Source organism: Podarcis raffonei, chromosome 7 (assembly GCF_027172205.1).
Source record: "Podarcis raffonei isolate rPodRaf1 chromosome 7, rPodRaf1.pri, whole genome shotgun sequence".
In the NCBI taxonomy this organism is placed as follows: domain Eukaryota; kingdom Metazoa; phylum Chordata; class Lepidosauria; order Squamata; family Lacertidae; genus Podarcis; species Podarcis raffonei.
Window position 1 is genome coordinate 17,072,206 of NC_070608.1, and position 144,179 is coordinate 17,216,384.

Genomic DNA, 144,179 nt, shown 5'->3' on the forward strand with positions numbered 1-144,179 from the left:
GCACGGACAGGAGTTAACATGTGAGCCAGTTGCTTTTTGTAGGGCAGCAGAAAGACAAGCAAATGAGGCAGCCTACTGGAGAACGCAGGAACTGGCGGCTCAGCTTGGAAAGTGAATGTTGGTCACCAGGACGAAAGGCAGACTAAAGAGAAAGCAGAATTATGACCTGCTGCTGTTCAGGCCCTGGAAGGCTGCATATGCCTGTCACACAAAAGGTAGAATTCCCCTAGGTATCGCTGCAGCACTGTAGCTGGAAAAGGCTTTGCATTTTCATTTGCAACTTTTACACCCGAAGTCAACAGTGTGATGCAGCAGCAGCAGGGGAAAAAAAAGCTAATGCTATTTTAATAAGAGCTGTTAAGACAGTGGAATGGTCTCCCTTCAAGAGGTTGTGGACTCTCCTTCCTTGGAGGTTTTTAGGCAGAGATTGGATGGCCACCTGTCATGGATGCTCATCTGAGTTTCCTGCATTGCAGAGGGTTGGACTAGATGACCCTTGGGCTCCCTTCCAACTCTAGGCAAAGGTAAAGGGACCCCTGACCATTAGGTCCAGTCGTGGCCGACTCGGGGGTTGAGGCACTCATCTTGCTTTATTGGCCAAGGGAGCCGGTGTTTGTCCACAGACAGCTTCCGGGTCATGTGGCCAGCATGACCAAGCTGCTTCTGGCGAACCAGAGCAGCGCACGGAAACGTCGTTTACCTTCCCGCCGGAGCGGTACCTGTTTATCTACTTGCACTTTGATGTGCTTTCGAACTGCTAGGTTGTCAGGAGCAGGGACCAAGCAACGGGAGCTCACCCAGTCATGGGGATTCGAACCGCCGACCTTCTGATCAGCAAGTCCTAGGCTCTGTGGTTTAACCCACAGCGCCACTCTACAATTCCCTAATTCCTGTCATTTCTTAATAAAGATGTGCTTGGAGTCTTTCTGAGTAAAATAACAAACAGGACTCCTGTGCATCTCAAAAAAAAAACTTGCACATGCTCAACACGCACACATCAAATCCTCCAATATGCAATAATGTTTTGCAAAATGCATTTCTTTTTCTTTCTTCTTTTTCGGAGAACAGTAACCAAACCAAGAAATACCATATACTGTACTAGAAACACACACAAACTAGAGCTCCTCCTCCCAGGTCAATATGTGCGCATGCGCCACACTCAAGCCGCTCGCCTTCCCCACTTCCCTCACACGCTGGCCTCTACGACGGCCCCGCCCCACTATCGGTCTCTCCTACAAGCTTCCGCACCTCATTGGCCAACGTCAACCCTGCGACTGGCGCCTGCGCAAGCCTCGGCCTGTTAGCGCCGCGAGGCTCGTGCGCGCAGGCGCTCTGGGGCCCGCTCTCACTCCCCCCCCCGCCCTTCAATCTCTCTCTCTCTGTGTCTCTCCCCCCTCCCTCCATTTTTTTTAACGGTAAACATCCTGCCGATTTTTAAACGCCTGGTTTGGGCGGCAGGAAGGGGAGCGGCCGCCATCTTGTTTGTTTGAGTGTCTCGCGGAAGGGGGGGGTGAGGGGGAGACGCGAGGAAAGGGGCAGCGGCGGCGGGTGGCCACCCTCACCCCAGCGCTCATCCGTGGGGCCCGCTGCCCTCGGCGGCCGCGCAGGAATCGAGGTAAGGGGCCGGAGGCGGGCGGGGAGGGCCGTCAACCCCGCTGGGAACGGGCAAGAGGCCTAGGCTCGGGCCCAGGTAGGTGCCCGTGTGAGGAGAAACCGCTGCCGCTGAGGGAACCGCCTGGCTTAGCCGGGAAAGAGCCGCTGAGGGCCGAGAGGAGGGAGGCGGCCTTGGCTGCCTTTCGGCCTCGGCCTGACGGGGGAACAAGCCCGCCTTCGCCTCCGACGTCGCCGCAGCGTGTTCGGAGAGGCTCGGCAGGGAAGGAGGAAGCTTTTCCCCGTCTCTGCCCCTCGAGTCTTTCTCGCCCCGGGCTCGGCGCGCGCCTCGTTTGCCCCGTTTCCTCGAAGGCGGCGGGCGCCGTTGTTTCGAAGAAGAAGCCCCTTGCGCGGCGCAAACGGTTGCAAAAGGAGGTCTCGAGCCGCAGAAAATTGGGTTGTGTGTTTTGGGGTTTTTTTGTCTTCCCTATGGTCTACTTAAAAGAAAAAGGAAAAAATTACTACGATCCAGTCGCCCCGCCCCATTGAAGATAGGACAAGGCTCGCAACATACGGACGGATTGCTTGCAGATTTTGCCTGGACAAGTGTAAAGATATTTTGAAAGCGTTTATTAAATATATATATCTGTATAACTTCCTGTAGCTATCTATCCATCTCAGCTTATAAAAAAACATATATGTATTTGGGTAATAACTAAGTAACACTTAGTTACTTAGACTAAGTAACAGTTACTTAGACTGGCATATATGCAATTGTTGTTTGCACGTAGTGATATAATATATCCCCCCCCTTTCCTCTTCATGTGCTTTTTTTTAAAAAAATGTTCATTTAAGTGAAAAATCGAAAGGCTGCAATCCAGTCAACTCCGTTGATCATGTCTGAGTAAATAGGTATAGGGCTGTGCTGGAAACTTTTTGTCCATAGTGGCGTTAACTGGTGTATGTTTTTGATTCTCCTGTGTTTTCTCCAGCATTGTAATATTATGATTCCTTTCATTGTAAAAAAAAAAGGGGGGGGGGGAGATGGCCTCACGTAGTACAGGTCCACAGGTTGAATTTACTGTTGGCGCTTAAGAGGGTGAGATATTAATTGATGCCTAGGAAAAGAAGGACCGTGACAGCTGGAGGGTCTGCTATCAGGCGGCTCAGCTTCCTAAAATGTTTGGATTGTGTGGGAGCGATTGGGAGACAGACCAAGGCCATGGGAATCTCATGCGTGTTTCCAGGGTTGAGTGATTTCCTCAGCTGGTATTTCATGGCAAGGCACAGTCATCTGTTAAACTTGTAATTTCAGGATGAGGAGGATTCTTGCATATATGAATTTACAGAAGAGTTAGAATGTCCAGGCAGTGTGGTGTATTGGCGAGTGTGTTAGATTGTGACCTGAGAGACCAGGGTTCAGATCCCCACTCAGCTATGAAGCTTGCTGGGTGATCTTGGGCCAGTCACCATCTCTTAGCCTAACCTACCTCCCAGGGTTGCTGTGAGAATGAAGTGGGGAGAACCAATAGTGTAAGAAACTGAGATATGAAAGCTAGGAGCAAAATGGCACCTTAAGCCTAGGTTATGGGCGCAACAACAGAATGTCTAGGTACGCTTTTTTTCTAACAAGAATACAAAGCTGAAAATGAATGAACTGCAGCTAAAATATTCTGTTCATTTTTCACATGGTCTAGTCCTTCCTTTGGCCACCTGCTAATATTCTTAAGAAGGTCTCTTTTCCAATCTTCAGAGAATAGCTGGAAGTGGGGAGGCAGAAAAACTTCCTCCTTTCCTTCCACTCTGCAGTTTTAATCTGAAATCTTAGTGCCCTCAGAGCTCAGAAACTGCTCACACTAATGAAATTTGCTTTTTGCAAAATACGCCTAAAACAGTGGGAGTTTCGAACACTGAGAACCATGTACACCACCTTCAGCTTCTTGGAAGATTAAGGTGGTATATAAATTAAACAAACTAACACACAAACATTTCCTAATAAAGGAGAAGTGCTGACAAACATTCTGGGTCACTGGCAGTGGAGAGAACTTGCATCTGGAAGGACAAGTAATGTCAAAGGTCATTTAAGTCAAATTCCTGTGGTGCCAGAATTTCAGGCTAGTTGGATGCTTTATTATTAGGATTACAGCAGGCTTCATAGTTTTCATCCCACTATTGCAGTGCCAGAGATCCTCTTCCCATCTTGAAGACATGAAAGTAGGAGTTTATGGATAGCATTTACTGAAGCAGCAAAGCATGCCCAGCTGTGGATTTAGTAATCTTTTTCTGAAAAGTACCTAACATTATAGTAATTCTTATTGGGTCACAGAGGTGGAATAACTGTAAATCAGTGGCTGGCAACTATTATTTGAATGGAGTTCTTAATTGCATGAGGTTTTTCCTAAGGGGAACACCTGATTTTTCTCAGCCAGAGGATATGTAGTAGGGAGAAGATTGTGGTTGCTTTACTCCTAGTTGTTTTATTGCTGTCCTGCACAATGCTGGCTTATCTCATTTGAACCCAAACTTTTGTTTTAGCTTTCTAGTCAAACACAAGTTATAATAAAGTTTGTCTGAGAGTTCACAGGATGTGGTTGGTTTCAGATAGCTAAACCATGAGCCTAGATTGAAATGACATACTAAACCAAACTATGGCTTCGCTCAGTGTAGTAGCAAAATGATAAGGAAAAGCAAAATGGCTTCAATCTCTCTTGGAGTTTGTTTGTTTATGCTAATAATTTCAGTATTCCTAAAGAGTAGTGTTTGTGTGTAGTTCATATAAACATATTATTGTTTTCTGGGTATAAAGCCTCTTGTGTTCCATTCACACTTCAATCAGTGTGTGGAGGGAGACAGAATCACACCCACCGATTTCCATCTGTGTATGTTTAGTAGATTAGGATGGGCTTCATATATAGGCACAGCTGTACATGCAGTTGGAAACTACTAGTTTTCCTGATCCCAAGTACAAACCATACATAAAACATGTTTTCACCATGTGCTCACTATAGCAAGTGGAGAGCAGTCAGCCGATGAAGTGAGGGAGGATCAGTGGCTAAAATCTCACTCCCACACTTTGGTAGAATGTGTACAGAATATGAGAAAAGGGCTACAGTTATTGAGGGGCAAGTTTATACTTGGTTGTTGTTGAAAATTCTCTCTGCTGCTCCCAGTTGCTGGAAGGGAACAAGTCCTGGTGTTGATAGTGTTGCTATTGCTTTCACGGTAATGGGACTTTGTCTATAATATGCAGTTAAGAGAAGTGGAGCAAGCAAGTGAAATCATAGCAATATTGGTATTTTGGGGGCTAGCAGATGCAGTTGCAGACTAGTTGCTGTAAATTGTTTGACTTCATGAAATGTGCATTGTATTTCAAGGCTTGCAGTTAAGTACATAGTTTGCAAAAGGGAGAATAATATGGACTCATACTGAAGCTTGCAAATGTATTTCTTCATACTGGGTTAGGGAAACAGTTCTGGGGGTTTAAACTAATTAAGATTCTTGCTGTACTTGTTACCTGATTGTTGTTGTGCTACTGGAATGAAAGTAATATAATAACTGAAGCAGAAAAATCTCAATTCTGCTTTTTGTCTCTACAACTGAGAGATTCCACACATCTGGTATTTTAGCATAGTGCCTTGAAGTTTGTTTGTGGGGCATCACATGGCTTGTTTCATGAGGAAACAAGCTTAAGGAACTACTTGATGCGATGCAACTTGCTACCAGACAATCCTGTGCACAGTAGTGATCCAAACTCATGGTTGGTATATGGCAGTGTTGGCCAAACTTGGGTCTCCAGCTGTTTTGGGACTATAATTCCCATCATCCCTAACCATTGGTCCTGTTAGCTAGAGATGATGGGAGTTGTAGTCCAAAAACAGCTGGAGACCAAATTTTGGCCTGGTGTGTGGTATTTCTAGAGAGCATGTTCCCAGGTGTCATGTCTGATAACCCTACTGTACAAAGTGGCCCTTATATAGGTAAATCCATGGCAGCTTTTGCTGCTAAACAGAAAACATCTATACCTCTACAAAATAACTTGCAAGAATTAATCTGTTTCCTTTTGGTTGCATAATATTTATTTACTTGTATTTCTTTACAGGTTGTGGCATAGACAGTTGGCACAATGTTCTACGCTCACTTTGTTCTGAGCAAGCGAGGGCCGCTAGCCAAAATCTGGCTGGCGGCCCATTGGGATAAGAAGCTAACCAAAGCCCATGTGTTTGAATGCAATTTGGAGAGCAGTGTGGAAAGCATCATCTCGCCTAAGGTATTACAAAAGTAATAGCATTTTGTTTAGAGATAATAGGATTCTGTGTTTTTCATGTGCTATCAGAAGTGTTATAAAAATGTGCATTCATTCAGTTGCTGCTTCATTGAACTTGGCATTAACTGCTTTGCTATAGCAGACCAACATACACTTAGTTCAGTGTCTTGTTTCCAGTTGTAACCAGGCAGGTGCTTCTGGGCACTCAGTTTAGGGCATGAATGACATGTGTCATTCTCTTTTCATTTGCCCACAGCACCTGGCATTCAGAGGTATATTTGCTTCAACAAAGAGATATCATTTATCTATCATGACTAGGAATTGTTGTAGACCTCCTATATGCAAAATGAGAAACTGATCCTACATGCAGGATGAAGTTTAGTTCATACTTGCTTTGAATCTCATCTATGCTTGTGTTGCTTACTTTACTGTTGATGTTCTGTGTTCACAACCTACATTGCTTTAATTAACTGCCTATTGTCTTTAATAAAATATACCAGGTACTATATTATCCAGGCAAGATGGCATCATGTAAACTGGCTATTTTAGCTAATTATTCTCGTAATTCATTGTTCAGGTACTGATCCTCTTCTGGATGCTTCTGCAGCAAGTTTTTTTGTCAGTCTTTCTGAAATACATATTGCTAAAAATAGTAATAGAACTTCTTTGATATTAAAGCCACATAAATTTACAAGCCCAAATTTGTGGATACCAGTTTAAGTAATTTGTGGTACATCAATAGTTGAATTGGTGAATGGGTAGAATTCATGCTCAGCCAGGTTACAGAAAGTAATCCCTACCTGCATGCTGGAAAATGATCATTAGTCATCATTGACACTGTGTGTGACTATTTGCATGTACAAACAAACAAAAATATTGGTGAAGTTTGTACTGAATTTCTAAGAGAAACATCATAACATGGTTTTGGAGATCCAGGAAGGATAGTCTTGCAAAGTACTTCTCGAAGTTATCAATATTTTTGACAGCAAAAAGAAGTTCCAACTTGTGTGCTTTAGGAGTTATCTTTCTCCAAAAAAAATTGTTTCTCCATCAGATATGATTGACTGCTGCATACTAACTATAAGTAAATTTTCAGGTGAAGATGGCTCTTCGGACTTCAGGACATCTTTTACTGGGAGTCGTTAGAATTTATCACAGGAAAGCTAAATATCTCCTTGCAGATTGTAATGAAGCATTCATTAAGATCAAGATGGCTTTCCGTCCAGGTATTTGCTGCATAATTGCTATTCACAAAGTTACTGCTCTTACATAAAGAGCAAATTGCTCTGTAATTTAGTACAGGCAATGACCGATTTTATGTGTGCTTCATATGGGCACGACTGCGCATTGTGGCGACCTTGAAGTGGCCAAAAGGGATGGGTCGGGCTTATGTGTGGTCTGCTGTCGTGCATGATGACCTGGAGTGAAGACCCCAAGCAAATTGGGGGTTGCTTGTATTACAGCAGCATTTACTTGTTTTACACATTTTTCACTTTTCATAGCCTGTTTAAATTTGCCTTCCTTTCCATGCTTAAGTAGGAGTAAGGCCTATTGCATATTGGAATATTTTATAAGTAGGATTGTTTCCTAAATTATTACCCAGTGAAATTCTCCAGAGGCATATTTATTTAGGTGCTCGTCTTGTTGCTACAAATACGTTGCCACACAAATAACTCAGTGGGCTCGTAGAGTTACAGGAGGTTTCATGTGGAACCTTTAAAGACCCAATAGTGTGTGAGCACATGATGCGTCACCATAACAGAAAATACTACTTAAAGAGCAGGTTTTATTTCATTTGATGGAATAGTTCATTGGCTAAAAAGACTCCTGCCACAATAAATTCCATGTGCCAAGATGGTTGTTTCTTGTTTAAAAGTATCACCTTACGAATTTTATAACACTTCTTTTTCAGGTGTGGTTGATTTGCCGGAGGAAAATAGAGAAGCTGCATACAATGCTATCACCTTACCTGAAGAATTCCATGATTTTGACCAACCCTTGCCAGATTTAGAGTAAGCTGCTTTGTCTTCTGCTGGTTGCTAGAACTGTTATCCATGAGAATGTATGGTTGTTGATATTTTCTCATATTCCTCTAATTGTGTTATGTGTAAGCACTTGAACCCTGTAAGACACACAGATGCCTCAGCTAAGACTGCTTTGTGGGAGGCTGACCACATGCCAAATTCTGAATGTACTACAGTGCATGTGGTTCATTTGTCTTTTAAATTGTATAGTTGGATAGTTACCACGTTTCTAAACCTGCTGTAATGATGCAAACTGTTGAATGCATAGTGCTTTTTGTACCCAGGCTACTTTCAGAATGTATCCTTGTAGCATTCTTGTATATTCCTTATTTTATGGTACCAATATTTTAACTAAAATCTTTCAAACATTTAAATAATTGTGTCTGAAGACACTTGTAACTACTTTTAAAAACATAAGTTGATCAGAAAAGTAAGTCTCTTTGTAGTACTAATTTGGTAAACCTGATCTGTAATTAAGCTTTACTACTTATTATTTGTGTTTTGAGATGGTTTCAAACTGAAGATCTTTCTCTCTTTTTTTGTTCTTTCAAAGTGATATTGATGTGGCTCAGCAATTCAGTTTAAATCAAAGCAGAGTGGAAGAAATTACAATGAGAGAAGAAGTGGGAAACATCAGTATCCTTCAGGATAACGACTTTGGTAAAGTATAACTTTTGTTCTTAAATGTATATGTGGCAATTGTACTACAGTTTTACATAAAGTTACAACAGAAGCAGTTAGTATAGTATTGTGGTAGTTTGCTCGGCTCTGTCTTCCCTTAGCTGGAAAAAAGAAAGAAAACTTATTGACTATTTTAGACCAGTAGAGAAAGCTGACCAGGTTTAGGCCTCATTGGAGTAAGTAGACGAAAGTCACCTAGAACAAAATGGACCCAAGAACGCAATGATCTGTCCAACAACCTTAAACACAAATCCAGACTGATTGTGATCAAGGTAACTTAAGAAAGGCTTTTTCAAGCACATTTTGCAATGGCTTTAGCAACAAGCTGGAATATGATAATTAAGCCTCTGGAAACAAAAATGATTCAGTTTGGAATACACCTTGATGACATGGCTACCTGTGCCTCAGAGGTGCTTGACATTGGCTTGCAAAAAAATGAACTAGTGTTTCTCAGAAAAGAGAACAAGATTATAAAAGAAAAGCTTGAAGAAATGGAAAACAGAAGTAAGCTGGAAATACCCGCTTTTGCTTGATTCTGGAGTGAGCAGAGGGTCATTTCCCTTCCATGGCTACTTTTATTGCTGTTTGGTTGATTTCCATCATTTCTGATTTTGAAAGCTTGGTCATGAACGTTGAGTCTCTCGGAGCACTTACTGCCAAACTGAAAGGTGCTGCTCCTTCCAGGGACATTCTTGAGATTTAGCAAAATGTAAAAACCTGACAGATGACCATTCAATCTCTGCTTAAAAACCTCCAAGGAAGGAGAGTCCACTACCTCCTGAAGAGGGAGTCCACTGCACTGTCAAGCGACTCTTACTTTCAGAAAGTTCTTCTTGATGTTTAGTCAGTCATTAGGAGTGTCAGCGCGATGTGCCTGCATTATGCTGATGATACTCGGCTTTGTTTCTCCATAACATCTGAATCAGGAAAGGCCCTGCAGTCCCTCAGCCATTGCCTGGACACAGTGGTGCAATGGATGAGGAAAAACAAGCTAAGCTTGGATCCTGGTGAGATGGAGGCACTGAACCTCCAGTGACAGCTGGTTCCAGGAGCACCCCCAAATTGCTAACCTCTTCAGTGGCTAGAAGTGCCTTTTACCAGCTGCAACTGGTTTGACATTGCTGGACCACGAAAACCTTGCCACAGTAGTTCATGTCTTCTTGTGTTGGTTAGTTCAAGACTGGATTATCCCACTTGATCCAGAAGCTGCAGTTGGTGCAGAATACTGCAGCACAATTGTTGACAGGAATGAGGCCTTGCCAGCATATAACACCTGTGCTGAAGGAACTGCACTGCTGGGTCCAGTTTATGAGATTGCCTTACGCCACATGTGCCACTTGTTTGCTTCGATCGGTGGAATCGTCACTACTAAAAGTGCCACATAATACCCATTCCACATTTGTAAGAATGCTACCATTTACTGTGTCAGCAGCTATACTTTGAAACTCCCTGCCTGTTGAGATCAAGCAGGACGTCTGCTAAAAGCATCATTGATTAGACAAGTTCACCTAGATGTTTAGAAAGTTGAGGTGGTTTTATATCAGTTTTAGTATTTTAACTTTTGTGTATATATATATATAGGTATGGCGGTAAACAAACTTCTTTGAGGGTTTTTTCTACAATCAAGTGGTATATATATTTAATGAAATAAATAAATAAAATAAAACCACTAGCTTAAAAATAGTATCCTTAAATGCAAAAGCCATGGGAGGCATTATTAAACCTAAAAGAATTACCGTCTATGTTAAGGACATTAGCCCGCAAACTGTAATGTTGCAAAAAATACATAAATATTAAAAGCTCATTTCTGTTGCCATAAAGAATCCACTGACCAATTTCAACACCGTATTAAGAGTATTTATGCCATTCAGTAGCAGTAGGGTTAAAATTAGAAGTAGAGGATTTTATAAATTGTAGCATAATAATATTGTATTAGCAGTTGAGGGTCTTTTTCAATGTCACTTGCATTTATGATGACTGCTTTTATAACAGGTGATTTTGGAATGGATGATCGTGAAATGATGAGAGAAGATAGTGCATTTGCGGATGACATGTTGGATAGTACTAGTGCTTCCAACCTTCTGCTGGAACCTGAGCAGAGCACCAGTCACCTTAATGAGAAATCTAATCACTTGGAGTATGAAGATCAGTACAAAGATGACAATTTTGGAGAGGGAAATGATGGTGGCATCCTGGGTATGTTGGTAATTCATATGTCACCCTACATAATTTAAGGGGTCCAACCTTGTGTGAATTTTGTTTTAAAGAGAATATAGTATATAAATCTTAAAGCTTGTTTGAACGTCTTGGCAGCATCACTTACTTATCCATATTGCCTTTTGTATTTCTGATATATATTTTATGATCTGTGATATTGTGTGTGTTGACGCTGGTCTGTGACCGTATTAATAAATTCATTCATTCATTCACTTACTTATCCAATCCCTGAGGTTCAGATTCACTGTTTTCAAAACATAGAACTCGTGTTTATGAGACCCTACTCCTAGTTGAGGAAATACTACTGTAGAAAACAGGCTAGCTACTGAGTGGGGTTATTGGACAGTGGCACCAGTAACTAATAGGAACATGTTTTCTGGGTTGTATGGGGATCAACTGTCCTGATGTATCCTTCTATGTATTCTTTCTGTCTTAAAGTTCAGGGACATTCTCCCCCTTGCATACATGCCATTCTTTCCTAGGCAATATTAAAAATGGATGGCTGTGGTGAATAGGGAATTTGGTTTAAAATACTGAAGATAAAGGATTCAGGTTATGTATGTCATCTTGGAATGGAATTCCACAGGTGGATTCTTCAGTCCTTGCAAGCTGCTCTTGTATCATAGGCTAGCTCATGATATTGCTGCCTTTAAAAGTGTCTTTGCCACTCCCACCCCCCTTATTATGATTTTTATAAAAGTTTTTCATAATACAGTTAGATATAGAAAACTACTGTAAATTTCAAAAGACAAACAGCTGCAAAAGGAAAAGAAAGAAAGAAAGAAAGAAAGAAAGAAAGAAAGAAAGAAAGAGAAAAACAAGAACGTCTGATTTTTCCTTCTGCCAGTTACATTAAAAAAAATTATTTAAGTCCAAATGTCATTCATTTCCTTTTTCAACGAAAAGCCCAAATTATTTTTATTACTAATATCAGCTGTGTTTTTTCTTTAATGTCAACTTTACCTGTAGTAATTCCCACCACTATGCCACATTTTGGTACATGGCATGCGCCTTCAATCTTAACTCTTTGAGTTGCCCTTTCAGATGACAAACTTCTCAGCAACAATGAAGGAGGCATATTTGATGACCCACCTGCTCTTTCAGAAAGTGGAGTAATGATGCCTGAGCAACCTCCGCATGATGATATTGATGATGACGATAATGTCTCAAGTGAGTGTTTAAATTAGTGTTTTAAACCGAAAAAAATGGGCAGCACTTCATAGACTTTCTGTTGAACTCATCTAGTCTGTACATCTTGTATGTTAATAAGCATCTTGACAGTAACTGAGAAAGCACTTCTTGCTAATGAGGCTGGAAACTAAAAGGAAGCCATATTTTAAGGGAAGGAATAATCTCCTCCACATGCAGCTGCTGGGTGACCTTGGGCTAGTCAAACTTCTTTGAAGTCTCTCAGCCCCACTCACTTCACAGAGTGTTTGTTGTGGGGGAGGAAGGGAAAGAAGAATGTTAGCTGGCTTGAGACTCCTTAGGGTAGTGATAAAGCGGGATATCAAATCCAAACTCCTCCTCCTCCTTTTCTTCTTTTCTCTCCTCTCTCCCCTCACCCCCAGCAAACTGTGTCTGGTATTTCAAACCACTTGCTGAGGAACAATAATGCCAGAGGTCTATGGTCTATTGCCTTGTGTTCTGCTTATAGGCTTCCCAGCCTTTGGCCTGATCCAGCATGCCTTATATTTCTTCTTTTTTAGTATTACACTAATGGAATAAAGGGCAAGGGTGACGGTTTGAGTTCAAAAAAGCTGCAAGTCAGGTCCATTGCTTGGCTTACTTGCCTTTTCCTTAATTTTAGGCCTCCTACACACACACACACACACACACACCAGTTATCCTATTCTAAGCACACTGCCTGAGTGTGTGGGAATGTGTTGAATGGTGTGTAATTATAAATGGATGGGCAGTGTGTGAAAATTGGAAATGGGTTGAATTGTGTGAACTTCTATGCTTTTAACCATTTATTAGGAAACTCAGTTTATCTCTTTGATTCGCAGTGGGTGGACCTGATAGTCCAGACTCAGTTGATCCGGTTGAACCATTGCCAACTATGACTGATCAGACAACACTGGTTCCAAATGAAGAAGAAGCTTTTGCTTTAGAGCCAATTGATATAACTGGTAAATGCTGGATTCTATTTTCACTTCTGTACTAGAATAATCTTGACTGAAGAATTTCCATGTTGGCCTTTTGTGTCAAAAACAGGAGCCTTGTGGCATATTAAAAACTAATTTATTTTGATATAAACATGGTGGATGCCTGGTTGACTTTACTGAGAGTGAAAAAAGCTGTTTTTATTTATTATTTTTAATTTCAAGTAACAAAACATACCATACCATCCTTTAATTAAACTTACTGCATACCCTGTGTATGCACATACATACAATTCACACAGGCAAACAAACAATACCAGCAGCTTGTGCTTGTTGACCTTGATAAAATACATCCTTTTTAGTCAGTCAGGATTATGCTGATACTCAGTCCCTGGTGTATATGGTATTAACTGTGAGTGATACCTTAATACTATTTAGCGCTGACAAGTCTTAAGAGAAATCTTCTTTTTTTAAAAAAAGGTTTTATACTGTCCTACATCTGGGGAGGAGCTTCTAACGGAAGCTGCAGTTTCTTTGTGTGAATTTAGTTTCACTTTTCAGCGAGAGCGAGATGTGTCCACGTTCGGGAACTCCTGAGCAGCACAGTACTTGTAAAGAATCCTAAAGTTGTTAATGGTGTGACCTGATTCTAAGTATGACTATTTTTGCCGATTGAGTGGTGTTAACACATTACTTTTTTCTTGACCAGTTAAAGAAACAAAGGCAAAAAGGAAGAGAAAGCTGATTGTGGACAGCGTAAAAGAACTGGACAGCAAAACTATAAGAGCCCAACTCAGTGACTACTCTGATATTGTCACTACACTGGATTTAGCACCTCCTACTAAGAAGTTAATGATGTGGAAAGAGACTGGGGGTGTTGAAAAACTTTTCTCTCTTCCTGCTCAGCCTCTGTGGAATAACAGACTGTTGAAGGTAAACCAAACTTAGGGAAATATATTTTAAAATAACATGTAAAGGTAAAGGGATTCCTGACATTTAAGTTCAGTCACGAACGACTCTGGGGTTGCGGCGCTCATCTCGCTTTACAGGCGTTGTCCGCTTCTGCAGACAGTTATTCCGGGTCATGTGGCCAGCATGACTAAGCCGCTGCTGGCAAAGCCAGAGCAGCGCACGGAAATACCGTTTACCTTCCTGCCAGAGCGGTACCTATTGTATCTATTTGCACTGGTGTGCTTTCGAACTGGTAGGTTGGCAGGAGCTGGGACTGAACAACAGGAACTCACCCTGTTGCGGGGCCTCGAACTGCCGACCTTCCAATCGGCAAGCCCAAATAGTACAGTGGTTTAAACCACAGCACCACCCGCGTCCCTAAAAATAACAGTTATCCTAGGCTAAATACACCATAGCATATCATACATTGCAAATGGCAAGTTCATAAGAATTGTTTTTGTATTTAACTTTATATGTGCGTGCTTGCCATTTTGCTTAAAATCATTTTCATAAAATTTTGTATCTCTGGTCTTAATACTAAATCACCTGAAGTGGCTTGGCCGCAAAGGCTATTCAGAGTGCTGCTGTTCCACATGTAAGACTTAACCTTTGTTTGTTTTGCTTGTAGCTTTTCACTCGCTGTCTTACACCTCTTGTACCAGAAGATCTTAGAAAGAGGAGGAAAGGTGGGGAAGCTGATAACTTGGATGAGTTCCTGAAAGACTTTGAGAATCCAGAAGTGCCCCGAGAGGAACCGCAGCGCAGTGTTATTGGTTTGTTCTTCTTTAATGGCATCCTTCCTGACCTGTAGAGGCTTATTTAACTACGTCTAAAAACTTAATAATCTTAATGCTCAATGCTTGTAGCTGCTTTAGTGTATTGGGATCATCTAAGTTTAGAGCAAATCTAGTCATAAACAGGAAAATGTTGAGTATTAGTATTCTCCCCGCCCCCCCATAGAGTACATTAATCTGCAACACTCATGCTTAAAAAGTAAAATAAAAATAGAAAGGGCTACAAACTCCTAAATAACTTTTGAGTAAGGTAGTCATTTATCATTACTTCTATGCAATAGATGAACCCATCTTGGAAGAGCCAAGTCGTCTTCAGGAGTCCATCGTGGAAGGCAGCAGGACCAACTTGGATGAATCAGTCATGCCACCACCCCCACCTCAGACAGGTGTAAAGCGAAAGGTTGCACAAGTGGAACCAGAGCCTGTGCTACCCGTGAGTAACAATGTCCTTTTCTGCTTGCTGTTGACTCCCCAATGTTGTGCATAATTATATTGTGAGGCGAGTCTCTCTGTTCACTTTTAGGTTTTACTAGAACATAGGGAAGAAAATGACCTGTAAACTGTGCAAGGCTCGATGTGTTGAGGGCATTCAGAAGTAGAACTATGACTCTCATGTGGAATGTTATAGGAAATAAGTGTAAATTCAAAGTCTATGCTATGCTTGGCAGTATTTCAAACAATCTTCTTTGAATACTGCAGCAACCTGGGAGTAGCACTATCCTAATGCCCTCTGGAGGAGTTTTTGAAGATGAGCCATAGGGAGGGCTACAGGAGAGAAGAGAGGAGGAAGGAAGTTGTGTTGTAGAAGCAGAAGTCTGCTGCATCAGTGGAACAATAGTGTTGGATACTCCTCTTTTATAACTTGTTCTGCATTTGTAAGAACATTTATTGTGGCAGCATCTACACTTTGGAACGTGCTCCCTATTTAGATCAAGCAGGTGCCTTTACTGTACTCTTTTAGGCACTTGCTGAAAACATTTATGTTCCAGATGCGTAGTAAGTTGATTGTATCCTTAGTATTTTAACTTGTGTATGTTTTAAAATACAGTTGTAAATTTGTCTTGGTTTTCTTGTTTTACAGTCTTGTAAACTGCTTTGAGGTGTTTTTTTAAAAAAACAACAAACCCACAATCCAGTGATGTATACATTTTATGAAATAATAAATAAAATGGCTAGCTTAAAAGTAGTAACCTTAAATGTAAAAGGCATGGGAGCATTATTAAACTTAAAAAATTACCACCTATGAGTCCACAAGCTGTAATGTTGCAAGAAATACATAAATATTAAAAGTTTACTCCTTTCGCTGTAAAGAAGGAAGCTTTCTCCACCAACTGATTTCAATACCATATTAAGAGTATGTCATTCAGTAGCAGTATGACTACCATTGGAAGTGGAGTATTTCATATGAAATAAGTAAATAAATGACAACAACTTTGGCCATTGAGGAAAGATGTGAGCGAGAGTCATTGAAGAGATTTTAACAGAATGTGGATGCATTTATGCTTACTGCAATATGATTATACAAAGCATTTGAAAGTTTTTCATTATGATATTATGTACTCAATAGTTATACAGTCACCTAGTTTCAGTTGTTATAACTTGAATGCTTCTCTCCTTAGTCTCAACCATTGCAACCGATAGAAATGCCCCCAGTGGAACTGCCTCCAGAAGAGACTCAGAACATCTGCCAGCTAATTCCAGAGCTAGAGCTCTTGCCTGAAAAGGAAAAAGAAAAGGAAAAGGAAAAGGAGGAAGAGGAGGAGGAAGAGGTAGGTACTGAGTTGTTATAACAGGGGTGCAACACTGGAGTTTCTATTGGCCGAGTTAATTCAATGGCCTTTAGAATTTTAATACATTTGTATGCTTGGATTTTTCCTACTTTGCCCCTGAAAAGGATTACATTTACTACTTTGTATATCTTCATTGCAGGGACGCGGGTGGCTCTGTGGTCTAAACCACAGAGCCTAGGGCTTGCCGATCAGAAGGTCGGCAGTTCGAATCCCCGCGATGGGGTGAGCTCCCATTGCTCGGTCCCTGCTCCTGACCAACTAGCAGTTAAAAAGCACGTCAAAGTGCAAGTAGATAAATAGGTACCACTCTGGCGGGAAGGTAATCGGCGTTTCCGTGTGCTGCTCTGGTTCGCCAGAAGCAGCTTAGTCATGTTGGCCACATGACCCGGAAGCTGTACGCCGGCTCCCTCGGCCAATAAAGCGAGAGGAACACCGCAACCCTAGAGTCGGCCATGACTGGACCTAATGGTCAGGGGTCCCTTTACTATAGCTTCATTGCAGAATTAAGCAGGCAGAAACAAGATTTTGCATATTTCTTTACCTGGATCTCTTATTACTTGTTGCTTCTACAGATACAGAAAAATGCTGAAGCTTTACAATCATGTGTTTGGCTGCATTTGTATGCATGAGCTGATGATCTCTCAGCTGGGTTTGAGTAACTGTTGTTTCTCGTTCTAAATGGTATATTTGAACCCATTTAAGTCCCTTGTCAACCACTAATTTTGCTGGAAGGCCAGGATCTTCCTTGTGTCTCTTCTACCTCTCCCCCTCATGTAAATTTGCATCTAGTGATATGTTTGAGGAACATGAAACAGGAAGAGGTATAGAATCATAGAACTGTACTTGGAAGGGACCCTGAGAGTCATCTAGTCCAACCTCCTGCAATGTTTCTCATACCTCTGGGCTTTCAGCTGCCAGGCCAGTTAGTAAGTTAAAATGTGGGCAGACATTTAAACAATTTGTTCTATAGAAAGCTTGTGATGATGATGATAATAGTAGTAGTAGTAGTAGTAGTAGTAATAATAATAATAATAATAATAATAATAATAATAATTTATTTATACCCCACCCATCTGGCTGGGTTTCCCCAGCCACTCTGGGCAGCTTCCAACAAAAGATTAAAAATACATTAAAACATCAGTCATTAAAAACTTCTGTAAACAGGGCTAAACAGTAGTATTCTGCAGTCCCATGATCAGTGAGAGTAAGTTCTATTGAGCTCAGTGGATTTACTTCTCAGTAGAGTAGATTGTGCTGCTAATAGGACACTTGAAAAACTCATCAGGTAGACACACCAATTTCTTGTTGTTTAAAAATAATAGACAAGTAGAAATTAGAAACTATGTAAATAGTTTTACATAGAAAAGTTGAAAGAGTAGGCATGACCACTATTCAGAAACATCACAAACCCTATCACTTTTTTCTGTAAAAGTTACATTTGTTCCTTTGAGCAGTTCTTTATTTAATTTTAGCAGTGGTACAAATTATTAATAAACCATTCTGATACAGAAGGTACAAAAAATCTGGTATATGAACATTTTGCAGTTATTGACTGAATTCAAATAAGTCTCTTAATCATTTTCTTTAACAATATTTATATGATAGCATGGTAAAAATACTTTAAGATCTTAGGATTTATAGTTGTGTGTACTTCAACATTGCCTAAAATAAAAAGAAACATGAAGTTCTTGTAATGATTTTCAGAGAGATTTTCAAATGTACTTCAATCAAACTAGTTGTGGAGACAGATCTTTTGTACATGGTCTTAGCATGATATTCCTGTAAAGATGAACTAGATATCAGAATTGCTTTTAGCATATGTATTGCATAGAACTAGGTATATCCCAATTACATCTTACAAAAGTGTTGGCACAGATTGAATGAACTAAAATATAGAGATAATTCCATGGTGCTTCGATAACTGATGAGTAAAGACTGCTCAGGATTAGGAATGTTGTCCTTAGCTTTTAAAGGGAGGAAGGCACTTGTATGCAATGCAATTCATTTGTAGATGGGTGCAGCATCATATCATAAGTTGCTCATTGTACTCTTGTTTATCCTAAATCTACAGGCAGTGAATTTTATTCTGCTGTTGTACGGTTCATGCATGTAGCCATAATCCATTATGGTTTCTTCATGTGCCTTTTCTTTTGTGCCCTGAGCTTTAAAGTCAAGTCAATCTGGCCTTTTAGAATAGCAGAAAAGCATCATTTTAATGGACTATCTAGCCCTATCTAAAATGTGATTGGTTGCAGGAGGAAGATGGTACAGGTGGTGACCAGGATCAAGAGGAAAGACGGTGGAACAAAAGAACTCAACAAATGCTTCATGGTCTTCAGGTATGAAATGGTTTCAGTAGTAAATGAAGAGTTCTTCTGAGCGTGGCTTTTTTAACAGAGAGTACATACCTGAGCCTCCCCACACAGTCAAGCCAGGAAGCTGACGTGTAGGACACAAATGCAACAAGCTCTTCCCATAATTGCTGTCTAATAGCTGGTGTTGTAGGAAACTTAGTATGCAGTGGGGATCCCGTGACTTACAGATTTTAGGATCTAGCAATTCAAACTCTCTGTGCTCTTTTCTAAAACCCAAAGATTCCCTAATAAGCAGGGGATTGTTCCACTCCACATATAGTAAAGCCTCTACATAATTTGAAGCTCATGCTAATTATGCTAACATAACTGTGTTAGTATGCACTCATGTACAGGGTGGAAGTAGCACTTTCACATTCAGATACCTTTTCTGTTTTACTATTAAATATTTTATAATCTCGCCCTTGGCTGCTTGGGTTTTTGCTTGATCAGGTTTTGGTTCTGTACTTATTGGGTGGGGTCCACACATCTTGACTGGCTATGATAGCTGGAGATTGCATCTCTGCATCAGTCTTCATCTGAGGTAGAGGGGCGGGGTCTTGGCTGTTACATGTGCCCAGTTTTGACTGCTGTGGCATGTCTTCGCCCTCATCCCTTCCTTCAAGCTGGAGGTGTTGGTGGTATTGCATTTGCTAAATTGGGAGAGGCTCAGAAAGCAGCAAAATTTCTACTTTTGCTTTCTAAGATTAAATACATGGTTAGGAAGAGTCTCTAGCATTTTCAGGCTTCAGAGAATGACACATGGTCTTAGAGGAATAAGATATGTGCTTGCCAGTGATGTTCTAGTAGGTTCAATTGTGGTCCAGTAGTAAATGTTTAGATTAAGCTCAGAAGTAATTATAACGCTGTTTTCTGTTTTCAGAGAGCTCTTGCCAAGACTGGAGCAGAATCCATCAGTTTGCTTGAGCTGTGTAGGAATACAAACCGCAAACAAGCAGCAGCAAAATTCTACAGTTTCTTGGTACTAAAAAAGCAGCAAGCTATTGAGCTGACACAGGAAGAACCGTATAGTGACATCATTGCTACTCCTGGTCCCAGATTCCATATTATTTGAATGTTTTATTTGGCTTGCTGTATAGTTAGCATCATTAGTACTTACACATTGCCCAATGTGTAGGGCCTACAAAAGAAGAAAACTAGAGTCCATTGTCCTGTACAGTCATTTACTTTTGTGTTTTGTGTTTTTTTTCTATTACATTTTACCACTTTTGCATTTCTAGTAACTTCTGCACTGGGTGACTTGAGTTCCAGTTGCAGAGATGAGAGAAAGTGACTCAAGGACCTAATAAAGAGTGTTTCTAAAACAAATCAAAACAGATGTGTGCAATATTGGTGCATGTAACTATGACTAATACATTGTTTTACAATTATCTGCTTAGTAAGCTAGAATGCTACTCCAGAAGACCCAAAATGGCCAACCCTATTGTCTCATTACAGGTTTTTGCCAAACATGCTTAAAATGTGGTCTCTTTTCCTCATGGTAGTGAATTCTTCCTGCCCCACATTTCTTTCAGTGTTTTATTATCATCTTCCTACTTCTGATGGTGTTCTTGGAGCTGCCAATATGAATATTAGTGCCTGGCAGGAGTATTTGCTGTGCCATGGTATCTTTAGAATAGAGTTTAAGCAGCTCCGGGGCTAAATGTAAATGGGTGTCCTTGAAAAATATTATTTAAGTGCAAGAGACAATACATTTCTGGCATTGGATTTTACATTCCATCTCAGTGTGGTCCATTTCTGATAGCTAGCTGCAAGGATGGGGTAGTTCTGCTGTAAAGCACCAACTGCAATAAAGGGTTTTGTTTTTTTACTTGTTGATTTGAAAATTATTGAGAATTTTAAAGGCTTTTGAGAAATGCCATAATTCTGAATTACAGGCAATTTAATTTAGGTATGCTGGTAGCTAGAAGGGTCTCAGTTTGAGCATGCTACTTTTATTTTTCCTTTTCCTTTTTTGTTTTCTTTTTACAAATGTGGCACACCACTGACCCTGAAACGACAGCAAGCTACATATGTATATTTTAGAGGCAGGAGAAACTTGCATTTATTGAACATAATCTTGTTGTGTAATAAGTATTAATAGATCTCCAGTGACCTTTACAGTTTTTGTAACAGTGTATTTCACAATAATGCACACTCCTGGAATACTGAGCGGATTTACAAATAAACTCTCATTTGATTTTACTACTTATTATCAGGAGCAGGCCATACCAGAAATCATGTGACTATGTTGATGGAGACATCAACATTTTTTTTAAGGTGGGGCAAAATTACTAAAGTTTCTGACTTTAAATGTTGGCACTTTTGTGAAATGATTCTCTTCTGGAACTAAGATTTCAGTGTATACCCAAGTGTAAAATTATGTGAATGTTTAAAAATTTGCAACATGTTTTCATAATCCTTGAGAAAGTTAACTATATAAAATAGTTACTGCAGCTTTATTTTTGACATGATGTGCCTGTACAACCATGGTTTCCCCCCTTTGTACAAAGAGACATTGTAGATAACTTGAATGTTTAATTATAGAGGTCATTAGTTTCTTGTTAAACTTTGTTAGTCTGTTTTTGTTGCTTTTCAAGGTTAATATTCTTGAAAATAGTTGCTGTTATGTATAACTTTTCTAATAAAAGTTGTGTTATAAGCTATTGCATACTGATGCCCTTTCTCTGTGTGGATTGTATTTCTGGCTTCAGCGATGTCTTCCGATCTGCATGACAAAGCAGCCCTCCAGATCCCTGATTCCCCATCCTGTTGCAGCCTTCTGTGAGCTATTCCACACTGCTGAAGGTTGAATGGACCATAAGGGTCAGCTTTTTGGGGGTGTTAGAGTTTGAAGCTAGGGTGGTCCCAACCCAATGTGTCTATTGTGTGCTGTGCCCCTATTCTGGGTTCCAGCCAGCCATGCTCTTTTCCAATATACTCTGTTCCCCTAGTTTTCTGTTTGTCTCCCCACCCCAAAATCAGTCAGCAATCTGAGTCGAAACAAAATAAAAAAATTCTTTCCAGTACCTTAGAGACCAACTAAACTTGTTATTGGTATGAGCTTTTGTGTGCATTCACACAAAATACCAATAACAAACTTAGTTGGTCTCTAAGGTGCTACTGGAAGGGTTTTTTTTATTTTGTTTCGACTACGACAGACCAATACAGCCACCTACCTGAATCTGAGTTGAGCGAGTCATCCTAAATAAGTTTTATTTCTTTATTGCGCTCATCTCCCCCCTTCGCTAGTTTATTTGTACCTTTGCAACCTGTTGTGTGTGATGTTGTGATGACATTTTGGCTGCATAAGATCAGAGCTCTGCTGCATCGGACTAACACACTCCCCCATGACCAACCAGGTGTCTCTGTGAAGCCCGCAGACAGTGAATGAATGTAAGAGCCTTTGGGTGTGGTACCCAGCCTGCACCAGCAGGGTTTCACTGGCTCAGTGGGTCCTCTCCATGTGCACACACCTCCCAAATCTGCTTTGGAGGGTCCCCCCAAACCTCTGGAGCTGATTTCGAGGGCACACGAAGGCCCTGAGGACAGGAGAGGAAGAGGAGGTTCTGCATGCACAAAAAGTCATCAGAGTTGCCCCATTGCATCTGAACCAATGTGCTGCCAACTGCCAATTGCAAGGGGAGTATCGCCAGGAAGGGGGCCATAGCCAAACAGCAAAGAAGAAATGCATCCAAACCCAACAAACAAATTGGGATGTGAGTGTTATAAGCAAAAAAACTCATTTTCCCTTATGGGGTACCCAAGAGCCCATATAGAGTCCTTTTGTAGGTTCTCTATCAGTAGGAGAAAATAACACAAATCAACCAGAGAATATTGAGAAGCAAAGCAGCTAGTCTGATCTTTATTGACTGTTACAACAGGGTGCTCCCCCACCCTCAGGGGAGAGGAGGACCCAGAACAAGGTATGCCCGCCGTTAAATAGACATTTTAAATTGCCCACCCTGGAGTCCAAGACCACCGCCAGAAGCATCATACATGCATCACAGGAAGAAAAAATTACCCACTTTCCTCATGCCGTGGATAATTTTACAAACCTCAATTATATACGTACTGCCACTCCTCTTAACTGCAGGTTTTTCTAAACTAAAATGCTCAAATGATACAAATTTTAATCATCATTATCTTTCCTTACAGGGGAAAATGCTGCAGCCTGATCATTTTTGCATCCCCACCTTTTGTACCTTTTCTGGATGTTAAGAGATATATTTATGAGCCTTAAAAATATGCATCCTGGGCTCCTTATGAGCAAAACATCTTGAATATCAAACTATTTCCGATGTTCATGCTCTGATGCTTATGTCACTGTCCCCACATGAGAGGGGCAGTTTTCAGAAAAGAGCCTTGGGAGTGAGGGGCAACCCCCAGGAAAATGACCATAAAATGCCGATTGCTCATTATTTGAACTATTCTGTACCACCACCACCCCAATCTGGATCAGAGAGCACTCCTTACTGCGGCATTTTGCTACAGATCCCACTCAGCCTTGCTGCTGAGATTCCAAAAGTTGAAGCAACTGTTTGCACAAGTCTGTTTCTAGGCTGCTGTATCTCGTTTTTCTAAATGTCAACCTAACGGCAGAAGGGATTTTGTTAAGAAGTAAGTGCTCTGCATCCTCTGTAGAACCTGCCCCCCCTTTTAAAAACAGAAAACAAACCTTAGATGCTTCTCTAAAAGCTATTTAAGAAGGCAGATTATGTTGTCTTGATGACTTACGGAGCTTAAAACGAGTTGAGGAAACCTTGGGACCTGTGAGCGCTAAATTACAGCATCTGTCAGGAGCAATCGTCTGCTTGCAGAGGCAGCTTGCTCTTTCTGAGCCAAGCTGCAGTGTGATGGTTTAGGGATGCTACTGTCAGCTGTGGCCACTGTTATATGCAACTACATAGAGCGTCTGGGTAGCCTTGCAGAAGTACTGGAAACGACAAAAAAAAATTGGAAACGTGCAGCATTTGGAATCAAGACCTGCTGAAGCTTAAAGCTGCCTTATTTCACTTTGAATAAATACCTGACGCAAAGGAGAAAATGGTGCCTCATCGGGGCAGGTTGTGGCAATTCTATCCGGGTTTTGTCCATTTGCTGTTTAGGGAACTGTCAGCAAACATTTGTACTCTGTGTGAAGATATGTGCATCCACTGTGTGTAGCTTTCCCTTTGCCAAAAGCTTTCCATGTTGGGAGCATTGTGTGTTGTGATCCGTCTGTCTCAAGAGACAATGAAGTGTGCCTCTGGGGCTGAAGATAAACGGCTGTGTTAGCCAGCATCAAAGTGGATTCCATACTGGATTCCACACTGCTCTAGTGGGCCTCCCCAGCCCTCATCGAAGATTTTCAGAGGGCAAAAGGACTATAGTGGATGGGTAGGGGGAATAAGGGACGCGGATGGTGCTGTGGGTTAAACCACAGAGCCTAGGACTTGCCGATCAGAAGGTCGGCGGTTCGAATCCCTGCAACGGGGTGAGCTCCCGTTGCTGAGTCCCAGCTCCTGCCAACCTAGCAGTTCGAAAGCACGTCAAAGTGCAAGTAGATAAATAGGTACCGCTCCGGTGGGAAGGGAAACGGCATTTCCTTTCGCTGCTCTGGTTCTCCAGAAGTGGCTTAGTCATGCTGGCCACATGACCCAGAAGCTGTACGCCGGCTCCCTCGGCCAATAAAGCGAGATGAGCGCCACAACCCCAGAGTCAGTCATGACTGGACCTAATGGTCAGGGGTCCCTTTACCTTTAGGGGGAATAAACAAGAATCAGGTTTCCATCTTGTGTGAGCAGAGGTGCTGTCCATAGTAGTCAACTCCTAGGGTTTGTGGCGTCTTCGAGCCCCCCACCCCGGCCATTGATGGCCATTGTCATTCAAATGGTGTGAGTGCAACGTGTCATGTGATCAGTTATTCAGGGCGGTGCTTACCTAGGCCCCCCAATATTTTATTCAAGTTGGCACCCCTGTCAGTAGCTACATACAAGGAAAATCCAAATAAATTCGTCTGCTCCCAAGTCTAACTGCATTCAAAGGGGATTACTCCTAGGGCTTGCCGATCAGAAGGTCAGCGGTTCGAATCCCCACAACAGGGTGAGCTCCCGTTGCTTGGTCCCTGCTCCTGCCCACCTAGCAGTTCGAAAGCATGTCAAGTGCAAGTAAATAAATAGGTATCACTCCGGCGGGAAGGTAAACGGAGTTTCCATGCACTGCTCTGGTTTGCCAGAAGTGGCTTAGTAATGCTAGCCACATGACCTGGAAGCTGTCTGCGGACAAATGCCGGCACCCTCAGACTATAGAGCGAGATGAGCACGCAACCCCAGAGTCGTCCGCGACTGGGCCTAATGATCAGGGATACCTTTACCTTTACCTAGGTATAGGATTGCAGCCTTAGAATTAAATGAATCCTAATCAGTTTTCCAAAGAGCTCGCTCTTGGCCCAGGTTGCTTAGCGCTTGTTAAGATGCAGAAAAAGAAACTAGAGAAGAACATCTTTCCAAGCTGTTATTTTGGTCCAAAGGAATGGAATATTGATCTGACCACTTGATTTAAGAATATACGAGCCGACTGCAGCTACAACTGCCAAGAGCTTGCGGTTGAAACAATGGGAAACATTGATGTTTCTACACAGTGTAAGAAACTGAAGGCATCAACTTTAGTCCTTTGTATTGTGTGGCTGTTCAAAAAGCAGAACTCCTTTACATTAAGCCTTGTGACAATGGCTTCTCCAAGATCACAGCTGGCTTCTGTGACCTAACTGTGCAAAAGCAGGATGTGGATAAAGAACAGGTGCAAGGGCACAGTGTGGCAAATAATGGATGTGGCGTTTCACCTCGCCGGCGCTGCGCAGGTGCAGCAACTTGGACTCATACAGTTGCTCTGGGCAGTGTTTTCCAAAGTTAAGGTGCAGGTGGCGATGAGGGCTTGCCTCAAACCATAGTGCGATTACAAGGTGCTCACAGCCACAGAACTCTAAACTATCCCACAGGCTCTTTTGAACCACAGTAAGATGATCCATTTCACAAAGGGGTGATTCTATGCGGCGAGCATGGCGCTACCTCGGTTTTTGCATCTAGTTCATTTTGTGTCACATCGCCTTAAGGCAGAATTCTTTACAGCAGAGCCCATTTACATAGCCAGCTGCCAGGCATCAATCACACAGCTACAAAGATTAGAGAAATAAGTGGCGTATTATCATTATTTATTAAATGTGTATACTGCCCTTCATCCAAAGGTCCCAGGAAGGTTCACAACAGAACTAATTTCAAGTGTGAACTTATATCAGCAGGGCCAAGAATGTTTTCTCCCTCCCACAGCTGTAATGTTACAAGCAAGGATTGCTTCCACCCATACCAACTGGGGCAAGTATTGCGATCCATTTTGGAGACTGCTTGGGCTACACTTGCCAACAGAAGTATGGAAGGTGGTTATGGAAGATAGGACCCTTTGTGCTTAAAAATTGGAAGCGCCTTCCTCCTGGATAGATCTACCAAGTCTCATCACTTAACTACAGGCAGCATAGGCAGTTTTTAAGCAGCTAAAACTGCAATTCTACAATCTATTTACCAGGGCACAAACCCATTTTAACTCAATGGGGCTTTCTTTTAAATATGTATAATATATAATAATTTATTATTTATACCCCGCCCACCTGGCAAAGAGTTTCCTCAGCCACTCTGGGCGGCTCACAATCGAGTGTTAAAAACAATACAGCATTAAATATTAAAAACTTCCCTAAACAGGGCTGCCTTCAGATGTCTTTTAGAGAGAAGATAGCTGCTTATTTCCTTCACGTCTGAAGGGAGGGCATTCCACAGGGTGGGCGCCACTACCAAAGAAGGCCCTCTGTCTTGTTCCCTGTAACCTCATTTCTCGCAATGAGGGAACTGCTAGAAGGTCCTTGGCGTTGGATCTCAGTGTCCGGACTGAACGATGGGGGTGGAGACGCTCCTTCAGGTATATAGGACCGAGGCCATTTAGGGCTTTAAAGGTCAGCACCAACACTTTAAATTATGCTTGGAAACGTACTGGGAGCCAATGCAGATCTCTCAGGACCAGTGTTATGTGGTCCCGGCGGCCACTCCCAGTCACCAGTCTAACTGCCGCATTCTGGATTAATTGCAGTTTCCAAGTCACCTTCCAAGGTAGCCCCAAGCAGAGCACATTGCAGTAGTCCAAGCAGGAGATAACTAGAGCATGCACCACTCTGGCGAGACAGTCTGTGGGCAGGTAGGGTCTCAGCCTGCGTACCAGATGGAGCTGGTAGACAGCCGCCCTGGACACAGAATTGACCTGAACCTCCATGGACAGCTATGAGTCCAAAATGACTCCCAGGCTGAGCACCTGGTCCTTCAGGGGTAGTTACCCCATTCAGGACCAGGGAGTCCCCCACACCCGCCCCCTGTCCCCCCAAAACAGTACTTCTGGCTTGTCAGAATTCAACCTTAGCTCTAGTTGCTGACCATGATTTAGGATGGCTACAACTTTTAACTGAAGCGGTCCTGATCCATAAACAACTCCCCACTCCAACCCAAAATCTACCTGCTCCAAACTTCTCATTCTCTCAGCATTTACTGTACCCTTGTAATCATTTCAGTATTTGCCTTTTTCAACCTTCTGAAGTAATTAATACCATGGATCATGTCCAGACCATGGACAGCCCATTAATCACACACCCCTCCTTTTCTTTTTTGGCTGAGAGTCCAAGTGATATGTATAGAATTTTCCAAAGATTATCATATGGCTCCAGGATTTGTCATTCCGCACTACAAATAGGTCTTTCGGGGAAATTGCTCAGTCCCCAGTGGGCAGGAACCTGACTGAATTGGAGCCAGCTAATAGGGTAAGATAAAGGATTTCCAGCGAAAGGTTTTATCCATTTCAGATCTTGCAATTAAACAAACTGGATATGGAATGGGATTACGTTTTAACTCCTTGGGGTTACATTTGATAATGCACTGAAAATTAATCTTCAGTGGCAGAAATAAATTGAATGCTTCAAAGGGCTTCTACTTTAAACGAAGACATTACAGAAGTAGCTATTACTCAATATAATGAAAATATAAAAAGAGTTAAATGTGGGTTTTACTCTCCTAACCACTTTTGAAAACACACTCTTGAATCTGGTTTTGTACTAGAACATTTTTGAATTCACCAGCAACTAACTGCAGTTAGCTTCCATGTATCTGGGATAGTGTGAGCAAGACTTCAGGAAAGAAAGCCTGGTTGGAAGGCAGGATTGATTTGTGAAACGCTTCCTTTCAAAGCAGGTGATGAGTTTTGCCCCTTTGATTGCTCTACCAAGAGGTAACTGGTATCTTTCATGTGCTCCACTGCATGACACAAACAGGTCGTGCTTTGGGCATGATTATCAGTTTGCCATCCTCCCCAGTTAAGGATATCAATAACCAGATAAGCTAGCTGTACGGGCTGTTCTTGTGCAGTTTTAAGACCCGATTTAACAATTTAAAATGCTATCAAAAGTGTGTGTGTGTTTTTCACTTTGACCTAGCACCCAAATACTCCAAGACCTTTAAAACAAGACCTTTAATAAAATAATGATTAAATGCAAGGATTATCACACTGCTTTAGTCATAGACCTGGGCTTTACCCAAAGTTCATGGAACAGACAGGCCCACCCGTTTTCTGGGATGATTTCACGCTTCCACATTCTGTGACCCTGACGGCACAGTCTCTCCTCCTGCTTCCAGTTTCCTTTTCTTGCGTTTCCTATTTCCCTTTTTCTTAGCTGCTGGAGGCTGCAAGGTCTCTTGTGCCTTTTTCTTCTTCTTCAGGCAGCTGAGAGGATTAGGGCCACTGGCCCTTTTTCGTTTCCTTTTTCTCGGCTCTGAGGTCTTTGCCAGACCCTGCTCCTCTTTGAGAAGTTCAATCCTTAGTTTCTGGTGCTCCGGAATAAGCCGGTTAGTCTGTGCTGCTTGTGCCGAAGCCAAAGATTTCATGGAAGGTTTGTCAAGAACCATTGTGTTCTGAATTATGAAGAGCAGGGGAACTCCAGCCTTTTTCTTTACTTTCGTTGCCAGATCCTGGTCCTATCGAATGGGGGTGGAGGACACAAACAGTAAGTCTATATGCACTCTTTATAAACGAAAGCTCAAGGCAGTGAAAATCAAGCAGATTGCTCACCCTGGAAAAGAACACTGTCAAAGTGGCAGGAAACACCCAATTTTCTTGTCCCTCTTGCTTGCTTTACCAACTTTTGCTCAAGCTGCTTAAGGCTATAATGGTAAACTAGTATAATAGTCTATAAAAATGCAAAATCTGCAATGTGGTCAATTACTATATGGAAAAGTTATTGAAGGCTAAAGGCATAAATGCCAAGTATTCTTAAGGATTCTTTAATGTATTTTAAAATAAAATAAAATAGTCAAGTGGTATATAAATTTGTATACATAATAACGATGCAAATCCCTATTTTCTTCATTTCATCCAGCAAACAGACTATAATTTCTTGAGCAAGATTATATCCCTTTTGTGTTGTGGACCACAGGAGAGGCTTTCTGTACCAAACAGCTGGTTGAGGCAAAAAGTTATTTCCTATGAAGTCAATTGGTAAGTTGTTTGAATACAAACCACCTGCAAATGGAGTTCAAACTGCTAGGCTTCCTGTCATTACTGATCAGCTGATTGGCTCTTAGAGCAAGCTCTCTTTGCCAAGGAATTATCAAGAGCACATGCTCCCAGTTGTTCCTCTGTACGCATGGCTTTAACTGTCCCACATCTAATGGTTTGGGGGAAATGACCTTGTGTGGTAAATTGGGTTCCATACCATGGGATGAAGTAAGTGCTTTCTGAGATAACGTAGGCAAAGAGCTTTCCATGCGACTTTTATTCTGAAGTACTATGAAAGCTTTTTGGAGCTATAAAATAGAACCCAAACATCATAAATAAACGCTACTAAAGAACACTCAAGCGTTTTTGCAGTTCACTTTTCTGAGCAACCTTCTGGGGCAAGACAGAAGAGGCAAGACATATTGTGAGACAGTCACTTATTCTGTGAAAGGTAAAGGACCCCTGGACGGTTAAGTCCAGTCAAATGCGACTATGCGATGGTGGTGCTCATCTCACTTTCAGGTCAAGGAAGCAGGCATTTGTCCACAGACAGCTTTCTGGGTCATGAGGCCAGCATGACTAAACCACTTCTGGCACAATGGAACACTGTGCTGGAAACCAGAGCGCATGGAAACGCTGTTTACCTTCTCGCTGCAGAGGTACCTATTTATCTACTTGCACTGGTGTGCTTTCAAACTGCTTGGTTGGCAGGAGCTGGGACAGAGCAACGGGAGCTCACTCCGTCGTGGGGATTCAAACTGCTGACCTGATCAGCAAGCCCAAGAGGCTCAGTGGTTTAGACCACAGCACCACCCGCATCCCTGCTACTTATTCTGTAAACAGAGCTGGGCATGGATACTTCTTCGTTCCGGTTCTATGCAGACTTGCCTTTCTCAGATGCACTCGAAGCTTAGAACTTTAGCTGATGTTTAGACGTGCCTTGCCTCCTGATCTAGCAACTAAGACATTAATTACAGTGTGCAAACAAGCTGCCAAGTATCTTCATTCCTTTCTTTGTGAAATAAAACTGTTATCTACAAATGCCCTCCCTCTGCAACTCTAATCCTATGCTGCAGGAGAGCTTGCCACCCAAGGCATATGCAAGCCCTCTCAAGTGCAACAAGGCTCATTTCCAAGTAAACTTGTTTTAAAACAAGGCTGTAGGCAGTGTTTTGAACACTCTCTTGTACTGCTGGAAACGTGTAGCTGCCGTTCAAATCTGCATAAGCCGAAGTTTTCCCACCGCAGCGCCAAAGGAGAAAGCATGAATGTAATTCTCAAAACTCATTAACAACTGGCCAGATTCCAAAATATGAAGGAAATGAGGCATTTTGTTCGCATGAGCTTAAGTGAAAGAACATTACCTGCGTAGCAATGAAGTAATGGTGTGGATTCCCATCCTCAATCATGGACAAGAGGCAGGCTGAGCCGCTCACTGGATTTTTGAAGTGAGAACAATTGCGAACTTGAAATCTCTGTGCAATTAGTTTTGCCCCATATAGCTCCTTCCCTAAGGATTCCAACTCTTTCAGGACACATCTAGAAGAAGAAAAGATAACAGCAGAGATTCTTGTTCAACAAAGACATTTCAAACACTGAACAAAAGTCCCCATTATGTCTTGTATCCAAGTCTACCCCATGCGCAAAGATTGGGGGAACCCCAGAACAGACTTGATGGCATGTGGGAGGGAGCAGGGGGCAATTGCCACTGCCAAGCAGAAATTTTCATGCTGGCAGGATGCTTGCTAAGCGCTTCCTTAGAGACAAGCATGAATATGGAGTTTGCAAAGCCAGGAACTGCAGGCCTTTATCAAAGGAGCCAAATATATTAATATACATGGTCTACTATGGGCCCCATTTTACCCTCACACCATCCTGTGAGGTCAAGTAAGCTGAAGGAATGAGAGGGATTTGAAGTCAACCAAGGTTTGCAGCTCAGTTGGCGATTTAAACAGCTCTTAATGCGGCGACTCTGCCTGCTGGCTGCCTGGCCTCACCAACTGAGCACAAAGGATATACATAGGGTCTCTCTATAGGGTGACCTGGCTTTACAGAGGACAGTCCTCTAGCTGAAGGGGCTTTCAGGCACAAGTGTGGTTTAAAACTAATGAACAATGAGGAGAAGGAGGAGCCCTGAGGTTTTCTATCGGCCTGTAGCAACACCTGTACAGCAGACTTGGCAGCCACAGACCACCTCGTCATAGTCTTCCCCCCTTTAGTGATATTTACTGTATTTTCTATTTAAAAGATACAAACTGCTTATGAATTTTGTGTCTACCTACAAAGTCACCTAGTCTAGTTTTCTATGGCATGATGCATTTGAATTCAAATTACTTCTACATTTGCACCTATGCATATGAGTTTGCATCTCCAAATGGCAGTCCTTTCACACTAAATGCCCTAAATGCCTCTTTGACCCATCTTGCTCATACTGGTAGGTCCTCCACCTTTATGAGGACCAAGCAGCCAACTGTCTCCCACCGCACTGCCCACTGAATAACTGACAGCCACCCAAAGCAGGATACATGGGAAGCTGCTTTGTACACAGCCCATCTGGCTCACCACTGCTACACCTGCCTTTCTTAAGCTTGGGACCCCAGGTATGGGTGGTCTTTATTTATTTGGGGCATTTTAAGGTCATGCACCCTGCACATTCGTTTATGCACTTGGCTGGCAGCCACCCTCTGATTCTCTTCCCCACCTGATTCACAATGGGAGTCTTGCTTTATGGCAGGCATGTCCAACTCCCAAGAGACTGATCTACTCCCACTATATAAAAAAACTGGAAGTGATCTACCCTTTGGATTGACCAAAGTTGTGAGCTTTTTGGGGGGAGCCTTCTTCAAAGTTGCTGTTCTAAAGCTTTCCTGGCAGATGTACACTCCAGAGAGCAGTGGCCATGGTTCAGCCCCATCCCTGAACAGGCAACCGAAATGTGCAGCCACAGGTTTTCCTGGATATCCTGCACTGCAGGGGGTTGGTCTGGATTAGTGGTTCCCAACCTTGATTTTGGCCATGCCCCACCTAAGCATCTCTAAAGTCCTGATGCCCTCCCCACCCCACCCGTGACATATAATTTGTATTATTCAAAAAGTGAACTCCTATTCACGTGGAGGAAGCCTAGAAGATCATTAACTTGGTCTAACACATTCTCGAATTGCCCCCCCCCATCAAATTTAAAAGACTCTTGAGAATCCCATGGACTGCAAGAAGATCAAACCTATCCATTCTGAAGGAAATCAGCCCTGAGTGCTCACTGGAAGGACAGATCCTGAAGCTGAGGCTCCAATACTTTGGCCACCTCATGAGAAGAGAAGACTCCCTGGAAAAGACCCTGATGTTGGGAAAGATGGAGGGCACAAGGAGAAGGGGACGACAGAGGATGAGATGGTTCGACACTGTTCTCGAAGCTACCAACATGAGTTTGACCAAACTGCGGGAGGCAGTGGAAGACAGGAGTGCCTGGCGTGCTCTGGTCCATGGGGTCACAAAGAGTCGGACACGACTAAACAACAACAAAATCAAATTGCCCCACGTTGGGGAACCACGGGTATGGATGAGACGTGGGTACCCAACTCCATGATTCTATGACTACAACTCCCACCATCCCTACACCTGGCAGGGCCAGTGGGAGTTGTGGTCCAGGAGGAATCCCGGCTGGTCTAACACAGTAGCTCTCCGGGATTTCGGGCTGGGGGGGAATGCCTCCCCTGGGGCTCGAACCCGGGACCCCCTTCTGCTTGCGACGTCACGCGCCTCCCCGTCCCATCCGACCCGCGCTCACCGCGTGGTGCAGAGCTGCGTGGCCCCGGCCAGGTAGCCCGGCAGCTGCTCTCGGATCTGGATCTTGTTGCGCAGCGCGGCCTGGCAGAAAGTGCCGTCCAGGAGCACCTGGAAGGGCTCGCGGAAGCCGAAGTTGTGCTTGTAGAAGCCCACGTTCTTCTTGGCGTGCTTCTGCCGCTTGATCTTCATAGCGGCGGCTGGAGAAGGACCATAGAGATGGAAAGGCGGGCGCAATACTAGGCGGGCCCCACTAGTACTTCCGCCGGAAGTCCACGCCGGATTATTATTATTATTTTTTTAAAGCATCAACCGTAACGAAAGTTGACGCACGCGCAGTGGAGCAGCCGTCGGGGAAAACACGTGTTTAGGGATGTGTAACGCGTCCAGGAGCGATCACGCTCTGACTCTTCGCCCCAGATGCTTTCTTTTTGTTGAGTTACTGGCGTTATTGCTGTGAGCGAGAACGCAGGATGAGAAAATGCGGTTATAATAGAACCCACAAGGGACCCCTGAGGGTCATCTAGTCCAACCCCCTGCCGTGCAGTAATACTACACGGATAAAAAAGATCAGGGCTAGATGTAGTGGTTGAGAGGATCGGGCTGTGGCTCTTGGGGAGGCCGCTCGGCCATGAAGCTCTCGCTTGGGCGCTGGACGATAATAATAATAATAATTTCAATAATTTATTATTTATACCCCGCCCACCTGGCTGAGTTTCCCCAGCCACTCTGGGCGGCTCCCAATCGAGTGTTAAAAACAATACAGCATTAAATCTTAAAAACTTCCCTAATCAGGGCTGCCTTCAGATGACTTTTAAAAATAAGATAGCTGCTTATTGCCTTATTTCTCTCAGCTTAGCTTACCCCACAGGGTTGTTGTAAGGGGGGGGGGTTTAAATGAGATGGGGGGGAGAACCACGTGCGGCACCTCGAGCTCATCGGAGGAAGAAAGGGAATAAAAGCAGCCCATAAACTATTACACCCACCACTCCATAGATTTACTAGGCGGGTTATATTTCCTGGTGGGTTAATGGCAGCTATCCAGGATCGAGCTCTCGTCGGGCAAAACTGCATCGGCGCAGAGGAGAAGCAAAACGGAAACATAAAAGAGTCTTATAGGAACTATATGAAAGCGGAACCATATTTCGGACGTGCTCCGGTTTCTGCCCGGAAGGTGTTCTGAGAGGGATCCGTTTCCGGTTCTGCTCGCTCTCTTCCTCTTCCGGTCGGTGTGCGTTCTCCCTCTCTCGTTTTCCTCTTCCAGAGATGGCGTCGCGCAAGGAGACACCCGCCCCCGGCGCCGGCGCTTCTTCCTCGGCTGCCGTCAAAGCCAAGGCGAAGGCGGCGCCGGGAGACTCGGCGGTGAAGCAAGTGCAGATCGACGGCGTGGTGAGCGAGGGAAGGGGAGCCGGGAGAGGCGCCTGAGCCGCTGGGCGCGCTGCCGCGTGTTCTTCACAGGGTCGGGAGGGACCCCGAGGGTCATCTAGCCGAACCCAGAATGGTTTACAAATGTCAGTGATCAGACAGTCCCAGCCCCCAGGTTTATAATCTGAAATAATACATGACATAAAAGGAAAAAGATGGGGGGAGGGGGGAGGGAAGACGGGGGGAGACAAGCTCGGGCACCGGCCTTGGTTTCAGAATTACAGTGGTACCTCGGGTTATATACGCTTTAGGTTACATACGCTTCAGGTTACAGACTCCGCTAACCGAGAAATAGTGCTTCAGGTTAAGAACTTTGCTTCAGGATGAGAACAGAAATCGTGCTCTGGCGGCGCAGCAGCAGCAGGAGGCCCCATTAGCTAAAGTGGTGCTTCAGGTTAAGAACAGTTTCAGGTTAAGAACGGACCTCCGGAACAAATTAAGTACTTAACCCAAGGTACCACTGTATTGCAATGACCAGACGGAATGGAAAGAAGAGCCAAGAATTGCTAGACTCTGAGCTGGAATTGACAAAGACGACCTGCATTCCTATAACTTGGTAATAATAGCCTGTATTTCTCTGCTTGCGGCAGAAGAGGGTGGTTCTCTTTCCCTGTGACCGGCACAGAAACACAGAGTGCTTACCTCTTATAAGTCAGTTTAATCATTTTACTGAAATCACATTGGCCGGGATGATGTAGAGGTGTCTGATAGGTTGGACAAAACTGCGAAGATGCAGTCTAGGTATTATTAAATATGCAATCTCAGTTCAGTTAGAGCAGTGCGGTTTGACGCGCAGCCCGAGGGCTGCATGCGGACCTGAGATCTTTTTGAGTGACCCTCGGCAACATTTTACGCCCCCCTCCTCTCCCTTCCAACTGCACAGCTTTCACAAAGCTGGGTGTGGAGGTGCTGGGCTCTGGGAAGGAGGTGTGAGGGCTCTGACAGGATCCTAGAGTCCTCTCACCTCCTTCCTAAACCTAGTTAGGGCTTTCTCAGAGGTGGGAGAGTTCTAGGACCCTGACAGAGCCGCATGCCCCTTTCCCAAAGCCCAGCTTCACACTTACCTAACTTTGGGAAGGCGGCGCAAGGACTGGGGTGTCATTTTTGGCCTCTCTCCCTCCCCCTTCTGCGACAAAGCAGTGTGTGGCCCGTGGGCTCCATGTTGAAGTACTCTTGCGGCCCACTTGGTATGTAAAGTCGGGCTGCCCGGAGTTAGAGGTACATAGGAAACTGCCTTATATGGAGTCATATCATTGGTCCAGCTTGCTCTGTTTTGTTTACACTGACTGGCAGTGTTTCAGGCAGGAGCGTCTCCCATCCCTGGAGATGCCAGATTGAACCTGGGACCTGCTGCATACAAAGCAGAAACACCTCTATCTCTAACTCTATATCACAGATTCCTTAGAATTGTGATAGACAGCATTATGCATATAGCTGCCAATTTGATTATCAGATGCATTGTTTCAGGTACTGCAAATGCTGTGAGTTGCAAGTTCAGGTAGGCATTTTGTGTAAGTAACCATATGTATGTTATATCTCAAGGAATGCTCAAACAGCATAATAATAATAATAATAATAATAATAATAATAATAAATAATTTATTATTATTATTTATACCTCACCCATCTGGCTGGGTTTCCCCAGCCACTCTGGGCGGCTTCCAACCGAATATTAAAAACAATACAGCATCAGACATTAAAAACTTCCCTAAACAGGGCCGCCTTCAGTTGTCTTTTAAAAGTAAAATAGTTGTTTATTGCCTTGACATCTGCTGGGAGGACATTCCACAGGGCAGGTGCCACTACCACCCAAATGTTACAAAGATACAGCAGAAAGGTCTACAAGAGACACATGCTTTGTTCTACAGTATTTAGCACAAAGTCTTTCCCTATATTGCTTTCTGTATTCTCTGGGAATAGTATACCAAAAACTCATTTAATCACATTGAGCTCGTAGAACTTTTAGAGTTGGTAAGTGCTGCAGTTTCCACAAATGTAATTACGTTATAACACCTTTCAATGCAACCCCTGTATAAGCTCAGGAAGTATGCCCCATTGAACTCTATGGAGCTTTCTTCTGTGTAGATATGTACAGTCGTACCTTGGAAGTCAAATGGAATCCGTTTGGAAACCAAAGCGCAGCTTCCGGTTGGTTACTGATTGCGCAGGTGCGCCAGAAACAATAGTAGAAGCCGCGCCGGATGTTCAGCTTCCAAAAAGAGTTCGAAAACCGGAACACTCACTTCCAGTTTTTGATCGTTCGGGAGCAAGACTCAAGGCGTTTGGCAGCCAAGGTACGACTGTATAGGATTGAACTATTAGTTGATCAGCTCTTAGTTATATTGCTGTTGGTTTTCTGCAGTGGCCCCACCACAAATACAGACATTAGGATCAGGTGCCAAATTTAGCATTTTACTAAGACTACAAAGATGGGTAAGTGTGTGGGCCTGGTGACTTCAGAAGCCACAATGTGAATGGAGGATTGGGCACAATTGCCAGTGTGGCCCATGGGCATTTTTAGTTACCAGCATTGCTCTTGGTCTTCCTGTGTCTAACAGAGGAGGAATTAATTGTGCAGACAAAAATAAGCACACAATTTAGAATGTGCATAAGCATATCAGTCTCAGTCAGTGTTGGGTGTAAAAATGAGCTCAAGTGTAAAACCAGAATGGATTATTCTAATGTGTTGCTAGCAAGTTAGTAAGCCCATGCTTAATTATCCTGATATCAGCGAAGTTTGGGCTGCAGTGCTGTGTCCATTTACCTGAGAATAAGTCACATTGATCTTTGTGGGATTGCTTCTGAGTAGACATAGGATTGTGCCATGAAATGCCCACTGCTATTATAGTGGGGCAGGTCCCTGTCATTGGATGGAAAGATGCACTGACCTGTTATAGTTGCTTCTAAATGGCTCTTTGTAAATGTGAATCTGTGGTGGTCAATACTTTTGGCAAGGAGATCCAAAGTTTTATTTATTCTTATTTATTCTTACATTTAACTCCCACCTTTTCCTCAAAGGAGCAGTACACGGTTCTCTCCACACCTCATTTTACCCACAAACCAACAACCCTGTGCGGTAGATTAGCCTGAGACATTGTGACTTGCTCAAGAACACCTGGGGAGCTTCATGGATGAATGGAAATTTGAACCCTGGTCTCCCAGGGTCTAATACTCTAACCAACACTGGCTGTTTGTTGGGATGCACTGCAGGACACGCACATACCTTGGGACATCCTGCTACTGTCTAGGAATTTCGCAGGCTCTCTTTCCTTTTGCCACTATTGGCCTTCCCAATCATTACAAGACGAACAGTTGTGCAGACTGTAGCTTCTTCCTGGGTTTAGCGACATACTTGGAGGTCAGTATGGCCAATCCTTGCTTCTCAAAAGCTGCTTTTTTGTGTATAGGCATTCAGATGTTGAATTGTTTGATTTTTCATATCCTCCTGGGCTCTTCCAATAGTTTTTCCTCAGTGTTAGTAGATAGTGCCAGCGCTGTGCTTGCTTCTCGTTCAGTTTCTTGAGCCTGAGATGAGAGTGAGGGCAACCATTCTCAAGCTTATTTAATTTATTTCAGTTTAGACAACAAGAAAGCAGATTCAATGTAGCAGTTAGAGAGTAACTATGGACCAGGGAGGCCTAAATTAGAATCCCTGTAGCCCTAAAGCCCACTGGGTGAACCTGAACCGGTCACTATCTCATAGCCTCACATTACCTCTCAGGGTTGTTGTGAAGATAAAGTGGGCTGGGGGAAAGACAGTGTATTGCACCCCTGAGTTGCTTGGAGGAAGAGTAAGATAAAAATGTTTGAGAGTCCCAAATACTGCTAGCCTTGGGCAAGTTTTCTTGGACACATCTTACTCTTCTTTTTCATAGACTTTTGGGGGAAGGAGCAGGAATGGAATTTTGTTTCTCAGCATCGTTTCTCAGTCTGTGCTCGTTTAGCTCACCCTGTTGAATGCACACCTTTTGCTTCGATTGGTTTTGTTTGAGGAAGGGTTGTAATGCTTCAAAAGCACAGCCTTCTGCAAACCACAGGGGCTAGTGAGATTTCTACCATAAGAACATCATTTTTAACTCTAGGCTGCTGTTGCCACTTCCTTTTATGTTGTTGTTGTTTCAAAGAATGGCAGATTCAAGAATGGCAAATAAAAAATGTAATAAAACAACAACTCCAGAATGTCAGGAAATATGATAGGTAAACAAAAATGGTGAAGGGTAAATAGCCAAACAACTGAACAAAACGCAAGATACAGTAAAATCCCTTAAAACCTTCTCCCCCTCTGGGATCAAATGGCAAAGAAACAATTTTTTTGGGGGGGGAATACAGATCAGAGTTGTGCTGAAGTGCTCCTAACCTTTTGACGCAAGCACATTGGAGGATATTTGTTGTGCTTGGGATAGACAGTATCCAGGATATTTCAGGCAAGGCAATCAAACCACTGAAGAAATCTGCCAGGCTAGGTTGGCTTGTCTCCATTTCAATCTGGAGGTTAAAGTCTCCGCATCCTTATTGCTGTATGCCAAAGAGCACAGCGCCTCCTCAAAGGATGATGCCATTGGTAAACATGCAGCAGCAAAAAAGCTTGAAAGAGCAACATCTGGTACCATTTGGCATGATTAAGCTAGCGCCCCATTGAAGAGTGAGCTAGCATCAGGCCTACGTGTCGTACTTCAAGGTTCATGGATGGAATTCTGCCTGACAATAGCGCTTCCTGTTTGGAGGGGAAATTGGCAACTGGTCGTCTTGTCTGTGCCGCTGTGGTTTTAACAGTTGGGCTTCTCATTACTTCGCTCATCGGATGGGTCCCTTGTGTTGCGATTATATATGCATAGCTGAAAAGGCTGATGGAGTTTGGTCTCTTGGTGCCAGTTTGTCGGGCTGTTACTTACAAATGCCGTGAACAATGTGTGTTTCCACTTACATCCACAAAGCACTGTGGGGTATGCTGGTGATGCACTTCTCTTAAAAGGCACTCTTCTTAGCAGCTAATCCTCTCATTGCCACTAGCAGATATGTTCTGCTTTTCTCCAGGAGGGGGATAAAGGCTCTGCTGAGCTAAAGCAACCTTGTGCAAAGCTCACAAGAAGCTGATCCCAATTAAGTCCGAGGCTGGGGCCATCTTAAGGCCAGAGTCTTCTCCTGCTTAGTGCTTGTTTCATGACAGATCAGCCTTGAGATGGCATTCAGTGGTGAGAGTGTTGCAGGGTCTGCAAGGATTGAAGGAAGAGCTTTTGAGACCCTGCAGAGATCAATTGGGGACTCTTGCACACTTCTCTTACTGATTATAGTTGTAGGAGATGTGGAGAGAGGCAGGCAGTACAACTGAATTGGGAAGTACCATATAGTTCTTGCAACTATAGGACATTATGGAAAGGGTTGCATGCTTTCTCTTTCACCACTCTGCCCCTCCCCCTTTTAAGAGTGGCCTGGTATTGGGTAGGGGTGCCATTTTGGGCTTCTTTTTATGTCTACAAGTGCTTTTCTTGTAGTGGCCGGTGGTCTACAGTTCTAAAAGTATGGTATGGTGACCTGCAGTGCAATTAGGAGTTGCCGTTGAGTGGTTTGTTGTACGTTTTTAATGGACGGTGTTTTATGTATTCTTGTTTACTTGCTTTTATTATAAACTGCCCTATGCAAGGGGCAGTATTTATATCATCTAGATAAACAGTGTCAAAATACAAGTCACTCTAGAGTTAGCTTTTTTGACTAGTCAAAACTTCCTTTAGTCATTTGACCCATCAGTGATGGTTAAAAGTCAAGCATTTGGGTTGAATGTGGTGTTTGTTCTTGGAGTAGACCCACTGAAATTAATGGACGAGATCTAGAGGGTCTACTCTGAGTAAAAGCTTGGATACAACCCTTAATTAGAACACTTAACAGGGAACAGAAAGAATGGGGGGAAACTGCCATCTACCAGATGTTTCATAGTGTGAGGTCAGGTCACATGGAGGTGTGTCCTCTCTACAACTAACATACTGAGGAAGGTCAGGGATGGAGAACCTGGAGTCCAGCAACATCTGGAGGGCTACAACTCCTATCATCCCTGATCATTGATTATACTGGGCTGATGGGAGTTGGAATCTGACAAAATTTGGAGGGCCAGAGGATTCCTATCTCTTGGCTAGGTAGAATTGTTGCTTCATTGGGAAATGGGGGGACGGACCCCTGCTTCTAAAATGCAGGTATAAGCAAATGATCCAGACTCCAGAGGCACACAATAGCTCTTGCCACTTACCCAGACCAACTCTTTTAATATATTTTTAACTTTATGGAATATTTGAAGCTGTCAATTGCCTGAGGAAGTTCCTTTGCTGCGTGCAGAATCATCTGTAGCGCCAGAGACTTCCGGGTTAGCGCCATCGGCAATGGCGGAGTTCCTCTGACTGAGAGGAACCCGCTCCGCGAAAATCGGGTCTTGCCACCGCAGCGAAGGCGGAGACCCCTCAAAAATCCCAGGCGGAGGAAGCCTGGGAACGTGGGATTCGGCTGGCACCAGGAGCGCCTCCCCTACTCGCAGGGAACCCCTTTTTTGGGGATCCGAAGCGATGTGGGGTGAGCGGCGCGGTGTTTTGAATCGACCACTACTTTTACGGAGTGAAGCCGCACAGCCGTTGCCGGAGAGCGCTGACTTTTTTCTGTGGACAATTGGACTCTAAACAAGTACCCGTGAGTAGAACGGAAAATTGGATTAAGAAACATTTTAATTTGGTATCGAAGTGGGAAGGTCTAAACAGGAAGTCCGCCTTCCGCTTTTGTAAATAGACTAAAGCAAAAATTGTGCAAGCTAAAGCCTGGAAAGTTGTATATAAAGGTCTAAATTTCCTTCAGTTTTAACCACCAAAACCCCTCTTGGAAGCAGGAGAAAAGAGGGGGAATTTTGATTGTTTAAGCCTGCAGAGAGAGAGTAAAGAAAGATAAATTTCCACCGTCTCAAACCTGGGAACGGGGTGTCAGAGACAGAAATTTTTGTGGAAGTTCATTGACTGTGAACGGAACGTCTTTTGACAGATAGCTGAAGAAGAGAAACAAATTGATTCCAATGTTGCCTTTTGCATTTAAAAGAAACAAAAAAGTTGAAAAATGAAAGTAATTTTCTTTTGTTGGACCTGCTTTCAAAAGATGGATACAAATAGAAATTGTCTCCTCTAGAGGGAGCTTGTTAAATTGTTGCTGGAGTCGATCTGGGGATTTCACAGCTGTGGAGATTAGGATCATGGGACCAGACTCTGACCTTGAATAAAAATGTGTTTAGAAGAAGTTTTGGTGCTTGCTTTCTGCAAGACAAGTGCTTTGTTGGAGCAGATGCATGAGAAGATGGATTTGATGACTGTTGCAGTCAAAAACATTGGACAAACAGCGAATACTTATATAGAAACCATTCAGGAACCAACCCAGGAACCTGTTTTGACAGGGCAAGTGCAAATGCAGAAGATAATGGAGGAGGTTGCTGCTGAACCTCAAGTAACACAAATGGAGAGACCTGAGGCCCTGCAGGAGCATAAGCCGCTGTCGTTGAAGATTGAATCTGGAGCGGGCCGGGGGGGTCTGGAGTCGTAGGGGCTCTTAATTTTGGAGGGACTTTGAAACATGCTTTTAAATACTTTCTGGACTACACTGCTGACTGTGGGGAATGGGACTGTGGGGAATGGGCTGATCTGCTGAGGGGAGATGGAGATATCTTTGGGTTGGAGTTTCCCCGAGACCTACTCGTCAATGAGAATGGAAAGAAACTAAGAAAGAGATCAACAAAAGACAAGGTAAAGTGCAGGTATAAACAAGAAGAAGATCTGCAGAAGGGACATGGAAAAGACTTAAGCGCCTCGGACATAAGATTACCAGGTTGATGGACTAGATGGAATGGACAGTAAGGACTGACACAACCCGAGACCAGGAAGAAGAGACGTTGGAGGAAGATTGGAAGAAAGTTTTAAAAAAATTATTTTGGGAATTAGTGTAAAATTAACGAGTATTAGGAAAAATGTTGGAATGAAACTATTTGGCTTATGATATAAGGAGTTATGTATAAATAAGTACTAAATTTTAAGCTTTAAGGTATTTTATGGTAAGATAAGGTTAAAATAAATTAAGGTAAACTGAATGACAGAATATAGTGAAAGATGGAAAGGATTTGCTGAGTTAAGTAATAAGTTAGACTGCTAAGATAAATTACCCAATAAAAATGGAGAAAGAATTTGCTGAAACAAATAACTAAACTAGAATACAAAAAGGGAGGTGAGAGGAGGTCAATGAAACAAGTAAATGAAAGATAAAGATATGGAACATTGGATGTGTGTTTTTTATTGTTATTGTTGTATTTTTATTTTTTTGTATTTTTAATGTATTGTAATGCATGTTTTGTTAAATTTTTTTGTTGTTTTCTCCTTCTCTTTTCTCTGTAATCTTTAAACCTCTAATAAATATCATTTCAAAAAACAACACAGAATCATCTGTAGCACCAGCCACTTGTTTCATGCACGACAACATCAAACTGTCTAATATGGATAGGGATTTCCGTTGTCTGTTTGTAATGGCATCTCTTTCCTGTATCCATACCCACTTCTGGTCTCAAGTTACAGCCTCTTTGTGCTGTTGGGCTGGAGTGTAGATAGAGCTTTTCCTCAAAAGGTGGGCAGAGGAGCCAGTTGGCTGAACACAGAGTAGCTCATTTCACACATGGATTGGTTTAGACCAGGATATAGGGGTCTTTATTTTCAGCAGTTTTCACAAGTGATGAAAAAAGCAGCAGTTCAGCTTCCCTTATTCTGTAATTAGAAGATTGTATGCATTTGATTTGATGTAAAAATTATTCCCTTCTACTATTCATTTAGTGTCTCTTGGGGACGTGCCTTGATGTGCAGTGTCTCAAAAAGCAATATTCAAGCTTGTAAAATCCTGTGAAGAATTCTTGAACAACAGTTGAAAAGGTAAAAGAATTCCTTTTCTGGGAGTGGGGGACACAGATCCACGTCTTTATTTTCTGTTCTTATTTTGCAGGCCACCCTTCTTATTAAAATGGCCAGAACATTAGGCTAGATGGGTATTTTCTTTACTACGTCTTCATTTATGTGACGTCTAGGTCACATTAGAGAATTTTGCGCTTGTGGGCTTTCCCCTGAAATTCTTTACAATTCAGTTTTACAGTTCAGTTGCATATTTCTAATTGGAAGTAAGCACCATTGAAGTCAGTGGGACTTATTCCAGATGCACCCTTCTCTAGTTTCTTTTTCAGAGACCACAGTTTGCCATTGCATTTCAGCAGGCAAATTATGGTTTGCATGATCCTTCCTAGCCATGGTTTGATCATGGTTTGCAATTCTGATTTGGAGGATTTGCACAAAAGCCAAAGTAACTGAGTGAAGCATGAGAAGTAGAGGGTGGGAGGAGCATGTGAACTCAAGGCTTATTCATGTTATATCAGACCATGAACTTCAGAGGACTTGGTGCATCTAATCATCATGCTTTTACAGCTCTTTCAGAATTCAGGCTGAAATCCTTTTTTTAAGATAGACTGGCATAGCCAATGGCTAACTTGTATTTTTGCTCTGGGGTTGTTTGTTTTTTAAATTGCCGTGTTGTGGATGAGATCCTGAGATTGGCTAAGGCATGCTTAAATTTAGGCTAACCAAAATAGATCATCCAGACATCGCAGCACTTGCTTTCTGCCTTCCGCTCCAACCATTTCTGATAGCCAGATTATATGTAGAATGCTTCCCGGCCCCCTCCCTGCAGGCTCTTTCCTCTAAATTCAAAATGACAGTAGAAATTCAGCTCAAATCCATGTGAAAAATGGCTTGTTGAATGATGATGAGGTTAACTGCTGCTGCACTTGGCTGTCATCTCAAAATATTCACACATGCGACTGCTGGGAGCTGAAGCCTGAAGAGTAGTGCTTTTATGCACAGATGGCAGTAGTAAGCAGCTCATGAGTACAGCAAAAAATAATAATAACTGAAGGCTGGTATTTCAGTAGGGTAGCAGAACGCATCTCAGTGTACAGCTGTCAGCTGAAATTGTGATTCTTAGTTACTCAACAGAAGACTGTTGAAGACGAAATAGCAGTTCTAAAGTTTCCAAAAAGCAAATTATGTGGTATGTTTAAAATTCCATGTATGCTATGAAATAGTGAGGCTTCTCACAGTATGAGACAGGGATGTCACCTTGTCCCTAGCTTAATTTTGATGTGTCTTGAGTGCATCAGAAAACAGAGGCTTGGGTTGCCTGATGATATAACCTGAGTAGGAAAGAACTTTCCACTTTCTGCCCTTGGATGATGTAGAATAGCAGCTCAGGGTGTGGACTAGGAAGGTTCCAGATCATGCCTTGACTTAACTGCGAATCATCTAGGTGACCTACTCTCATATGTAATAAATATGTGGGTGATGAGAATGGGCTGCAAGATAGGACTATGACTGGAGTGACAATATATTAGGTATTGGTTTTTAGAGGTAAGGGTGGAACCCAATGTAGCACAAGCAGACCGCTGCTCATGTAACAGGACTTCACCTTTCTCCTCCTCCCTGCAGCTTTCCTGCCCCACAATGTGCCTCCAAACTATTCTCTGGAGGGTCACAGGGGAAGGAGAGGAATGCGAAGTTGTGTTCTGTGAGTGGAGGCTCGTTCCAGGTGTTGGCAACAACTGGAGTACAGTGGTACCTCTGGTTACGAACTTCATTCGTTCCGGAGGTCCGTTCTTAATCTGAAACCGTTCTTAACCTGAGGTACCACTTTAGCTAATGGGGCCTCCCGCTGCCGCCACCCCGCCAGCACGCGATTTCTGTTCTCATCCTGAGGTAAAGTTCTTAACCCGAGGTATTACTTCCGGGTTAGCGGAGTCTGTAACCCGAAGTGTTTGTAACCTGAGGTGTTTGTAACCTCAGGTACCACTGTATCTGCAATGGTGTAAAAAAAATAATTCAGGAAAGCAGTATATTACTGTTTTTTAAAAGATTTTTTTAAAAGTTGGGGATCCAGTGCTGAAGGAGGACACAGGTTCAACCTTGGAACCCCTAATCTTGCAGGAAAAAATTGTGGCATTGTGGGTGTGGAATGACTCCCCATTTGTCATCGTCCAACCCCCTGCAATGCAGGAACCATGACAGATAGCTTATTCAACCTCTACTTAAAAACTTCTAATGGAGGAGAAGCCACAACCTCCCGAGGGAGTCCATTCTACTGTCAGAAATGCTCTTCCTGATATTTATTCGGAATCTCCTTTCTTAGAGTTTGAATCCATTGGTTTGAGGGTGAGACTGTGAAGATGGAAGCCCTCCAACTGGGAGGAAGGCAGCATATGGGCCTGTTGTCAGACACTGCTGTTGTGTCCTGGCAAAGGATGCAGCCCGATTCTGTTTTGAAAGAAACATACTCTGCCTCTGTTTTTTCAGCTTCTTGTTATGCTTCAGGCAGAATTTGGTAGAAGCTTTTCCTGCTAGAATTACATTTCTAGGCACTGCTGGTAACCCAGGAACTCCTAGTTTATGGACACCTGCTTCTTAAGAAACTTTGTGCTTCATTGACCTACTTCTTGGTAGAGCTTAAAGCCCTCTAGGCCAGTAGCCTTCCATGTTTTCAGTCAAGGAATCCACCTTTAACTGAAACATGCATTTGGGGACTCCTCTTTTTAAATCATATATTTGTATGATTTCTCCACTTCCCTAGCTGTAGCCATGCCAGGAGATAGTTTCTGCGTACAGAAATAGGCTATATCCCAATCACTTATAAAATTCCTGTTGCGAATGTACTTTTCATTGTGACAATAGGTGTTGTTCCTCCTTCTACTCCAACTCACCTTCTTCCTCCAGCAGCTGGTGGGAAAGTCATGATCCAAATAGGAAAACAAGAAGCAACATGAGAAATAATTATTTTTGCGAGGCTCAACCTTCTCTAGCTCTTTAACGTTGGCTGTCCTTTATAAAAAACACTTACTGGGTTTCCCATTTGACTCTGTCCCTCCTTGTTTGTCTTCCTTAGCTGTATACTAAGTGTTGGTTTTACTATATGCTCATTTCTTTATTGTGTTTCTAAAATTTAGAGTCTAAGTCTTGGAGAATAAAATAGGAACCTCCCCCCCAAAGTTTAAGGAGCCTCATCTTCTCATGTTTGAGAATATGTTATCAGAGAGACTGTATTTTTGTCATCTGTTTTGGACAGCCAGTATGGTGTAGTGGATAATGCAGGGTGAAGAACCTCCAGGTGTTGGACTCCAATTCCCCTCATCCCTGATTATTGGTCATGCTGTCAGAGGTTGATGAGAGTTGGAGTCAAGCAACATCTGGAGGACCATAGAGTCTCCACCCCTTGGATAGAGTACTGGACTGGAACCAAGGAAAACAGGTGCATTCCTTGTTCTGCCACGAGGCTCATTCTGGCTTTTTAGATACTGTCCCCTGAAATATTCAGTGATAACATCTGATGGGATATTCTGGAGTGGATGGGAGGCTTATCTCCCAGCTAAATTGACATTGCATGTTTGTTGAAAGGATAAAATATGGAGGGTTGAAGGGGGATAACCATGTCTGTCAATGTGAGTTCCTTGGAAGAAAGGCGGAATTTAAACAGTGATACATTGATTAAAGAAAGCCATCATAAGTTGTTGTTTTTTTAACAATGCAAACTCTGAACCTGTTTTGTTTAAGGTTGAAAGGGGAGAAAGAACCACCAACAGCTCGGCTAGGAAATTCTTGGATTTTATTACTGTGCCCTGATGGTTGCAGTGTAACGGTATTGAGCGCCCGCATTCTCTGGAGCTCGGAGAATTGGAATCTCAGGGCACCTGTTTCAGAAATGTTTCTACAGTGGAATTGTTCGGCAGTTTCCATGGCAATAAACTTGCCTCGTGGAACGGGTACAATGGCACTCCACATTTAGATCAGCCGCTTTCGGCACTGCTTTTCAAAACCTTAAACTTCATTTTGGTCAAACCACCCTAAGGATTGTAAGAGCCTGTGCTTGTCACATTGCAGACTGACTCGCGGTCTCACAGGCCATGGCGGTGCCCTGTTAAGGACGCGGATGCCCTTAAAGGAAAAAAGAATGCTCCAGGCCTTCCGTCTGCGTACCTGGTTTCTTTGACAGATCAATAAGCCTTCAGTGCTGCTTACACAAGATTAATAGCACATGTTGTAAAGGTACAAAGCTCAATAGCTTTATTTCCTGCAGACCTAGGCACTTACAAAGGGAGCGTAAAAGTGATTGATAGCGATGCAGGTTGGAGAATGTAAAAATGTCTTGCCGCTGTCATGTTGCAATGTTAGATAGCTTACAAGTGGGGACTTGCAAAAAACTTCTGGGCAGGGGCGATGCAAAGAGGAGATGCTTTCCCCCTTTTAGCTATTCCTCCCACCACCCATGTGCGCTTCGTGCCTCTGTGGGGACCACCACTGCAGCTCATTGGCTGGTGCTGTGATGCATACGGCTCAAGCCAGAGGCCATTTCTCCAGGTTCGGCTGCATGGAGAAAGCCTTGGTTGTCTCACTGCACAAGCCGGGAAGCGTCATCCTTGAACAACGGGGCTGCGGTGGGTTCCCTAGGCATGGAGCCAGTTCTGGGACAGCTGCTTGAACGTAAGAAGATCCCTGATGAATCAACCCAATGGCCCATCTAGTTCAGCATCCTGCGCTCACAGTGGCCAACCAAATGCCTGTGGGAATCTCACAAACAGGACCTGAATGCCACATCACTCTCCCCTCCTGGGGTTTCCAGCCACTGATATTCAGAAGCATGACTGCCTCCAAAAAGTGGAGGTCAAACTAGTGAAGCTAGTAGCCATTGATAGTCTTACTTTCCAGGGATTTATTTAATCCTCTTTTCAAGCCATCCAAGTTGGTGGACTGCCTCTTGTGGGAGCTAACTCCTGTTGATCTATGCACTGTGCGGAGAAGTGCTTTCTTTTGTCCTAAATCTTCCAACCTTCATGAGTTACAGCATTAGGAGAGAGGGAGCAAAACTCATTTCTTCATGACATGCGTACAGTACTGTTAACTTCCAGGATCATGTTGCCTCCTGATTTGATTCAAGTATGTTCACACATTGTCCTTTATGCCAGGGTTGGTGATCCTGTGGCTTGTCAGATGATCTTGGACCCCCATGTTCCATCATTCTCAGCGAGCATAACCAGTGGTGACGATGGACATTGTAGTCAACAACATCTAGAGGGCCACAGGGTTCCTACTGCTGCTTTATGCAGACATCTACTTGGGTGGGGGGAGGTTATTGCCTTTGTTTGTTACAATGGTATGCATTTTTGTGGTTTTTATCTTGTAAATCGCCCTGCGGTGCTCGGATGAAGGGTGTTGTAGAAATTCCATAAACAATAAATAAATAATCCGAGTGAAAATGGTGGGTTGGAGCCTCCTGCTGCCATCCTTCTCACTAGACAAGTTCACTATTCCCAGTTTGTCATGTAACAGGATCAATTTGTGTTGCCCCTAATGTTTTTTAGGGGGCTAGATGGCTCTGCCAAATTAATTCCAAGCATAAGGTTCCAGTTTAAGTTGAAAGTTGTAATTTAGCCGATTTAAAACGCATGCCACCTGTACAGGGGCTGGGGCGATTAATAAGAAATTGTATGAACCTCATAGGAGAGTTCTAGGGATTCGAGATTGGGAGAACACTCTGGCAGGCATCCATCACCTCTGACTCTCAGGCTACAGGGGCTGTTTTCTTCACGTTGAGCTGAACTCTGTTTCCAGTATTTGCTAGCTGTGTGAGCAGTGTTAGAAACTCAGATACATAAACTAGGCGCCAAATGGCTTGTTAAACCAAGATTGCAGTTGCCAAAACAGAATGCCTAGTTGCCATTTTGGGGTCAGATGGCTTGAAAGTCGTATTTTTCAATATGACTTTTTGGTTCCTGAAATTCATTCTGATCGTGCAGATAAAATATAATGGATAGAATTCTACAGGATTTGTTGCTAGTGTGTGAAAACAGCCAGGATCCAAGGATCAGCAGGCATGCCCCTCCAGGTGGTGGAGACTTCAGGTGTCATCCTGGCGCCTGGACATCTTCACTTGGTTGCAAGTGGCCGATAGCCAGGCACAAAATGCTTAATGTTGAGACTACTTCAGTGATTGGTGGCCATGACTGGGAAAGTGACATCGCTTCTATGGGAATGCACAAGCGCATCCTATGACAGGGTTGCATACCAATTGCCTGTTTCATTTAACAGGGTATTTGAGCAGCAGGTTAATCCTCATCAAAAAAATACTTAATGAAACCTGCTCTTCCGCTTGGCAATTAGTTCAGCTTGAGCAGAATATGTGACTCTTGAGTTGGCTTTCCAGAAAAGAAAATCTGCTCTCGCTATGATTACCTTTGCTAGATTCCTTGACCCTCGTGAGGAGTGATCTCCATGTAGTTGACATGTTATGTTTCTGTGTTGCTTTTCCATTAGAGCAAGTCCATTTCCTAACCCTATAGTTAAGGTAAAAATTAAATTTCAAATCCTCTACTTTATTCTTGTTTTGAGCAAGTATGCAGGACGAAGAACATAGGATGTCTTTGATTCATATCTCCTGGACCTGCTCTTATTCTTCTTAATTTTATTAGTATATTTAGATTGTCTTGACGTGGTGTCAAACTTTGGGCAGTGGAATGCTTCAATTATTCATGTTTGGCTCTGTCCCCTGTATTTCTTGGGAAACTACCTGCTAGTTGAACCGAATGATCTGTTCTAAATGAGGCTCTTGGAATCTGTATTTTCAGGTAGTGCTGAAGATCATCAAGCATTACCAGGAAGAAGGCCAGGGCAATGAAGTGGTCCAGGGTGTGCTGCTGGGGCTAGTGGTGGAAGACAGGCTCGAAATCACCAACTGCTTTCCGTTCCCCCAGCATACAGAGGATGACGCCGACTTTGATGAAGGTAACAATTCATAATAATCATGTTTAAAGTCTTGTTCTGGGGCTATCACACCTGCTGAAAACACTGTAAATTGGAGACCATATGGGAGAAGGAACCTACCACTAATATGTTCTATTAGGTAGGTTCTCCTTGGGGAAATAAGTGTCTTTACAGGGGTAGCCAATGTGGTGGCTACCAAAGTGGAGCTGGGACTCCAACTCCCATAAGGCCCAGCCTGCACGACCAGTGGTCTGGAATGATGGGAGCTGTAGTCCCGCAGCATCGGGAGAACACCCCATTTGCTACCCCTGCTCTGTTTGAGAGGTATATGTAATGTAAGGCAGGGACAGGTGGAAAACCACACCAAGGTCCTCTGGTGTATCGCTGGCCCATTCTGTTGTGCTGCCTGCTGGTTATTGGGCCACTTGAAAAGCATGTTGGATTGGGTGAAGCTTGGTCCAGAAGGAATTCTTTTGTTTTTAAGCAGGGTTGGGGGGCAGGAAGAGGGAGCAAGCATCAAAGAAATGGCAACAAGAAGAAGGCAATCTCCAGCTCTTCTGGTAATGCACTGTTTATTTAGCCCAATGCATTTTGGAGAAGTCTTCTTCATCAGAAGCTGTATGAACAGTTCAGTTGTTTCTTCTTCATTAAATTGGTATATTACCCCTGAAAGGTAGATTTCAGGGCGGTTCACAACATAAAACAACAACAACATAAAATTACAATATATATAAAAAAGTAATAAAAATAAACAAACCAATAACACACACAACACATTTAAAAGGGCACCTGGTGTCTGTCAGCCAAAGCCCTGGTTGAAGAGATGTATAAGGAAGGCACCAGCTGGACCTTCCTGGGGAATGCATTCCACAAACGGAGCCACTGCAGAAAAGGCCTGCTCTGATGTTGCTTCCCTCCAGACCTCTCATAGGGAAGGCACATGAAGAAGGGCCTCAGAGGATGATCTCAGTTTCTTAGCTCCAACAATATCTATATCCGTATGGTAGTATTGCCATGAGATCAGAGTTGTCTGTGGAAACACAACAAGAATATTTGTTAATCGTTGGATGAACAAATCAGGAGGACCCCTCCAGATGTTGGATACCCTAGGTGGACAAGTGGTGGGCAGAGCCAGAAGTGTTCTGCTTCAGTTTCTACCATAACCACCTCAGTTTAGAAGCCATGAATTCACAAGATGGCTTTAGGTAAGTCTCAACCTTAGTTGCTGCCCCGACCTATGGGGCTAATACTGTTCTACTTTACTTAACTGCTATAATTGTTATTGAAATAAAGAAGGTATGGTGTGTTATAAATACTATTATTCCTTATAAATTTTGTACATTTTGAGCTTTGAAGTGCCAAATGATAAATATAGGTGGCATTTACAAAGAAAATTCATATTGCTGTTCTAAAGATCTGGTTAACTTTGCTTATACCTGTTGATTTAAAAAAAGCTAGCATTTTATATCTTGTTCCTAAATCAGAAAGCATTTGCGTCTTTCTTAGTATCTCTGTGGACCATTGTTCTTCTTTGCTAAAAATTATTGTTACTCCAACACAATCAGTTTCCCTACTGTGTTGTGTCTTGTATCTAAATTTATCTCCTGGGCTCTGATAAATTCTTAACTCAAGGTTTTCTAGCCTAAGCTGAGAAAATCACATACATAAAAACTGTAAAAATTAGGGGTGGGTATCTTGTTTGACACTGAGAAATACATTCCAAATGTGCCATTGCCTATTAAAATATGTCTCTGCAGTCAAGAGGATTTGTGACTTCTCAAAAAAATGAAAGCTGCATGCTTTCAGATTCTGTCTTGGCCTTGAAGGCCCTAGAAAAGTATTAGCAGGGTAACCAATCCCATTTCAGCTGGGTAGGCATGCACCGCAGTACAATGGTACCTTGGGTTACAGACGCTTCAGGTTACAGACTCCGCTAACCCAGAAATATTACCTCGGGTTAAGAACTTTGCTTCAGGAAGAGAACAGAAATCGTGTGGCGGCAGCGGGAGGCCCCATTAGCTAAAGTGGTGCTTCAGGTTAAGAACAGTTTCAGGTTAAGAACGGACCTCCGGAATGAATTAAGTACTTAACCCGAGGTACCACTGTACTGTAATTCAGCCCTGGGTTCCTAATGTGCAGCTTTATGTAAAATCTAAGCATCTCCTATTCAGATTTCAGCTCCGTGCAGATACTTTGGATTGCTCTTTCTTCCTATTGGCAAATGGTTAAGAATAAGATAGATGATGACGATCTCTAAAATCGCTAGGGGCAAACATTGCAAGTCAAGCGGCCTGCCCCCAGGCTTGCAGGCTCAGGGTAGAAACGGGGCATGTTTGGGAGGAAAGCAGAGCAAAATGAAGCGGCCAGATGTGTCTCAGGGAGGCACTTCAGTGTAATAATAACATTCAGTGTCAGGTGGAGGAGCAATTGTAATGTAGGAAGGACTCTGCTAAGGAGAAGGGATTTGGGAGAGAGGAGTACAGAGGGCAATTTTAGGTGCAAGCTGAAGGTTGTACCTGCCTTAGAGCAAATATTGTGAGGAGCAGCATATGGGGGATGGGGAAGGGAGGGTAGATTGGAATGATTGAGAAGTTTGAAAGGAAGGACTTAGGCTGGTAGCCAATGCACATGCTCCATTAGCATAAAGATTTCTGCATACTCAACATAACTCCCTCCACTTTTAAATAAAATAAATAAAAAACATTTATTGTCACTACACCACCTGTGTGCAGTGAAATTAAACGAGCCCCCCTGCCATACACTCAGTTTTGTTTGCACTCTGTGTGCCTGTCGGAAGTCAATTGCACCACTATTTCCCCCCCATTTTCTACACACATGTGCTGCGCCTTCCCCAAATCTGCTCTGAAGGGCTTGGAGAAATCTGGGAGGACAGATTTTGGAGGCTTGTGGGAAGAGGAAGGAGAGGGGAAGTTCCATTGCACAGCCAAAAATCCTTGTCTGATGGAATGATTTCTCTGAATAGCGCTCAAGGAACTTAACCTTCTTGAACTCTCTGCTTATTAATACTAGGCATTCGCCTTGGGTGTACTGTTTACAAGGCCTGCTAAAAACCTCTCTCTTTAGGCAAGCCTACCTGCCGCATGTATATAACTGTTGGTTTTCTCTTTATTTTGATAATTTTGTTTTTGTCTACTTGTTTCCAAATCATTGATTTTACTGGCACTCTCTTAGTAGTGTTATGTATCATTTTTGTAAACCGCTTGGGTTTTGTTTTATTAAGCAGAATCTGAATCTCGGTAGTGTATTTATTTATATAAGCTGAGAAGAGAGGAAGACAGTGAAGAGAACTTGTAGCACCTGGCAGTATCTGTGTGCATGCTCACACTTGGAGAAGACAAACTCCCTTGGCAATGGGGAAGGGGGGGATATCTGCATGTGAGGCAGAAAGTTTTAGCAAAGCTCCAGCTGTACACTGGAGGTGGCAAATCTGTGTCACGTCCTCCCGGTTGATGTTGCTATATTCCAGCTCCCATCAGCACTGGCCAGCAGCTCAGTGATCGTTGATGATGGAGCCACAACATTTGTTGACTCCGGGCTCTCGGTTCCTGCTGTATGCACGTATCTTTTTCGATCCTGGCCCTTACGAAAGTAGCCTGAGCAACTTCAGAACGCTTGGAAAAATCAAAGCAAACATTCCATACATTTATAGTAAAATTGTTCACGTGGCAAAGTCTGCATGTTCACATTGAGCCACTGTTTCTTTTTAATTATGGTTTGATGTGAGTGTGCAAACCGTCCCGATTTCAATCTTCACGGTGCAATCTGAATTGTTAAGGTTGCATCAGACATGTAAGTGGAACATGTTTCTCGGCCACAGAGCCATACGTAGCTTCATCTTGGGGCACGAAATATCACTTCAGGTACAGAACTAAATCAGAAATTTCATACAGAAGCAGATCTATAGGCCTTACTATGTAGAGGTAGAAGTTGGAAAAGAGAAATGGGTACATAAAAAAGAGGGGGGGTTACTGGGGGGAGAGGAGGTCATGTCGAACACCATGGCTCCACTTTTTGAATCCAGAAATGTCTGTAGGCAAGCTTTGCTGGTTTTTAAATTCTCCCCATATCCCAAGGACTGCTAACTTGCCTGATGGGAAGTGGGCAGAGATGAATGTGAAGGATGCTGAAGTCCTCAGGAGCACAAATGCTTAAGAGGTGCTAACTTTGTAATGCAGTTCTGTGTCTGTTCTGTTCACACTGCCTTTTAGAGCTCTTGAGCAGCGAGTCTTTTATATAAACTGAGATTAGACTTTGCAAGAAAAACCCTTCTACTCCATTTGATGGTGATCTTAGGAACTGTACTGTCAAAACTATCATCTCTGAGAAATGAATCATCTATTCAGATGAATCATCTCCTCTGACGCTGCTCTCCCAAGACCCCAAACCCACATTGGCCTGATTATTAAGTGAGCACTTGTCTCTCGAAAACTGTAGAAAACTCCTACAAGGAGTTTAAAGCTTTTGTAACCGTAAAACAGGGGTAGCAGTCAGTGTACGGCACCCGGATTTGGTCAGGCTGCAACCCGGCCCGTGGCCAATTCTGGATGGAGTCCCAACAGCAGCTTACGGAGAGGGATAGCTCATGTTGTCTATTCCTGTGTTAAAGGCACACTGCACTCAATGCAGTAAAGGCCACCACTCAATAGTGTGGTGTTGTTCTCTTTATCCTGCAGTCTTAAATTAACACTGTGCTGGCAGTTGTGGCTTGTACCTGTAAATGGCTGCTCTCAGATTGGAAAGGTTGTGTACAGTGGTACCTTGGGTTAAGAACTTAATTCGTTCTGGAGGTCCGTTCTTAACCTGAGACACCACTTTAGCTAATGGGGCCTGCCACCGCTGCACAGTTTCTGTTCTCATCCTGAAGCAAAGTTCTTAACCCGAGGCACTATTTCTGGGTTAGCGGAGTCTGTAACCTGAAGCATCTGTAACCTGAAGCGTCTGTAACCCGAGGTACCACTATAGTAGTCTATAGGGAAGGAGGTGGTTTCTCAGGTACTTGGGGCCTGTTTCTTAGTGATGTCTGTCCATTCTTGGTGTGGCTCTGTGGTTTGGGAGAGAGCTTGCTGCACATGCATGGCATATACAGTGGTACCTCGGGTTACAGACGCTTCAGGTTACAGACTCCGCTAACCCATTAATAGTACCTCGGGTTAAGAACTTTGCTTCAGGATGAGAAGAGAATTCGCGTGGTGGCGGCACGGCGGCAGTGGGAGGCCCCATTAGCTAAAGTGGTACCTCAGGTTAAGAACAGTTTCAGGTTAAGAACGGACCTCCAGAACAAATTAAGTTCTTAACCTGAGGTGCCACTGTACTAGGCTACCCCATGGAGGCTTTCATTGTGGCTTTCCAAAGAAGCCATTGCGGAGCAGGTATTTTGCAGCTTTTCGTCTGCTGATTGTGAACTCTTTGGGGATAAGGAGCCACCACTCACTGTGAACTTGCCAAAGAGAGCGGGAAAGAGATTTATCAGCTCTGTGAATTTCCTCAGACAGAGCAGACAATAAATCTAGAATAAACAATATAGTTCTTCATTTAAACTTTTATCTTTTATGTTGTTAACGGAAAGGCTTTTCTGTGGGGCTTCAAAAGCATATTACTTTGAATTATTTTCTCACATGCCTCCATTGGGATCTTTTCCCCCAAGATGAAGGCTCATCTGCTACAATTCCTTTTACTTGACAAGCTACAAAATAAATCTATTTCGGGCAATTAAGCAAGGCTGTTATAAGAACTGAAAGGAAAATTGAGACAAGGTGGGGTTGTTTTTTTAAAATGGGCTGTTTGTTAAAAGCCCCATTAGGGGGCACTGTTACCCAGCTTAAAACCAGTCACGTCTCATTTGTGTATGCTGGCTGTGCTAGGAGTGAGGCTCGCAAACGGGTGCCGGCGGAGCTGGGCGGGAAAAGGAGAGCTATTTTCATTTGCTAAGGTTTGACTACTGTTTTATACAACCAGGTTCTGTAAGCACGATACACAGCGCATTGATTTAAATATCTGTCCGATAAATTTGCTGGCTGTCCTTTCAGGCAAACTCTGCTAGCTTAGAAAGCGCAGGTGGTTAAGGTAATCTCTGCAAACCAGTATGCATTTATCTCAGAACTCTGTGTAGAACCCAACACAGTTCTTCCACTCTGCTCTAATAAACCCCTTTAGGGACAGACCATGGGTTCATCAGACGCCACCTGTTCCTCCGCAAATGAATAACCACTGTAATTTCCATCTTGCATTACCTTAGCATTACCTTACCTTACAGTTGTACTGTATCATCACAAGCTGAACGAAACCTAGTGGTGGGGAAGGGCTGTAGGGCCAGTGGCACAGTGGGTTAGTGCGCCTGGCTGCTAACCAGAAGGTTAGTGGCTCACGCCCACCCAGGGATGGTTGTGGGCAGGATTCCTGCACTTCAGGAGGCTGGACTAGATGACCCTTGGGATCCCTTCCAATGCTGACGATTCTGTCAGAGGATAGTAGAAACACAGGACTCTGCCTTTTACTGCATGAAATCATCGGCAGTGTTCAAAATTAGCCAGGCACATTTTGCAACCGATGTGGGTCCAATGCTGACCCTGTGCCACATTGGCGACTAACATCTCCATCTGCCTGGCCCCTCCAGCTTTCTTAGGCAGGTAAGTAGGAGAGCTTATTTATTGCATTCACCGTATTTTTTCGCTCTATAAGACGCACTTTCCCCCTCCTAAAAAGAAAGGGGAAATGTGTGTGCGTCTTATAGAGCGAATGCAGGCGGGCGGCTCTGCTCAGTGCTCCCTTTAAAGAGCCGCCGCACACACCCTCCGCAAGCTCTTTAAAGGGAGCGTGGTTCTTGGGGGAGCCTCCCGCTGCCTCGAGAGGCTTTGCGGGGCTGCGCAGTGATCCGGCTTGCTGTCCTGGCTTCTGCCTTAGCCGCGTGCAGCCTCTCCCGGGCAGGGAGATGAAGGCTCCCCCTGCCCAGGAGAGGCTGCGCGCGGCTATTCCATAAGCTAGGACAGCAAGAGGCTATCCCAGAAGCCAGATCCCTCTTTTTTTTCTTGTTTTCCTCCTCCAAAAACTAGGTGCGTCTTATGGTCTGGCGCGTCTTATAGAGCGAAAAATACAGTATATCCCACCTTTTTCTCCTGGGAGTACAGGGTTTACCTCACTCCTCAGTTAATCCTCACAATGACCCTGTGAGGTAGGTTAAGAGGCTTTGAGTGTCCCAAGGTCACCCATTGAACTTCCTGAGTAGGGATTTGAACCCTGATCTCCCAGGTCCTAGTCGGACACTCTAAGCAGTACACCACACTGGCTTCTTGGAGTACTTCTTCTATGGGACAGGTCTATGAATTAAGTAGGTAAATGAATATGGGTAAAGAAAAATGTCACTTAGAGAAGAATCTGAAATATTTTCCTTGAAGCTTGAATTTGATTTATTCTGGATTGTTTTATTTGATGTTTCAATGTGTTGTATACCACTTTGAAATTTTTTCTTTAAAATATAAAGTGGTACAGAAATGAAATGAATAATAATAATAATAATAATAAATCTCATTGGAGGAAAAAAGACGCCTAGACATTCTGTTTTGGTGACCATAACCTAGGTTAATAATAATAATAATAATAATAATAATAATAATAATAATAATTTATTTATACCCTGCCCATCTGGCTGGGCTTCCCCAGCCACTCTGGGCGGCTTCCCAAAAAAATGTTAAAATACTGTAATACATCAAACATTAAAAGCTTCCCTAAACAGGGCTGCCTTCAGATGTCTTTGAAAAGTCTGGTAGTTGTTCTTCTCTTTGACATCTGGTGGGAGGGCGTTCCACAGGGAGGGCACCTCTACCGAGAAGGCCCTCTGCCTGGTTCCCTTTAACTTGGCTTCTCACAGTGAGGGAACCACCAGAAGGCCCTCAGTTCTGGATCTCAGTGTCCGGGCAGAACGATGGGGGTGGAGACGCTCCTTCAGGTATACTGGGCCAAGGCCGTTTATAATAATAATAATAATAATAATAATAATAATAAGAAGAAGAAGAAGAAGAAGAAGAAGAAGAAGAAGAAGAAGAATTTATTATTTAGACCCTGCTCATCTGGCTGGGTTTCCAGTGTCCGGGTAGAATGATGGGGGGGGGGGGGGAGACGCTCCTTCAGGTTAAAGATGCCATTTGGTGATTAGCTTATATATCTGAGTTTCTAACCATGAACATTGGTCCTTCTAGCTCAGAACTGTCTACAGTCTGTACTGACTGGGAGCAGCTCTTGAGGCTTTCAGGCAAGAGTCTCTTTCAGCCTTGCCTGGAGATGCCAGGGATTAAAGCTGGGGCCATTTCTCATGCACTCTTCCACTGACCTGTGACCATTTCAAACTTGGTGTTTCAAGGTACACATTAACTGCAACTGAGAGCAGGAGCCCAACCTATTCTTAGTAGCGTTTGCTTTTAAAAAGCGTGAAATCATCACACTCCGCTTTCCCTGTCCCTTACTGGCTGCTGCTTGTGGAGGCTTAGAAATTCTGAGCATGGTGATATCACAGCAGGCATTGGCTTTCATAGGCGTTACTAGGGAGGAGCCAATATCCTTTCCATAACACCTCTTTTGGATCTTAAGTGACGTCCATATTATTATTATTTTTCCTTTGATAAGTAGCCTATTTCAGATAATGCATTGTAATGCTGCTTTTGCATGTCATCTGTAACTGGCTGTGTAGCAGTCATAAGAACGTAAGAATAATAGAATCTTAGAATTATAGCATTGGAAGGGACGCTGAGGATCATCTAGTCCAGCCCCCCTGCAAAGCAGGAATAGGCAGCTATCCCATATGGGGATTGAACCGGCAACCTTGGCTTGATCAGCACCACACACTAACCCAGGCTTCCTCAACCTCGGCCCTCCAGATGTTTTTGGCCTACAACTCCCATGATCCTTAGCTAGCAGGACCAGTGGTCAGGGATGCTGGAAATTGTAGTTTCAAAACTTCTGGAGGGCTGAGGTTGAGGAAGCCTGCTCTAACCAGCTGAGCTATCCAGGCCCTGCTGCATTAGGTGAGAGACCCCTCTAGTCCACCCAGATGCCCACAGGAGGTCCACAAGGAACCCCAATGCTGATGCCCTCATCTTGTCTGTGGTTCCCAGCAGCTGGTGTTCAAAGGCATACTGCCTCCAAAAGTGGTCAAATCCTATAGAAAAATAGAGGAACGAGCCTTTTGCAGATTACCAGGTGATTCTCTTTCCGGACGTTAAATAGACGTGTGTTAGGTTTTACTGCAGAATCCTAGCACCAGAATAACATTAACGTCATCCTTTAATGTTTAATCTCCACTATTCTTCCTTAGGTTCCATAAACCGCTCGCTGGTATTTTTAGACGGCGCGCGGAACTTGTCTGAGCGAGCATCAGATTTTCCTTTCTCAGCCCGTCCTCATTTTACAAAATTTCAGTCTGTATCGTGCAGGAATATGTGATGAGTGCTTAAAGCTAATAAGCATCGCCATAAGGATGTGAACAGGAATATTGCTAAGACATTTAAAATGAAGAATAAAAAGCATGTAGCCATTTTCACATGATGCGGAAGAAATGCCATTTGGCAGCTGGCATATGATTTCGTAACGCAGAGACCAGCGAATGCCAACCTGGTGCCCTTCAGACGTCGTTGGACTGCAATTCCCGTCATCCTCGACTAATTGCTGTGCTGTCTGGGGCTAATACAGATTGTGGGGCCACAGCCTAAGGCTGTCAGACCCTTGCAGTTGCGTGTGTTTTGAATGGGAGCTCCCGATCCACAGGCTGTATCTTTTGAGATGTAAGATAAGCAATTTGACGCAGCAAAGGCAGTTCGCTGGGGGGGCACACATAAGCCATCAAAGGTAGAGGGACCCCTGACCATTAGGTCCAGTCATGGCCGACTCTGGGGTTGCGGCGCTCATCTTGCTTTATTGGCCGAAGGAGCCGGCGTACAGCTTCTGGGTCATGTGGCCAGCATGACTAAGCCGCTTCTGGCGAACCAGAGCAGCGCACGGAAACGCTGTTTACCTTCCTGCCGGAGCAGTACCCATTTATCTACTTGCACTTTGACGTGCTTTCAAACTGCTAGGTTGGCAGGAGCAGGGACCGAGCAATGGGAGCTCACCCCGTTGTGGGGATTCGAACCGCCAACCTTCTGATCGGCAAGTCCTAGGCTCTGTGGTTTAACCCACAGCGCCACCCACGTCCCCACATAAGCCATTAGGTGTGCTTAAAATAATTCCCTGTATTGTGGCCATCATCTGCCAGTAGAGTCCTCCTTTGTCCAAGTGGCAAGGGAGAGAGGATGGAAGATGACACAAAATGGCCGGATTGGGAGCCTGTTTTGAAAGGGGTACACCATCCTTAGCATTTGTTTTAGGCATAAGGGACCATTCCCTTGCCTTGTCTATTTAAAGGAGAGAAGCTGAAAATGGTCACCCCTCCGGAAGAATTATCCACTCACTCTGCCTCTCAGAGCGTTGGTATCTTTCATTTGATTCCATTGCAGTATATGCATGTTCTCATCAAATTAACAGCCTGCAGGTCTTGCCTCTGTAGCATGCTTGTCTCAACTAAGTTAAATTCCTTCCCATTAGTCATAATTATATGACATACAAGCCTGCGGTGTACTCTATGAATTTTTGTTTGAATTTTATAGCTTACAAGACAAACAGCTGTTTAAGAACCTTTTTTTTTAATTAAAAAAAAAGTTTTTCCTGTGGTCTAAAACGCTAACACAAAACTTCATCACCTTTCTGTGGCTGCTCTTCTATGGGGGAAAAACTCCTATGTTCTATTAATCTTCTAAATTATTTTTAAAACCCCACATTTTTCCTAAATTGATAGAATGAATCTCTGGAGAAAAAGCATAGGAAATGGTGCAGGTGTGTAACTAGAGATAATCAATATATATGTAATATTAATATTTTTCGGTCCTGTGTGGGCATCTGCTGCGTATGGCAGTATTTTGAAAATGTTAACTTATTATGGCTTATTGGCTTACGGTTGAACGTTCCTGGTAAGAAATGTGTTGAATGTTCCATTTGTAGGTTATTCTGATAAGTTGTGGAAAGACCTTGGCACCGTTTAACTGAAATTTAAAATATATAAACCCTTTTAGTCTCCAGCAGCTGAGATAACTTAAAGTTGAAATATGAGGGTTGAAACTAAAATATGACGTATCAAGAGTAATATTAATGGCTTTTCTCTTGCATCCGTTCATACTTGAGCTGTGAATATGTTAAAAGGAAAGGATTGTACATTTTTATATGGTTGTATTTATTTAAAAGTTAGGAACATTAAAATATCACTTTCATAGTAAAACAAAGTGTAAGTGTATTCTGATATTTAATACATGGCTGCATAAGGTAAGGCTTTTTTTATTTTAAAAAATGTACTTGGTTTTTCAAACTTAAAATATTTTACAGGGTTGAGATTTATGAAGTGTCCAGCTGTTAGGTTGATCTAAAATACTTTCAGATTTGGCATTGCTAACATTCAGTTAAAATGCCAAAGCTGAAATTCAAAAATTCTTTTTCCCCCCAGAAACCATAAGGTGTGGCTGTTAGGATTTAACGATAACCTTTCTAGAGAAATTTGAGATCAGAGAAACAGGGTGCATACAAGTGAATTTCAGAATTGTCAGTTGAAGGACATCTAATTTCAATTTATACTAGTTTTAATATGAAACAATACATTGTGTAAGGATCAGCTGGATTTTGCCTAAATCAAGCTGTTGTCTTGGTTTTCTCCCCCTTTTTTGTTGTTGAAAAAGCTCCCCTCCCCAGCAGTTGCTTTTAATTAAAATATAAATATATATTTTACTTACCTTTATATATTTGGGATGCCTGGCAGTTTTACATATGAAGAAATTAAAGCTGACTTACAAACATACTTTCCCTTATTCTTTCATGCACCACACTTTGCAGGCTGTCTCTTAAAATATGATATTTTTCGGGTTTTTATGAATCTATTTTGTTTGTGATTTATGTACACCTCCCAACTCTAGCTTCAACACCTTTGTCCCACCCCCCTCTCGCACCTTTGGAATCCACTTCTACTTGAGATTTAATTACTCTCAAGTAATTAAATCTCTGGAGAAAAAGCATAGGAAATGGTGCAGGTGTGTAACTAGAGATAATCAATATATATGTAATATTAATATTTTTCGGTCCTGTGTGGGCATCTGCTGCGTATGGCAGTATTTTGAAAATGTTAACTTATTATGGCTTATTGGCTTACGGTTGAACGTTCCTGGTAAGAAATGGGGAGGCCCAGCCAGATGGGCGGGGTATAAATAATAAATTATTATTATTATTATTACTCAAATGAATTAACTGGGAACTTCCATTATGTCAATATTGCAAACCCTGACCAAAGAAGAAATGTGTGAATTAAATTCAGGGGGAAAAGCCAAAGTTCTTTTTTTTTTTTAAATGCCTATGTCCATTGCCATATCCATCTTCAAGGCTACTTCTGAAGAGACCAGAGTTCTTATAGACTTTAATAATGACAAGACCTTTATTATGAGAAGCAGTAAGAATAAGAATAAGAACACAAAGTGTTGGAACTTTTGTGGCAAGTGGAGCATAATGAACTTGGTCTCTGCAAAAGTAAAGTAAAATAAAAGCTGAGGATATATCAGGAGTAAATATTTATGGCATGGTTAACCAATTAGAGGTAGAAGGAAATGTGATTAATCCACTTAGAAAGCGGGAAAACAGTGGGATAGAGAGAAAATTAATTAAAGTGCAAATATCACTTGGGAAACGTTGAAGCTTTGCTTCAAAAGACTCGAGTTTTAGCGCAACTAGCTTTTCTGAACATTTTTTTAGGGAGGGACAGGGACAAGGGAATTCAGTGCTCTTTATCTTTTATAATAAAATAAAATGGCCAAAGGTAATTTTCTTTCTTGCCAAACCAGATTATACCTTCATTTTAGTATATCCAAGGAGCTGTAATATTGCAGAATATTAGCCCTCGTTCAGCTACAGTTCTGTGCAGCAGATTGAGATTGGGACTTGTTTAGAAAATCTTCCCTCGGCTAGACTTGCTTAATTCGATACGATACAGAGACCTTGTGCCTTTTAATAGTTGTGAAGAATGAGAAGCCTCGGCACAAAACTTTGTACTGCTCCATCTAACACTCACTGTGATAAGTCAGTCATTACTATTTAAAGCGAGAGCAACAAACAAATATATCTGATGTAAGCGAATGACACAGTAGTTGAGGGTATTCTGAAAATGCGCACAATCAGATTATGGACAACAGGTAAATGCCAGTATGTAATCTGGTTAATAGGATGTTGGAGGTGAATCAAACACCAGCAAATGCTATCTGCCTGGATCATGCAAAATTGTTAGCACAACCGTTAACCTGGCAACTTGCCGATAAAGGTTCAGATGTCCACTAATAGTTTTCAGCACATAATTTTGGATGTTATCAGATTAAATTAAACAAGTCACTCACTTTGCCCAGATACAGTAACATGTGCACATGTTGTAATTATATTATTATAGATAAATATGAAAATAGGCTGTGATCCAGTACTTGGGGAATGGTGATAGGAAGACATAACTCTTGAGTACCAGAATCAAATTTCTGCTTACAACTACCTAATGCAGGCTGATTTTTGTTAGCTAAAGACAGGGAATTTTCCCCCTGTAGTGTGTGTCACCACCATCCTTTGTTTCTATACGTTTACCATACTTTTCAACTTGTAGGGCTGTAGTACTAACCCCAATTGCCTGCAAGTAAGCTTCATAGGACATTTAGGAGTAAACAGGATTGTGTTGTAAACCTCTGTAAGAACCATAGGGTATAATTTGCTTCGGCTAAGTCAAGGGGAAATGGCAATTGACACCTTTTCCCATTTTTGGCTACCGTGCATCCCAGGGAGTAAAGTTTAGAGATAATAGAAATAAAAGGTGGGTGATGAAGGCGTGTCTGACAACACCACAATTTTGAAGCTTTAGTTACTACATCTCTTGTACTCGAAGAATAAAAAATACTGGAGGGTATGACTTAGACTACTACATGTTGACCACACCACCAGTGAAACTACACCCCTAAGTTAGGAGAGCCTCATCTGCTGCCTGTGATGCCGTGTAAAAACCTGCACATAGAATCCTTTAGAATCATAGGATTGGAAAGGGACCACAAGGATCATCTAATCCACCCCCTGCAATTCAGGAATCTTTTGCCCAATTTGGGATTCGCACCCACAACCCTGAGATTAAGAGTCTCATGCTCTACTGGCAGAGAAAGTGGAGACTCTTGAGTTGCATATAGGAATCCTGGAGTATAGGATATTTAGCCCCAGAAGCACGAGTTCAGTCCTTAGTTTCCGAAACTGAATTCAGGACACTTCCTTTTCAGTTTCTTATCCTGCGAGGGTTTGCTGTTTAGGGTAACTTCACCTTCACTTCAGTAGGTAGGTTAACAAGAAAGCCCCTGGGTCACATTAAAAAGTGAAAGAATTGAAAAATCTGTTTCGGAGTTACATTAAAAGAATGCTTAGTTTAATTCCTTAAACTGCAATAGTACTTGGAACATGACCCAATCTGTGATGTGCAGCTTGAAAATAGTATTTTGACAGAAGTATCAGAAGTGATATATTCAATCCCGCCCACCCACTCTGGTTTTGGGAATTGATAGTAAAACTTCAGAGTCTATAGAGAAGTTTGAGATTTTAGTAAGGTTTTTGTCGTTTTCAAAAGCCTGCCGCGTACAGACGCTCGCATCCCTACAAGAAAGAAAAAGAAAACCCAGTGCTGTTCGCGACTTTCATTTGAAGTCCTCAGCGTTTAGTTGTAGGATGGATTTAACATTTATTAGTGTTTATGGCCATTCAAGCTGAGACAATTACGTTGTGGAACCCAAACTCACCACAAAGGGTTTGGGTCTCCTGACTCTGGTGCCAGCTGTTCCTGACACCGCAATTATTATTATTATTATTTTACAGCAGAAGATGTCAAAGTATGGAACACAGTTGTGTAAACGTGCCTGGGATGTCCAACACGAGCACTTTGGTGAATTTATGAATGCTTTGCAATTCTTAGAATAGCTGTCCTGTTTTCTTAAAACAAAATAAAGCAACAGAAAAAAGCCCTTCTGTGAATAAACCGATTGTAAAGAAAATTGCATTGATACAGGAGAGGGCAGTGTGTTGCCTCTGAGATGCTTATGTATAGCTTGAAAAGATGCCTGTGGCTCTCAAAAGGATTCTCTCCCAGAAAGTTAGGCTCAATGTGACCAGTTTAGTTTGCTGTGCTGGGAAGAGTGTTAGAACTACCCCAAACACTTCATCGTTTGTGGAGAATGAGAGATATTCAGCACAAGATCCTGATCAGAAAAATGGGCATGATAGTGTCTGGAATGGGGGGGTATTTTGTAGAAAGGGCCTTGGACCAAGTCAATGTTATAAATTCGGAAGGACCGATTTTTAGGGTTAAAGCACAGCAATAAGAACAGAATAAAAATAGCCACCTAAAGTCATGTCTTCTCTAAACTGATTTATTGCCAATTTTGTAGAGTCAAATCATCTCTATGTTAGCAAGCGTCTTTTGTGGGTCTGGCCAGCGATATGCTTGGCAGAAGTAGTTTCTCATTCAAGGCAGGTAGGTATCTTAGCCGTACTAGGAAACTATATTGAGGTTTAGCATCAGATCAGTGTGTTGTTTTCCTTGCCAGCGTTGTCTTAACTCAAATATGGAAATAAGGTCCTGTAATCTTATTTTATGCCTTATTTCTGAATTTAGCACAAACTGTAGGTGAAATTGCATATCTTATTACGTTAACCAGAATAGCCTGGAGTTCTTTATCTTAAGGAGCTGGATTTTATTTTATTTTTTTAAAAGAGCCCTATGCTACTGATTGAGTATCATGCATGAAAACTAATATTAAAGTGTTTCCGAACACACAGAGTCGTGCAATATTGTTTCCAGTAGGTGGTGAAGTGAGAGATGCTGAAATAGAACGGAACAATTGTTGGGAGTCAAGTAAGGAATCTGGTGTAAGTAATCTGTTTGGACACTGGGTGCCACTCCTGAAACACTTGGAGCCAGTTTAAAGAGCACCTTTATATAGATATAAAATATTTTTTAAAAAAACAGTTGTAACAAGAAACAGCCTTGAAAATGGAAGTCTTGTTATTTGGGAGGCTTTGAAAACGGTTCATCCTTGGGAATAGCGCATTGCGTGGCTGGGGGGGGGGGGTTTAAAACACAACACGACAAAATCCCAGAAGGGATAAACTGAATCGGTCAACCTGGCACTGCTTGGCAGTCTTTTTTTTTTGCTTTTCACTTTGTCTCTGCACTTTATCTTACTGCATATATATTGCCAGCACTGTGTGTGGAGCTGTTCAGACTTAAAAAGAGGTCCTCCCCCCCTCTTTCTTTTTTTTTGTTTCAAAGCAGTACTGCTTGGGGAATTAGGAAGCTCTGCTAAGATGGTGAAGAAGGTAAGTTCTGCATGGGCAGGGGAAAAGAAAACCTTCAAGAGAATAGCTTACAGGGGGGTGTTGGCAGTTATGGTTGTACCCCCAGAGCCTTGGATCCCAGTAGCCTCTCTCTCACCAGAAATACTGCATCCAGGTTTACTTGCGCAGAACAGAAATAAATGATTAAGGCATTTGAGCTGACCCTCTCTAGGTTTCTGCCTGCTGCAGAACTCTTTCCCTCATTGGAAGAAGCACCAAAGGGCCATTTCGATATGCTCTGATCGTAAGGAGCTTGTACAGTCACCAGTAACAGGATCGCGATGCTAGTTTGCTCCAAAGCGCCTCACTTTCATCACTGCAAATTATAGAGCCCAGAACCTGGACTATGTGGCTGCTGGGCTTTAGACATGCTGATCTCATGCCAATATAGGGCTGGTGTTATTATTATCTGATGTCTTGAGAGTTAATTTTATTGTGTACTATTATATTCTAATAGGCTGTTGAATGTTACTTTATTTCATGTAAGTTGTTCCATTTTAAAGTTATGTTTTATTATGACTTTCTGTGTGGGATCAGATCATTATAAGGTATATTTTGTTGGTATAAATGGCATTGTGTTTAGAGTCATACCTTGAATGCCGAATGCCTTGGCACTTGTACGTTTTGGCTCCCAAACACCGCAAACCTGGAAGTGATTGTTCCAGTTTACAAACATTCTTTTGGAACCCAAATGTCCAGTGCGGCTTCCGATTGGCTTCTGGGACCTGGGTTGTGGGCACCAAAGTAGAATGTCTAGCCTCCACTGGGGGGCGAGGGGTAGTTGGCAACACTTATTATTTTATTTTGATAAGCATGAATTAATATGCAATTCACATAAGTGACACATTGTAAATAACACATTTTTAACAGAAATTGATAATACATGTTTCATTTGGTTGTTTACAATAAAAATATTGGTACCGTAGTTCAGTTTTCAAAACACTCTACTCTTTATGGTTAAACTTCTTAACACATTGTCTATCTTTAACATACACTTTGAGGTTTCAAAGCACACACATTTCAGTTATCCTTGAGTGTCAGCCAGATGCAAAAAATGGCACCCAGATTTTTGGAGGTGCTTGCAAATGGAGAATCTTTAGGCGCAAAAGGTGCCTGGCGCCCTGCTAATTTCGAACCCAGCTCAAATGGCAAACCCAATGAAATGACAGATTTGAAAATAACAGGCCACCTTTATCTGGAATTTATAGAACATTTCCTGCAACAAAGTTAGCATTTTTATGTGGGTTGGTGGGGTGGGGCGGGGCAGAAAAAACACATCAACCCACACAGAACTTCGGCAGATTTGAGTCATCTGGAACCTCCCAAGAACCTCGTTTAGCCTTGTGTTAATAGTGAATAAAGCAAATTCACAGTGGTTTCTGTGGTTTTGCCAGCAGTGGCAAAAGGTCTGAACTTCTAAAATAGATTCCCCCCCTTAAGTTTTTCCTGGACAAAGCTGATTTATCAGAGAGCTCCAGAAAACACATGTACGATTATAACTGGAGGAATTAATACCAGAAACCTCCTTCTGCTGACACCAGGCAATCTATTAAACAGAGCAATTGGAGTAATGAGTACCATGTATGATAAGCCCGAGCCACCTGGGTTTTATTAGGCTGCCTTCTACTTTGATCACAATATTATTTCAAGACTTGTCTGTGTTAAATGGCTACAATTCCTTTTGTGATTTAGACCTCAGGTTGATATAACTCAACTGAGGCTTGTGAAAGGGAAGGTGTCACGCTAAGCCCAGTGTACATTCTGAGGAGGTGCAAGTTCAGACACGGGCGCTGACCCCAGAACAAAGGGGAAACTTGTTAGCACATGAAAACTTTTGCACCGGCTTTGGCTGTGGAGTTGAGGTTGGAAAGGTGTGGCGTTTCTAGGCCAAAGCTCCACTCTCAGTAGAGGCTGCTTGTGTGTGGCAGACATCCCTTTGCTAGGTCGAGGGTCCGCTTCTTGCAACCCCAAGCTGTTTGTCTCCTGGCCCTTTGCTGCTTTGATTTAGAACGACTTTTATCGCACAGAAGCCGCTTCTAGGGAATGGGTTGCATCTAATCAGAAAAATCCCAGAAGCTTCTACACGATTGTGTGTGTGTGTGTCCCCCCGTCCAAAGGGGCATTTAGTAGGATAGGACCTCATAGGGCTGTTCATCAGAACACCCTTCCAGGCCTATAGTCAATGCATAGGAACATAGGGAACTGACTTGCATTGAATCAGGTGATTGGTCAGTCTATTAACTATTAACACTGACTGGCAGCAGCTGTCCAAGATTTCAGACTGGGATCTCTCCCAGCCTTACCCGGAGGTACCAGGGATTGAATCTGGGACCCTCTGCATGCAAAGTAGATTCCTTACCACTTATCTACGGTCTTTCCCCAACGCATGGTAAGTGAAACAAGGATGTACTTCCTAGTTCCATGCTGCTCCCAACAGCTGCGCATTGGGCAGAACATCCGAAGCTGGAGATACATGGATATTGGAGGCGAAGCTGTTAGGTGCAGTTCCCCTTTCCCATGCATGCATGGAAGGAGCTCTTAGAAATAGCCCTAGGCCCCGCCATGGCTCCTTGCCCTTCCACATGACTAGCAGGGGAAAAAGAGATTATGCAAAATGAGTATGAATGTGCAGATTTCACTTGGTTTGAATAAACTGCACCTAACAGCTTCGCCTCACAGTTTCTCTTGGTACAGGATTGTGATGCCCTCAAACCATTCTGTTAAGGAATTCTATTAAGGAATTATTTCTGTTGATTTTTTGACCACGCTACATGAGACAAAATGTGGCTGGTTTATGATGTTTTAAAAAAAATGCAGGGGGAAAACTGATTTCCTAATTCTGTGAAAAAGATTTGCCCATTGTATGTGTTTGGGCATTCCATTTTTGTGGATCTGTGTTCCTGATAATGGCTCTGCTATCTTCAGTGGGGGTGACGGAATTAGGGGGGGGCATTTGTAATGGAGAAAGTATGATGAATATATGTTAATCACAATGCAGTTAAGATATTGGAACAGTTCAGTCTGAATATCAACTACCTCTCTAAAATCCCCAAGTCTTTTAAAAAATGTGTTGCCTTCAGTATACATGCCAGCCTTTCCCTTTGGGTTTATCCTTATAGGAAGAGAGGAGCGGAAGAGAGAATCTGCAATTAATAGATGGAGCCTGCCAAAATCCGGTGTTGACCTTCAGCTTGCTAAACTGTAGGAGTTGGAGAGGAGGGAAATGAACGGAACTTTCCCTCTAGATCCTGCAGACTTGACAAGACTGATAATTGGTGTTAATCGTTCCATTTGGCCATTGCTGCATCCTCCCAGGAGAATGTTCTCCTTGTTTCTTAATAAGCAACGATGCAGATCAGGCCGCCAAGCATAACCATCAGGTTGCATATTCAAGCGATTCTAATTTTGCACACACTTTCAGTGTGAGGCTGCCCTGCCCTACTCTCGTTATCTCCTCATCCACCTTCTCTCTTAATAAGGATGCAAGATGTGTTTTAAATGCAACTGCTTCTTAAAGGAAGGACTTCTTAAAGGAGATACAAAGCTCACCTTTCATTAATGGAGCCATAACCCTGGAATAAGTAGTTCAGGCATTGGGTCAGGAAGGAAGAATTGCAAGCCAAAGGTGAACTGATCCTCAGATGGCTAAAAGGTCCTGCCCCTTTTCGGGGAGATAACCAAGGAATACAAAACTACATTGTCCTCCCCAAACCTCATTTTTTACATCTGTTTTGCTTATAGCAGTTACTCATAAAAGTTCTGTGATGTAGAGCAGGTGCCCTCCAAAGTGGTGTTGGACTACAATTCCCATAATCTCTGACCATTGGCCATTGTGGTGGGGGCTGATGGGAGTTGGAGTCCAGCAAAACCTGCAGGACACCATGTTGGCAACCACTGATATTTAACAGTGCAGTGTACAAGCTATGATTTAAAAAATCACAAAAGAAGAGCAATCCGTTATGCAATTGAGCTGGGCTTTTGAGGCCCTTGGAAATGTGCTGCAACTTTGGAGACAAATTGCCACCTCCCTCAAAGCACAGGGGTGGGAGGGAACGTAGGGGGGTGTTCCTGACCCCACAGCCCATTTTAGATGTGTGAGGTCGAGAAGAAGGCCCCTATTCTTGCATAGGGACAAGGTCTTGGTAATTATCTATTTTCAGTTGTCCGTCAAGGCCAGCCAGAATTTGTTGACCCTTATTTTCGCGATAATGGGCAAATCCTCTTATGCAAGGATTTCCATTTGCAAAGTGGCACCCAGGTCCTTTTCGGACTGTGTTTGATTTGCATTCATTTTTCATTATTAAAATGGTACTGATGCATCTCATTTTGAGTGCTCAGTTAATTTGTCACAGAAGATAACTGACTCGGCTAGCCATAAAATTTGTTTTATTGCCGATACATTTAAACACTTCTGATTAACTTTTATTGGGGTCATTTTATTAAATTTAATGCCTCCAAATACCATTCTGAATAGAGAATTAGCTGTTTTTGATTTCCACAAGCATATTAAATGCCTATCTAGGGGGATGATCCTGGTGATCTGTGTGTTTGAAATCGCATGTAGGAGTTGCACGAGGGGGAGACTGTAGTTTGCTACTTAAATAAAAGTACTGTGTTGAAAGGAAACTTGGGTAAAGGGATAATGAGGACCTTTTGGACTGTGTGATGGGATATACTCATAAAAATGGAAAATTGAGACATTATTACTGCAAATTGCAGCCAGTGGTAGCTGGGGTTATGTGCTGGTGTAAGTGCATCAGAGAAGCTCAAATTCTGCCCAGAGAGAGAAGTGTAGCAGCACTGATAAGCTATTTAGCTTAGAGGACAATGATGCACTTAAGAAATCAGGAAACGGTACTTAACTAAGAACGTAAGAAGCGTTTGCTGGATTAGGCCAGTGGCCCATGTAGTCCGGCATCCTGTTCTCACAGTGGTTGTCCTATTGCCCATGAGAAACCTTGCGAGCAGAACCTGAGTGCAAGAGTTCTCTCTGCACCCAGGATTCTCAGTGACATGTACTCGGAGGCATTCAACCTACAAAAGTGGCGGCAGAATTTAGTCATTGATAACCTAGCTCAGGGTGGCCCAACGTTTCACACCAAGAAAACTGCAAGAGTACTTCAACTGGAGCCCAGAAGCTGCACACTGTCTTGTCCTGCAGGGCAGCAGGGAGGCCAGAATTTGATGCCCCCCGCACACTGCCTTCCCAAAGCCAGCTAAGTGAGGCTCTGGGCTTTGTGTGAAGCCCTGGCAGGGTCCTAAAGCCCTTCTTCCACCTTCTTCCACCTTCCCAAAACCCAGTGCCTTGCTTACCCAAGCAAGGGAAAGCAGCGTGAAAGATGAGGGGGCATAAATTGTTGCCAAAGGCCGCTAAAAAGGCCTCAAGGGCCACTTGTTGGACCACCACTGATTCCATTATCCTCCATGAATTTGTCTGAACCTCTTTTTTTAAAGAGGGTTATTTATTATTGGTTTTGCTGTATTAATCCTGGGTTTTGTTTTGCAAAAAAAACAACAAATACTGTAATGGGTTTCTCAAAGCAGCTGCAAGGACATCAGATCTCAGTGGGAAAGGAGGACTTGCACAGTTGTGTCCCATTTTAAGTTAAGATTGGTTTTTCCCTTTATATTATCTTGGATCTTCCTTTTTTCTATTGTTCTATGCACCTACCCACTCTCTTCCATACTTTTGAACTGACTGGCCCAAAAATGGCAGCTAGGCATTCCGTTTTGGTATCTGTAACCCTGATTTAAGGAGCTGTTTGGCGCCTAGCTTTATATATATATGAGTTTCTAACACTGTTCACATGCGTGTAGAGAGAAGTGAGGTACCTTAGGCATGTGTAGCTGGAGCATTCCTTTTTTTTTAATAAAATTTTTATTAGTTTTTTAACATATAATATAAGACAATACAAACAGCAAACACTAACAAACAAACAAACATATAAACATGTATAATTTCATAAAAAATTTTCATAAACCCAATTTCAACGACTTCCCCATGCCTCCCTTTTCTGCATCCTTATTTTAAATTTTTTCAGCAACCCCTGGTCTTAGTTACTTATTAATTCCTTTCTTTAACCCTTTTCTTTCCTCATATCCAATCCTTTATCGCTGCAAATCTGCTATGCTTTACCCAAGACATTTTAACACTCACTGATTTTACAAGAATTTTTAAGATAAAGTTTAAATTTCTTCCAATCTTCCTCCGCCGTCTCTTTCCCTTGGTCACGGATTCTGCTCGTCATCTCTGCTAATCCCATGTAGTCAATCACCTTCGTCTGCCACTCTTCCAGTGTGGGTAGTTCTTGTGTCTTCCAATACTTTGCTAGTAACACTCTTGCTGCTGTTGTAGCATACATAAAGAACGTCCTATCTTTCTTTGACACCAATTGGCCCACTATGCCCAGGAGAAAAGCCTCTGCTTTTTTATGAAAGGTACACTTAAGCACCTTCTTAATTTCATTATATATCATTTCCCAAAAGGCCTTAATCCTTGGGCACGTCCACCAAAGGTGATAGAAAGTTCCTTCGGTAAAAGCATTCCTGCCCTCCTAAGGGGAATGTGTAGCTACCCTTTCCCAATACCCTTCCGCAGTTTTCAGTCCCCCACCTCCTCCTGAAAATCGGTAAGTTTGCAAATGAGTTGGGAAACGGAGAGAAGGCATTTTGCAACCCCTCTCCCACCTCATTTTCCATGGAATGTCAGTCTCTGGTCCTTGTGTTGAGTGTTGTAAGAAACAACCTCTAGGGACATTGGCAAGGCTTCTTTTCACCTGAGTCCGTAAGCAAGTTCCCACTGCTTCAGGAACACTGTTTGCATGGCATGATCCAGCTTCTGCTTTGCTGTAGGAAACGATGAAGAATTTTTGGCCGTTCTCAAACAGACATACAGTGGTACCTCAGTTTTCAAACGTCTCCATTGACAAACATTTCGGTTTTCGAATGCCATCAACCCGGAAGTAAATGCTTCAGTTTTTGAACATGCCTTGGAAGTTGAACATGCCACGCTGCTTCCGCTGAGTGTCAGATCCTGAGCCCTAGCTGTCGGCTATTGAGTTTTCGGTTTTCGAATGTTTCAGAACTTGAATGGTCTTCCGGAACAGATGACGTTTGAAAACTGAGGTACCACTGTATGTGGTCTTGCACTTGGGAGACCCCTGCTATTCTCCTACACCCTCTTCCTCACAATAAAGCTTCTTCTGAAAACTCAGGCACCTTCCAGAACATTATTTTACACTGCACAAATAACCATAGACGGCTTGTCCACCTCCCCACGGGTGCTTCAGACATAAGCCTCCTTTGGATCCCAGCCACATGCCTGATGTAATATGAAATACGATTATATTTACCTTCAATGCATTATGCCTCCAAAATTCAGAAGTAATTCTAAACTTTCGGGCACACAGGGAATGGGTGTTGAATTGGGATAAGTAATGAGCAACGGAGGAAGATGTATAGTGGCTGCCTTGGAAAGCACACAAGGAGCAAAACGGGATACCTGGAGCCCTGCCGTGCTTGTTCTGGTTTGAGCCTTCACCAGTCGTTGCTTTGCTAGGAAATCAAGGTGCAGAAAGCTTTGCAAGGTACCATATGTTGCTTTTTCTTGCAAACCTTGATTGTCTCGGGGTAGCAGCTATTGTTAAGTTTTGTGCATTTAACGAAGTGTGTGCTTGCACGCACACACACAAAGTTCAGAATACTTTGTTGGTAGCTCAGAAAGTTCGGAATGATAATATTAAAGGTCAAGCTATACCCTGCTCCTGTTTTGAGAAGGCGGACGAGCTCAGGAGCAGTAAATCCAAAACACTGTTCTCTCCTCATAGAAGGCTTTTAACTACAAAGAGAAATCTCTAAAAAGGGGAGTGTATGCGTTTCACATGGTACTGGACTGGAGATGAACTTTTCTTTAGTCCCAAATAATTCAATATGCATAGATTTTAATGACTGCATTTTTATGCTCTTGTCTGGGAATTTATTAACTTAGAATAACTCTTTCTGCACAATTGCTAATGTCAATTAGCATTCCTGCTTCACCCATAACGATTCCTTGAAATGAATAATTGAAATATCTCCCCTCCCCTTGGGGGGATATAGGGTTCTTCATGCTAATGTTTCAGTAGTTTGGGGGCAGTCTGCAGCAATAATTTAGGAACGTTCGTCAACATTGGCATCTAGTAAATCTCTTTATTTTAGGGTTGGTTAGAAGGGCTTGTTGTTTGAGGGTGTTCATGTCTGTGGGAATGAGGCCTGAGTTTGAGGTAATGGCCCCGCAATTTGGATTCTATCCCCAGGTGGTTAGTGTGTGGCTTTTGTAGGAATGTGCGCAGAAGCTCAGCTGTGTGGTTGATACAGGAGACCTACAGGTGGAAACGAAGGTAACTAGTAATAAATCAGGAGAACCAGATGGCATTGATCCAAGTTAATAAGGAACAAAAGAAATAAAAGCAGCTGAATTGCTAACAATGTGTAATTTATTACTGAGAGCGCCACTGTGCCAGAGCCTTGAAAAATGGTAGCTTGTATTGTAATCTCTTGAGAAGAAATGTGCTAAGAAAAATAGGCTGGTAGCCCTTAATTTGACTTGAGGGAAAACACAGATAATTTTACAAAACCGAAATATGTTCCCTATATAGGCGAGTGTGAGAAATATTTTTAAAAGACCCCATTTGAGGTTTTAAGAGATTTGCAAACTACAGGGCATTCTGGAACGAGACCGGATCCAACGAAACAGGTTTACAGTTTGGTTGGATTACCAGCAAGTGGATTAGGGAACTACTGAGTGTACTTTCTTGCAATTTAGAATTTATGTCTTTCTCTGTGTAGTGCTAAAGAAGCAGAATGGATCGGTAACGTTAAAAAGCAAAGCAAATCTTTGAAACAGATGTCTTATAAAGCCAATATACCCATCACCTCTCTAGGAACAATACAAACCAAGAAACGGCACTTGTACAGTGTTCTTCATGTCTTGCTAAAAGGAATTTAACTCCCATGCACCTTTCCTCTTGGTTGCCGATATTCATGGTGTTTCTAAACTATCAACATTCCATTTACCCAGGCAATCCTCGGGATCGCTCACTGGGGATTCCCAGCACTTTCGCTAAACTACTAATCCCAGAATTATCTGGGAGGAAAGCCACAACAAAGGTTATCTATAATTAATTGTTTTTATTATTGAACTTATCACCCGCCATTCACCAGCATGTCGCAAGGTGGATTGCAGCAATTTACAATTTGATATTAAAAAGAATTAAAACAAATTATCACGGGGGTGGGTGGGTGAATAATTTCAAAAGGGAGAATGAGATCCAATGTAGCATGTGCAGGGGGTTTTCTCCCCCCTTTCCTTCCCCCCTGCAGCCCCCTGCACACCCTCTATATCTGCTCTGGTGAGTTGGGGGCAGTGTTACAAACTCGTATATAAGCTAGGTGCCAAATGGCACCTTAAACCAAGGTTACGGTTGCCGCAGCAGAATGTCTGTTTGCCGGGGGGTTGGACTAGTTGATCCTCCGGGTCCCTTCCAGTTCTACAGTTCTACGATCTCAGGTGCATTGCTTAACTGTAACTTGCTCTTACAACAATTCAGTAGTCCCAGTATGCGAGAAGGAGAAACACACACACAGTGGAAATGGAAATGGAATGAAATACGGACTAAGGCAGAGGTTTTTAAACTGTGGTCTGTGGGTTCCATTTGGGTGTCCTGTGGAAAGGCGACAGCACAATCAACTACAGTGGTACCTCAGGTTACATACGCTTCAGATTACATACGCTTCAGGTTACAGACTACTAACCCAGAAATAGTGCTTCAGGTTAAGAACTTTACTTCAGGATGAGAACAGAAATCATGCTCTGGCGGTGCGGCGGCAGCAGGAGGCCCCATTAGCTAAAGTGGTGCCTCAGGTTAAGAACAGTTTCAGGTTAAGAACGGACCTCCGGAACGAATTAAGTACTTAACCCGAGGTACCATTGTACAGTGGTACCTCGGGTTACAAGTGCTTTGAGTTACAAACACTTCGGGTTACACACTCCGCTAACCCAGAAGTAGTACCTCAGGTTGCGAACTTTGCCCCAGGTTGAGAATGGAAATTGCGTGCTGGCAGCGCAGCGGCAGCCGGAGGCCCCATGAGCGAAAGCGCGCCTCAGGTTAAGAACAGTTTCAGGTTAAGAATGAGCCTCCGGAACGAATTAAGTTCATAACCCGAGGTACCACTGTTTATCTAATCTCAGCCCTGCACTTGCTTTCCTTGATGTGATGATGGAGCATCAAGATGCCCGGCAAGGGGTCTGTGGTTTGCTTGGCAGCGCAGAAGCACAAGACATGCGTTCCTTTCCTGCGTGTGAGTCACTTGGCTCAGTGGAGAGATGTCAGTCGCTAGCCTGTTACCCAGACATCTCCATGGAGTTGCAATTGAACCTGCGCCAGCAGCAAAATGTGCCTGTCGCCTGGGGAACTTCAAACACTGGTTGGGGGACCCTCTGGAGTTGATTTTGTAGGGGACCAGAAAGGGGGGGGGAGAAGCCAGAAATCCTGCTCAGTTGGGTTCCCACTGGGCAAACAGGAAAGGTTGGGTGTTGCTTTATAATTTCATTTGTGCCTTTAGGTGGAATGCGTCACATGTGCATCGTTGAGTAAACTGTAACATCACAGATCACGGTGGGAGTGTTCGCATGCTTCCCAACATGCAGTGGGGTGGTGGACTTGTGACTTTTCCACCCACACATATATACAGTTAGGGCTGAGCTCACTGGTGTTCACACTGCCCAGCCGCTATGAATCTGCTGTTTCCTTTTGGGTAGCAAGAGGTTGGTTGGAATCGTGCACATCAGTCGCCCAGGTCATACGTGGTGTTTGTTTGTGTGGAGGCAGCATGCAATCCTAAAGAGTAAGGGAGACTTGACAGAGCCATTTAGGAACAGAAACCTAGTGGTAAAGCTTTGTACTTACATTTTAGAACAGATTGCTCGAGGGAGCACTTGTCTCAATATGCACCTACTCAAGCATTAAGATGTTCCGTGCAGGGACAGTTGTGGGTGCTTCTACCATCTGAGTGGAGCTTGTATTCCAAAAAGAGGGCCTTCTCTTTGGTGGCCCCCAACTTGCAGAAGACTGTCCCCAGAAAGGTTTGCCTAGAGACTTTGTCTTGCAGCACTCGGAAAAGACCATGCTAGTGTTTGGCTTTTTTAAAATACAGTCTTAGTCCTGTTCCTTTTGCCAACTAGTTGCCCTTTATTTTGAGTACGTTTTGTTTGTATTCTGCATTTTCATTGTAAATGAATTTAATCGCAGTCCCCCTGGGAACATGTTTGCACGATAATACCTGGTGCCAACGTGCGTGCATGGGAGCTCCCCCTGCTTCCATCTGCTATTTTGCATTGGCGGTGAAACTGATGCTTCCCGGTGCACCGCTGTTAGCAGTTGTCGCTGCCAAAGAGATACAAATACAGATGCTAAGTGGGTAGAGGAGCTGCATTGCCAGATCGGCATTTCAAAGCTAAGGAAGGCTGTACCACTCTGCTCATTGGACCTGCGGTCTTTAATGGACGGGTGTATCAGTCATGCTGAGTAACAGCGCAGACCTTTTTAAAACGCATACACGCTTTCTGAAATAAGAACTGCTTGCAGGAAAATTCTGGGCAGGCCCCACAGCAAAGTGTAACAGTTCCTAGGTTAAGCCTGTAACCCTATACACATTTACCTGGGAGTAAGGTCCAAGGGACGCGGGTGGCGCTGTGGGTTAAACCACAGAGCCTAGGACTTGCCGATCAGAAGGTCGGCAGTTCAAATCCCCGCAACGGGGTGAGCTCCCGTTGCTCGGTCCCTGCTCCTGCCAAGCTAGCAGTTCAAAAGCACATCAAAGTAGATAAATAGGTACTGCTCCGGCGGGAAGGTAAACGGCGTTTCTGTGCACTGCTCTGGTTTTGCCAGAAGCGGCTTAGTCATACTGGCCACATGACCCGGAAGCTGCATGCCGGCTCCCTCGGCCAATAAAGCGAGATGAGCGCCGCAACCCCAGAGTCGGTCACGACTGGACCTAATGGTCAGGGGCCCCTTTACCTTTAAGGCCCATTGAACTGAGTGGGGCTTGCTTCTGGGTATTACTTCTTTTATGAATCGCGTCCCACGAGGCATCCTGATGCAATTTGCACTACAGTGAAAGCATACAACACCTTTAAAACAATTGCATCTATACACAGTTCTTTTAAAAAATGACGTATAAATACAGTTTAATATGATAGCACATGTATAGCATCAATTCAACTCCAGCACAGCAGGGCTAAGGAACCTGTGACCGCTCTGGATGTTGCCGAACCACTGCTCCCATCATCCCCAATGGTTGGCTTGGCTGGCTGAGGCTGAGGCTGATGGTAGTTGTAGTCCAACAACATCTGGAAGACCAAAGGTCCCCCAGCCTTGCAATGCAGATAACAACTGGTATAAATATCTCGCATTTAGTAATCACACAATTGGTTATAAACACTGGTTTTAACAGTCATAAAACAATAAACTCACAGCTGCAACAACTCCACTAACATTTATTTCATTTATTTATTGCTTTGCTTCGGCTTTCAATGGGCTAATTTCCTACTCATTTTCCAATTAGCCTGTATTCTTACAAGGCTACTCTCCTCCCGCCCCTGTGCTCAGTACTGTCCAAGTGGCTGAGCATGTGAGAAGATGGAATATTTTATATCCTATATATGTTTTTGAACTTCCTATTGATTTCCGCTCCATCAGAGAAGTGATCTTTCACAGCTGTTTGAAAATGCAAGTGTGCGTTCCCTTCTTCTGCAAATCTTTGCTTGCTTTTTAAAATATATACCACATTTTTTTTCGTGTATTGGATACCCCCATGTATACAACACCCCCTATTTTTGGGGACTCCAAATTAAGAATATATATATATATCTCCTTGTAGCACTACAGGGCCTTTTTTTCAGCTGCAAGATTCACAGCAGTTTGTTGCCTGTAACCGCTTGCTTCAGTTTATAGCAAGGAATATTAAAAATTCAGCAATGCATTGTTAATACTTAAGCATTCTCTCAAAAGATCTTATAAAACTTCCTTGAGGAGTAGCTTGGCTTATTTTGTATTGGCTTGGCAATGCTGTCAAATTCAGAACATTAAATAGTGGGTGATTTGTTTTTGGGTTCCCTTCGTTTCGTTTATGAAAGTTGGTGCCTTGGACCTAACAATCTAAATTTAAAAATGTGGCTCTTAACTATATTCAAAAGAGCATATTAAGAAACATTTGTTAAATTGCTCGTTGACGTTACACAAAGCACCTTCCTCCTCTTTTAGTTAGTTTGAATGTCTAAAAAACCTAAGATGAAGGGCCCTGTTAATATATTTCATCTGAAGGGGAAAATGGTTGATTGTTTCAATGATGGGAGGGCACTTTAAATCTGGGGTCGTCTTTTTATTCCTCTTGTTCTTCAGAATTATGAACAAATCTTACAGCTGTAGAGCATAGAAATTAAATATAGTAGCAGCTGGGAACCCTGAGCTGATGACATGTTTTGCCAGATGTTCGTTTTTCTTTAGGTAGCATCCTAGTGTTAAATTGTGTGTACATGTGTGTGCGAGGGGTAATGGCTGTTGTTTCTTAAACCCGTAGAAAATGCTGTTCACAGGCATGGCAGTGCGAGGAAATTTGTTTTTACCCTGCTAAAAGCAAAAACTCCCTGCTGTGCTAAAATTAGGTGCTGCTCGTAAAGAACATTGAAAATAAAATTAGATATTAAGTTAGAAAACTTCTTTTGCTCTTGAGCAGTGATAATATTATGAATAGCAGTTGCTCTCTTTTTTTGAAGTCTTTACTTAGATGTCTCCAATCTCCTCCTTGTGATGTTGCAAAAGCTGCACAGTTTCAACCCTGCTGTGCAAATATAGATCCTGTAAAAGTTTTCTCCCTTTGTGTACTGTCATGGTCGAATTCAACGTGATCCCTTTCTTTTTCAGCAGTTTCCCAGCCTCTTGAAAACCTCCCTTGCAGTGCTTTTTGAGACTTGCAGAAAGGAAGGCATTTTCCCTCCCCACCACCTGTTTTTACAGCTCAGAAGGGTTTGGGTCTGGCTTCCTGCCACAAACTAGGGTGCTTTCTTGCAGGTCCTGTCACCCCTGATCATTGGCCATAGTGGCTGAGCCTGATTGGAATTGGGATCCAAGATCTGGAGCCTCCATTCCAGTTTTATTCCTGTATAGTACATGCCATGGGGCTGGGGGTATTCTGGAAAGTGTGTGTGTGTGTGTGTGTGTGTGTGTGTGTGAGAGAGAGAGAGAGAGAGAGAGAGAGAGAGAGAGAAATCTTAATCTGTATCTCGAACCGTAATGCCAGTTTTCCAATGGAGTTGCTCGCTTTGTTGTCTATCAAGGGTGGGGAGCCCTTGCAGCGCTGTGGACCAGATCCTTATTTAGGATCAGTTCACAGACCAAAGTTGGCAGGCCCACTCGCCCGTCAATCACATGGCACCACATGATTGAAGGGTGTGTTTTCCAGCCCACCTGTGTAAATTCATTGCCTGAAGTTCTAACTAGGGGACCATACTGCAAGGGACATTGTCAGCCCCATGTTCTGCACTTTAGCTGGCCCAAGTAGAACCAATTCAGCCAGCTAGCCCTGGGGATTAAAGGTAAAGGTAAAGGGACCTCTGACCATTAGGTCCAGTCGTGGCCTGGGGATTATCTAATGCTTATTTCCCCTAAATTGATTTTTGATTTTTATTGTTATTCATGTTTTTATACTGTATTTTGTGCAGCTTTTACAATTAGGTGTTTTGGATTTGTTGTTGGCCGCCCTGAGCCCAGATTTTGAACTGGGAAGGGCGGGGGATAAATAAAAATGTATTATTTAGAAAGCTGTATGATGCCAGGTATAGGGCAGCTGGGCGTGGCTTGCCCAAAGTTGCTGGCATGCGAGTCAAAAGTTCCTCAACCCTAATTTATACTAAAATTGGAATGAAACAGAGACCCTGTGCAAGCATGACCTGCAAATCTGTGAAGCACGTTTGGGAAAGGGCTTTAACTCAGTGGCGGAATATGTGCTTTGAATACACAGGATTCTCCATTATACTGACTCAGGCCATTGGTCCATCTAGCTCAGTACTGTCTTCACTGACTGGCAGCAGCTCTCCAAGGTGAGATGTTCCTAGCCCTAACTGAAGATTCCAGAAATTAAGCCAGGGGCTTCCTGCGTGTAAAGCAGATGCTGACCCACAGAGCTATGGCGCAGATCCAGGTTCAATCCTTGCCATCTCCAGGAAAGAACCTCTTTGGCGACGCTGCAGAACTGCTACCAGTCCGGCTAGACAACATTAGGCTTGATGGACCAGTGACCTGACTAGGTATAAGGCAGCTTTCACCATTCTTGTGACATTGTACTTCTAAGATACGTTAAGATTTCGTTCTTCCCAATTGATGACACCATTTTGGTGGTGAGCCATCTCCTAAGCATGAACAACGAGTTTCCTTCCTGTCGTGCGTCACCATCTGTTGAATAAAATAGCATTTGAACAAAAGCTATATTTGTATTAGACTAGTGCAGTTCAATTTCCCCCCCTGTGAACAGCCATTACTTTACACAGAATTTTAAGTGTCTGCATTTCCTGCTATTGTACTGGCACATTTATAAATTCTAGATGCTTTCTGACAAATCATCTCTGAGACTGCTTATATGCAGACACAGAAATGAGTTATCCCATAGATCAAACTAAGCCTTTCACTTCATTATTGCGACACTTAATCCTAGATTTCTCTCCTTAGTCAGCTGAAGTCACATATGTGAGTTATTAGTGTCAGGTTCTACATTTAATGGATGAGCAAGGTCACCAATTTTCCCAGTTGTATGTCATTTTAGGCTTGATTAAGATGTTCTCTCATCACCTTCTTTCCTGTCTTTGGCATACAGCAGTCAACCCTGGAAGTTTTTAGGAGCCATAGTTTCCAAGTTTGGGTGTAGAGGAAGCTATGGTTATGTTTCTTTTTTAAAAAAAACAAGCCAGGATTTTAAGCCATGATGCAAAGTTGACTTGTTCAACCACATAACCACAGTTTCCTGGTTTGTCTATACAGTAAACTATGGTTAGCAGAAACTTATTGGATTGCTTTCTGTCTAGCAAGTAGAGAGGGAGGGAGAGACATTACAAGGCCAGCATGAACACAAGTCTTGTGTATTTCTCATCTTAAGCTGAAATAGCATGTTGGAATGTTTCTCCCCTGCCACGTTTAAATCCCACCCTCTTCCAAGGAGGGCAACATATTTTGAATAAGGTTTATCGCCTGCTATTCTCACAGTAACCCTTAAACATGACTAAGGAGAGCCTCATGATTGAAGGTCCAGTGCAGCAGGCTATGCACATTACATCATAATGATTTTTGTGTGGGTAACACATCACCTTGCCGACATATAGTATAGTTAAAGCTATGGTTTTCCCAGTAGTGATGTATGGAAGTGAGAGCTGGACCATAAAGAAGGCTGGTCGCCGAAGAATTGATGCTTTTGAATTATGGTGCTGGAGGAGACTCTTGAGAGTCCTATGGACTGCAAGAAGAGCAAACCTATCCATTCTTAAGGAAATCAGCCCTGAGTGCTCACTGGAAGGACAGATCGTGAAGCTGAGGCTCCAGTACTTCGGCCACCTCATGAGAAGAGAAGACTCCCTGGAAAAGTCCCTGATGTTGGGAAAGATTAAGGGCATAAGGAGAAGGGGATGACAGAGGATGAGTTGGTTGGACAGTGTTATCGTAACTACCAACATGAGTTTGACCAAACTGTGGGAGACAGTGGAAGACAGGAGTGCCTGGTGTGCTCTGGTCCACGGGGTCACGAAGAGTCGGACACGACTAGACGACTAAACAACAACAACAACAACAATTCATGATATTGTGTAACAGTGATGAGCTGGTTTTTACCTTGAGAGAAGGCATGGTATACTTATAGATCTGTTACTGAATGAGGCCTCAAGCCATCATCCTTTACTGTTTAGCATCCTTAAGTTATTCATTCTTAGAAGATCACTGTGGTTAGCTAGTTGAGTCTATAATCCCATGCATGTGTTTCATGCAAATCAATCTTTTTCATATTGGTCAGTAGATGTATAATTTGATAGAATTTGAATTAGTGGTGTGTTTTACACTATAGATTCACCTCTGCTAGAGACAACAAGAATTTTTGTTTTTCTTATTTGTTTCTTTTAAGAGGGTCCAACGAGGCCCAAATAGAATTGCAGGTTGACATTTGGCTTGTTAGAGATGGTGCGATGATCTCTTTGCCAGCTATTATAAAACCTGACATTTTGAGTCAAAATTCCAGCCTGTCTCTTTGGACCATGGAATGTACCTGAGTCTACACTACAACTTGGCGTGGCATTGCCTTTGATATCATGGTCCAGGTGACTGCCATGTCTGGACATGCAATGGCTCTCTTTAATTTTGCTCTGAACACCTAGGCTTGAACAGGAAAAAGACAAAATATTGCTATTTTGCACCCTTGCAACTTTTGTGTTGACATCTGCGCTGGTCTTCAATCTTATTTTTAACTGTTCAGTGTGTTTTAGTAAAGCACAGATTTACTAATTTATCTGTTTGTTCATTAGAAAAGCAGAAACAAAGGCTTAAACTTAGAGAATGGGCATTGCTGTCAGTAGGCTTTAGTAAAAGTATGTTGTACAGTATTAAGGATTAAAGGTAAGTTGGCAGTATGTGGCAACGCATGCAATTTTGTCAATATTTGGTGAATTAGATCAAGAAAGATAAATCTTGCCATGGGTGGACATGCATTGAAATTGTATGTTTTTGCTGGATAGAAGTCTTGATGGCTTTTGGAATCTATCCAGTGGAATATGTGCAATCAGCACTTCAGGTACTCAGTCTCAGTTGCCATTCCTTAACCACTACTGAACTGCAGCTTAGAATCTGGCAGACAATTTCTATCTACTCTCAGGACAGTATACTATTTAACTCCCCGTCCTTAAAAAAAGAAGCCGTCTTTTACACATTTTGGATTTTTGTTTCTAGGAAGATGGTAGCAGAAATTAAAGTAACTCTCTTAATTGATCTTAGTACTGTATGGTTATTCCCCACCTTGTGAAAATTTTGCATGCCTTGCCATGATGCCGCATTTACCCCCCCCCCTTTTTTTTGGTAAAAAGGTGATAGTCTGTAATCTGGAAAGAATCTACATCCCCCTGGAGCTGAGAACAGAATTGGCAAGCCAATCCTAGCTTTCCTTTAAAACTAAAATAAAGAAAATATTTTTCATTTGAGTAAAATCTTGCTCACTTCCTCTACCCCGTTTGCTTCCTTGTTGGGGGTTCTGTGTAATTAACTACTTAAAAAAGTTCTTTCAAGGGTACGATGAAATGTCTAGCCAAAGTGGGGCAACCACCATTTTCAGTCGGAGAGTTAACTATGTGCTTTACACTGTCCCATTGATATCAATAGGACTCCAATAGGATTGCAGTTTAGCACATTATTTAACTTACGAAGCAGAAGAGATATTCTTTTGCGAAAATTACCATACGGGTTGTTTTTACACATACTGACATTCTCTGTATTCCTAAGAACCGAAGCTCACAGATTAACAACAGCAAAATCATCTTTTATCACCAAATGTACACATGGGAAGCTGCAACCAATATCAGCTCACTGACAACTGTATAATACATAGGTTTACCCATACTGTTGACACATTCATCCTTTTATATTACAAAATATATTATGGGCCTTGCTTGATATTTGTTTCCTCATTGCTTTATGACCTCCTTCGTTTTCAGAAAAGCTCAAAGCAAAGAATAATAAGCACCGCAGTTGTGGCACTCTCTTCTAGTTAACATTTGCGTGGCGTCTTCCGTCCTGGCATTCAAGAAACTTGTAAAACTTACCTTTTTTACAGAGAGTTGAGGGCTGCAGTTCTTTGACTCCTTGGGACAGCATTCCAGGGGCCGTAGGATACATCAGATCTGCCCCTCTGACGTCATGTATGCTGATGGCCTAAAATAAAAAGCCAAGGAAACCTGCTCTGTAAAACTTGCTGGTTTGGTTGCTTAGACACACTCCCTCCCATAGGTGACTGTGTACAAGTCTGTTGCCACACACAGGTCTAGACAGACGGATTATTACTAGCGAAGTCTAGAAATAAGATATTTCCGCATCTTTCACCTAAACGGAGGCAAATGAAACACACACTGAAATCAATTGTACCTGATCCTTCAGACTTCCAGTTATCTTGAAGCTTCTTATAAGGCTTTTCCTTCGAATTCTTGATCCCATATGGCCCTGATTCACTACTTTCTGAATAAGGTAAAGGTAAAGGGACCCCTGACCATTAGGTCCAGTCGTGGCCAACTCTGGGGTTGCGGCACTCATCTCGCTTTATTGGCCGAGGGAGCCAGCGTACAGCTTCCGGGTCATGTGGCCTGCATGACTAAGCTGCTTCTGGCGAACCAGAGCAGCACACGGAAATGCCGTTTACCTTTCCGCCGGAACGGTACCTATTTATCTACTTGCACTTTGACGTGCTTTCAAACTGCTAGGTTGGCAGGAGCTGGGACTGAGCAACGGGAGCTCACCCCGTTACAGGGATTCGAACTGCCGACCTTCTGATCGGCAACTCCTAGGCTCTGTGGTTTAACCCACAGCGCCACTCGCGTCCCATGGAACCTTCTGAATACACCCATCCTAATCCTAAATGCATTTATTTGGAAGTAAATCCTATTAATTTTTACTGAAACATGTTTCTAGGAATCTGCTTAGGACTGAATGCATCTGTAGAGAAGCTACACCTGTGGATTTTAGTTCTCTGGTCCCCGAACATAACGGGGACTACAATTTAGGGTCTAGATAGAAGCTAGTAGGTTGATTGCGTACATCTTCTTGTGTGATTTCTCCTTCCCATCTTCCAGTGTTACATGTGACTATTTAAACCTAGCCTAGCTATGATCATATACACTGATTGAGACTTTATTCTTAATCCAGGTAAATGGGGACATCTGGAATTTTGATGTGGGTTGAGGGACGGTGTGCATGATTTGGTGATCCCAAACCTTGGCTTCATTGCTATATCCAAACTGGACATTAAATTGTTGGTGGAAAGCATCTTTCTCGCCCAGGCTTTGGCCGTATTCAGACATAATGTTAAGCCATTGTTTAGAAAATTGAGAATGAGCCTAGTTTCTTTTTCCTGGGCATGCACGTTTCCCCATTTTAGGTAAACCACAGTTTAGCATGTTCTTTGAGCTCAAGTTGTGGTGAATATTAGCTATAGCAAGTGGAGACAAGCCAGTTTTATAAACTGTGGCATTAAGTTAGTTTAACACTAGTTATGATGAACCACAGTTTATCTGGGCTCAGGCTATGGTTTTGATTAACCAGAACTGTCCAAACTCTTCTCTGAAAGCCTGAGAGCGGCAAGACTTGTTTACTAAAGTTAATGTTTCATCCAAACCAACGTTTGGAAACAGTGGGAAATATTTGCACGCTAGTTTCAAAATAAAAGGGCTAACAATTGAAAACACACACAGTTCCTGCCATTCTTTTCTAAGTGCCTTTACTTAAAAATGAAAATTTGAAATGAAAGCAGAATTAAGGATGAACAAGCTCTGTTTTTGATGTATTGCAGATTTTTAATTTTAAAAACATTTTCTCAATTACATGTCTACATTTAACATAGGTTAATATTTTACATATTTAACAAAGGGAAAAATGGTACTGATCTAGCGCACACATACTCAGCCTTCATATTCCTCTGCAAATAGTTAAAAAATGTAATTTAGCCTTTTGGAAATGTGTGTGTGTATGTGTGAATATTGTATGAAAGTATATTAATTGTCTCCATTCTCCAACTGGATCCTGCTTGCTTTACCACACATTTTAGTTTCTCTTGTTAACTTAATTATTAAAACTGCAAAGCAAATTCCACTTTGAGGGAAGACTTGGCCACTGAGAGAACTGATTTTATTGTCACCTCCCTGAAACAATGAAATTAGCACCATTTCTTCACAGACATGTTGTTGCACTTAAAACCCAGTAAACATGACACAAATAAGAGGACAGCACCCCCCCCCCCAGCTTTTAAAAAGCATGCCACTGATCAGTGGGTCAAATGCTGGGACTGGAGGCGAGAAAGGTCCGAATTGTTGCTTAGACATGCCAGTTTTAGAAATCATAGCTTTGTGAGGGAAGTAGGGGCCATCTAACAATTCACGGTTCCCAGAGTTATTGGGCGGGTGGGAGAGAAAGCGGTATAATACTGCTTTCAATGTGTGATACAGATGGTGCTACTCTCTGTATCTTGACCTTTCCTGAGTGTGTATGTGTGTCCCTAGGTCTCTGTTACCTCTTTCATTTCCCCACAAAATATTAACTGCCTGTTTAAAATTGAGTTATTCACGCGCACCTTGATTTCTTCTTTCCAAGTTCCTTGTAGCAGTTAGGCCTCCTAAGTTTTGTAGAACAGGTTTGTGTAGGCTTCAGGCTTGTGGGAGCTATTTTGAATCCCATGACCTTCCAACCAGAGTCAGGTGCAAAAGACATAGGTCTCTCCAACAGCATATTCAATGGACATTTAATTTTAAAGCACATAACTTTACCTCTCACAAAGCTACAGTTCATTTGAATTTTTTTTGGGGGGGTAATCCTGTACTTTAAACGTACTGTGTGGATCTGCCCATAGTACACAGAATAAAATAGGATGCCTTTGAGCATATTCTGAGACATATAATTTCCGCTCCAGAATCTGATCCAATCTGAACTCACCGTCCTTTCTTACAAAAGTATGCACCTTGTTGATTTTCTTCATGCCAGCAGGCTCATTGAGGTAGAAAAGATTGTCTCATTGCCATCCTTAAAGAGTGGGGTGTTGGAAGGGATCCCTTGCTGATATACTACAGCTCAACCAGAGATCTACCGGAGACCTACCACCCACCCGCTCCTGTTGTAGAGGGCTTGGTTTCATTATTTATTTTCTGTTGTAAACACAGCTAAGGGTCAGCACGGGAATCTACCAGTGAGAAAAGCACCACTATATGTATCTAAGCATGTAAACAATCCCAGATTGTATGCCCATACTCCCAATTCCCATCAGATGCAGCCAGCACAGCCAATGTGGTAGTTCCCCCACACTTGCTCTAACTATACTTTAATAAAGATTTCCCTGCTGAATGTCTGTGTCCAGTACTAATTTGCACGAGGGCCTTCTGAAGTTAAGTATTTTTTAGTAGACACACGCTACTCAATGAAAACCACTGTCCTGCACTTTCAACATACGGCCGGTAGTGTCACTGTTTTCCCAGCGTCTTCCACAAGTTCCACCCACCTGGCCATGAGAACATTGGTTTTCTGTTGATGTGACTGCCTGCCCATTCCTATGCTTCTACAGTGGAACTTTGGTTCTCAAACGGCTTAGTTGATGAACAAATTGGCTTCCGAACGCCAAAACCCCGGAAGTAATTGTTACTGTTTTCGAATGTTTTTCGGAAGCCGAACGTCCGATACAGCTTCCGTTTGAGTGCAGGAAGCTCCTGCAACCAATCGGAAGCCGCACCTTGGTTTTCGAACGTTTCGGGAGTTGAACCGACATTCGGAACGGATTAAGTTCGAGAACCAAGGTACCAGTGTACCTGGGTTAGATTTGATTAGCACAAACGTATGCACCCTGCACATATACTTTACAGGTACATTTTAAACAAGTATCTACTGTGAATAAAACAAAATTGGCTTCATAGGGTTTCTTTGAGGGGAGGGAAAGACTTATCTCTCAGCAGTAGGAAACTGCGCTTACGGCGGAATTGAAATGGGAATCCTGACCAGGGTTTGGACTAGAATTGGATGGAGCACAAGGGCGGATTGTAGCGAGGTCAATTCAGATCCAAGCTGGACTGGAATGAGAATAGAAGCAGAGAGGGGAAGCTGCTGGACTTGAAAGAGAGTTGGGTTGGACAGGCAGATATAACAGGCAAGGACACCAAGCTACACAACAGTCAGGGTGTTGCTGTGGTGAAAACACAGGCCAGACCTGGGAGCATATATAATAACTAGGTCAGATCAGGAGGCAGCAGTGGACTGTCTAGGATGCTGGCTGGAACTAAGCATAGAGCTGGGAGAAAACAAAATCAGCGAGAGGGACTAAGAAGCTGCCAAAAATTGCAGTGGTTAAAAACAGCAGCAGCCATGTAGGAAAAGGCAATATCCTATATTTCTGACATGTTCGGGAATGCATACTTGAGGGAAGCTGTCATTTTTAACAGATGGGGAAGGCCGTTCGATCGGCCAACTCTCACAATAGGAACTTGTTTAAAGCAGAGATGGAGAATCTTTGGTTTTCTAATGCTGTTGGGCTAAAACTGCCATCAGCTTCAGCCGGCGAGGCCAGTAGACAGGGACTATGGGAGCTGTAGTCCAATGACGTCGGGAGGTACCACAGGTTCTCCAGCCCCGATTTAAAGCGTTTTTAACCTGCTTTCTGGGTGGAAAAGGTTCCCAGAGCAGCTTAACATGACATAAATAACAAGTGAGGTGAGACATTCCCTGCCTTTGGGCTTATAATGTAAGAGATGTGGCACAAAAGGAAAAAAGGATGAGAGGGAAAGAGGAAAGCAGCACACTCTGGCAGGGTTTTGGTAATGACCTCCTTCAATGGAAGCCGTCCTGGTCTAAACAGTGCTTGTGTCACAGTCGAGCAAGCCTCCCTGTGCTGCAGCAAGATGAAACGGTTTCTGCTAGGTGGCAGTTGAGGAAGCCTGAGGGGTTTCGACCTTCAGGGTTTGGTTCTTCATCAGAGCCTAGGGAATGGGCCTGCTTCCTATTGCTGCAGTATTGTCTGCAGCCTGACAGACAGCAGCTCACAGGACTCTTAGCAAAGGTCCGTCCCTCTACTTTCTTCTTGAACCTTTTAATAGGCTAGGCCGATGACTGGAGACGACAGGGACAGAAGCTGAGATCTCCTGCGAGCAAAACGTCTCCTCTACCACGGAGTTGCAGTTTATCCCTCAATATTGAGAGCAAACCCCCCACTTCTTTTGCTAGATCTGTCATGTCAAGGCAGCAGACCTGCCCAAGCTTATTTCAAAAAGAGAGAGAGAGATGTTCATCTTAAAAACACGCCAGGAATGAATAGAACGCCTCTCTTCCTCGCTTCTCAATTGTGCAGCCTCAAGATGCTCCTGCTTCAAGTTCCTGCCCATTCTGCCACCAGTAGCAAATCACCTTTATTCGGTGCATTGTTCGCCAACGTTGGGCAATGCAAATCTGAGCTTCTCCTTTAAAGTGCTTGATTTTCTCTCTCTCCCTCCAGTTCAGTATCAGATGGAGATGATGAGGAGCCTCCGCCACGTCAACATCGACCATCTTCACGTCGGCTGGTACCAGTCCACCTACTATGGTTCCTTTGTCACCCGCGCCCTCCTGGACTCCCAGTTCAGCTACCAGCACGCCATTGAGGAATCTGTCGTTCTCATTTACGGTCAGTGTGCCGCTTCCTGTATTATTTTACACGCGCGCACCAATATTATTACGGCTATTTTTGCCTCCCCCCACCTCCTCGCCTGCAAGAGCGGCCCTGGCAGGCCTTCTCCAAGTAAATACCAACCCAGTGTCTGCAGCAGCCTCAGCAGCAGCGAAGTCTAGACAGGGTTTCCTTCTCTCTGTTTATTTTTCTTGCTATCAGAGCCCTGATGTGTACGTTTTGGAATGCTGGGGTAGCTGCTTCATTTTTATCCCTCCGCCTCTCCCCTCCATCGTGGAAGCGGCTGGTGGAACTCGACCAGATGTCTTAACAAACCCTGCTTGCTAGAGCGTCTGGCTCCGTACGTGACTGACCAATCATCCTGCAGCTTGCCAAGTATTCCCCCCCCTTTCCTCCCCTCCTTTTTATGCATCTGACAGAAGCGTACAAAACCTGGCCTGTTCCGTAGCACAAAGATTTTTTTCTTTTCTGCCGGGTTTTTTTTTTTAATGGCGTTTCCTCAAGCTCTCCAGACCAGATGTTCTGCGCTGTATCAGAACCGTAGGCAATTTAACAGCTTTATAGCCTTCCCCTCCCCAAACACTCACAGTTTTGCCATATCTGGCAGGCTCGCATATAGTTTCCAGCTGAGAAGCGAATGTAACGTCCTGAGTATCTGTCAGAAAAAATACTAATGAATACGATCAATCTTATGAGCTGCCCCAAAATTGTTTCAGTATGTTAACAATTGGATTACAGTAAAGAACAAGTTGTTAAAGTATACTTATACTGGCTGGAAACTTTGCATCATCAGATCTTGATGAATTTTCCACTTGTTTCAGTCTATTTTGGTTTTCGTTTTATCACTGATTGCTAAAGGTTTTACTATGTTCCGTTTCAGACAACACAAATGTTAACTCTTTTTTTTCAAAAAAAGTGAGTTTACTATTTGGCAAGCCTACCTCGGCTGCTATCTTGCTACAGATGTTAAGCTCCTTGTCCAGAGATTAAATAGGGTTTTTTTATTCATACAGTTTTTCCACTCTTCGCGATAGCATGTCAGCATGAAAACTATGTACACATAAAAAAAAAAATGAATGCAACTGGAAACAGTTACCTAAATAAATATTTTCCTAATAGAATACCAGGAGCTTGCCAGACCAGGTGCAGGTCTGAGGCCTGGACCCAGGAGGTCTATTCCATTGTCACTGTAAAGTAAGTCTAGTTTTTACAGAGGCAGTATACTGGTACCATGCTTGTACCACTTCAAACTGCAGTAGGAGTCTCTTACGGTTAAGAGTTCCTCCCATGCAATTTCCCCCAGCTCGCATGTCGGAAACTAGATGTCAGGGATAAATGTTCTGCCCCAGGTTTCTCTCTGACAGTGCTAAGTTTCTACATGCATGGACTAGTTTATAATGGACGAGCATGTGGTCACGTAGCACGCTTAACACACACCTTGTCCGAAGTAGCCCAGGTTAAGACACAGCTTTATCACCTGGTAGGCCATACATTCAGTAATCTTGGGCTGAATACCATGTAGGAGCCATTCCAAGGAAGAAGTCTCTTATGTAGAGAAAGAGCATAAATTGTGGAGGGAAATTGTAAATATCAATGGATTGATACGGTGCTTTTGGCATTAGGTTTTTTTTTTAAAAAAACAAACTCAAAACTGTTGTGGCATTTTAGTAGCAGCATGTGAGGCATATGAAAGAGGCAGAAGTTACGCAAACCACAGAAGTCTTTGCTTTCTGGCCACTGGGGAAGAAAAGATCCTATTCTACTATCGCCAAGAAACCATAAGACGCTGCCTTACACAGTGACAGGCTATGTGTGCATCTAGCCCAGTCTAATCAACCTCTCGCCATACACATCTGTCTTTCCCATCCTCTGCTACCTGTTCTTTTTAGCTGGAGATAACTTGGGCCAATCCTGGGCCCATCTGGGTGCAAAACAGATGCATTGCCACCAAGCATTGCCCATGCAGTTTGACAGGTCTGTATTTACAACTCTAAAAACTGGAATCCCCGCAGTATAGTCTCTGTACACCTCTCCTGTCCAGCCACCATGAGAGGTTAAGCCTCCCCCCGCCCCCAATTGTGCACCAATTCCACTATTACGATTCTTCCCTGAAGGAAGTCTACAGGAAATCTTTTTTCATCATCCTCTTAATCTGGATTTTTATTTCATTTTATTTTGCTGATTACCTTATTAAAGAGTTGTGGATTTTGCAACTGTTCATTTGGAGGAATCTGTTTCCACTGTTAAACGTTTTTATTGATTGGTCTGCTGCTTTGAGTCTTTGGAAAAGACTTTGCATGGTGTGTTTGTATGCAGTTTGCATTACAATGTTCCTCAAAGTTGACTTCAAAAAAAAAATCCTCTTTAGCAAAACTTTAGAAACATGTCTAAAAATGAAATGAAACCTGCCCAGGGGAAAGTGCTCAGATAAAAGTGCTGTTGATGAATATTCGGTATCTTTTGTGCTTTCCTCTTGTTCTTTCTCAGATCCTATAAAAACTGCCCACGGATACCTTTCCTTAAAAGCGTACAGGCTGACACCTAAATTGATGGAGGTTTGCAAAGAGAAGGATTTCTCTCCAGAAGCGTAAGTGTGAGGGGATGTTTTGGAATGTGGGTGGCGGAAAAAGGGAGCGAAGAGATGAAATGCCTCGCAGCAAAGCCCTGCAGCAGCCTTGGATGATGCATGTACTCTCCCAGTAGCTGCAAATAGTCGAGGCCTCCGCAGGTGAATAGGGTTAAAGAATGCAGCATTTACTTCGCCGCAGAAAGATGTGCTGCACTCTGTCATCCCAAACAGAAGAGGAGTGTTAAAGGCAAACGAAATTGAGCAGGGAAGAGAGGAAATGAGATGCTCAGGGTTCTGAGACTGAGTGCTGAGTTATGAAATCTTTGTGGCAGCAGAGTCTTCTCTTGTAACTGTTCCAACTTATAAGATCATGAACTGGTCTACATAGGTCCTTCTCCAGACAATTAGTCTTGAGCGTTCTCTCTGTATCTCCAGTTCTGGAAATACTGAGTATATGCTCCCATTATTTCATATACTGATATCTTCTTTATCCAGTCATTAGGATGATATGGCTGTTTTCCATTTTGGACCAGAATGGTTCCATGACTGCAAACAGCCCACATCCCGTATCTTTTAAATAGCAACAATTTACCAGCTATTTCCAGATGTGGAGCCTCATTTGCCCTACTAAACACAAAGCATTTTAGTGGTGTGATTAGGAACTTAATGACAATTAGGACTAGGGAATCAGGCTCATTTTAGAGCCCCAGTTCAGTAAATCTGTTTAATTAGAAATGGGTTCTTCTGTTGTATTTTCTGTACGTGTGGCATGTGTGAGAGAGTGATTATTAAATGCTTTTGGATTATTAATAAATCTGAATTGAATGCTAGCCCTGTGCCAGAAATGGACGCGGAGCTTTTTCTGAATGGCTTAAACCCCAAAGAATCGTCCCACCTCGTAGTCCTTCAGCCATCTCTGCAGAAAGCCAAGGGCAGTGTGTTTTTGATGGTTGCCATTTGTTATTCAAGTAGAATAAGGGGCCCGATGTTGGGGTCTATAACATGGGTGCAGAATCAGTGACTTTCAGATGTTGGGTTCCAGCTCTCATCTGGAGGATCTTGAGCCTCAAGATGGAGTGGGAGAAGGTTTAAGTTGGGACATTCTGCCAGATCTCAACCACTCGAAAGCTATTGAGAGCCGCTGTGGTGCAGTAGTTAGAGTGTTGGATCAGGACCAGACGTCAAATCCTCACTCAGCTATGAGGCTCACTGGGTGACCTTAGGCTAGTCACTCTTTCACACCCAGGTTAAAAATGGAGATGGGGAGAACAATGGACATGACCTCCTTGGGGGAAGGTGGGATATAAATGCAATAAATAAATAAAAATAATATAAAATAAATAAATGTAGGAATATATTGGACAGAAAGAGTAAAAGATTGCCTTTCTCAGGAGAGAGATTCTATCTCAGCATTCTCTCTCACAACCCCCTGCCCAAACAGCTGTCCTCTATGCTGCATGTCAACCCATTTTGAGAACTTGAAACAGATTTCCCCACTTTAAAGAAAAACGTTGAAAAATAAACTATTCATATATATTTGTAAATATGCTTTCCAAAACATTTTCTCGTTGAGAGATGGTGTTTTAACGGGCATTACAGAACATGTTCTTCTTACGATACTACTTTCTATTATGTATTAGATTAAGAAGAAAGCTGCATTTTCTTTGTTGTTTTTAAGTTGTTCAAAACGTCCAAAGGGATCTTTTTCCCCCTCAAAAGGAAACGCAATTACTATTCTGCCACATTCCCCCCCCCCATCTTCAAATACACACTGATGGTTTTTCCAGTCTCTAAAAGGATGGAACCAACACTTCATTCTCCAATTTGTGAAACAAATATTTACACAGCACTCTGCCCACCTCCAAACCCAACAGATTGTCCTTTTCTTTCCTAGTCTCAAGAATTATTTGAGTTAAAAAATAAATAGAAAAGTTGGGAAGATAATATAAGCAAAATGGCAAAGAATGGGGGGAAATAATCATTTTACTCTTTACCTTAAAATTTTGAAAAAGAAACCACCACCCTCCTAGAAAACATTTTCAGATATTGGCTAATCTTATTTTAGTTCATTCCAGTTGTGAGCCATTTCCTGTGAAGCATCCTGAGTGATTTAACAATAAGAATGTATGTAAAACCAGTTCATATATAAAAACAAATATACAGGTACATGATAGGATAAAAATCTCCACTTTGAAGGTCTTATGGAAAAAGAAAGGTGTTCAATAGGCTGCAAAAAGACAACAGAGATGGTGCCTCTCTGATTTGTAATTGGGTAGACTTCCAAGTAGATTCCACCACCCATAGGTGCCAACTCCCTGGGGCCCTGGGTACACAAGCACACACAAAATTCCCCATGAAGGGGTTGGGCATCCACAAATTTCAGTGCCAGAGCCATGCACGCTGCATGGCACCCACGGACCCGGGTACCCACAGTCGCAGGGCCAAGCTGGCACTCCTTCCACCACCTGTTCCTTGGCCATAATACCTTGACCACAGTAGTCAGTGCATTGCACTCTAGGTGGAGGTCCCTTTGTGGTTGGTCCAGAAACTGTGGCTATTCAGAAAGCTGCAGCTCAGTTACTAACAGGGTTAGATCCTGGCAGCACCTCACACTCCATGCTCTGAGATGTGCACTGGATGTTAATTTGCTACCAGACCAAGTTCATAAATTGCGACGTAAAGTCAGATTTGGATCGGCTTACCTGAAGGATTGCTTTGCCCTGTGTGTGTTCTGCTCGATCACTTGGATCTTTTACAGGTGCCACATAATGTTCATTCACTAACTACAAGCTGTTGGTCTTTTAGTGTGGTGGAACCTGTGCTTTACAACTCTCCACCTATTGATATTAGACAGGCACCCTTGCTATATAATTTTTTAGGCACCTGCTAGAAACTTTTTCCAATCCAGCACCTTTACCCAGATTTTACTGGATCTTATTATGGCATCTTGACTTTAAGCATATAAAACATCAGGTTGTTGTGCAACTTAACAAAGACAATAAGTGAAAATGAACAAAAGCAAGAGCAGACCTGCCCAGATAAAATCTGAATTCAAATTGGAGGTCTAAATAGCCTGGAGAAGGTAGTGTTTTCTTTTTGAACCATAAAAGGCAACAAACTTGATACCAGGCAAACCTCTCTGGGAAAGTGTTCCAAAGCTGCAGTGCCACCACTGAGAAGGTCCTGTTGCAGAGGATTTCGGGACATATACTCTTTAGTTTGTACAGAATACTGGCTAGACCTGCTAAAGACTATGGCCCTAGAACACTCCTAATAAACTCAGGCAACTGCATACAGTTGGAAATGATCAGTATTGGGACAGAGCCATTTATTCCACCAATACTGATTTCCTCATTAAGGGACCTCTAGTGAGCTTAAAAGGTACTCTTGCTTTGAAAGCTACTGCTGTACTGTACAGTATTTAGAATCCAAGCCAATTTGCTTCTCTCTGTTTCCCGCAAGTATTTCACAAGCTCCCAGAATAATTTTTAAAAAGGGTTTTCCACACGCTTCCCCAAGTTTGCTATAAAAGTTTGACTGTTTGCTGAATTGGAAGGGTAAAAAGAAAAAAGCTGGGACTCTCCTCTCCCATGTTACCTGCGGAGTATTTTTCCTCGATCCAGGTGAACCCCTCAAAAATGCACAAGCATGCCAAGTTTGTTATGGGGTCCTCTCTCTCTCTCTCTGCAGATTGAAAAAAGCAAACATCGCCTTTGAAAGCATGTTTGAAGAGGTGCCGATCATTATCAAGAATTCCTACCTCATCAACGTTCTTCTTTGGGAACTGGAAAAGAAGTCGGGAGTGGCAGATAGACACGAGCTGCTCAGTCTCGCAAGCAAGTAAGTGTTCCTTTGACAGGAAAATGCAGCGAGCCATTTCCAAGCCTCTTTGCTCTTTTTGTTGAACAGCATCTTGTATACTTCAGGATCCATGTGCCTCGCCATTTAACCAGGAGGTGTGTGAAGGAGAGGTTGGGGAAAGGTGGGAAAGGAAAGCCTAACCCATTCATTTTTTTGTATACAGTCGTACCTTGGAAGTTGAACGGAAGCCGTTCTGGAATTCCATTCGACTTCCAAAACATTCGGAAGTTCCAAAGAATGTTTGCAAACCGGAACAATCACTTCCAGGTTTGTGGCGTTCGGGAACCAAAACGTATGAGTGCCAAGGCGGTTTGGCTTCTAAAGTACGACTATACAGTGGTACCTCGGGTTGCAGACGCTTCAGGTTACATATGCTTCAGGTTACAGACTCCGCTAACCCAGAAATAGTGCTTCAGGGTAAGAACTTTGCTTCAGGATGAGAACGGAAATCGTGTTCCGGCGGCGCGGCAGCAGCAGGAGGCCCCATTAGCTAAAGTGGTGCTTCAGGTTAAGAACAGTTTCAGGTTAAGAACAGACCTCCAGAACGGATTAAGTACTTAACCCGAGGTACCACTGTATATTTATTGTTTTGGAAGAAAAGTACAAAACAAATACCGTACAGTTGTAATTTGAGAAAGCAAATGAGAAACCAAAATCCCCATCCCAACACACACACCCTGACCAGCTTACATACTGAATATTATTTAATAGTTTGCTAGGCATCACACTTCGTATTTCCTGGTGCAGAATAGCCTTGTTTGTAGTTTTGTGGCACAGGGTTCATAGCAAAACCAGCCATCCCTGTCCCTAAGCACACTCTTCCAAAAGAAATTCCCGCATGTATCTCTTTCCTTCTCAACATATCTCCCCCTTCAGGCTGATATTAATTACCGTATTTTTTGCTCTATAAGACTCACTTTTTCCCTCCTAAAAAGTAAGGGGAAATGTGTGTGCGTCTTATGGAGCGAACGCAGGCTGCGCAGCTATCCCAGAAGCCAGAACAGCAAGAGGGATTGCTGCTTTCACTGTGCAGCGATCCCTCTTGCTATTCTGGCTTCTTAGATTCAGAATATTTTTTTCCTTGTTTTCCTCCTCCAAAAACTAGGTGCGTCTTGTGGTCTGGTGCATCTTATAGAGCGAAAAATACGGTATTTCAGTGTCTCTATCCCACCCATTCCAGTAACACAGGCTGACCAAAATGCTTTTATTTATCCCTGGCAACTGTGGGGAGCCAGGGTTTAGTTGTGCAACCCCTTCCTTCCTTCAGTGGAGAAGAAGAAAGTTTCCCTTTATGCTAGAAACAACTTCCTAATTCAGGAAGACCTTTCAATGAGCCCCCTTGGTTTTTTGTGTTTTTATTAGGAATGGGATTCAGGAATATTTTACAGTGAGGCCTTTACAAAACTGGGTGGTGTGAACAAGGCTTAGCTTGACATACATGCACACCCAATAATGCTGTAAGTACCAAGATGTCCTATTCCTCTTGCCCCCCCCCATCTACTCTGGAACAGAATGGGGGGCATGGCAGGTGCAAGAGGAAGGAAAATTTGTGTTGTGCAAATGGAAGTCTGTTCTACTTGTGGACAGACGCTTGTTGTCATTGTGCCTCTGCCTTAGTTGCATCAGGTTAAAACCCTGCCCATAAGCCTACCTTCTTTTCTTTTTTAAAAAGGCAGTTTGGGATGGGAAAAGAGGTACAATAAGAAAAGAACACTAAATGCGGAATACTGCTACATATTCTTGAGTCCTGGGAATGTTTTGCTGTTTGTTTGAGGCCCTCTCTTAGGGAGATGAACTGTTACTAGAAAATCAGTTGTTGGCTTAAGCAAGCAATGTCACAGATTCTCAGGTGGTTGAGCAGGAAATTGGTTTTTAAAGGGAAATATCCTATGAATAGGAGACAATGTGGAACAGCCTTAGCTTCCTTCTCAAGGCATACCTGGTTCTGTTTTGAATCCCAGTTAATTTAGTTTAATTTTAGCTTTTCACTCTCCTTTTACTAAGTGGCTGGAGCCCCCTTATTGGATCACAGTATTCATGAAATATGATTTAATTAAATCCCGTACAGTCAAAGAATAAAAAGCATGAAATAAATAAACCCGTGTGCAGTGGGAGGGGGAAGAGAACAGTTAGAAAAAACCAAGCAATTAAAATACGGTACAGCAGCAACAAAAAACCATACTTTCTCAGCATGGGACGGTTGATCTTATAAGGCTGCTGTGATTGGGGGCAGGTTGTGAGTTCAGCCAATCTAGGAGCAAGAATCTGGTGATGTCACTTTCTTTGTTTTCTCTCTCTCTCTGTGTGTGTAAGTGTAAGTCAGACTAAACTCCAACGTGGGAACTTGATCCTGCCTTGGGCTACATGAAATAATGTATTTGAGCATCATAAGAGTGTAATTGGAGAGCGGACATAGGAGAGATAGGATATCAGTGAGCTGTGTAACAAAGCCAGGAACATAGGAAGTTGTCTTATACCAAACCAGATCATTGGCCCCCCAAGCTCGGTATGGTCTACGCTGTCTACACTGGCTGGTAGCAGCTCTCCAAGATTTCAGATGGGATCTCTCCGTCCTACCGGAAGATGCCAGGGTTCGAATCAGGAGCTTTATCATTTAGCTGTGGCCTTGAAGTAACCACTGACCACTTAGGGCAGTGTTGGCCAAACTTGGGCCTCCAGCTGTTTTTGGACTACAACTCCCATCATCCCTAGCTAACAGGACCAGTGGTCAGGGATGATGGGAATTGTAGTCCCAAAACAGCTGGAGACCCAAGTCTGGCCAACACTGACTTAGGGTTTCTGATGACCTCTGGGCTTGACAGAGGAGGCGCACGGTGTTAATTTGATGGTGCTCAGGGTGCATTGAAAGAAATGCATCAAGCCCAGTTGGTCAACTATTTCTTATTTAGCGCATGAGCTAAATTTAGAGCAGAGCTGTTCTCCTAAATGATTTTCAAGTGGGCTTAAACTTGCTGTGAGTTCACAGAGAAGCATTAGTTAATATTCCTTCAGAAGCAAAATACTGTGTCCACTGCTGCAAACCTTTACCACGCCATCTCTCTTTGTGCATTTCAGTAATCACCTTGGAAAGAGCCTGCAGCTGTTGATGGACAGAGTGGATGAGATGAGCCAGGATATTGTCAAATACAACACCTATCTAAGGAACACCAGCAAGCAGCAGCAGCAGAAACACCAGGTTGGTTTTGGTGGGGTGGGGGGCTGAAGCACATCTGTTTGGGGGTGAAATGACACATTATGTGGCTTCTGTAATAGATGCAAATTGAAGGATCTTTGAATTGCATCTCCTAAATACACAAGCCTGTTCGGAAATCTAATCTCTGTATCCTAGACGCTCATTACATGCAGAGCATGGGCTGAGCTATGGCTCCTTCCAGCTCCTTCGCTTGCCAACATAAATCTGCAGGGGCAAATTTATGAGAAGATTTTGGAGATGGAAAAAGTGATTTGAAGGAGGGGTGGTGGTAGAAATCCAGGACTGTTACCCCACCAGTTCTTGCTTAACATATACAGTAATTGCTGTAAAATGTGGCTCATTGCACCATACTTAAGTCTGTTCATTATTGAGATATAGAACAGTTCTGTGCAAGAGCAAGCCATTTTGGTACATAATGCACCTACTCAGTGCAAAGTATAAAAAATAAATGTATCTGATATCCATCTTCTTCTTCCTCTCCTCTCCTCTCCCCGATTTCTTTCTGGTTTCGTGCTGTCTGAGATACAGATCTTTAAGCTCTTATTTGCTAACATTTTCTAAATCTGGAGGTATTTTGGTTCTGCTATCAAGCAATAAAATGTCACCACACATTTCTTTGCTCAATAGTCAGAAGCTTTAAGAAACCCAGCTTTAAAATATAAATATATATATTTTTTTATATAAAATTTTTATTGGTTTTTCAACATATATTATAAGACAATACAAACCACAAACACTAACAGACAAACATATAAACATGTATAATTTCATAAAAATTTTTCATATACCCAATTTCAACGACTTCCCCATGCCTCCCTTTTCTGCATCCTTGTTTTAAATTTTTTCAGCAACCCCTGGTCTTAATTACTTATTAATTCCTTTCTTTGACCTTTTCTTTCCTCATATCCAATCCTTTATCGCTGCAAATCTGCTATGCTTTACCCATGACATTTTAACACTCAATGATTTTACAAGAATTTTTAAGATAAAGTTTAAATTTCTTCCAATCTTCCTCCACCGTCTCTTTCCCTTGGTCACGGATTCTGCTCGTCATCTCTGCTAGTCCCATGTAGTCAATCACCTTCGTCTGCCACTCTTCCAGTGTGGGTAGTTCTTGTGTCTTCCAATACTTTGCTAGTAACACTCTTGCTGCTGTTGTAGCATACATAAAGAACGTCCTATCTTTCTTTGACACCAATTGGCCCACTATGCCCAGGAGAAAAGCCTCTGGTTTTTTATGAAAGGTACACTTAAGCACCTTCTTAATTTCATTATATATCATTTCCCAGAAGGCCTTAATCCTTGGGCACGTCCACCAAAGGTGATAAAAAGTACCTTCAGTTTCATTACATTTCCAACATTTATTATTGGGCAGATGGTAAATTTTTGCAAGCTTGACTGGGGTCATGTACCACCTATAAATCATTTTCATAATATTCTCTCTTAAGGCATTACATGCCGTAAATTTTATACCGGTGGTCCATAACTGTTCCCAGTCAGCAAACATAATGTCATGACCAATGTCCTGTGCCCATTTAATCATAGCTGATTTAACCGTTTCATCCTGTGTATTCCATTTCAGCAGCAAGTTATACATTCTAGACAGATTCTTGGTATTGGGTTCTAACAATTCTGTTTCTAACTTTGACTTTTCCACCTGAAAGCCAATTTTCCTGTCCTGTTTAAATACTTCATTTATCTGGTAATAATGAAGCCAATCTCTTACTTTAGACTTCAGTTTCTCATAGCTCTGTAGTTTCACATTTCCTCCTTCTTGTTCTATAATTTCACAGTATTTTGGCCATTTAGATTCCATATTAAGTTTTTTGACTTCCTTAGCCTCCATTGGTGATAGCCACCTAGGGGTTTTATTTTCCAGCAGATCTTTATAACGAATCCAAACATTGTATAATGCTTTCCTAACAATATGGTTTTTGAAACCTTTGTGTGTTTTTACCTTGTCATACCATATATATGCGTGCCAACCAAACCTATTATTGAACCCTTCTAAGTCCAAAATGTCTGTGTTCTCAAGAAGTAGCCAATCTTTCAGCCAGCAAAAAGCTGCTGCTTCATAGTACAGTCTTAAGTCCGGCAGGGCAAACCCCCCTCTTTCTTTTGCATCAGTTAGTATCTTAAATTTTATTCTGGGCTTTTTGCCCTGCCAGACAAATCTGGATATATCTTTTTGCCACCTCTTGAAACAATCCATTTTGTCCACAATCTGCAATGTTTGAAACAAAAACAGCATTCTTGGCAAAACATTCATCTTAATAACAGCAATTCGGCCTAACAAGGAAAGTTTCAAATTTGACCATATTTCTAAATCTTTCTTAATTTCTATCCAACATTTCTCATAGTTATCTTTAAATAGGTTCACATTCTTAGTTGTTAAATTGACCCCTAGATATTTCACCTTATTTGCTACCATTAATCCAGTTTCACTCTGAAACTTCTCTCTTTCCTCCACTGTTAAGTTCTTTCCCAGTACCTTTGTTTTTTGTTTATTTAACTTAAAACCAGCCACTCGACCAAAAACTTGTATTATCTCCAAAACTTTTTTCGTACTAGTGTCTGGCTCTAAAATATAAATAACTACAAATGCTATTTAAGCAGCAAATTATGAATGCTTCACAAACCAGAGGTTTTTGTACCTTTTGCTCTCCTAGGTAACTCATAATAATACACCATTGTTCCTTTAAAGATTAGAGACGATTGAGAATAAATGTTTTGCTAACTGCCTTGTCTCCCTTGCTGCCAGTTGCTCCATTTTTGCATCTAAATAAGTAGGTTAAGGTGTATTGAAAATGCTGTTCTGGAAGTGCTACTAGATTCATGCTTTACATAACTAAAGCCAGAACAGTTGTTCAGTCTTTCTCAAACAGACGGCAAACTGTACCACTTTCCCCTCCTTCCTCCAACCTTATTGAGTTGTTACATGCAAAGGATTTTGCAGAGTTTTACGTGTGACTTCTTGGCTCTATTCCCACCCAATATCCACCCCCTTCTCTGCTAATCGTAATGTTCCTCCTCTTGATCCCATGGTAAAAGTTACCGACTTGCAAAATTGGCAGTAGAAAACCCAGTTCAGAAAAAAAATGGCTGGACTTAAGATTTTCGCATAAATGTCTACTTCTTGGACCCATGCTGCGTTCTTCTTTTGAACTTCTCGGAATCCAGAGAGTTGGGCACAAGTTTGGGTGGCTTCTGAGTCTCAGTACAGTGGTACCTTGGTTTATGAACTTAATCCGGTCCAGAAGTCAGTTCTTAAACCAAAGCGTTCTTAAACCAAGGTGTGCTTTCCCATAGCAGCAGGGGACTCAATTTACAAATGGAACACACTCAACAGGAAGCGGAACATGTTCTGCTTCCAAGGCAGAGTTCACAAACCAAAACACCTACTTCCGGGTTTGCAGCGTTCTTCATCCAAGTTGTTCATAAACCAAGATACCACTGTAGTCTTTTTTGTAGCATACACAGTGAAGCCTGTTTTGCTTCAGAAGCTTCTGGGGCCAGGCCAAATGATGATTAGGCCCCCAGTCCAGCAGCATCTCCAGTGATGCAAATTTCGGCAATGGCCTCTCCCCCCACCCCACCCCGCAAACCCAATCCAATTTCTTTTGTAGACCACATTGCTGATTTAGGTGGGGTAGATGGATCACCCAGTGAAAGGGGGGTTGAAACTGCCATGTTTCTTAGCCTGGGGGGGGGGGAGGGAACAAGATGGGAACCACTTCATTTTAAAGCTCAACAACAATTAACAGCTTTTTTGTGCCAGCAAAATGGAATGTTTTGAAGCCGGCTTAAGCTGCGTGAAGTAAGCTCAATACATGGAAAGGCAGCTCCTCTGCATTCTTCAGAGAAATCCTTTGGAGGAGAGAGTCTTACCACCATGTTCCCTCTTTTCCAGTACCAGCAGAGACGTCAGCAAGAGAACTTGCAGCGTCAAAGTAGGGGAGAGCCCCCCCTTCCGGAGGAGGACATGAACAAATTGTTCAAGCCACCACAGCCACCTCCCAGGATGGACTCACTGTTGATTGCAGGTAACACTTGCAGCCTTCTTCTTTCTTTGTGACCTTTCAACGGCCCCGCGTTACTACGCTTCTTTGAGTAATGCTTTCATGAGAATCAACAAAATGCTGCGAAATAGATGCGAAGAGGGACGCGGGTGGTGCTGTGGGTAAAAGCCTCAGCGCCTAGGGCTTGCCGATCGAAAGGTCGGCGGTTTGAATCCCCGCGGCAGGGTGCGCTCCCGTTGTTCGGTCCCAGCGCCTGCCAACCTAGCAGTTCGAAAGCACCCCCAGGTGCAAGTAGATAAATAGGGACCGCTTACTAGCGGGAAGGTAAACGGCGTTTCCGTGTGCGGCTCTGGCTCGCCAGAGCAGCGATGTCACGCTGGCCACGTGACCCGGAAGTGTCTGTGGACAGCGCTGGCCCCCGGCCTCTTGAGTGAGATGGGCGCACAACCCTAGAGTCTGTCAAGACTGGCCCGTACGGGCAGGGGTACCTTTACCTTTACCTAGATGCAGCATTGGGCAATGGGTCCTGATTTTATATCCAAATGGGAACCATAATAACGTGTGTGTGTGTGTGTGTGTGTGTGTGTCTTTGTCTTTCCGTTTCATTATATCCTTCCTTTCTTTCATGGAACTCCAGACATCATGCTCCCCATCTAGCAAGGTGGATTTATCCTGTGTCTTCATACCATGTCCTGGAACTAGACAACTGAGCTTTAACATCAGGCTGGTGATCCCAGTGAGATTTTCAGATCTAGTCCCCCCGTCCCCCCCCATACCGACCTTCTTTCCAGAAGGGTGCAAAGTTGTTTTAATAGTAGTTTCTTGGGCTGCCCTCCCTCGTTTAGCTGAGTCTGTAGTGTTTGGGATTAAAAGCATCTTCACATTTTCCCCTGTTCATCCAAGGTGGCCGAAGTGAGATGCAACAGGTAGTGCATGGTTTTTCTCTCTTTGATATTTCGCCTTTGGAAAAAAGAGGCAGACAAATCCCAGCTCAAGGCAGAAGGGTGGACGGTACACTGTGAAATGGACAGGGGGTGAACAGGCAAGGCGAGAGAACCATTTTTCGTGCTGCAGAAACATGGACCGTTTTCTATTAATTGAAAGCTACCCACCAAGCACCCAGATTTTTATCCACCTTGGTAGTTTGGTCAATAGAGCATGAGACTCTTAAATCTCAGGGTTGTGGGTTTGAGTCCCACATTGGGCAAATGTTTTCTGCATTGCAAGGGGTTGGACTTTCGCAATTCCTTCCAATTCTACCTTTCTATGATGCTATGTTTTCAGTTCTATCCCCTATCCCAGGTTGGTTCAAGAGCAAGGGCTGATGATGGCACATTGATAAGAAAATTTGGAGTAAAATTTAATGCACACAAAAAATGCTGAGCTCCCCTTTTTTTCACAAATAGCACACAGTGAACAATTTTATAGTGCAACCATGTAGCGCAACCCCCCCTTTTTGTTGTTGTTTGCAAATGGGTATGGTTTAAATTCTGGTAATGAATTCTCCCAGCAACCCAGTGCTTGTTAAAGATAAAGCACACCCCAGCTCTTACTTTTAAAAAATTACGCTTCGGTTTATGTCTGTTTTCTGGTGGGTTGTACCTCGACCATCTCCTAGAGTTAAGCAAGCAGCAGCCAATTGACGCTCTAACAGCCTTCAGCCAAAATGCTTTTCTTTTTAGCAGAGTCAGGAAAAGACCTGAAAACGTTCATTATTTTAATGCACGCGGAATTAAGTTGGGGATCAAAGCTGAGACTTGGGTGGTTTTGCTTCTGAAGCATTTAGAAACCTTTAAAAGTAGAGCATTAAATTGGAAGTGTGTTAGTCTGCTAAGCAATTCTAATTTTGATGATCCGGCTTTGTCTTTCTCTCTTTCTCTCTCTTTTGCTCTTCCTGACTAGCTAGAGAAATGAACTGTAGAGGCAGAGTGCGTACAAAAAATAATAATAAAATGGGGTGGTGGAGACACTTTTTTTGATTTGTACAGCACTTGAGACAAAGCCTTCACAGCCTGCTGGCTCGAGACATTACTAATAATGTGAGGGAACTAACAAAAACATGACCCACAAAATGTCAGGTGGATGAGGCAAGCATAGTTTCCAGGCCCACAGTTGAAGAGAGACATTTTTCTCTTCATAGCCTTCCCAGAAATCCCTGTAGCGTATCAAATAATGTGGGATCCTGCATAGTCCTGGGAGCATGTTACATACAGTATTGCTGCCTCGATAGGATTCTAACAAACAAAACCTTGCATTTTTAACAGCAAACCTCCAGTTCATGTTGAGCAATTAACCAAACAAATGTGAGCCACATAGGCCAGCAGAAAGCATCGCATGTCACACAACCAGCCACACCAGGGGCCCCTTTTCAGCCCAAGGGACAAGTTACCTCAGGGGCAGGCAACCTAAGGCCCGGGGGCCGGATGCGGCCCAATCGCCTTCTCAATCTGGCCCGCGGACAGTCAGCATGTTTTTACATGAGTAGAATGTGTCCTTTTATTTAAAATGCATCTCTGGGGTATTTGTGGGCATAGGAATTCATTCACCCCCCCCAAAAAAAAATATAGTCCGGCCCACCACATGGTCTGAGGGACAGTGGACCAGCCCACAGCTGAAAAAGGTTGCTGATCCCTGGGTTACCTCATGGCAACCCCTTTTTATTTCACCCTCTAAAACTCAGTGGTGCTCCTGTCTATATGCTGGCATTCTGTTTCTTGGTGTGTGGCAAAATGTTTGTGGAGATGGGGAGGCCAAATATTTGGAAGAGTATGGAGAAAATTTGGGGGCTCTCCCAGTCTCTTAACTTCTGCCTCCCATCCAACTTGACAGGTCTTTGACATATATTAGCTCCTGTCTGCAAATGTGTTTCTCGAGTTCTGTTTCCTGGTCATGCTATAAAGTGCGAGAGAATGTTTGTGGGATGGGATGGAATATTAGGACATTCTCTAGGGCCATGAATTCACAGTTTTAAATTTTTTTCTTTCTCTCGCTCTCTCTTTCTCTTCCCCACTTCCCACTTTTTGTTCATTTGCAGGTCAAATTAATACTTACAGCCAGAACATCAAGGAGTTCACTGCGCAGAACCTGGGCAAACTCTTCATGGCTCAGGCACTTCAAGAGCACAACAACTAGGGAGGAAGATGAAGTGTTTAACGGTCTCTTGCCCAAGGGAGGAGATGTTCTGAATCTCAGCTCATTTTTGCTTAAGACATTTTCCATTGTTCGTTGCAAAATGAACCAAGAACTAGACTCCCTCATGTGTTTTGAGTAGAGTTATCCCTCTTCTAAAATAAATAAATAAATAAACGACCAGTTTTAAACTTTTTAGCATGTGCTCTTATTGACTGTTGGGCGGCTATCTCCAGGATTTTTTACATGCCACGTATTGTAACTCGCACGTGAGTGTTTGATCTAACCGATCACTTAAACTTGCCGTTGCAGTAGGGGGAAAAATCCTTCCTCTGCGCAATGACAAAGGTGACTGGACAGAAGAAATGCCCTTTCTCAACAGAGTTAGCCGAGGCTACTTTGAACTGGATTTCCCATTTTGCATTAAAAAAAAAAAAGTTAAGAAAACTGCTAGACTGAAACCCAAAGTTCAGGGGCCAGCTTGGATGTAATGCTGGGAGAGAACTGTGAACTGGATCTCCTGTGAGGTTTTAAAAAAATATTTAAAAAATAGTACCTGCAGCCAGTGCTTTTTTTCCTGGGGGTACGCAAACCCCTTAAACATTTTGTGAATCTTTGTACTTTTGTCCATTTACTGTATTTATTTTCCCCGATTTGAACTACAACATGGTGGTTTTCTTGAGTCAAAATGAGAGTACCCCTAAACATTTTTTTAAGAAAAAAAGCACTGCCTGCAGCCACGAGTGAGAACCCCAGTTCAGATTAGGACCACAGCATTGAGGGAGGGAAGGTTTCTCTTTGCCCCTGTGAAAAGAAATATACAGGTATCAGTTTGTTATCTGAAAGTTTTCTTCCGTGGGACGAATAGTAGTCAGGAAAATGGTGCTGGAACAAAATGCTAATGACACAGCCCCAATCTAAATTTGTCGTCTTGCCCTGCGGCACTGCCCAGCTACATTTACTGTTTGCAAAAATCATGGGATAGCAGATCATATGGTCCAAAATGTGGGACTCACAACAGGCGCTTCTGGTAGATACAGTGACTCACACCTTTGGCTGTTTCCTAGCTGTTGCCATGACCATGTTTTTAAAATGTGAATAGACTAAATGTCATAAGTGGCTTTTAACAATGGAGAATTCTCACTTAAGCAAACACCTTTCTTCCCAGTGGTTAAGGCAAAAAAAGAGGAAGAAAATAGCAAGATTGCAAAGGCTATATTCAGTGATTCTCCCCCCCCCCAAAGCCTGTGTATTCAAAAGGAGAGGGGGATAATTGGCGAGAAGTAGAATTACTCGGTGTGTTTCAGTGTTAATTCATTATCGGGTTATTTTGGATGGGGATATCTTTATTTTGCATTGGGGAAATTAAGGGTGCTTTTGCTCTCAGCCAAAAATGTCAAAAGGGGATTAATTCAAATTAACTCTGAAAGGGGACAAGCGCATGGAATAAAGGGAGGCAGGGAGTGGTTTGAGAGAGATAAAGCTGTGAGAGTGTTAAATCCAGTTGTCAGAATGGAAACTTTTTGTGTCGTCCCCCCCCCACCCCGCCTCCGCCCTCAGCAACTCCCAAGCCTTTAACTTTATAGAGATTGTTCGCATTATGTAAATGTATATGCAAATTGTTTGCAAACCTCAGGCGCTTGGCAAAGTGTCAGAGCGGGCCGTGGTATTTCAAAGTTCAGAGTGGACTGTTTCTACAGCCTTGCTTATCTAAACTGTTGAATCTGATTAAATATCCTGTTACTCTGCACAGTGCCCCACTCTTGAGTGCCGCCATTCTACAGAAATCACGTCCAGGAACCTTGAGCGAAATTCTTATATATATTTGGCAAGGAATTAAAGCTTTTTATAATAGAAAACCAAGGCTTCGTAGACAAGAGGGGGTAGTCTTCAGGGTTTCTGAAAATAGTGTAGGACGCCACATTGACATTTGAACCAAATACCTCTTGCACACCAAAGACCGTGGCTATGAGGCTACAGTTATATAAGAAGCACCTTCCACTTCCTGATCTATAAGGTTGGGTCTGTAGGCTCGGACCATGGGAGATTGCAAAGGCCGGATCGTGTGTGTGTGTGTTGCACCTGTTTGCTCCTGCAGCTGCGCTGAATCAGGAGCTAGTTGGTCTGTATGCAGCCATGCAACGGCTGGGTGGCAGCAGAGTTTTCCAAGATGCTGCAATCATTTGTTCAAAGCCAGTATTGTTTTGCTAATGACTCCACTTCTGGGAGATCACTGTATCCAAAATACACAATGCCTCCAGCATAGCAGGACCACTGGATGGCCTGGCCCATGCCATTGGCTTGGTGTGATAGTCCCAGACACACCAACCCAGGAGAGTCTTAAAAAACAACCCCCCCAACCCCCTCAAAGTCCTAGTTCACTTTGCAGCACGAGAGAACTTAAATTCATTCTTGTCAGCTTTATTGATGCTCTGAAGATGAAATCCCATCCATCGACTCCTGGAAATACTGGGTACTTTGGTGTAATGTTCACAGGGTATTACTTATATTAATGGGGGAAACGTTCATTTGAAAGCCTAATGCATCATGTGAATGGATTTGCAAACTAAGGGACCTGGGAAAAGGAGCCCACTTGAAGGGAAACAAGTCAAAATCTAAATTCTTGTGGCAAGAATTTGCTTCCTAGGTTGTGAAACGCGAACGGTGGGCCTTTTCACTTTCTTTTTAATAGACAAGTGTATGTTTAATCCTTGTTTGTTTTACTTGACACACTGATGTGTCTTTAATACTGCTGTAAAGAAGAAATTTGGTCATTTTTTCCACATTTAAAGCCCTCTTGTAACTACTTTGGCCAGCACTGAAGAATTTACTTCATTGTTAATAATCTTATACCAAAGCATGTTAACACCCAGCTCTTCCCCTTACCTTGAGTGCTAGTAACCCAGGCAGTTAGCGAAGAAAACCCCACCCTCGTCGAAGAACCATAACTCCTAATGGAAAGTACAGGAGTGGAATGCAATTAAATGATGGAACTGTCTTCCATCTTTGATTGTATTTCACTATTTCCTGCACATTCTCAAGTCTCCCTGCAGCAACTGTTTGGATAGCTGGATGTAAACGCAGACTCCTAGGAACCCTGCAGATGCCATTTTTCTTGCTCATTCATGGTGCTGTCAGGGTCGTCATATGTGATCCCGCCTTTTTGGGGTGGTCATACCGCTTCTCTTCCAATCAATGCATATCCTGCAAGCTGAAGTCCTGTAACTTTTCACACTACAAATGTTCTGGGTTTTGGTCCTGATTTGGTTGCAATAAAGCCTCTCCAGACATCAACGATTTGGTGGTGGTAGTAGTAGTAGCAGTAATAATAATAATAATAATAATAATAATAATAATAATAATAATAATAATTTATTTCTTATACCCCACCCATCTGACTGGGTTGCCCCAGACACTCTAGGTGGCTTCCAACATAATATAAAGAAACACAACAGAGCACCAGGCATTAAAAACTTCCTGATACAGGGCTGCCTTCAAATGTCTATGGAAGGTCATTCAGTTGGGTGGGCACCACTGCCAACAAGGCCCTCTGCCTGGTTCCCTGTTAACTTCACTTCTTGCAGTGAGGGAACCACCAAAGGCCCTCAGAGCTGGACCTCAGTGTCTGGGCTGAACGATGGGGGTGGAGATGCTCCTTCAGGTATACTGGGCCGAGGCCTTTGGGGCTTTCAAGGTCAGCACCAACACTTTGAATTGTGCTCAGAAACGTACTGGGAGCCAATGTAGGTCTTTCAGGACTGGTGTTATACGGTCCTGGTGGCCACTCCCAGTCACCAATCTAGCTGTCACATTTTTTAAAAAACAATTTCTCTTCTTGGGCTATTTTTTTTTTAAAGCCAAGGTTACTACTGCTTTTCCATCTGCAGAGAGACACCTTTCCTTCTTAACTCTAGATCTCTGGGTGCGGAAAGAAAGTTTTCCCTCAAGGCATGTGCAGTCAACAACAAAATGCTGAATGCTGCTGGATTTTCAAAAGCTAATAGCACCACAGAAAAGTAGAGGAGGTGGGTGGCTGACTTGCCAGCCATTTCAAATGGGAAATTAGAAGCTGGTGAAGCCCAGCTCTCCCTCAGGAATGCTCCTACACATTTCTGGCTGACCTGATAGCAGCTTGTTTCATTAGCTGGAGCAAGCATTGTGAAGCCAGGCTAGAGTCACGAGGGGGTCGGTCACTCTAGGAAGAATGGTCAAAAATATTTATTAGCAAGGAACCTTGAAGAATTCTCTCAAAGGAGACGCGTAAAAGTCACGAATTGCCAGATCATGGAGGCTGAAGGCCCATTACACATGAAATAAGCAACTCTGCCTTTAATGAGGTTGTAACCTTGGATTTATTGGACTCATTTCACACAGAGGACTTTAGGTGCACAAGTCCCATTAGCACTAATAGGACGTGCACAATTAAAGCCCCACACGCAGGGAGAGAGATGAGAATTTATCCCTCAGGACTTGGAAGTAGCTGAACCTCAAAAGGCTCAAATGTCCAGCTCAGCTGAATGCCCCCAGCAGTTGCTGGACGGAAAGATCTTATGGGGATCGTTTGCTTTCCTCTTGGTGTTAACGTTTATGATGGAAGATCTTGTGGCACAGCCTTGTTCGATCTCATGCCCCAAGTTGTTTTGGATGCCCCTCAAATTTCCTGTGTTGGCTGGAGTCTGATGAAAGTCGTAGCCCCAAACACCTGGAGCTTTGCAAAACAACTTTGCAAAGGCCGAGCTAGGGTTTCAACAGGAGAGCTGACACCACTGTTCTTTCCAAGGAGGAATCATAGCTTGAACCTCCACCAGGGGGCGCTAACCTGTGGCCCTCCAGATGTTGTTGTACTCCCAGCTCTCATTAGCATGGTCAGTGTTCTGCTCTGTGATGGGACTAGCAATCGCTTAACAAACTACAGCTCCCAGAATTCTCCGGGTGTGTGCGCTCCTTGACTGTTTAAAGTGGTATCACAGCTTTAAAGGTATGGCTCCAATGTGGTCAGAGTCACTTGCTGGAGAGCCTTCTATTCCAAATGTTACATGAGAAAGCTGGACTAACTAGTGTGTTTCATGCCAGAAGCGGCTGGGCAGGTGGAACAGAGCTGCTACAGCAACTTCCCAGAAAGTGGGTCATTGTTATTTACTAAGAAGGGGAGACGTGAGGCAATGGGGATGTCCGACTGGCTCTGCTAATCCATTTGCACCCCTCTCTATAAGTAACAGTGCCCCACCTGGCAGGAGGCAAGTGTAGCAGAGGCACTCTACCTGGCAAGACCCTTCTATTACCTACTTAAAATGTCATAACTTTCCGAGTTAAAACTTTCCTACCTTTTCTACCTTCATCCCTGCACAGCAGCCACCCTGGCAAAGAAAATGTCGCGGCTGCAAGAGGACAGACAGTGATAAAACATTAATATAAATTTAGATATTACATTATGATCTCTGAAGAATTGTAACTCTTTGGATAGAGAGATGACTAAGGAGAAAAACGAGGTCTCCGCTGTACAAAAATCCACTGCTTTCAGCAATATTAGAAATATAATTCTTATGAAATAGGAAGCCATGGGTGCTTTAAATGTTTAAATATATATGTATTTAGAGATTCTAATTTCACAGTCGAATGAGAATTTTCATCTGTTACGTTCTCCACCTTTTGCATTTGTTTTAAAACAAGGATGGGAACCTGTAGTCCATAAGTTGTTGGACTCCATCTCCCATCATCCCTGACTGTGGGCTGTGCTAACTGAGGCTGATGGGAGCTAGAGTCCACGAACACCTGGAGGCCGCTGGTCCCCCATCCCTGTTTTAAAATAAAAAAGGGGAAAGCAGTGGAATGCCTTTAGGTGTTGCCTAAAGTGCTGAAAACAATGGGCCAAATATAAAAATAGTGATCCAGACAAGAAACTAATGAATGTCTAAATCTACCTCTCTGTTTATGGGAGATTATATATTAAGCACCTTTAAAAAGAGCCTTAGTGCTTTACAAAGGCAAAAAATAGACTTTCCCTATCACAAACAGAGACACAAACCTGTTCCTAATGTTTTGGAATTACAAGGATGATGTACAACAGTATGTTGCCTTCAACATATTATAAACCTACATATATTAATCTTAAGTGCTATTGTATGCATTATTAGTCAATGATTTTATTTTATTTTTGGCGGGGGAGACACAAGAAAAGTGGGAGGGCCATGGAAGTGGCATAGGCCTAAGTTAGTGATGCATCAAGTTCTGTCCTCCAATTTCTTCCTTTGCAAAGAGGCGTCCATTCTTCTCTCTCATTCTCAGGACTCTCTGGCGGTCCTTTAATGGGAACTGGATTCTGAAGCTACTTTATCGTTGTAAAATAGCCTGCCTGACTACCTCCATTGCCTGATCTGGAAAGAAAGAAAAACCCAGACGCCTGCACTCCCAGGGCAAGTCTGGAGAGTGGAGACCGTTTTGAGATGATTTGCAGAATGAAGGAAAAGAGACTCACAAACGCCTCTTGGCCACCTCACATGTCAGATAGCCTACACTCTATCCATGAGATTCTCACCAATATTTTATCTCCTCTTTGCTAATTTTAAGAGGCAATTCCTTTTCTCATTCATTGCTAGCGAAGGAAAAATGCAGGAGATATTCTCAGCATGATGAGCTCCCGTTGCTCAGTCCCAGCTCCTGCCAACCTAGCAGTTCGAAAGCATGCCAAAAAGTGCAAGTAGATAAATAGGTACTGCTCCGGTGGGAAGGTAAACGGAGATTTCGTGCGCTGGTTTCGGAGTTCCGTTGCACCAGAAGCAGTTTAGTCTTGCTGGCCACATGACCCAGAAAAACTGTCTGTGGACAAACGCCGGCTCCCTCGGCCTGTAAGGCAAGATGAGCGCCGCAACCCGAGAGTCATCTGCGACTGGACTTAACTGTCAGGGGTCCTTTACCTTTACCTTTAAGCAGAGAGAGAGAGAGGGGGGGGAGCTTCTTGCATGCAGGACCCAAGCAGAAGAGCTCCCTTCCCTCCTGTGGTTCCCAGAAGCTGGTATTCAGAAATATTTCTGCCTCTGATTGGAGGCAGAGCACAGCCATCACAACTGGTAGCCACTGATAGCTATTAACTAGATGGATTTGTCTAATCCTCTTTTAAAGCCATCACTGCGTTGTGTGAAGAACTACTTTCTGTTGGCATGCAGAGGACCGGGAGGCCAGCTGGCTAGCCCCAGCTGGGCCATCTCCTTCCAGCCGTCCCACTGCGAAGACCATCACCTCTGCTCCGACGTAAATCAGGGACCTGGGCTTCACAGCCAGGGCACATGATCAGAAGATCGAACTGTGCACACAGAATAGGCGTGAGGCTTGTGGAAGCATACTACAACTACAGATTTATTAATCATAAATCAGGACAAAGAAACATGTTGTCTCTCTCGTCGTCTCAGAGAGAACAGGAAATAACAAAAGCTATACACAATGGAAGTTCCCACAAGCTGTGCTGGAATGTAAACAGACATGTGACACGCAACAATTCCACACGTCTGCTCCTTAAAGTGGAATGGAAATGTCAACACTTTTTTCTCCTGTCCCGAATCTTCCAACATTCAGCTTCATTTTGATGTGAAAGTTCTAATGTTCTGAGAGAAGGAGAAAAACTGTTCTTTGTCCACTTTCTCCATCCCACGCAGAATTGTATACAGTTCTATCATGTCACCTCTTGCATTTTCCATCATGTCACCTCTTGTAGCCCCAAATGCTGCAACTTTTCCTCACATGGACTTGCTCCATCCCTTGGATCATTCCGGTTGTCCTTTCTGAACCCTCTTCAGCTCCACGTGATGGTAGCCAAAACAGTGTCCATGTTGAGGGGAGCTAATTTTTCCAAAACAACCAGAACTAGGGGAAAATATATTCAGGGCAACGAAGAAGACTGGGTGCATCCCAGACATCAGAAGATGAGATGCAGATAAGCAAATCAGAAAAGGAGAGAGGAACCAAAAGATAGATTCTAGTTTCTACAGCTTTTCCCATTCAATGACTCCCAAACCAGCTTACAAACAATAAGCAGCAGCAGCAGCATGACAGAACATAATCATTATAGCGTTATGCAACAGAATTAACATATCATCTTTAAAACTATTATAAATAATTGCAGCCTATAAAACATTGCTGACATAAAAAGACCCTAAAATGCAGGCTAAACGTAATTACATTCACCACCCTACACACTAACTCAATAATCGTTCATTCTACAGATGACAGGTGGACAGGGTGAGATGAAGCGTTATCCCTGTTTAATGATCCATTCTCAATGAAGGAGGGCATCAAGCAGGAAAGTAAGAGGTGTGGCCTGGGAGAGAGCACTGTCTGGTGAGCATCTTGAGGGCCAGATAGACAGGACTGTAGGGTTGTGTTCACACACACACAGAGACCCTCCAGAGGTTCCCCATCCCTACATGGACAGTGGCATAAATTGTGTGGAATTTGCCCAAATGCCGAAAGAGCAGGGCAGGCCGATTCATCTCCAGCCTCCCGAGCAGGGCTTTGATCCAGGCGTTACGTAAGAACCTTTCCAATCCTGCCAGGGCATTCGATACGATAGGCTAAAAGCACCATTTCCATGGCAAAACAAACACAGGCTCCTTTTTAAAAACACCTCTTATGCTTTACGAGCAGGGCTGGTATATGTAAGCCATCAAGAGTCGCGTATGGCTTATTATGACATTTAGCTGATTAAAATAGTCTAGACATAAACTTGAGATTTCAGAACTGTTTTAAGTGTAGTCAGAAACGGGTTTTTTTTCAAATGTACAGTAGACAGAGATGGCGAACGGGGACCACCTGTATCCCTGCAGGAATTCTAGAGCAGGAAGTACTCTTGACTCAAGAAGTGTGTCTGAAAATTAAGGCCCTAAATTAACAACAGCTTGTCTATTCGATTATTTCCCCTCCCATAAAGGATTCAGTATGTTTCCAAAAGGCTTGTGATTTTTCAATACCTTCGAGTTGTTACTTTTAATAAAGAAAGGACTCTGGCAGTGGTTTTGGCTTCCAACCTGGAAGGCACAATTTTTAGAACGCCGTGGAATAAATAGAAGCAGCCGCCCAGACGGTGGTGAAACATACCTGTGGCCAAGGGAGACTGGAATCAAGGGCTTGGCTTACCATGAGCACCGTGGTGTTGATGGGCATCTGGGAGGAGAATCAAGCAACACAGCCATGGTTTCTTCTTGTTTGTCAATTCAAAGCGAAAGCACCAATTTGGAAGGGGAAATGATGGGACAGGGCTGTTGTTGTCATTTTTTAAAGCAAGCAAAAGGATATTGCACAAAGCAACTTAAAATCTGATAATGAGAGGCTGCCTCTTCTGAAGGCTTCCAACACTTCACACTGGGCGCTAGTGTGGTTTTGTAAGTAGGACCTTCTTGGATGGTCACCAACTGCAAGGAAGAAATCGCTTCCAGGTGGGCGAGGCAAAGGCTTCGCAAAAGCTTCTCCAGTCTCTCTCTCAAAGCGCCATGTCTTTTATTTCTTTACTTAGGATGTTTAAACGCTGCTCTTCAAGCCATACTCTTGGTAAAGCCCACAATGAAAGCAACAGATCATAAGCATCGCAGCAAAACAAGGAACAGCGTCGCAATAAAATAACAGAACAATGGCAGCACACAATTGCATTGAACACTTCAAGGGTCCAGGCACACAAAAGAAGGCAATAAAGAATAACACATCTCTCTCAACAAATAGTGTACTCCAGAGACAAGCTGCCAGGACAAAAGAGATCACGCCCCCCACTTCTTTGAAGGGCACAAATGACTAATAAAAAAAAAAATTGTGGGCATCCAAGCAACCAGGTCTTTCTTTCAGCTGGAGCTCACCGGAGCTCGGCTGCAGAACCTCTTAGGTAGGCACTGTTGCCATTCTAACAGAGAAGAGGGGGAGAAGTTTGCGGTGAGCTCCAGCACCTCTTTTTCTAGAAAAAAATAGCACTGCAAGCAACTAATAATTTACGTGCACCAGAAGGAGGTCAGAAGAGGGACATATTTGCATGAAACGTGCACATGCTGCTTTAGATGCAAATTTAGTCATAATTACGGAAATATAAGACCCTCATCTTGCCAACAAAGGTCCGTATAGTTAAAGCTATGGTTTTCCCAGTAGTGTTGCATGGAAGTGAGAGCTGGACCATACAGAAGGCTGATCGCCGAAGAATTGATGCTTTGGAATTATGGTGCTGGAGGAGACTCTTGAGAGTCCCCTGGACTGCAAGAAGATCAAACCTATCCATTCTGAAGGAAATCAGCCCTGAGTGCTCACTGGAAGGACAGATCCTGAAGCTGAGGCTCCAATACTTTGGCCACCTCATGAGAAGAGAAGACTCCCTGGAAAAGACCCTGATGTTGGGAAAGATGGAGGGCACAAGGAGAAGGGGACGACAGAGGATGAGATGGTTGGACAGTGTTCTCGAAGCTACCAGCATGAGTTTGACCAAACTGCGGGAGGCTGTGGAAGACAGGAGTGCCTGGCGTGCTCTGGTCCATGGGGTCACGAAGAGTCGGACATGGCTAAACGACTAAACAACAACAAAGACCCTAAGATCAGCCCATCATGTTCTCAAGGTGGCCAACTAGATGCCTATGGGACACACACACCTGTGAACCCCAACAGCTGGCATTCAGAGTCACACTCCCTCTGACAGTGGAGGCAGAACATAGCCATCTTAGATAGTGGCCAGTGATGGCCTTATTCTCCATGAGATGGGCTCACCTGGGTGGAGAAGACTGTGACCAGGTGAGCTATGTGCCACTCAGTCTGCTCTCCAGACATTAATGGTTAAAATTTCAAGACCCCTCCACCCTCACTCTCACACCTAAGGGTGGTCTTTCTTTAAACTGAAGCTTCTGTGACTTTTATCACTTTTGTTATTGAGATGGTGTGGGTTTTTCTAAAGTATTGTGATGAGTTTTGGGGAGGGAGGAAGTAGGCTGTATGCTGAACCCCTTCAACCCCCTGGATCCTTAACATATTTTTATATCCTGCCTCTCTTCTTTGATGGAGCGTTTGAGCACCTAAGTATCCCCTCCAAAGCCATTGCCAAATCACTCTTACCATCAGGATGTTGAGCCTAACCTTGAACCAAAACCACCTCTCCTCTGAGGTAAGTCCTTTTGGCTTTATTCCTCCCTTCTGAGGCAGCAGACTCATAAGTCTTTGCCTCTTTCCTGTGGCAGTCCTCCATGTGGAAATGGTTCAGGTTGGAATGCATACTTTTTGATGTGTTTTATTTATGACTAGTTTTATTACATTTGCAATTATGTAAATCTTTTCATGTTGCAAGCCGCCTTGAGCATGGTTTAAACCAAGCATCCCCAAACTCGGCCCTCCAGATGTTTTGGGACTACAACTCCCATCATCCCTAGCTAACAGGACCAGTGGTCAGGGATGGTGGGAACTGTAGTCACAAAGCATCTGTAGGGCTGAGTTTGGGGGTGCCTGGTTTAAACAATGGAAATGCGGTACAGTGGTACCTCAGGTTAAGTACTTAATTCGTTCCGGAAGTCCGTTCTTAACCTGAAACTGTTCTTAACCTGAAGCACCACTTTAGCTAATGGGGCCTCCCGCTGCCGCCGCACCGCCAGAGCACGATTTCTGTTCTCATCCTGAAGCAAAGTTCTTAACCTGAGGTAATATTTCTGGGTTAGCGGAGTCTGTAACCTGAAGCGTATGTAACCTGAAGTATATGTAACCTGAGGTACTGCTGTATATGAATAAAATGATATATCTCCTGATCATCAAGCCACCAAGCATGGGTCACCAGCTGATTCTTGAAACATCAACTGCCCACCAGTCCTCCTTCGAACACAAATCAGATCATAGGAAGCTGCCTTCTACTGAGTCAATTCACTGGCTCATCAAACTCGGCATTGTTGACATAGACTCACAACTGCTCTCCAGGGTTTCAGGCCGGGAGTCTCTTCCAGCCCTGCCTAGAGATGCCAGTGATTGAACCTGGAACCTTCTGCATGCGAAGCAGATGTTCTACCACTGAGCTATGCCCCTTCCACAGAATGAAACAAAATAAGATCCATTTCTTCCATAGAGAGGTTATAATATGTACCAACTGGGCCCCTAAGACAACAAAGAGGATGGGAGAATATAGCTGTCATGCTGTCGTAGTTACTCCAGCTCTGGAACATTGCATATTTAAACAATTATTTTTTTTTTAAAAAAACCCCTAAGCTCAGTGTGAGTATTACGGGGTGGGGGGGAATCAATGTAAGGCACAGCATTCCTTGATCAGAGGAGAGGAATAGCCAAGGGTAAATTAAACACAGCTGGAATGAGCATAAGAAATAGATTAATTCCACCAGGGTCCCCCCTCCCACCCCCTTTGGTCTTTACAAATTATAGGAGTTATGAAAACTTGCACTTCCTAATTCCTCCCAGCATGTAGCATTTTAATCCTCTGGCTCACCAGCCAACATGTACTATGCAATAGAGATCATTTAGTCTACACATCAATGACTTTCGAAGTGACATACATGCTCGCATTCTCCGCTTCTGGACAACGGAAGTGAAATGTGGCATTTAGCGTTCTTAAATATTGGCAGCTCTGTGCAGAAAGAATATAGCATTGCTTTTGGATCTGAGGTTTCTTTTATAAAATGGCCAAGTTACTAGTCCTCACACTCACCATGAACCTCAGAAACATGTTTGTGGCTCTTCACTGTCCTCTGACAGCCCACCAAGGACAATATGACCTACGGAGCAGTATCTAATTTTATTTATTTAATATTTATCACATTGATGTCCCACCTTTCCTCCAAGAAACTCAAGGTGGCATTCACGGTCCTCTCTGTTCTAATCTCACAACAACCCTTTGAGGTAGGATAGGCTGAGAGACAGTGGCCGGACCAAGGTCACCCATTGAACTTCATGGGTGAGTGGGAACTAGAATCCTGGTCTCCCTGGTCTCAGTCCAACTCTCTGGGCACTATATCACATTGGCACTAACATATCCTGCCCTTGCAGGGATTTATGCTCCTGCAGTGGAACTTTCTTCCTCCCCTCCATGTGCACACCTTGCAATCTCCCAAAATCCATTCCCGAAGGTTGGGGGAACCCCTAGAACAGATCTAGGAGACACTTGGTTCTGAGGGAGGAAAGTTTCTCTGTGTACAGGTAAATCTTGCCCTGATGAGATGCATTAGTTAGATACCCTGGGCCACCCTAAACTGCACTAAGAAAACGGAAATCTCACTCTGTTGTGGAGGCCGAAGCTTTGTATTCATCCCAGTAATTCCTAGATTGTGGGATTCACTGCAGTTCAAATGCTATATCTGTACTGCAGGCTTCACACCAGTTTACCAGGCACCCCTTTAGCCCAGAGATCTCTGGAAACCGCAGTCCTGTAAGAGCGAATGAACCTCATCTGCAGTCCCCAAGATTATTTGGGAATTGGGAAAGTCATTCTAGAGTGAGTGCTACAAAGCTTCTATATAAGTTTGTAATGCATATAAGGTCTAAAATGTTTTGAGTGGAAGCTGCCTTTCTGGACTACAGGAGAAATCGTTAGTAAGATATTGATGTTTCTTCTTCTTCTTTGGCGATCACTCGTAGCCGAGTAAGACTGGCTTCCATCAACACTGTTTGAACAGTGAGTCCATAAGTGACTGTGAAGGCTAATTCTGGATCCACACGTCCTTCCACAGTGGGGACATAGGTTTCCGGGCTGGAGTTGATCACAGTGAGGGTTTGCCAAGTGTGCCTTCCTCTTGGCACATTTCTCCCTTTCGTCCTGAGTTCGAGCATTTTCAAAGCCCATGACACCTTTGGTAAAGGCTGTTCTCCAATTGGAGCACTTGCAGGCCAGTGATTCCCAGTTGTTGGTGTTTATACTACATTTTCAAAGATGTTTTTATTGATGTTTACCTCCCGCACTGCTAATGAATTTTGCCATTACTTATAAATTGCTGTTCATAGGTTTTATTATTACCTGGTCCTGGAAAGATATCGCTTCTGTTGTCCTGTCCCACCCAAAACAATGTTTAGACAAATGGGTGCTTACTACCCCAAACACTGTATGATCTACAAGTCCTCAGAAGTCTTTTGAATGAAAATATAATGTGCTCACCCACCCACAAATTATTCTCTAAATGCAGCTCTTGACACAGAATTCAAGTTAAGGCTGGAATTCGCCTAATAGCTCTGCCAGCCATAGGGAAGAAAGACATTATTAAAGATTAGAGAGCAGAGACACCATCTCAGCTTCTCTTAATGTGTCATATTTGGAATTTTAGCTAAATGTGTTCCCCCCCCCCCTGTAAAGTCTAAGGTGTGGTGGCTCTGTGGTTAAATACCTTGACTGCATTTATTGCCGTACAGAATGCATGTTTTCATCTCTCTCTTTTTAAAAGTGCCCAGCAGTTCCTCTGCTCACCTTTTGCGAACTATAAAACTGAAGCTCGAACCACAGAGTGATGACTCCTTGGGGGAAAAGTATTAATAAATATTTCTATACGCTGTATGTGAGGAATGCCATGTATCAATAGCTACAATGGCTATGTTCTACTTTCGCTGTCAGAGGAAGTAGGCTTTTGAATACCAGTTGCTGGAAGTCACAGGAGTGTTCTTGCGGTTGGGTCCTCCTTGCAGGCTTGCCACTGGCATCTGGTTGGCCACTGTAAGAACCGGATGCTGGACTAGAGGGGCCATTGGCCTGATCCAGCAGGCTCTACCCATATTCTTATGTTCCCAGTGAGCAGTGGTGGACTTGGGGCTTTCGAACTTCAGCAGTGCCCTGTGTGACACCAACATTTGGTCCCCCCTCTCGCCTTGCATTCTGAGTCAATGTTGTGGCACCCTTTGTGGAGCCCTCTTGGCTCGGCACCCAGTGTGGGTGAACCAGTCACACTCCCCTAAATCTATGTCTGCACTGTGGTCCCCAGAAGTTATTGGATTCCAACTCGCACCATACAATCATAGAATAATAGAAATGTGCTGTGGTCTAAACCACAGAGCCTAGGGCTTGCCGATTAGAAGGTTGGCGGTTCATATCCCCGCGACGGGGTGAGCTCCTCTTGTTCGGTCCCAGCTTCTGCCAACCTAGCAGTTTGAAAGCACGTCAAGTGCAAGTAGATAAATAGGTACCACTCTGGCGGGAAGGTAAACAGATTTCCGTGTGCTGCTGTGGTTCGCCAGAAGTGGCTTAGATATGCTGACCACATGACCCAGAAGCTGTCTGTGGACAAACGCCGGCTCCCTTGGCCTATAGAGCGAGATGAGTGTGCAATCCCAGAGTCATCTGTGACTGGACCTAATGGTCACGGGTACCTTTACCTTTTACCTTTACCTTTTATAGTTGGAAGGGACCCCAAGGGTCATCTAATCCAACCTCCTGCAATGCAGGAATCTCAGCTAAAGCATCCACGACAGATGGTCACCCAACCTCTGCTTAAAAAACTCTGAAGCAGGAGAAAACAAGCTTATTCCCTCTTCCATGTGACAGCCCTTGAAATATTTGAAGATGGCTATCATATCTCCTCTCAGTCTCCTCTTTTCCAGGTTAAACATACCCAGTTCCTTCAACCTTTCCTTATACGGCTTGGTTTCCAGACCCTCAATCATCTTGACTGTCCTTCTTTGCAGAGTTCCAGCTTGTCAACATCCTTCTTAAATCAAACCCAGCCAGCATGGCCAACGATCAGGGATGATGGGAGTTGGAGTCCAAAACATCTGGAGAATCGCAAGTTCCCCATCACAGACAGCAGCTGTATTTCTGGTCAAGACAATTTCTACACACTGATAAAACTGTTGCTAAAATCCACATATTGTGAACAGATGAAACTGCCTTACGTGGAGTGATCATTTACGCATCACCTGTATACTTACGCATCACCTGTATACTAATTGATATGTATGTATGTATAGAGATAGAATCATAGAATTGTAGAGTTGGAAAGGACCCCAATGGCTATCTAGTCCAAACCTCTGCAATGCAGGAATCTCAACTAAAGCATCCAAGACAGACGGCCACCCAACCTCTTCTTAAAAACCTCCAAGGAAGCAGAAAGAACTCTTAACTTCTGGTTCCGCCTAAACTCAAATCCTCCCGGTTTACTATCCCTAGTACTTCAAGACTCCCATAAAAGTGCCTGGCTTAAAACTGTCTATCAAAAACTTCACTCTTGTGGCCTATCCCCACAACACCTACTCACTATGGGCCCTATTAAAACAAACAGTCTAATTGGTCAACACCTAAAAGATATCGAGCATCAGAACAACCTGGCCACTATAAGGAAATTCTGCCCTTGGTATGTTCATTTTCCACCTCCATTTTGATTCTCTGGCCCGATATCTGCATAAACTTATTATCCCAAAATACAGACGTGCTTTTACACTTGGACTTTTACACAAGACTGGATGTTTTGCCATCTGCGGTACTTGAGGGTTGATTCCAAAAGATCCCACCTGAGAAATGTCTTTGCCCCTGTGGAGATGGTAGCACCGAAACAGCGGCCCACGTCCTCCTGTCTTATACTCTCTACAAAGACCTGAGGAACGAGATCATCACCCCACTTGTACTAACCATCCCAGGGTGCTCAACCACTGCCACAATGTCCTTTCTTCTATCAGATCAAAATGAGCAGATAACAGCAAAGGTGGCTAGGTTCATAGCAGGGTAATCAGAATAAGGGCCACTAACTGACGGCTGATTCAGAACTTTAAATTGTCCTCTTATATCAAACTTCCTTTTCTGCGTACCGTATACTGTAATGTTTTACTGTTGCTATGGCCATTGGCTAATGCAAATAAAGTTTTATCTATCTATCTGTCCAAGGAAGCAGAGTCCACCACCTTCTGAGGGAGACTGTTCCACTGTTGAACAGCCTGCTAATCACACAAGGCTATTGTTCCATCGCTCAGTGCTTAATAAAGTCCAAGCTCCTTGCTTGTTTGTTCTAAAAATCAAGGACATTCTCTTTAAATTATAAACAAAACAAAACAATAACTCTTAGCATCTGAAACCTTCATTAGAAAACAGAACATGGAAAAGGTAACTTAATAAAGACAGAAAAGCATTTAATAGGTCTGGCTACAGGCCTCTGCTACAGGAACCAAACATAATAATATGTCCTTAGATTTGTTTTTTAGGCCATGTTTTCCCATTTCATCCCCCAAAAGCTAAATTATATCTTACAGGTTTGAAATAGCATCAAAGCAAATGCTGGAATGTCCCTAAATAACTGTATCTGCTCTTGAAGGTGTGGTGTCCATGTTTATTTCAGGTTTCGAAGGAGTGTGGTGCTTCTGGCCACAGCGCTGTGGAAGCTCCAAGGGCCAAGCCCTGCAGTCCTTTTCCTGATTTCCCAGCCCCTTTGCAATTCCCAAACATTCTCCAAAATCCCAATTTCCTCCGGCTTCTTTGGCTCTTCCGCCTCTTTTCTTTTTAGCTATTTATTGAAGAAACACGAACGCTAGGAACACAAATAATAGCTGCACAGGACGCATCTTCAGGCAGTCCGGCTGAAGTTGTTCCATCTCCATTGTCAGAGGCCGTATGCTTCTGAATACCAGTTGTTGTGACTCAAAGGTGGGCAGAGTGCTGTGAGGGGATCTGGTCCTGCCTGCAGACACCTGGCTGGCCACTGAGAGAGCAGAATGCTGGACTGGGTGGACCTTTGGTCTGACCCAGCAAGGCTCTACTTATATTCTTAACATGTGCAGGGAAAATGAGCGTGTATGTGTGCACCATCCCTAGACCAATTTCTCCATGTGCACTTCCCCACCCTGTTATCTCAACTCCTGACCTTTGCATGTTTAGTATGAAAGTCTGAAGTCTCCCTGAAATAAAGAAACTTGATAGGACAAGGACACTTCTGTGCATGTCCAGCCGGATATTCTTAGAAGGTCTTCTGCTTAGTGTGGGAAGGTCAGGTGGACATGTCTGGAATGCATGGAGACACTGGTATTATAGAGGTGGCACATGGGCTCCCACCCACTCTGGCCCTCATGTGTGCAGGCTGGACATCTGGAAAGAGCAAGTGTTTCAAAGGCATCATGTTCATGGAATGTACTGGTGCCTAGTGCCTATTGTAAAGGTAAAGGTAAAGAGACCCCTGACTGTTAAGTCCAGTCGTGGACAACTCTGGGGTTGCGGCGCTCATCTTGCTTTACTGGCCAAGGGAGCCGGCATACAGCTTCCGGGTCATGTGGCCAGCATGACTAAGCCGCTTCTGGAGAAACCAGAGCAGCGCACGGAAACGCCGTTTACCTTCCCACCAGAGAGGTACCTATTTATCTACTTGCACTTTGACGTGCTTTTGAATTGCTAGGTGGGCAGGAGCTGGGACCGAACAATAGAAGCTCACCCCATCGCAGGGATTCAAACTGCTGACCTTCTGATCGGCAAGCCCTAGGCTCTGTGGTTTAACCCACAGTGCCACCTGCGTCCCTTAGTGCCTATTGTACTTGAAACTATGTTATGCATAGTTGTCTTGCAGTGAAGAAGTAGTAGAATAGGGACGCGGGTGGCGCTGTGGTCTAAACCACTAAACCTCTTGGGCTTGCCAATCGGAAGATCGGAAGTTTGAATCCCCATGACGGGGTGATCTCCCATTGCTCTGTCCCAGCTCCTGCCAACCTAGCATTTTGAAAACATGCCAGCGCGGTGGGAAGGTAAACAGCATTTCTGTGCTCCCTGGCACTTGTCCCAGTGTCCCAGAATCGGGTTAGTCATGCTCACCACATGACCCAGAAAAGCTGTCTGCAGACAAACACTGACTCCTTTGGCCTGAAAGCGGAGATGAGCACCGCACCCCATAGTCGAATTTGACTGGACTTAACCCTCCAGGTGTCCTTTACCATTACCATTAAAGTAGTACAACGACAATGGCAAGTCATTTTTAAAAGTGAGAGAAAAGGGTGTTAGCTCAGTGCTGGGCTCCAGTAAACAATCTAGAAAGGAATGAGGAGCACCTTACATTGCTTGCTGACTGTGCCCAGTTTAGCACCAGCGACTGGCATGAAGAAAACCAGGGATTCCTTGGCTCCGAGTCTTCAAAGCAAGCTGTAATCACCCAGGTTATAAAAATGAGAGAACATCCAAACAAGTACACTGCCAAGAGACCAAATAAGTAAGATGGGCAAAAACAGAAAAGGAAAAGGAAAAAAGGGCCTTTCAGAAGAGTCCACGAGTACTTGAGCATGGGCAAGAAGCTGGTGGCTTTTCAAATTCCTGTGGTCTAAACACACACCCTACTCATCATCACTGAGATGAGCTGGAAAGAAACACAACAACCCTAGCCGTGAAAGGGAGCTTTGATTTATTTCCTGATAAAATAACCTTTGCTCTCAGAAGCTAATGTTTCAGTGGCCACGTGTACAGAATGATCTTCTCTTTCCATCCATCAAAGGCTCCATCAGCCTTGATATATTCATAGCGTTCTCGACATGCAGAGATGTGTTAGCCAGGGATGGAAAATTGCTGCCTGTTAACTTTCCTTCCCTCTCCTAGGAAGAGGCATGGGGTGGTGAGAAGAAGAAAACAGGAGAGAGAGTACTGAAACCGTTGTAATAGAAAACAGCGAATAATTACCATCAGTTGCAGCCTGGTGGGGAGGATGTAAGAGATACTGCTTGAGTATTCTTCAGGGGCAATCGCCTTTGTTTTTCTATTTGGCATAAATAGCCTCCAGGTTCTCCGCAGCATTTGATCGCAACCATCCTTCTAACTTGCTGCATGTTTTCTTCCAAGGAAGAGCCTTCTAGCTATGGTCCTCCTGGGGCGAGCATCTGTTCAGCTGCATCTAGAAGTTGCATCTGTTGCAAGTCCAAGGAAGCCTGCACTGCCCTTGGCTGGCTTGCAGGTCGGACCAAGGTCAAATTGAGTGACCCCAGCAGCCAGGGATGTGGCTAAGTACTTAAAGGACTTAAGGCACAGGGCCATGGTGCAAATTTGCATGACATTTGCAAATGTTCATATTTGTGTGCGTGTTGTAGGTATATTTGTCAGTTTCAATCCTGATGTGCACTCATACACAAAGGGCTTTCTCCTGTTTCATTCCTAACAATCCAATGACAGGTCATTACGCATTTAACACCTTCTTTTCAAGAGGCAGATGTGCCTCGTCCCTTTTATGTTTTACCTGCTCTGACATCTTCGAGTGAAGGGCAGTATATAAATTTAACAAATAATAAAAATATTATTGCTGTAAACCACACACACACACACACGTATGTATGTATGTTTGTAAAGGTAAAGGACCCCTGGACAGTTAAGTCCAGTCAAAGGTAATTTTGGGGTTGCGGCGCTCGTCTTGCTTTTCAGGCCGAGGGAGCCAGCATTTGTCCACAGATAGCTTTCCAGGTCATGTGGCCAGCATGTCTAAACCGCTTCTGGCGCAGCGGAACACTGTGATGGAAACCAGAGTGCATTGAAACGTGCTTTACCTTCCTGCCACAGCGGTACCTATTTATCCACTTGCACTGGTATGCTTTCGAACTGCTAAGTTGGCAGGAGCTGGGACAGAGCAACGGGAGTTCACCCCATCGTGGGGATTCGAACCGCCAACCTTCTGATCAGCAAGCCCAAGAGGCTCAGTGGTTTAGACCACAGCACCACCTGCGTCCCATTATATATATTTATGACTTGGTGGTTTATAAATATTTTTTATACATAAATTAAAGGCAAACTGAATTGAATTCCCTCCCCCCCAGTCCTATTGACTGGGGTAGTTCCATAGAGGCCCTTGTGCATTGTGGCTATTTGGTCTACACTGCAACCTCTACCCACAGAAGCGGGATGGGGAGCCTGTGGCTCTGTGGCTGTTGTTGGACTCCAATTCCCAGCAGCATAGCCAATAGTCAGAGACAAGGGTCTATCGTCTGCAGCGCTACAGGCTCCCTTTGAACAAAGACATTAACAAGTGGTACCTGCATGGGCTGTCCTTGTCCATAAAGACCATGCATCCCTCTAACTTCAATAAACTTCATACACATAACATACACAATAAACTTCATACACATAACAGAACGAGCAGGTGAGCCTTTTTCCTCTATTGAAGTGAACGAGTTACCAGGAGGCTCTGAGTGTACAGTGGCACTCACACAGATCTCGGGTTAGGAGCACTGATAACAAATCTTTAAAAATATGTTTTTAAAATCTATGTGATTAAGCTGCAGCAAAGCAATCATTACCAGAAATGATTGTGTGGCAGCTGTGACCCTTCCAGGCCTTCATGTGCCCCCTCCTCGAAAGGTTCGGAGGGTGGCAACATGAGAATGGGCCTTCTCTGCAGTGGCTCCCCGTCTGTAGAATGCTCTCCCCAGGGAAGTTTGCCTGGCACCTTCATCATACACCTTTAGGCGCCAGGCGAAAACGTTCCTCTTTAACCAGGCCTTTGGTTGATCCGATTTCCATCCTATGCCCTTTTAAAATGTGTGTTTTTTTTTGGGGGGGGCTATTGGGTTGTTGTTTTAATTTTTATTAGGTATTATGTGGTTTTATATCTTCATTTTATTCTGTGAACTGCTCTGAGACCCCTGGGTATATGGCGGTGTATAAATTCAATGAACAACAACAACAATAGCTGAAGAATGGTAATTCTTGACCTGGCAACATCCAGCTTAGATTACTGCATTCCTGATGTTGCCTTTCTTCTCATCCCAGTAGCAGATTAAAAGGTAAAGGGACCCCTGACCATTAGGTCCAGTTGTGGCTGACTCTGGGGTTGCAGCACTCATCTCGCTTTATTGGCCGAGGGAGCCGGCGTACAGCTTCCGGGTCATGTGGCCAGCATGACTAAGCCGCTTCTGGCAAACCAGAGCAGCGCACGGAAACGCTGTTTACCTTCCCGCCGGAGTGGTACCTATTTATCTACTTGCGGTTTGACGTGCTTTCGACCTGCTAGGTTGGCAGGAGCAGGGACCGAGCAACGGGAGCTCACCCTGTCGTGGGGATTCAAACCGCCAACCTTCTGATCGGCAAGCCCTAGGCTCTGTGGTTTAACCCACATTGCCACCCGCGTCCCTTAGCAGATTAGTGGGGTCAAATAGACACCAAGGCTCCCATCGCCACCTACTTGACTTTTCTGTGATTCCTGCAGGGGGTTGGGCTGGATGATCCTTCGGGTCCCTTCCAGCTCTACAATTCTATGGCCGTTTGTGTGTTTGGTGAATCATCATCTGTAGCAATGTAGGCCATGTGATTGACAGTGTGGCTTTGTGCTGGTTAAAATGTGCTAAGAGGTAATTAATGCGTGTCACTTCATCCTGAGTGGCTGCCTTTGGAGAGCTCAAATAATGATCAAGAGTTGTATTAACGCTAAAATTGAGAGTTGCGTTCTAAAAATCTGCCTCCCCCCCCTCCTGTCGGCTGGCTGACATTTCCCACCGCTGTCCTAACCAAGCATTTGTTTCTACATTTCATTTTCCTCTCCTGTTGATATATTAGTCTGGTACATCGGGCTTCCTTAGAGGGAGGAACTGCATGCAGGTTTCATTAAAAAATATTTCACAATGATTTGCTAAAATACGATCTGTGCTTTTGGTGCCAGCATGAGAACCGTAGAGGAGCGTGTTGAAATGTATTCTTCTCATAAAAATGGATCCATTTCAAATGGAAATATCCACCATCCAGTTTTTATGATGAGATTAGATGTAGTGTCCCCCCACCCCCCCACCCCACATTGTCGGTACAATTGCTCAAAGCACATTTTATTCCCTCACTTCAAAAAGTTCAAAAAAGAATATGTTCTGCCACTACAATGAGTTTGAGGAAAGGGTGGAGCTCTGCATGTAAAATGTCCCAGGTACAATTCCTGGCATCTCTAGCTAGGTCTGGGCAAAACCCATTGCTTGAAACCCTGGGGAGCTGTGGCCAATCAGTGTGGATAATATTGAGCTAGATGGACCAATGGTCTGGCATGTTATAAGGCAGCTTCCTTTGCTGCTATGTTCCTAAGGCTCAATAAATCATGTTCAGAGAGACCTGCTCAGTTCAGGTTTAGAAAACATCAATAACAACATGCAGAAGCTGTTTGACTGGAGAAGAAGATGATGGAACAAAAGAAATAAAGGAAAACCAACCACGGCTCTTTCCAGGACACCTGGCAAGGCCAGCCCAAGACGTTTCGCTGGCTGAGAGAAAAAACAAGATGGCGTCCCTCCCCTTGCACAATTCCACATACAGAAGTCAACCAGATTGACAGCTATATCTTACCTCAATGCTGGAATGGGCCTCCCAATCTCTTGCAATGCCAGCAGAAAGAAAGAAAGAAAGAAAGAAAGAAAGAAAGAAAGAAAGAACCTACCCACATGATGCTAACACAAAAACCCTGCACAAATATTACTCAATGAAACAAAAGATCATTATCCCCCATCTCTCCCCCTCTCCTTTCCCAGTGCCTCATGCAGAATATAAACAAACTGTTAAAAATACTCTATGAATTGAAAGTGGATACACTATATGTACTCTTCTTTGTTAACTTGTTTGTTTGTTACACAAGAAAATCTTTAATAACTAAAAGCAACACTGGAAAGGACCAGTGAATCTAGTAGCGATCTGGACACAGAGTCGGAGGCTGCAGGGACACCAGAAGGGGAGCCAGGTCAGGTTCAGGGTTCACAGCTGATTGCTAAAGATGTGGAGACCATTGTACCTGAGGTTGTTGGACAGGCTACTGTCCACAAGATTTTGTCGGGTTAAAGCCTCGACCTTCACAAGCGCCTTCCCCTGAGGAACCAGATGCCTCCTGCCATACATAATCAGTCTGGGAGTGCAAGGAGCATAGCTGTCAACTTTCAGATTTGAAAATAAGGGATCAGCAGCCTCGAAAATAAGGGATCAGCAGCCTCACCTGTCCCAGGGACAGTCTATGGGATATCTAACAATCCGGGATAGCAGCGGGAAGCAGCGGGAAACGGCGCTGGAATAAGGGAATTTCCCGCAAAAAAAAAGGGAAGGTTGACAGTGTGCCGGGAGGGAAGCTATGGAACACGGGAAGGGTGCCCAGTTTCAGGCCAGGGTGTTTGCCCTTTAAGGCTCCGAAGTTCTCTGCAAGTGGGCGGAGCTCCAGATATAATCTGGGGACAGAGACTTACAAGGCCTCAGCCTGCTTCCAACCTTTGTTGGAGGACAAGGCTCACTTGGAGCTGTCCATGGTCTAGACCAGTAGTCCAAAACAGCTGGTTGGTGAAGGGGGCAGGCTATCTTGTTAAGTGCTTTTGTGTGATTGCTGAACACATGGCACAGAAGCCAATCCAGCATGTTGAGGTTCAGGTATGCAAACCTCACCCAGGGTCTACAATGTGCTGCATTAAGTAAATAGTAACACTGAATTCTTACTGCCTGAACCTACAAAGCTGCCACATAGCATTGGCCCAAATAATAATAATAATAAATAAATAAATATAATAATAATAATAATAATAATAATAATAATAATAATAATAATAATAATAATAATAATAATATATTTATACCTCGCCCATCTGGCTGGGCTTCCCCAGCCACTCTGGACAGCTTCCAACAAAATATTAAAATACAGTAATGCATCAAACATTAAAAGCTTCCCTAAACAGGGCTGCCTTCAGATGTCTTCTAAAAGTCTGGTAGTGTTTGTTCTCTTTGACATCTGGTGGAAGGGCGTTCCACAGGGCGGGTGCCACTACCAAGAAGGCCCTTTGCCTGGTTCGCTTCTCACAGTGAGGGAACCGCCAGAAGGCCCTTGGCGCAGGACCTCAGTATCCAGGCTGAACGATGGGGATGGAGACGCTTCTTCAGATATACTGGACCGAAGCCGTTTAGGGCTTTCAAGGTCAGCACCACCACTTTGAATTGTGCTCAGAAACGTACTGGGATCCAATGTAGGTCTTTCAAGACTGGTGTTATGTGGTCTCGGCGGCTGCTCCCAGTCACCAGTCTAGCTGCTGTATTCTGGATTAGTTGTAGTTTCCGGGTCACCTTCAGAGGTAGCCCCACATAGCATTGCAGTAGTCCAAGCGAGAGCCCAGTCTTGTCTCCTCAGCCTGGCATAAGTTCTGAGGCTGAGCCATGACTCTTTAAAGTGCCACTTTGAGTCCTGCCAGCGGAAAAAAGCGGGGTATAAATTTATTTGTAATAACAGTAACAACAACAATAGTGCTTTCAGCACTCACCTGTGGCTCCTGGAAGCTGCTAGCATTCAACAGCAGTCAGACTCTAGGAAATGGCTTTGAGTGGCCAGCTAAACCAGGTGAGGGTAGCCGATGGGTCTCAAACCCTCAGTGAGTTAGGGATTTCCGCTGCATGTGGAGGCAGGCTCCGGCAAATTGAGCGGATGAGACCAATCGTGGGTTCAATGGTTAAGTAGGTGGTTTCTGCTGAGGAGGGAAGGAAGGGTCAGATGTGGCTCATCAAGCTGGGAAGGTAACCCGTCTAGAAAAAGGAAAACGCTGATCCTAAACCTCCGCAAGAGTAAAACCCTACACAAATATAGTGGGGTCCCTAGGGTAGTTGGATGGTGCTTTCTACATCTCCTGCAGCCAAGCTGGTGCCAAATGTATTGCTCCACTTTCCTTTGGACCACATCAGTGAGGTCTTGTCCTCTGGGAAGCCCAGGACCTCTGTACACACTGCCCAGGCTTGTGCCCTGGGGAGGTTATTTCGTTGCTGCTAATACAGAGGTTTGGCTTCACCCCCAGAGTCGTACTCCGTTGTCTCTCGAGACAGAGGGATGCCAGCAACAAGTGCTTTAAATGTGTGGTGTGAATGTGGCTGAGGCCTTTGAAGGGCCCAGCTCTGCTGCCACCTGAGATCCTTTAACTGGAGACAGTAAACCTTGAGGCCTTTATACACGCTTTACACATGTGCTCTGCCACTGAGCTGTGGTATCTGTTTGGCTGTGTTTTCTCAAGAGGCAGTGGGGAGCGGTTGTGGGAGGGCAGGGAGAGGAATGTTCCGGAGCAGCCTGTCTCTGGTGTACATTTAACTAATAGAATATTAATGAAGGGGTGGTGGAAGGGGGGGAAAATCCCAGTATTTTTGTGGTTAGTTCATGAAACGTCAGAATAGGGAGCAAGATGTTTTGCATTATTGCTGTACCTCCTTGAAGGAAACCCCTTTTTCCACAGGCAGATCATATGGTCTGCATCAGAGTCAATGTTATTTGTCCCGACCTCTATTCTGTCCTCACCCAGCCCCTCGACACTAGGGAACCTAAAATCCTTTTACAGCGGTATGATATCGTACCCAGTTCCCTGTTGCCTTTCATACAATTTACACCTGTGTATATGAGAGGAAGGCAGCAGCCTATAACCCTCATCCAGCAAGCAATGAGCAGGCAATTTGCAGGCAAATTCTAAGGCCGGAGGGTCTTATCTGTTTGACATTTTGGGAGTAGCCCTAGTCAAGGGGTTCTAATACAGTGGTACCTCAGGTTACAGACGTTTCAGGTTATAGACACTTCAGGTTACAGACTCTGCTAACCCAGAAATAGTACCTCGGGTTAAGAACTTTACCTCAGGATGAGAACAAAAATTGTGCGGCGGCAGTGGGAGGCCCCATTAGCTAAAGTGGTACCTCAGGTTAAGAACAGTTTCAGGTTAAGAACGGACCTCCAGAACGAATTAAGTTCTTAACCCGAGGTACCACTGTAATTTGCTCTATGATTTCATTACAATGGTTCTGACTGGGCACGATGCACAGCAGGCTTCCCCTGAGAGACCTTCTTGCAGGATGATGGCCCAGCTGCACCAGATCAAAGGCCCACCAGAGTCCCGCATCCTGCTCTCACAGTGGCCAGCAAGATGCCTATGGGAAGCCTGTAAAAAGCACCTGAGCACTCTCCCTACTTGTGATTCCCAGCAAGTGTTGTTCATATTGCCTCTGACAGTGGAGGTAGAACATAGCCGGAACCTTGCTAGTATCTTGCTGTGATGGCTAGTTTCTTGGGGTGCTGATTCAAGACCTGGCCTAGCTTGGGGGCCTAGTATACTTGCCACGTGCCTGATTCAGCAGTGACAACCCGCAGAATTGGTTGCCTTCCATCCAACATACAGGCTGGGTGATGGTCTTGCTCAGAAGCCAGACCACCAGAGCTGTTTATCTTTGCCCTATGCCATGCCAAACGCCTGCCCTATTTGGGCATTCAGCCACACACGGCTAATTGTGTAAAGAGAGCAGGATGATGCATGCTCCTGCACCCTGCAAAGGCACTGGGGGAACTTGCATGGCCTGTCCCCTGCAGTCATGCCCCCAATGTGTGGGTAACATTGAGTAGAAGCCAGGGCAGGGTGTGTTCAGGGCAGTTACATAGCTGTCAACTTTCCCCTTTTCTTGCGAGGAATCCTATTCAGTTTTAAGGGGAGTTTCCCTTAAAAAAAGGGAAACGTTGACAGCTATAGGCAGATGTGTGGCCCATCTCTCCTGCCTCATGTGATTAGAGTTGTGCAGGCTGAATGCTCAAATGGGGAGTCTGCATAAGATACAACCAATAAAAAGTTGTAGGCATATATTTTTTGTAATATTTTTCACTTGATTTTTCAAATGTAAACTTATAACAAAACCAAATACATTTCCATGTACAGAGATTTCTCTGAATCTCATGACTCCCCGCCCCATCCCCTCAGTGGGTCCTAATGTCAACTTTTTCAACTGCGTATTGTATTGTAATCTATTTTATATCTATCCATATTATCCATCGTATTTGTTACACTACAAGTGTTACAATAATCCTGCTAATGTTCTCATTTGCTTACAGTGGTCTCCTAAATAAATTATATTCCCCCCCCCATTCTTTCTTGAAGTTTTTGTCTTCTTGGTTCTTTAGCTTTCCGGTCAGCTTTGCCATGTCGGTGTAGTCCATCAGCTTAGTTTGCCATTCCTTTCTGGTAGGGACTCTTTCTTCTTTCTGTCTCTGGGCTAGAAGCATCTGTGTGACTGTTGTTGAATACATAAAAAGTCCTTTCTGCTCCTTTGGAATGTCGGTACTTATAATTCCTAATAAAAACGCTTCTGGTTTTTAAACAAAAGGGTTTTTTTAACATTTTTTCAGTTCATTATATATCATCTCCCAGAAAGATTTTGTTACCTTACACGACCACTGCATATGATAAAAGGTACTTTCCTCTTTACATTTCCAGCAGGTATTTGTACTTGTTCTATACATTTTTGTTAACTTACTAGGAGTCAAATACCACCGGTCAAAGTTGTAGTCATTTTTTACCTATTTCCTATTTGGGTGTAGTTCTTTCTTCCTCTTGCTCCATGCAACAGATACATGCATATGAAAATTTGCTTTTGCCCACATAAGGACTTGATTGGGTTGTGAATATATGGGCTCAGTCCATCAGGAACATCTCCTGCACAAGGTACATGGTCAAGAGTTGGACAGAAGCTCAACTGTTCCTTCCTGGAAACAGGTGTTCCTAAGGGACTGCATTCTAAAATGCTTGTTACTTCTGCTTCTAATATTGCCACACAGTGCAGCTCATTCTTCCATGGTGGCCGTACTCATAGTGGTGTGAACCCCAAATTCTATTTCCATTCTCCTTGTTTCTTAAGTGCATGATGATGAACAAGTTTTCTCCAAGAGCTTTGAGATGGATCTATGGTAATTTGCTTTTGCTCCTTCCTCCCTTTCCCTGCACACAAGAAGATGAGGAAAGATAAGCCTCTGAGGCTGGTTTCCTTCAAACCATATTTTTTCTGTTGAGTCCAAACCCAGCAAACTATGGTTTGTGCAAACCATCACTTAGTGGCTTCAGACAGAAGGGCAAACTCTGGCTTGCCACAAACCAGCACCCAAGGCTTCTAATCTTCCCTCATGCATGAAGTGGGTAAGAGAGATGGGAGAGGATGAGTGGAAGGCTTGTTCCTCCTATGGTTCCCCATTAAATCTGAGGGCACAGCCTGCCTTTAGCCTGAAGGATCCAAGCCTAGATGCTAAAGCTAAAGAACAATTCAAGTAAACCTTAGCCTGCCTCCTTAAAGTGAAATGGAATTCAGGTGCATTGCATGGATTCAGGCCAAGAGTCAGAGACCTGTGCAAAGCCTATAATAAGTGTGAAGTTCCAGGGGTTCTATAATGTCCATAATGAGTCTAGACTCAAATTTTACATTTTACCTGCATATTTTATGCATGTGGATCATATATTCCATAAAATATACACAGTCGTGAAAGTTCAGATAGCTGCCGGCTTGCCAAAGGCCATTTTACACAAACCTCACAGGTCCCAATCAATGATCGTGTTAATATTTGTTTATATGAGCTAATCCAGCTATTTCCCCCTTAAAAATTAATTAAAGTGCATGTAGCACCTAACTAGCAATACTATAACTCACGTGCTTCATTCATTTAGCCAAGGATTAAACCCAGATTGCATAAGACCATTGATGGCAGGACAAATTCCAGAAGGCTACGGAAGGAGAGGCCATGGGGGTGGGGGTGGAAAACCACTGCCTAGGAGGTAGGCTTCCATTCCTATATACAGCTATGAGATCCTTATAGTATGTAGTTTACTTCTGGGAAGAAAAAGCAGACAGAATGCTTCAGAAGATACAGACAAGTGCTGTGTAGTGCCCTCATCCTCTTAAAATCTCTGCAGCGGCCCCAAGTTTTCTCAACATTTCATTTATTTCATTTTGATATTGGCTTTCCTTAACAGAGCTCTGAGCACTATACCGAGGTTCCCCTGGTAATATCCCATTCAGACACTGACCAGAGCTAGACTTGCTTTGACTCCAACAAAGTTATGAGAGTTCTTTCTTTCAGTTTGCATTTCTTAGTATAGAAAGTATTGATCTGATATGTAGAGATCTTTCCTATTCTACTTAATTCAGGAGGTTTCTGGAAGCTTCTTTGTATGAAAGAAGCAAGCAGAAGGTTCATGATGTTTGGGTTATTCCTTCAGAGAAGCTGAGTACAGCTGGTTTAAACTGGTTGTTATCTCTTTCAGTCAAGGTCATGCTGACTATAATAATAGGCCAGAAGGAGATTGAGTTTCACACTTCCTTTTTCTGTCTCTTTTTTCATCTGGTGTGGTGTTCTGTATATAGTGTTAAGGTTCCTTTACGAAAGGTGTCATGGGCTTTGAAGACACTCAAACTCAGGACGCAAGGGAGAAACGTGCTAAGAGGAAGGCACGCTTGGCAAATCCACACCGTGATCAACTCCCGCCTGGAAACCAATGTCCCCACTGTGGAAGGACGTGTGGATCCAGAATTGGCCTCCACAGTCACTTACAGACTCATTGTTAAAACTGTGTTTATGGAAGACCATCTTACTTGGCTACGAGTAATTGCCAAAGAAGAAGAAGTATTATAAGTTATTGTAAGTTTACATTGGATGTAATATTAATTGCCTCTGGTCCAAGACATTTTGCTGCCTGAGGCAAAGGAAGAGATTGAGCTCCTCCCTTCCGATTCTATGCACAAAAACAGACCAGACCACACCTTCTTTTAACACTGGGGACAAGACAGAAACCTCCACTGCACCTCAGGACAGCAGACAAGCTTATGGAATGCGGGTACCCATAGCTGGGTCCTCCAATCCCTTGCCACAGCTTTGCATCCCTAACAGCTGCCTCACACTGCCTAATGATAGGACTGGCCCTGGTTCTGGGTTTCCTGGGGAGAAGGAATGATGGGTCAAATGTGCAGCTAAACCCCATGTATGTTGCTTAAGAGAAAGTTCGATGGGATTTGCTCCTAGAGCCTCGAGCTACGTCCTCAGTCAGTGTCATGACCTGCAGAGTCTGCATCTGGGAAAGAGCAAGGATGGGGGAGACACGTGACCTCCGAGGAAGCTTTATCAGATTGCTGGTTTCTCCATCTGAGAAAAGATCGTACCTCTTCAGCTAATTGCCAATCTCAGGATGCCCAGAGGGACCCTGCTGTTTGTTAGAAGCTGTGGTGCGAGTCCAGATTTCTTTTCAAGGAGCCAAACAGATAATAACGCCTGATAGCAATCAAATATGCACTTTTAAATTAGAGATCTTATTGGCAGGAAAGGATGAACAAGGCAAGATGCATTAAAATAAAAGATAAAAGGCACTCATGCCTAAAGGAAAGCATCACAGGGCTGGTGCTAAATTTCAGATTTTCAGATTGCAAGTTAGAATGCGAGTTCCCATGATTTGTACTGGTTGCAGAAGGACCTGGAAATTAGGTTCCACATGACCTATAACTGGAATCCTGGGAATATCAGCTTTCCAGAGAGAGGGAGAGAGAGAGATGATGCAGAAAATATGTTTTTTTCTGCTGAAAACCTAGAGAAAAAGACACACGAGCAACAGCTATAAAATAAACCATTCCTCAGTCCTTGCCAGTCTGCTGTTATTTATTCATTCACACAATCCTTTGCACAACAAACTGTTGGAAAGCAAGCCGATGTAAGTTACGCCGGCATAAAGTGACAGCAGATCCAATCTCTGTTCAGCAGCAGGGTTGCTGCTGCTGCTCTGCCTAAGGCCCACAAAGTGAATACAAGCCTCAAAGTAGTGTTTTATGCCAGGTCGCCAGGTCACATGACTGAGCTGAATGGGCTTAGGATCCAACCTAAGTTCCCCCTGCCTAGTCCTGCCACACCCCTGAAATGCCCATTAATTCATACTGGGAAATGGAGGGAGAGAGCTGGAAAGTCCTCGTGGCATGCCCAGAGCCTAAAGAGGACTTCAGTGAGGGCAGAGAAGAAACTGGAGGTGCAGCAGGACTTTGTTTATGCTGCTCTGCCTCCCCACCTAACAGGTGATATGTGGGGTAGCACAGCAGCAGCAGCAGCAGCCCCTTTTCCGCGCATCCTCCAGCCTCCTGCCAGCTTCAGAACTTTAATTCCAGTTGTGGATATTTTTGATACAGTGTCTTTGATATGGATTGAAGAGAGAGTGACAGAGAGGGCATTTAGGGGGCGTTTAGAGGGTGCTCCCCACTTACGTGATTTTCACTTATGCCCATGGGGTGCTGGAACGTAACCCCCGCGTAAAAGGGGAGTCCCCTGTATACCAGTGTATCTGGAGATTGAATTGTGGACTTAAAACCAGCTGAGCTGGAGTTCTGCTGCATCCTAAACTGCCCTCTGATGCTGCCTTTTCTTTTCCTGGATTTGAAGTTCCCATGGTGACTATCAAACAGCATGAAATCTGCCAAAAACCAACAATAAAAATACTTTAAAATGCATAAAAAAGACCTAAAACAATTGCAAACAAAAAAAGGAGCAGACATTTATGAAGATATGTGCCCCCCCATGCTCTGCATTTTCCTATGAGTAGCCAATGCCTTGTTCCTGGCCTCTAACTGGGGTGGGGGGCCAGAACGTAGCATTCTGCAGCACATTCACAGTCTCATCTAGTACACGTGCAGATTAAGTAACATCATGCAAAACTGCAGAAATGAGATTACGGAAAGTGCCTGAGGTTCCTGTTCCTTGAAGGGGTTGAAGAGCACATCTGTGCACATACTGCTCAACTGTTTATTCCTGCCTCCCCCCTTCCTTCCTCTTTATCTGTTGCTTCCCTTGTGTCAATTTTTAGATCAAAAGCTTCTCAAGGTTGGGATCTGCACCATTCCTACTGAATGCATTGATGAATGACTGGCCATATTCTACTGGGTGCCTTACGTGCAAGGAATAGATCTAGAAAACAAATCCACAGTGAAATCTCTCTACAGCTTTGACGATGAATTATCTCGCCCATGTTGCCTGAGACCTGTTTTGCCTGTTGCAATTTCCCTACATAGGGGCAATATACAGTGGTACCTCAGGTTAAGTACTTAATTCGTTCCGGAGGTCCGTTCTTAACCTGAAACTGTTCTTAACCTGAAGCACCACTTTAGCTAATGGGGCCTCCTGCTGCCGCTGCACTGCCGGAGCATGATTTCTGTTCTCATCCTGAAGCAAAGTTCTTAACCCGAGGTACTATTTCTGGGTTAGCTGAGTCTGTAACCTGAAGCGTATGTAACCCGAGGTACCACTGTATATGTATGTATGTATGTATGTCCCAGTAAAGGGGAGGTAAATGAAATAGCATGCATCAGCTGCATGCATTGATGTGGCAATTGATGATGAAGAAGTAAACATTGGTCCTCCCATAGCTCTCTGTTGGTTAGCATGTATTCTCCTACAAGGAGATTCTCACAATCTGTGGCCAAATTCACACTGCACATTAAAAGCACCCTTATACCACTTTAACAGACATGGAGAATCCTGGGAACTAGTTTAGCAGTGTGCTGCTATCAAACTTCATATAAAATCGAAACTAGTCAGGTCTTCTTAGCTTCCTTTACCCGACGGTGTCACCCAGAACTGATTCCCTCCATGCAACCCTTTCTAAATCACTTTAGTTCCTGCTTACATGGCACCGAACACAGGAACTGCTTTTTCTCGATCTCTGAAACTTCAGCACAGTCCCAATGGGGCTTCTGTGCGTTTTATGGAAGTGCTTTCTAAAATGCCGTGATTTCTAACCATCACTGCAGTGGCTGTTCTGGTTTAGTGAAGAAGGGTGGGATATACCGGTAAATGTTTTAAGCTAGTGGCCCACCTTCTCCTTCCGACCCAGGTGTGAGAGACCCCATTTCCCTCCCACCCCTTTCCAGAAAGGGCTGCTTGGCTGCTGTACTTATAGCCTTCCCATGTGCTGCAGGGAGCTTGGATATTATTGAGTCTCTGGGAAAGATTATGAGGACTTAACAAATAATTGCGATGGCATGCTGTTGCCAAGGAATCTTTAGGAGAAATGTCAAAAGTCCCCAAATGATTGGGCAGCCTGTTCCTTTAAAAACTTTTTTTTTGCATTTTCTTGATTAGATTAAATTAAATTAAAACTGCGTGCACATATGGTCCTCTGTGGGCGCTTTGTCGTAAGTCATGGCCGAGACTCTTTGCATGGTATATACATGAACGAATCCATTCCACATCTTTTCCCTTCCAAAGCCTCAACCAGCAGGGAACATCAACAGTTCTCTTCAGGGCTGAGCAGGGCACTCGAGTGTAGCGGGACCACCCAGGACTCACACAGATAACTCAGTTTTTAAGCCACAAATTTCCCATGGCTCTTGCTTAAAAGTTGTATGTTAAGCCTCATGTATACCTTTGTTTCTGCCTCTTTCCTTAGGTTGTATCTGGAGTGACGCCTGGACAGCAGCATCCTTGGGGGGATATGGGGTAGGACCTTTCTGTTCTTTAGTCCTGTGTGTGTCTGAAATATACTCAGAGTCGCAAAGTGATTTCATGCTCTTTATTCAGCTCATAGTGGTGAGGAGGAATGAATGAAAGTCCCCTCAAAGTATCTGCTTTATATACATTATTTACACAATGGGCTGCACATGATTGGCTAATTCCGGAATTCTACTGTAAGCCAATCAGGTTGTGGATTCACTTCTATCTGGAGCATGATTGGGTAGTTCCTGCCAACCAATCATACTGCTGCATTGTTCTAGGACCAATCAGACTGCTGCAGTTTGGATCCTATTCAACTCAGTACATAACAGTGTCTCTTGCTTCAGGTCACTTGGAATTGCTGTGAGAGCTCACACTTTTGAAGAGAGGCTGTAGCCCAGTAGCATACCCCACAAGTGGCCGGGAAAAGTGAGATATCCTGCTTTTTTCTTGTAAGAGAACGGCGGTCAGTTTGGGCACTGTGCTCTTGTGTGATTTCACTCTGCGATTCCCAGATGGAAAAAGTGCTTTTTTACAGGGTCACAATCTTGTGCGGCTTCCCACAACATGCATTTTTGGGTGCCGTGCCAGAAAAAGTGCTTTTTTCCTGGGGTGTGTGTGTGTGTGTGTGTGTTGCCGTGCAAAATCACACAACATTGTGGCACCAAAATAGTCCCATTCTCTTGTGAGAAAAAAGCAGGAAGATGCCGTCCAAGAAGATGGCCTCCTGGTTTTTGCCTTCAAGGTGTTGGAGGGTATGCAGTAGAGCCTGGTCCATTAGAGTAAAAGGAACACTGTTCTACCAGCCTTGCTTTCTATTCTTTAGTCTCAGTGTCGCCATTATAAGACTCAACAGAGAGTGTGTTGGGGGCAAAACTAGGATTAGTTGGCTCTGCTTCTCATTGGTTCTGGTGCTACCTACTGTTCGGCTCCCAGCTTTCTGTCCTACAAATCCCAATGGGCACCTACTGCCACTGCCAGAGGACATTTCCAATCCCCAGCTGATAGGATAGGGTCAGCATAGGGGTAGGGAACATGTGGCCCACCATACTGGCCTGAATGACAACTCCCATCACCCCTGACCATTGACCATGGTGGTCTGGCCCAATAGAAGAATACAGCAACACCCAGAGGATCTCAGGCCCCTACCCCTGAGGTAGCAGGCGATGGCAAATACTTCTGCCAAACACTCTGGACAGCTAAAGCAAGTCACAGTAGGCAATAGTGGGGTATTGACTAAGACAGCTTGTCATGCTCTGAGTCTGGGTTTAAAACTGCTAATCTCCCATGGACTGTAGATGCTCAGGCACAGAAGGGGATAGTGGTGTGCAACACCAGCCTCTCTGATTGGTTGGCAGTATGAAACCTCCCAATTGGCAGGGCTAGTATAGAAATGCCTACATCTGTCTGTCCAACAGAGCTGTAATTTCCACAGCCTATATTTCAGGCATCAAGAAACCCACCACAAGGATTCTGGTTGGAGAACATGCTATCTCTACTACGAACAGAACCATCAGTGTTAATGAACAGGACTACATTAGGTTCATTAGTTTTAATGGGTCTCCTCTGAGTAGGACCAGCCCTGGATACAACCTAGATGTGTATGGGAAAGCATCATAATTTAGAAAAGTATGCACGACATGGGGAAATTGGAGAGAGAAACGCTTTTATCCCTCTCTCATAACAATGGAACTCATAAACATCCAATGAAGCTGAATGTTGGAAGATTTACGACAGATAATATAAAGTAGTTCTTGACACTGAGCATAGACAGACTATGGAACTCAGTCCCCCAGGAGGCAGTGATGGCCACCAATTTGGATGGCTTTAAAAGAGGATTTGACAAATTCATTGCAGAGAGGTCTATTAATGGTTGTTAACCATGATGGCTATACTCTGCCACCACAGTTGGAGGCAGCAATGCTTATGAATACCAGTTCCTGGAAACCACATGAGGGGAGAGTATTCTTGTACTTGAATCCTTCTT

At 43.5% G+C, this 144,179-nt stretch overlaps 3 protein-coding genes across 3 annotated transcripts; 2 read left to right on the forward strand and 1 right to left on the reverse strand.

Moving 5' to 3' along the window:
• Positions 1-1,453: 1,453 nt before the first annotated feature.
• RAD21 (RAD21 cohesin complex component) lies at positions 1,454-21,433 on the forward strand. The gene is made up of 14 exons (XM_053395406.1): positions 1,454-1,615; positions 5,690-5,857; positions 6,951-7,080; positions 7,767-7,866; positions 8,432-8,538; positions 10,552-10,755; positions 11,821-11,946; positions 12,786-12,908; positions 13,591-13,814; positions 14,461-14,605; positions 14,908-15,059; positions 16,246-16,395; positions 18,672-18,755; positions 19,651-21,433. Exons 2-14 carry the CDS (start codon positions 5,714-5,716, stop codon positions 19,840-19,842), a joined length of 1,881 nt encoding a protein of 626 aa, XP_053251381.1. The 5' UTR covers positions 1,454-1,615; positions 5,690-5,713; the 3' UTR covers positions 19,843-21,433.
• A 6,856-nt stretch (positions 21,434-28,289) lies between these two features.
• Positions 28,290-33,338, reverse strand: UTP23 (UTP23 small subunit processome component). Its single transcript, XM_053395408.1, has 3 exons — positions 33,112-33,338; positions 30,692-30,866; positions 28,290-28,807 (listed from the first exon to the last, which is right to left on the reverse strand). The coding sequence occupies exons 1-3, from the start codon at positions 33,297-33,299 to the stop codon at positions 28,415-28,417; spliced, it is 756 nt and encodes a 251-aa protein (XP_053251383.1). The 5' UTR covers positions 33,300-33,338; the 3' UTR covers positions 28,290-28,414.
• Positions 33,339-34,324: 986 nt separating this feature from the next.
• EIF3H (eukaryotic translation initiation factor 3 subunit H) lies at positions 34,325-108,297 on the forward strand. Its single transcript, XM_053395409.1, has 8 exons — positions 34,325-34,496; positions 50,239-50,395; positions 91,139-91,306; positions 93,797-93,896; positions 97,569-97,718; positions 100,815-100,935; positions 104,864-104,996; positions 108,007-108,297. Exons 1-8 carry the CDS (start codon positions 34,374-34,376, stop codon positions 108,102-108,104), a joined length of 1,050 nt encoding a protein of 349 aa, XP_053251384.1. The 5' UTR covers positions 34,325-34,373; the 3' UTR covers positions 108,105-108,297.
• The last annotated feature ends 35,882 nt before the right edge of the window (positions 108,298-144,179 follow it).

What these genes read in the sequence shown, in the direction of transcription:
- RAD21 (XM_053395406.1), top strand. Translation starts at nt 5,714, where the DNA reads ATGTTCTACGCTCACTTTGTTCTGAGCAAGCGAGGGCCGCTAGCCAAA. An exon ending in CCTTCAGGATAACGACTTTG is followed by an intron (nt 8,539 to 10,551) that starts GTAAAGTATAAC and finishes CTTTTATAACAG; the next exon opens with GTGATTTTGGAATGGATGAT. An exon ending in AACCAGAGCCTGTGCTACCC is followed by an intron (nt 15,060 to 16,245) that starts GTGAGTAACAAT and finishes TTCTCTCCTTAG; the next exon opens with TCTCAACCATTGCAACCGAT.
- UTP23 (XM_053395408.1), bottom strand. Translation starts at nt 33,299, where the DNA reads ATGAAGATCAAGCGGCAGAAGCACGCCAAGAAGAACGTGGGCTTCTAC. An exon ending in ACGCAGCTCTGCACCACGCG is followed by an intron (nt 30,867 to 33,111) that starts GTGAGCGCGGGT and finishes TTCTTCTTCTAG; the next exon opens with ATGTGTCCTGAAAGAGTTGG. An exon ending in ATTACTTCATTGCTACGCAG is followed by an intron (nt 28,808 to 30,691) that starts GTAATGTTCTTT and finishes CCCATTCGATAG; the next exon opens with GACCAGGATCTGGCAACGAA.
- EIF3H (XM_053395409.1), top strand. Translation starts at nt 34,374, where the DNA reads ATGGCGTCGCGCAAGGAGACACCCGCCCCCGGCGCCGGCGCTTCTTCC. An exon ending in ATCTGTCGTTCTCATTTACG is followed by an intron (nt 91,307 to 93,796) that starts GTCAGTGTGCCG and finishes GTTCTTTCTCAG; the next exon opens with ATCCTATAAAAACTGCCCAC. An exon ending in GGACTCACTGTTGATTGCAG is followed by an intron (nt 104,997 to 108,006) that starts GTAACACTTGCA and finishes GTTCATTTGCAG; the next exon opens with GTCAAATTAATACTTACAGC.